General features: G+C 49.3%; 6 protein-coding genes across 11 annotated transcripts in view; 3 read left to right on the top strand and 3 right to left on the bottom strand.

Moving 5' to 3' along the window:
* The window catches only part of Ythdf1 (YTH N6-methyladenosine RNA binding protein F1), a 16,018-nt gene extending 13,528 nt beyond the window's left edge, over positions 1-2,490 (bottom strand). Inside the window, exons 1-3 of the mRNA XM_052184548.1 lie at positions 2,238-2,490; positions 1,846-1,870; positions 599-678 (exon numbers count right to left, since the gene is read on the bottom strand). Of these exons, the coding sequence (XP_052040508.1) occupies positions 599-678; positions 1,846-1,870; positions 2,238-2,264 (132 nt within the window). The 5' untranslated portion in view covers positions 2,265-2,490. The remainder of the gene's footprint in view (positions 1-598; positions 679-1,845; positions 1,871-2,237) is intronic.
* A 7,826-nt stretch (positions 2,491-10,316) lies between these two features.
* Birc7 (baculoviral IAP repeat containing 7) lies at positions 10,317-14,302 on the top strand. Its single transcript, XM_052184549.1, has 6 exons — positions 10,317-10,683; positions 12,053-12,152; positions 12,507-12,585; positions 12,668-12,713; positions 13,893-13,964; positions 14,109-14,302. The coding sequence occupies exons 1-6, from the start codon at positions 10,317-10,319 to the stop codon at positions 14,300-14,302; spliced, it is 858 nt and encodes a 285-aa protein (XP_052040509.1).
* A 1,379-nt stretch (positions 14,303-15,681) lies between these two features.
* Nkain4 (sodium/potassium transporting ATPase interacting 4) lies at positions 15,682-36,537 on the bottom strand. 2 transcript variants are annotated; one of them, XM_052184550.1, is made up of 7 exons: positions 36,402-36,536; positions 26,499-26,636; positions 26,181-26,261; positions 25,177-25,374; positions 18,111-18,171; positions 16,875-16,959; positions 15,682-15,919 (listed from the first exon to the last, which is right to left on the bottom strand). In XM_052184550.1, exons 1-7 carry the CDS (start codon positions 36,453-36,455, stop codon positions 15,910-15,912), a joined length of 627 nt encoding a protein of 208 aa, XP_052040510.1. In that variant the 5' UTR covers positions 36,456-36,536; the 3' UTR covers positions 15,682-15,909. The 2 variants fall into 2 exon arrangements, with proteins under 2 accessions (XP_052040510.1, XP_052040511.1); XM_052184551.1 differs by lacking the exon at positions 16,875-16,959 and having other exon boundaries at positions 36,402-36,537.
* Positions 36,538-48,535: 11,998 nt separating this feature from the next.
* Positions 48,536-63,608, top strand: Arfgap1 (ADP ribosylation factor GTPase activating protein 1). 3 transcript variants are annotated; one of them, XM_052184557.1, is made up of 13 exons: positions 48,536-48,652; positions 52,119-52,182; positions 52,618-52,727; positions 53,029-53,200; positions 53,905-54,005; positions 54,748-54,834; positions 55,320-55,416; positions 57,479-57,535; positions 58,469-58,501; positions 60,310-60,366; positions 60,795-60,854; positions 61,530-61,606; positions 62,182-63,608. In XM_052184557.1, the coding sequence occupies exons 2-13, from the start codon at positions 52,123-52,125 to the stop codon at positions 62,513-62,515; spliced, it is 1,245 nt and encodes a 414-aa protein (XP_052040517.1). In that variant the 5' UTR covers positions 48,536-48,652; positions 52,119-52,122; the 3' UTR covers positions 62,516-63,608. The 3 variants fall into 3 exon arrangements, with proteins under 3 accessions (XP_052040517.1, XP_052040518.1, XP_052040519.1); XM_052184558.1 differs by lacking the exon at positions 60,795-60,854; XM_052184559.1 differs by lacking the exons at positions 48,536-48,652; positions 52,119-52,182; positions 52,618-52,727; positions 53,905-54,005 and having other exon boundaries at positions 53,097-53,200.
* A 96-nt stretch (positions 63,609-63,704) lies between these two features.
* Positions 63,705-96,978, top strand: Col20a1 (collagen type XX alpha 1 chain). Its single transcript, XM_052184552.1, has 37 exons — positions 63,705-66,595; positions 68,974-69,084; positions 71,663-71,806; positions 72,055-72,210; positions 72,461-72,586; positions 73,435-73,593; positions 74,105-74,224; positions 74,675-74,839; positions 75,539-75,691; positions 75,904-76,073; positions 76,500-76,629; positions 77,640-77,785; positions 77,870-77,993; positions 78,402-78,538; positions 79,088-79,217; positions 79,431-79,573; positions 79,765-79,897; positions 80,286-80,434; positions 80,604-80,733; positions 81,692-81,730; positions 82,582-82,720; positions 85,893-86,035; positions 86,326-86,435; positions 86,735-86,893; positions 86,965-87,042; positions 87,703-87,789; positions 88,621-88,674; positions 92,402-92,497; positions 92,572-92,625; positions 92,725-92,778; positions 93,197-93,250; positions 94,115-94,186; positions 94,788-94,823; positions 94,904-94,970; positions 95,045-95,209; positions 95,727-95,804; positions 96,766-96,978. The coding sequence occupies exons 1-36, from the start codon at positions 66,517-66,519 to the stop codon at positions 95,798-95,800; spliced, it is 4,086 nt and encodes a 1,361-aa protein (XP_052040512.1). The 5' UTR covers positions 63,705-66,516; the 3' UTR covers positions 95,801-95,804; positions 96,766-96,978.
* A 5,106-nt stretch (positions 96,979-102,084) lies between these two features.
* Positions 102,085-119,124, bottom strand: Chrna4 (cholinergic receptor nicotinic alpha 4 subunit). 3 transcript variants are annotated; one of them, XM_052184553.1, is made up of 6 exons: positions 118,826-119,123; positions 117,226-117,377; positions 113,942-113,986; positions 113,755-113,864; positions 107,992-109,366; positions 102,085-104,640 (listed from the first exon to the last, which is right to left on the bottom strand). In XM_052184553.1, exons 1-6 carry the CDS (start codon positions 118,908-118,910, stop codon positions 104,515-104,517), a joined length of 1,893 nt encoding a protein of 630 aa, XP_052040513.1. In that variant the 5' UTR covers positions 118,911-119,123; the 3' UTR covers positions 102,085-104,514. The 3 variants fall into 3 exon arrangements, with proteins under 3 accessions (XP_052040513.1, XP_052040514.1, XP_052040515.1); XM_052184554.1 differs by lacking the exon at positions 113,942-113,986 and having other exon boundaries at positions 118,826-119,124; XM_052184555.1 differs by lacking the exon at positions 118,826-119,123 and having other exon boundaries at positions 117,222-117,272.
* Positions 119,125-140,195: the final 21,071 nt, after the last annotated feature.

The raw sequence follows: 140,195 nt of genomic DNA on the forward strand, positions 1-140,195 counted from the left end.
AGAAAAAAGAAAGGGTTCCACAGTGCCAAAGGTAAGAAATCCTGACTATAAGGTACTCGTTCTGTGCTTTACACATACTCTCTCTAATGCCAATCTCCCAACAGTCCTACAAGCAGGATTCTTTTATTCATACAAAAGGAAACTAAGAATCAAGGAAGGCAAGTCTCCTGATGAAGGCAGAACTAAGGTTCAAGCACAGAAAAGGAAAGGGAGTTTGCTGCACTGTCCAGAGCTTACCTACTCTCCTAGATCATAACTCCAACCCTCAGAGACAAAATGAAGATGGCACAAAGCTTCAGGGAACCACACAGTTCTATACATCATAAAAAAGCACTCCATCACCAGCCCACAAATGCTGAAAGTCTGCCTGTACCCAATCTCTATGGGATGCTGTTCTACAGAGAGAAAATTCTCTTCATCACTCAGGTCCAGGCCCAGCAGGAAGACCTGCACAAAGCAAATCTTCAAGACCACTCTATCAGTTCTAATACTTTTGAGACAGTCTCTTTGCTGTGGGATATAAAAGTAGAAACATTACAGTAAATGTATTACAAGCAAAGTATTTAAATAAAAAAATATGCTAATAAAATAAACTCACCGGATTGGACTGTCCAGAAAGGTAGGGTTCAAAGTCATTGTCATGAACTGCATCCTTCTGATGCAAAGAACCATTTTGTACTAGAACAAAAAGTTGCAAAATATTATCTTCAAACTTTAAAAAAAAATTACTTTTAAGCATGAAAACCTTAGTGAAGTCTATTTTTATCAGTTTTTAGTGGATATGATCTTACTTCAAAATGGGCACACTCATGTTTACATACTAGTTAAAATGGCATTTCACAACTTTTCCTAAATTCTTTTAAGTAAAAATATAATCATAATTCAGCCAGATGTCATTTTGTTGCAACTATAACAAAGGGCAAGAAACTTACAGCCAGACTTTGAGCCAATCTTGTGATGGCCCCTCCCCCACCCCAAGGTGGGGACTAAACCCAGGGTTTCCCCTATGCCAGCCAGTCCAGTACTCTACTACTGACCCTGGGCTGATGAAATCTACAGGGTCTCCAAAAATCTATCCCAGGCAAACAAAGGACAAGTGCTTTAAGAGCCCAGTTATGCATAGAGATCTGAGGGCAGGATGCTCAGTTGGAAAGGGCTGTAACCCAAGCTCACTATCATCTGATTCTCCACTTACTTTCCACTGTTACAGTGCACAGCCAGTAAAGGAAATGAAAGGAATGGTAAATAAAGTGTTGGGCCTTTTCCAACCTTAAAACACGATGAACCATATTTGGTTACACCCAAGTAACAACAACACACACTGGTTAAAAGTCTTCCAATGATTTAGTGTCACTCTTGGGTTCTCACAAGAGTTTTGGGAGTTTATTACAAGCCAGACTATCACAGGAGATAACAATAAACTTACAATGACTGTAACTAAGGGTGGAGGACAGGCCTCCAGGTCCACAGCTAGCTGGCTGACTCTCCTCCAGAGCCATCCACTACCTAGCAACAGAGGGCCAGTCAGTCATTCAGGCCTGCTAACCTCTGCGAGGTTGTCTTATCACCATCTCTTTCCCCACCAGGTAACTGTTCTGGCTGGCAGGGTCAAAAGGGAAATCGCAAAATATTATCTGAAGCACTCTGGGTACGCCTTTATTTTCTCTAGTTCCCCTCCAATCTGTCAAATACCCAGGAAATGGAAACTTTCATCTCCTTCAAGCTGTCGGGAGGAAACTAAGTTTCAGATCCGAGGCAGGCTTGGTGGACTTTCTCTTGTTCATACGGACTGTCGCTGCCCAGTCCTCCTCCGAAGTCCGGATGACTTCCCGGAACTCTCCTCACCTTTATTATCTTGTCCTTTTGTTCTCTGCATCGCCGCAGGCCAGGATATGCGGGTGGACACCACCCAGCCCGGGAAAGGAAACACAAAGTTACTATCCGAAGAATGCTCCTCAGAGGGCAATGCGACCCCGGCCCTGCCTCCAGATCTCCCATACTTTGATCACAACCAAGTCCAGCGACCCGCCATCGGACCCCAGAACTCCGGCCTGGCCTGGTATCCACCAGATCTTCGGCCCGGAGATCCAAGCCCTGACCCGGCCTCCCGGTTCCCAGCCCGGACCCCGCACCCTAACCCCAACCCAGCCTCCAGGTCCCCAGCGTGGCCCAGACCGCAACCTGTCTTGCCTTGTCCACGGCCTGGTCTCGTGACCGTGGTCCCGAGACGCCCCTACCTGGGGGTCCACGCTGGTGGCCGACATGCTTCATGAACAGCTCTGCGCGGGACCGGGGCGCCGCCGGCTCGGGCCTCCCGCGAGGCCGGGCCTGTCACGCCGCGCGCGGCCCCGTGCCCCGCCGCCAACTCCGCGGGTGTGGCCGGGCGCGGCGGCAGCTGTAGGCACGCGGGCCGGAACAGCGGGAAGCAGCGGAAGGTAGCGGACAGGCTGAGGGGGCGCCGACTCCAATGGCGGCCGCGGCGGCTGGGACGAAGCTGCGCGACGTCAGCGCGCGGGGCAGGCCGGGAGCGCCGTCGAGTCGCCACCATTGCGCCTGCGCACCGTCACTCCTTGCCCAGGATTTCGCGCTTGGGACTCAGTATCGCGCTGAAGGGGCGGGACCAGACCGGATGGGGCGGGGCGAGTGGGAGTCACGGGGGGCTCCTGGGGCGGTGCCTATTGGGGAGAAGGTGGGAGGTTGTAGCTAAGCTACACTTGTCCCTGAGTTTTGTGGCTGCTAGACTGGCCTCCTACCCTGCCCCGCGATAATCTGGGCCTTACAGGAGAGTGCTAGTATGTGACCAATGTTCACGTTAGATTCTGTACCCGATTCCATCACCCTGAGTAAAAGACAGGAGAACTTTGTGGAAGGCTATACGGCCCCCTTTGGGTTCCACGTGGGGAAAGCTCAATTCATCCTCAGAGTCTCCAACAAAGAAGTCACCCCATTAGCCATTCACTTTCAGGCAAACTCTTTGCTCAGTGAACCTGCTACCACACACAGACTCCTTCCTGTTCCCGCATAGCAGATATCACTTTCGTTAAAGTTTTATTTGGGGTTTAGAGCAATGGCTCAGTGCTAAAGACTACTTGCTGTTCTTATAGAGGACCCAGAGTTAGTTCCAACACCCACCTCACGCCTTACAAGTCTCCAGTCTCAGGGGTTCCAGAACTCTCTTCTGGCATTGGATGCACGTGATGCATATATATACAGACAAGCAGGCACACACACACATAAAATAAAATCCTTTGAATGTAATTTTTAAAAGATTTATTAATGTTTACTATATGCCTATGAGTGTTTTGCCAGCATATATGTCTATGTACCACATGTGTGCCTGGTGCTCAGGGAGGCCAGAGGAGGGTGTCAGATACCCCAGAACTAGAGTTATAGGTGGTTTGGACCCCAAAATGGGTGCTGAGAATTGAACCTAGATCCTTTGAAAGAGCAGTAAATGCTCTTATGCCCTGAGCCATCTCTCTGGACCCTTTAAAATAAATTTTATTTGTATGAATGTTTTGTTTGCATGTATATATGTGCACTGTGTGTGTGTGCCTAGTGCATGTAAAGGGTCAGAAAAGGTGTCTGATTGCCTGGAACTGGAATAACTGCAAGAACGTTGCTTGGGACCAACATCCAGATGCATCCACACATCCTTTCTGGGGAGTGTTTGGTCCCTGGATTTGTTGTAGTAAATGTCCTAGCTTCTAGTACACATCATCAATGGGAAGACACCAGAGGTAGGCACCTGCAGGTGGATCACTGGGTTGAAGGGCACATCTTGGCCATTTTGTAGATGTTAGATGTCCTCCAAGGAAGCTGGGTTGGAGTTTTCAGCTAGAAGAGCTGAAAGATGGAGCCCAGAGGCTATAAGTGACACCTGACTGGAATAAGCCTTTGCTATGTGCTGGGCTTGGCTCACTTAAGGCCAGCAGTAAGGACACCTATCCATGCAGATAGCCACAGATGCTCAAATGAGACAGCCCCCAATCTTCTCTATGAATGTCCTCTCTGCAGCAGACCTCCTTCTGGATACCCTGTCCTTCCATACTTTCTGGGGTGTCTAGTTTATCTTCCAGGAAGCCAGCTTGTCATTTTGGGGCTGCTGCTGTTTTCTGCCCCTCAACAGCAATCTTGAGTAGCTCCCGTGAGTTATAACTCCTCTCTCTAAACGTCTATTAATCCCTCATCCCAAAGCACTAGTTGAGCACCTACACCATGCCTGGGAAGTACAGAATGGGGTACCAATGGCCCCTATCCTGCTAGCTTCCTGGGGAGGGATGCTATATGGTCCTAAAAAGTAATTCTATCTGTTCAGCCTCACTGTATAGTGAGTGCCCACCAGATGTTCACAGGCCAGGTGCTGTCCTTCAATCAAGACACAAAAAGAACAGTTTAACCAAGTCACTATAGACAAGGCCTGTGGTGAGGCATGCAGCCAGGACAGCGAGAAATTAGAAGAGAGGATGCCCTTGGATTGGTCTCTAGGGTATCTCTTAACTGGAATCTAGGTGAATGGGTATTGACTGTCTCAGGGTGCTCTGGACAGAGGAACAGCAGGAGCAGAACACAGACACTAACCCTAAGGTCAGCTCTCTGTAGCAGGAGCCACTCTTGCATACATGGCTGAATGCAGCTGCCTGGGCCAGCACTGGCAGATCTATCCTGCAGCTACTTCTCAAAAACCAAGCAGCTCTGTGGTCCAGGATCAGAAAGCAAGCTTCAAGAAGTTAGAGCAAATGCCAGGCCACAGCCAACCAGTCTGAGCTTCAACCTACTCATGAGCCTTGTCTCTTTTCTACCTACACAGCACGCAAAAGATCAGCAGTCTAACTTGGATGAGAAACCTGCTGCCTACTGAGGGGGCCATGGCCTATTGACTGCCTGTGTTTTCAGGAAGTGTAGCTAGCTCCTGCTGCCATAGCGGTGCTTGTCTGTCTGGACAGTACCAGATGGCCAAAGATCCAGACATCTCCAGGAGATCAGCCTCAAGGCTGAGGAAGAATGAGCAGGATTTGTGGTACTCTAGGATCATGTAAGTCTCAGGTCTTGACCTCCAGTCACGAAACAACACAGGCTGCTTTAAGAGGCATTTTCATTCAGCTCATGTGGCAGCCAAGTCTGGCTCTCAGCCAGGGTCCCCCAGGGTAAGATGAAAACTAGGAACTCTGGTTCACAAGGCAAGAAAGGCTTCCTCCTCCTGCCCTCACTAGCTTCCTCTAGACTTGTCAGGATAGTTTGTTTGTTTGTTTGTTTGTTTGGTTGGTTGGTTGGTTTTCGACTGATTTGATATTTAATGTCATGCTCCCTCAGGTAGAATGGCGCTGTCAATCACCCATGCCATCCTGCAACATTTATACAAGGACCTTGAGTACACTGTGCCCACACCTAGGCTTTTGCTGGTACAAGGTATGGAAGAGATTTCTGCTTTAAGAACTGATTCTGGGGTAGAAGGAGGCTGGGCTGGGCTGAGTCCCCCAAGCCCTTCGCAGGCCCCAATTATCTCAGCATGTGGCATTTACAAAAACAATTTCAAGATTGTCCAGAAGGCAGCCACAACAGCATTCTGATATGAAAGGTGTTCTATGTGAGTTCTGGGAACCACAAGGATTCTGAGGCTATGTTAGAGATACACAAAGATGGCATCATAGGAGCTAAATCAGGGACGAACAGAGCTGGGCAGGGTTGGCAAGGGTCAGCAGGGTAAGGCAGGAAAGAGAGTGAGCAGGACTAACCCTGGAGAGGGGCTTGGTGCCTGGTTGGGACAAGGGGTGTGTGAAGATGTATGTGGTAGCTGGATGAGCGCCAGGCACTGCTGAAGCTCTTAACCCAGAGTGAGGGCCTGACCAGACGTACAACCAAAAGCCCTCCTCAGGGAATGAGAGTGAACTGCCCAGGGAAGGGGAAGGCTGTAGGAGACTCTCCTGCTATGGATGTGGCCCTCCATGGTACACAGCAATATGGTAACTCCAAGCTAGCAAACTCTGGAGGTTCTTACCAGTCCTAAACTCGTGCTTTTGAGGAAACAAGATGCCTTCCCCCAACTTCTCCAAGATGCATGTAAAGGGACCATTCACAGCCATCTTTACCAAGAAATGATGCTATCCCAGGGAGGGAAAGGTATTCACATGATGGCATTATCTAAACATGGGTGGAGCTAAGCCTGTGGCAGTCCGCCCTGGACTTGGGTCATCTGAGCTAATGCATTTTATTTTTGCTAAAGCCTTGTGTTTATGTCACCGTGATGACAAGAATGTAGGATATTCAGTCCTAACCCAATCAGGGCTCCACAGGGGAAGGTCTGTCCAGACACATGTCCCATTCTTCCAACACCTATTAGCTAGTCTCTGGGTTACTCCCTCTTGTTCTTGTGGTTCCAGATGCTGGGCACATATCCCTCCTGCCTTGACATTGCCAGAAGTCCCTCTGCTTCTTGGAATTTGGCCATTTGTTCTTCTTGTATCCTCAGAACCAGATGACACTGGCGACTCATCTCTCTCATAGCATTTCTGAAGGGTTGGTCCACCTTTGTGTGGCTGATTCCATAACTCTCCAGGACCTGGTCTCTGGCCCCGGGATGTAATTCCCCTCATGTCCAGTAGGGTGTGCTCTGAATCAATTATTATGACCTTGGGCTCACCCTTAACTCCTGGAGATTGATGTTCATCCCGTGGGCTGTGAACTGTTCTGTCCCACAACATAACCTTTGACCTTGTGCAGCTATTGAGTATTTGAAATTGAAGGACTATATTTTTTCGTTTTATCAAGATTCGAATGGCCACACTTAGTCCAGATTGTGGGACACTCAAAGTCCAAGTCCCTGAGAAAAGTTGGGGACCTTTGTGTGTAGTAGGCTCACGGATAGATGATCCTAATTGATACATTGAGCCTGATTATACCTCACTTTAGCAACTCTGAATTGAATTGGAGGAAGTAGTATTAAGCTTGTCCCGTGCAGGCTACAGTTCCCACTTCCTTCCCTGCAGCCCTTCCTGAAGCCCCGGAGCTCCCTGATCCAGCCCTTTCTGAAACTAACTGAACTTAACTTCACCCTGGATTCCTTGTTGGCTAGAGTCTGGGCCCAGAAGCACACAGTCTGAAGGGCCAACCTGTGGGACATTTGGGTTCCTCTGGACTTAGGGAACAGAAAACTGTTGCCATCTCAGCGAACCCATGATGCCTAGATATTCTTCCTTGACTGGACACCTTAAGGTCTCTGGGCTCTGAGTAAAACCCTTGGTGTGCCCAGGGGTGTAGCCTTCAGGAGAAAGCTCAATGTGGACACAGTTACTCCTTCCCAACATGATACTCGGCACTGATACTCAACCTTTATCCTGCTCTATAGAGCTCAGGGTAGGACAGACGATCTATAGAACCATATAGAAAGGGAATTCCATTGGTCTGTAGAGGGGTGTGGTGGCATTGGACTTTCTCTGTCTTCCTTCCTTTCCTTGTATCCCTTCCTCCAACATAACCAGGAAGTCTCAGGTCTACCCCTAGGCTTCAAGCACTCCCACATTGGACCTTGACTGACCCAAAGTAGCATCATGGCTGTGCTATAAGCTACAGGGCCTTTGTCAACTACAACTGGTCACCACTGTTTTATCAAGGAACTCAGCTTGTAGTGTGATCTCATGGCAGGGACACAGGTACCAGGCAAGATGTTGTAGAGATAGGTGCTGAGTCTATGAAGTCTCAACGTGGATGCAGCTGGAAGAGCCACCCGGATGCTTTGTTCTCAACCCCTTTGACACATACCATGTTGTCTCTTAACACTCTCTTGGGCCTTGGGCCCTGCCAAAAACCCTGAGGTCCCCATTCTGTGCTCACAGGTACAGGAGGTTCCCATTTTCCAGGAGGGCTTTCAAACCTCCAAACAAGAGAGAGGGGCTGGCTCAGGTGCTTCCCACAGCAACAGGAATTCTCGTGGTCATAGCTGGGAGAGACTATCTCTTGTCACAGATCCCAAGGCCAAGACAGTACGCCCAGAGTCCAGTGCTCAGACCTCCAGGGACCCAGGCCTGGGTCTACACAGCGAAGGAACTTGGTGTGGCTGGCCCTGTTCCCCTCTATCAGCCCCAGTAGCCTCAATCCAGGGGAACCAAGTCCAGCAAGGGGCCTGAAGAAGCAGGGCTCCAAGTTCAAATGCCAAATCTATGACTCTTCCTTTTTGCTTGCAAGCAAAGAGAAAGGCAAAAGTTGTAATGTTCTGTGGTATACCTCAGAAGGTTCTATTGCCACAGATGGGAATATAGTTAGCATGTGGGTCCAGCAGGGAATGAGACAGGGTCCTAAATCCCCGCAGTGCCATGCAGTGCCACATTGGCTGAGCTGGTGACAGTGGATACTCCAGGGACTCCAGCCCTGGGGAGCTTGACCTGGTATGGAACAGGTGTAGGATAGGCCACCATCTCCTAGGCTCATACCTCAGCTCTCAGTGAATCTGCTAACTTTGCCTCAGTTTCCACATCTCTGAAATGGTGCCTATTGCAAAGGACAACAAGAGGTTCCATGAAGCATGATCCTCTCAGGGCATTCTAAAGCCAAGTTACATTGGAAAAGCTGCCTGTGGGCTCTGTTGTACCCGGCCTGTGTACCGGACCTCTGTTGTGGCAAGTGAACAGGGTAAGATGCATAGACAGGGTGGGATCCAGATTTCCTTTCCAAGCCAGGTACCTCAAAATCCCAGGATGGTCTTCCTCACAGCTGAGAAGGTAGGAAGGAGTCCTGCCCCATCTGTTCTGCTCTCTCTATTCCTTACAATTTATTTTTCATCTCTGAGACAGGGGCTCTCTCTAGCACAGGCTATCACAGAACTTACAATCTATCCCAGGTTGGCCTTGAACTCACAAAAATCTTCCTGCGTAATCCCCATGAGTGCTGGAACTGCATGCATGAACCACCATGCCTACCTTGCAATGTCTCCCCATACCCAACCTCTAACTGAGGGACAACTGACAGTTGGCAGCTTCTGGAAGTCTGAGGGTCAGTTTTCTTTAAGGTTATGGCCCCTGGTAGGTTGACGATGCTCCTGTGGATGTCCTCACACCCATAAGTATCTGGACACCACAAATTGGACTCGGTGGATTATACTTTAAAAAAAGAAAAAAAGTATATAAAGTTGGAATGGAATATTTTTTTTTGAGACAAGATTTCCCTATGTAGCCCTGGGTATTCTGGAACTAGCTCTGGAAAGGCTGGACTCAAACTCAGAGGTCTGCCTGCCTCTGCCTTCGAGTTCTGGGAAGCACCTTGCCCAGTTTTGCCTGACATTTTCAAAGAATTAATATATATATATATATATATATATATATATATATATATATATATACTCACAATATTAAAAGCTTCACAATCAATAAAGAGCTACTTAAGGATAAAGGTTTGTGCAGAAGCCAGGTTAAGTGCTAGCAGGGTCAGAGTTGACCCCTTGATCTTCTTCTCTGACTCTTCCAGGGGGTCCCAAGGACTCTTGTTTTACTAACCTGTGGCTATGGCTTCTCTGGGGTAATGACCCTCCCCTCTGTTCCCTGATTTTCTGTGTCAATGGAATCCCTCGCCTGGGGCTGATTAATGAAGACCAGGTTCTGGGGCAGAGCTCCTTTAGAGAGGTGATATTCCATATGATAGTGCAAATGTCGAGATATCTGGCCTGAAACAAACACAATTCAAACCTTGAGCTCCTCCAGACATACCCCCACCCTTTATTCGACTCTAGACTGTCCAGACAGATAAAGAACAACCTGAGACCAGATAGGTGGACTGACTCTGAGTCAGGGCTGAGCCAAGCAGGGATCTCCTAAGTGCTAGGGACAAGATAAGCTGGTGATGTAGCCATCCCTGAACATCAGCACAGGCGTGGTATGGAAGGAATGGTGGGGTCACATACTGTCCTGGACAACCTAGCTTCCTACCTTGCAGGCTCCTGTCTGGGTCTATCTCTAACCAGAACTGGATCCTGAGTGGCTGGAGTCCAATCTCCTCTATTTTGTCTGTGTTTATAATCTGCTTCCTGACGTTTAGGGGATGCCATTGGAGGAGTCCCAAGCTTGGTCCCTCCCCCTATTGAGAGATGCTTTTTGCCTAGTAGAGTACTGCCTTTGTTATGTGCCTGCCAGGAGGCCCCATGACACACTGTGAAGAGCACGTGGCTGCCACTCTGGCCTCTTTCAGAAAGTGGCACATCCCTGGACACCACTGCATCAGAGCATTTATCAGCATACGATTACAGTTAGAAGCAGGAGCCACCACAGCTTCTAGAGAGGACTGGAGGTGGGAGCTGGAGGTAAATTGCCAGGCACATTCTAGGGCTGGTGATGTTCTCACCTGCAGACTTGCTCAGGGCTCCTGTCCTTTCCATGGGGTCTGAGAGTAGGGCCAGGGACTCATTCTGTGGCCCAGAGCTAAGCCACGGGGAAGATAGCAATGGCCACACACAGGCACAGGATAGACCCCACTGTCCATGTAACCATGTCCTGGGCCAGGACTGCCTAGATGGGCAGATCTTAGGCCAGTTGCGTCCCCTGTCAGAAGAGGAAGAATCCTCTGGGGCTACCTTCCCTGGGGAACCTGCCTTCCCCGAGATGGATTCAGAGGATCTCCGTCTAGCCTCTTTCTACGACTGGCCATCTACTGCAGGTATTCAGCCTGAGCCATTGGCTGCTGCTGGGTTTTTCCACACAGGTAAATGTTGGGGTCTTTTTGCTGTCATCTGGATGCAACTTAGCACTCTTGTAGGTAAACTATTCTGTCCTTTCCTGCCCTGAGGGAGGAACTAGTAAATGGTACTCCTGACATCCTTGACTGGCCAGGGCTTGGGGTTTACCCCACTCAAAGCCACTATGAAATCCTGGGCTTATGCTGGGCTTGTTCTGAGGGCCCTTCAGAATGTGGGGTCTGCTGGCTTGGTGGTTTCACCTGGCTTACATGGTTCTGAGGATTTCCCACACTCTTCAGGGATGCCCACTCTCATCAGTGCCTTTCAGGTTTGGTTATAGAGCTGATTAATCCCTTTCACCCCTGGGCCCAAAGCAACAAAAACAATCTATTCGTTTGGGGCAGGGGCCCACTTAAGCATCGAGTGCCCATATTGTTGATAATCCCCCAGGCTTCCCAAGTACCAAGCTAGTGCAGGGACCAACTCCAGGCAAATTCTTTGAGTACCTGTTTTAGTTACAAATGTAGACCACTCCTTGAGCTCGGTCTGCTCCTCATTAACAGCAGGGTTCAGGTTCTGGCTCTATCTCTTCCTGGCTGAGGGAAAATGAGTTGATGAGACCCACTGAGGGGCTTTGTAAGTATGAGCACAGCCAGAGAAATTGTCACCAGTGGGGTTAGTAGGGGAGGAAACAGCCATTTTTCTTGCATTGGCCAGTCAAGAGTCCATACTGATTTAGGACATTTGGACACTGGTTATGAAGGGTCAATGTCTGGAACAGTTAGAGCTCCCTTGAAAAGAAGTCTACTTGAGTACAGAATGTCAGGGGGATTTTGTAGACCATGGGTACCTGCTGTGGGATATGCCTGTAAGCAATACTGTTTGGAACTTCTGCTCAAGGTCATGAAAGGCACATTTTCCAATGGCTGAGGGAGGGGCACAGAACAGAGATGATTGAGGCCTGAGGCACTAAAACAAAGTCTGCCTATAAACTGGCATGGAAGGGGTTACCTTCTTATCCTGTAATTAGGAGTCCTTCTTGGAGTCCCTGACACTCCCAGGCTATGAATGCTCTAAGCCTTTGGCTCAACCCTACCCGCACGCTCTGAGAACAACACACTTGATCTTAGCCAAAAGGCCGAGAAGCGATCTGAGAACAACATAAATGCTAGCTCGACCTTTCCAGAATATTCTGGAGCCCTCCTGACACATACCCCAGGGCCATTGTCTTTATTTGCCTTTGAAGCAAGAGAGGTGTCCATGTGCCTTGCTCCCTTCTTGTTAACCTGCTGGTAGATTCCAGTCCTGCCTCCCCAAGCCCTGATGGTTGTGGAGGGACACCCTGGGGTTGCCAGCGAGGTGGGGCTACCAGTTTTGTGTCTTTGCCATACCTAGGCCAGCAGGACAAGGTGAGATGTTTCTTCTGCTATGGGGGTCTACAGAGTTGGGAGCGTGGGGATGACCCCTGGACAGAGCATGCACGATGGTTCCCCAGGTAAGGGCCCTGTGGACTGCTGCAGTTCTGGCTAATGAAAAGTGTCCCAAAGAACTCTGTACAGCCTCCCCATCTCCCATGGTTCTGAGACATCAGGATCTCTCTAGAGCTGCTAGGGTAGGCACTCCCCTGTTGCTATCCTTTTCCAGGTGCTTACCTAGGTGTTCAGAGCCCATCTTCAGAATAGCCTTACTAGCAGGTGCCCATGGGGGATACAGCCCTGACTACCTATCACAGGAAGTAATGGATTCCATGGGAACAGAAGGCATAGCCTAATCCTAAAGGCTTGCAGAACTTGGTCGTAACAGTGGTGCTCTAAGAGTCTAGTACTGCCTCCTGAGCTCTCTTCTCCAGGTGTCAGTTCCTGCTACGGTCAAAAGGAAGGGACTTTGTGGAAAGAATCCAGGCATACAGCCCCTTGCTGGGATCCTGGGTAAGTCCATCTGTCCTCAGAACTCAGGTAGGCTGACAGTCTCTGCTTTGCTTACTTAAGGCACCAATGGCTCTCTTAACAGGAACATCAGGAAGAAGCAGAAGATACAGTCTCTGCCACTCCCTCAGGTTAGAGATCCTAATGTAGAGCCTTTGCTGTTTAGTTGGTATTTGCAGCCTGCATGTGGGTAAGACTGCTGAGTGTCTCCACCTCTCAGTCAGCAGGGAGGGTGGGGACTGTGTCCACGTGTTGTGTCCAAGGTGCTGTATCTCCTTGCTCTTAATGAGAAGGCTGCTAAAGACACCAGCCAAATCTGGGGATGTAGCTGTATGCTAGATTGATTCTGTTGGGCACTAGCAATCCTTTCTTAAAGCCAACTGGGCTGCAACCAGAAGTCTGTTGAACAGAGATACAGAGGACACAGCTTTCCAAATCCTTTCCTTTGGACCTATGGATCAGGGGTTTGAGGTCCTTCAGGAGCTCCTGAGGGGACTTCTGACTTCAGGGACCATATGACGCATTTGCCAACCTTGTGGTCACAAGCAAGAGGCTTTTCTCCCCACGCTCATTGCTGTGAGATGTGACACAAGAGTAACCCATTTCAAAAGCACGTGAGTCTGTGGAACTTGGCAGGGGTTTGTTTACTGTCCTTCGCATCTATGGTAGAGCCTCTAAATAGAAGCTCTGATAATGTTCCATCCTCAGTGTAAGAGTTGGACCTTTATCTGTGCCTTCTGGGAAGACAGATCCATGTGTATATAAATGAACATGCCACAGATCACCAGCCTTTTTCCACAACCCTGAGACCTTGGGTTCTCTGTCTATGTCTGTTTCTGTCTGTCTCTGTCTGTCTTCCCCCTGCCTCAGGGGCAGTTGGGAATGGTTAGCATAGACCCACAGCCCAGTTGTGCCCAGTACATCCCCTTCACAAATGGTGGCTGCCTTGCTCCAGGAGGAGGGCCAGATAGCCAAAGCCAGAGGTACTTCTACCCCTTCTAGGCATTGTCTGCCTTCCCTGGTCACAAGTCCTCTGGGCATCCATTACCATCTGCTTCCTGTTCCTCCCAAAGTGCCAAGTACATACAGTCTGTAACCACCTAATCTAAGGGGCCAGGCAGGTAGAGTACTCTAGTGGAAGCCAGGGTCCTTGGTGTCCTCAGGAAGCTTCTGGCCTTAAGCTCACGAGCAGCTGAGCATCATACAAAGCCTTCTGCTCTCTAGGTCAGAACTAGTTGCTAGACCGTCTTTGGGCTAGGCCTCCCTTACCCACAGAAGTGAAGCCTTTAATCCATTCCTACTGTCTACAGCTCCTGCCCATGGAAGTCCTGAGTTACTCAGATCCAGAAGAGAGACCCAGCCTGAAGATGTCAGTGAGCCAGGTATAGCCGGGATCCACATAAATTGAATGGGCCACCTTCTTTCATGGAGGGGTGCATAGGGTGGGTCTGTGTGTCAAGCTCATTCCCCCCTGAGGAATCAGTCTCCTAGTCCCTGAGGGTGCTGGTGAATTCTTGAGTCCCCAGGAGCTGAGGATGTGCAGGAACAGCTGCGACGACTGCAGGAAGAGAGGAGATGCAAGGTGTGCTTGGATCGAGCCGTCTCCATAGTCTTCGTGCCCTGTGGCCACTTTGTCTGTACTGAGTGTGCCCCCAACCTGCAGCTGTGCCCTATCTGCAGAGTGCCTATCTGTAGCTGCGTACGCACATTCCTGTCCTAAACCAGGTGAGACCCAGTGTATCCTCAGCATCCTTCCTGCAGCCTAGATGTGACCTGAGCAACACCTGCCAGTCTTGCTTTTTAGCAGCTCTAGAGATGGCCAGGCCACACTTCTTACTCCCTCCTCTGGTCAACAACACCCACTATTTTGAATCCCTCATAGGTGGAGTCAGAGGGTTGGGGGACACCTCTAGTTCAGCTGGTCATCAAGGGCTTAAGCCAGGCTTGGAGAAGCCATCTTTGGACTTGGGAGGGTGCATGAACCTCACTTGTCACATAAATGTGTTGCACCCCTGTCCTTGCCAAGAGGTAGCAGTCATGGCCTTCTCAGGTACTCAGAGGTCAGTATGTCCCCAAGATGTGTCTGAGAATCTCCTAAACAGAGTGGTAGATCAAGGAAGTCCCTGAAGCCAATGGCCCCTGGCTTAGACAAGTCTGATGAGAACAGAACTCAAGTGCTTCTTCTTCTCCCTCCAGGAACTACACTGCCTGCTTCAACCTGTCCCAGATCACACAGTGAGTCTTCTGGGGACACTTGTGTCTGCCACAAATGGTACAGCATGGAGGAAGAGTTCCTGGTTCATGTGAGGAGTGGTTCTGCTGTAGTTTTTTGGATCTACTTGAAGATAATAAAGCAGAGGTCTCACCTTAATGCTCAGCTAGGCTCTATCCCAGACATCCATAGCCATGCCCCTTAGTCCATGCTAAGTAGATTTCCCTTGCTTCTCACAGTGGAGCAGCACCTGCCAGGTGTCCAGCCACCTTTAGTCACTGTACAAACTCCATCCTGCTTTGGAGAAAACACCCTTTCTGATCTTAGCGACCTTACACTGGATTTTACACTTTTGGAATAGACTGGTCTTGGGGGACTCTCGAGACCCCCAACACTTCTAGTTGCTCAACAACCTTGTGTATTTCTTCATATGGCAGGTGTTCTCATGGTACTTGCCCTGGGTCTTTCTGAATGGTGCCATTTGTTTTCTCCAAAGAGGAATCCATATGGTAGCTCCAGGCTCCATGTTTCACCCACGGTACTCTCCTAGCTTGGGAGTGGCAGGGCTCCTGGATCAGCTCCAGGGATTCCACTGGCCTTAGTGGGGCCAGGGCCTTTGCCTGAATTAAGACCTGCAACTGGGGTACTAGAGTATTTATTTAAGGCCTTAGTCACTCTTGGAGCTCGGTGTCTCATAACAGGGACTTGCTAGTGGGCTGAACCTTCTTACTGTCCTCTGATAAACCCTTCCCCTGGAAGCAGTATGTGGTCTGCAGACCTTGTTAACCCCAGAGCAGAGTACCCAGAAGACTCCTGGGGTAATTATCCAGGCTTGCTGCTGGCTGTCCAAGAAGACCAGGGATGAAAATTGTTTCTGCAGTCTCTCGTGCCTTTTCTTCTTCTTATTATTTTTTTTAAGGAAAAAAGAGATTACAAACCCACAGTTGTAGCCACCCTGGCCTGCAGTGTCTCCCCCCCCCTCACTGGTATCCATGGTGAACTTGAAAAAATGCTAGGCAGGCAGGGAAGCAGAGCTGCGACTCTAGGCCTGGGGTCTCCTCATTGTTCCCGTAGCTGAGGCTGGGTTGCAGGAGCAGGGTCAGCCATTCCCTCACTTATGCAGGCCTGTGGAGAAGGCAGAGGTCAGAGGAACCTGAGAGAGGCAAGACAGTGTCCTTTCTCTTGGAGAACTTCAAACTCAAAACCCACAAAACCAAGAAAGGGATAGTTGCTCAGGGTATAGCAAAAATAGGGCAGGAGCTAAGCTTCTCCATATACAGGGCAGGTACTGATTTTACACTCTAATGGCTCTGACCCATTCCTCTGGGACTGGAAGTGGAGTAAGGGTTTCACCCTTGTCAGATTCCCCACTGAAAATAAATCTCACAAGGGCTGCTGCCTCTATTCATAGAGATCTGTTGAGGCCAGGCTTGACTTAGGAACATATTTGTCAAGACTTTGAGGACTTTGCAGATGGCAGCCTGCAGAGCCTCCTCCCCTTCCTAGGTTTGTATTTCCTCCATTATTCATCCCTTCAAGAGCTGAAGTCCTGCTACTTCCGATACCTATTATCTGTGATAGCTTAGGACACTCTGAGGACAGGCCTCAGGAATCTCTGGGATCAGGTCACCAAGGGAAACCCTAGATGCCCCTTCTGACTGCAATTCCAGGACCACCAGGAAGCCCAGGCACAGAAATGGGGTCTGTAAGGCTGTATCACTGCTTTGGAGAAGGAAATATGGTTAGCCAAATATAAGAAACAGACACCCACACCCTCTGCACTTACTGAACAGTGAGGCCCCTGGGCAGGCAGTGGCCTGTTGGTATCTCTCCCATTCCTGAGACTCGGGGACCTGGTTATTTCAGAATCTACCCATGCCTGAGCTCTGAGCTCAATGTGTGGGGATGAGTTCTATGGCCACTGAAGCCCCAACAGCTTCAGAGCATGATCTTCAACCAGAGCATGATCTTAAGGAAGTGATGGATAGATGGACTGACAGACAGATGCCTGATAAAGTCTCCAAAGAGAAGAGCCTTGTGTTGTGAGCACTCTAATGCAGGCTGAGTGGGCCATACTTACAAATATGCCTGCTTGGACAAGAGGCTGGACGGCTTTTCATTGACATGGTACAGGGGGAATGGGTCAAATCCACCAATGAAATCAACTGAAAGAAATCAAGCCCAAGTAAAATAAAACCCAAATGATGAAAAAGATGGCAGAATGGAAAGCATTCCCCATGGCAGATTCCCAACAAGAGGAATGTTGCCAGAGCTTGTGAAGGGTGCAAGCACAAACCCAAATCAGTCCCTGTTGTATCTCAAAACTTGCTGGGATCTCTCTGGGGTACTGTACCTAGTTTTGTGGCTCTGTGATCTGAATGGACTTTGCTAGAAGGGAGTCAGCTGGGGGAAGCCAATGAGGACCCTCCAGCATGGACGGAGCTGCATCCCACCCAGCCAGACTCTCCAAATACTAAACCCACTTACATCAAGCACCTGCCCCATGAAGCCTCCCACACACTAGTGGATGCTAGGCTTGTTGGGCAAAATGAAGACATTTCTGAAGCTCAGGGCTGGCTGCAGTTCTGATTTCAAAGAGCAGGTGGAGCTCCTGCTTCATCGTCAGCAGCAGCAGCCAGCTGAGGTGGGTGATCAGGCAGCACCAGGGCCTCAATCCCAGACTCAAGAGACTATCCCTCACTAGACTCTAGAATCAAGCCCAAGTCTCTTAAATATGGGGCCAGCTGATTCCATGGTCCAACTCTCTTGGGAAGATGGCTTTGAATTTCAATTCTGACTCTGGAGAGAGTCTATCCACACCTGACTGCCCACCCACACACTGTCAATCCTTCCTCTGCAGGGATTTCCCATGAGACTATGTTGGGATTGGGGGTCCCCAAAGGGATGGCTTGAGTCATTACTGTGTTATAGTGCAAATTAAAGTTAAGTTGGAAAGGGTCTTCATGCAGAGAGGAAAGGATAATCTGTCCAAATGCGTCTCACCTAACACTAAGTGTCAATCAATATGGGTGCCAGGTAGGCAGAATGGACCTTGTTATTGAAGACTCAAACCCTACAGTGCCACTGTAGGGATCATGAAGATAGGTGTTGCTGGACCTGAGGGCTGCTGGGCCCTTCTTCATAGACAGTCCTCTAACCCCAATTTTCAGGTCTTTGTACTGCCACGACTATGGTCAGGCCTATGGCAGGAAATAAGTACCCAATAGGCATGAGGCATCATTAAGGAGTATCTTCAGGCCCTACCCTAGATAACATAGCACTCAAAAGTTGTCACACCCATTAGCTGTACACTTACAGCTGTCCTCTTCTTCTGTAAGCACGCTGACCACGTAGCAACCGTAGATGAAACCCAGGAGCTGAAAGACACCAAGAGGCCAGACATGTCAAGCCATCTTGCTGTAGCAGTGATTTGAGGACTGTGCGGATGGCTCCATGAATACCTAACAAAATCCCTGCATCATGCAAGCCTCCACTTAATCCCCTATAAAATGGATCTGTGGCACTGACCTGCATTGCTTCCCAAGTTCCCACATTCCAAATACCTCATTCTCCCTTGACGTACTACTCAGTGACCACCACGTGGGTGAGAAGGGTGATCAAGCCAGTCTGAAGGGTGGTAGCTATTTTCCATTTCAGGCTTGGAAGACTAAATATGGAAAACCAGAGATGAACTTTCTCATGGAATATGGACACCTGAGAAGTAGTTTGGATGGGGCAAGGTCATGCCCTGTGTCCTCTGAGCCCATATGTTCAGATATGTATTCTTTGTGTCACCACTCAATGTCCTGTGAGGCCCTTCCACTCAATTCTAGCAGAATTCCAGGGCACTGGCCCTCCTTCCACATTTAGCCTCTGTTCCTGGCATTCAAGGCTGGCTGTCTATGTGGACAGGATGGTGTTTTTACTAAGATGGCTAGTGGGGAACCCAGCAGATCTGAAAGAAGGAAAAAACCAGCCTCCATAACTAGTCACTTCCCTGCAAAGCGGCTTCCCTGTCCTGGTGCTGTCAACTCACTCTGTGTATTAATTCTGCCATGAATCTCAAGAGAGTACACTGCACCCTGTGGGCCCCAACATAATATCATGTATACCCCAGCACTTGGCAACAGCTTGATCTGGGGGAAAAGTCTGTCTTGCTGGATGATTTGGTGCACCTGAGTATTTCAAAATGTACAGCTAAGCAGGAGTTATAGTGGGTCTCTGAAAGCCAGAGTAGAGGTTTCTCAGGACACCTCAGCTGGGAGTGGCCTAACCAGTGAAAGCACTGGAAGCTACTATAGAGGTGTCAGATCAGTGTCCAGTGTTTGTGGGTGTGACTGGAAGGAAGCAGGACTTCCTGAACATGCAGCAGGTCCCTCTGCAAAAGCAGCCATGCAGCCTTGAGGGATTCACTTACTCTCTAGGCCATGGGTCCCCACTGACCTGACTCAGCAGCCTCCCAAGAGGCCACACACCACACCCTCCTGTAGAAGGAGACAGACAGAACTTTATCAGACTAAAGCTGGAACTGCATGCACTCAATGCCTGTGAGACCCTACCCAGCTCAGGTGCAGGCTGTGGTCTGTCTAGGACTCCAGGACTCTAGGAATGATCCTGGCAGTCATTTTCCTCACTGAGAAGTAAGCCTAAGATTGTCTCTCACATGGCCTTTTGTGATCCCCTGGGACAGTCTGAGGTGGAGGGTCACACCACCCCAGGATTGCTCCCCCCCCTCCCCGAGCTGTTCACAGTGCTGAAACAGGGATAGGTTCTCCTGGGGAAGAGGCATTGTCCCAGCTAGAATCTACTCTATCCCAAGCCACCCCTGGTGGTTCATGACATCTTACCTTTACATTCTTGCCTTCCTTTCCCACCATTTCTGCCTATCCTGTTCACCCAGATCTTCCCTGAACATCTTTCTACTCTGCCTCTTCCAGAAGCTTTCCCTCTCCTTGGCCTTTCCTTACCAGTGGTCTGGAAAGAGCTAAGCCCAATACTTTCCATCCTACTCTCCAGAGTGGACAACAGAGAAAAACCAGTTCTATGGGAAAAACCAGTACGAGAAGACCAGATATGTGAACTGGCAGGCCCATTTGAGAAAGTATGGCTGAAAGCTATCTCCCCACTGACGTGCAGAATTCTGGTCCTCCAGTACCAGTTTCACCAAAATCATTCTGTACCCTGCAACAAGACTTTCATTTGCCTTTCAAATTTCCAGTTACTGTCTTTTCAGAGTCTTCAATTTTAGATCTCTTGACAGAGACCCTTGACTAATCAGTTCTTTCTCTTATGAGGACCATGCTTGTATTCCTTCATATTTGGGGTTCGACTTGGATCCTCTCTTGCCTCTGCATTAATTACATTGGGGTGAAACTTAACTTCAGCTTCCTGCTTTGAAGGATGAACTTAAGCAAGATGCCTAGGGGAATAGTGAAGGTGTGGTGTGAACTTCAAGGCTACCTGCACTGTCTGCTGCATGCTTTCTTATATCTCAGATATTCTCAGATGTAGAATTCAATTTCTCCCATAAGTTGCTGATTGTCCTGTGAACTTGACCTCTACTAAACATTGTGTGCACTGGGAAGGTTGGGGGAGGGGTCTCAGGATGTGACCAGCCTTCTCCATGGACTAAGCAGGTTGTGCCCAAGGTGTGATACCCACAGTCCTATGGGCTGTGCTGCTGTGGCTGCTGCCCCACAGTTCCTAAACCTCTCCTTCCCACCCCTTTGAGTCCATTGATCAAAATGGCCTTGACTCTAAGAAGTGATAAGTGAGGCAGAAAGGTCAAATGGTTTTCTAGGGCAAAAAGGTGGCACCCCCTGGGCCTAGGAGCTGTCTCTCTCCCCACTGTTCTGCACTACTTTGAGCAGTGCTAGGGAGGTCTGTGGAGTCAATTCCATGTTCACTGGCTATATCTGTTCTTTAGTTTCATGTAACACTGGTGAATCCATGGTTAGGTGGGACATGGTTGGGAGATGGTATCCCCACCAGGCTCATGATGAGGTTTTGGAAAGAGCCACCTATATTGGTTTCTGTGGTCATTACAGGCTTGGAGACAGTAAAGGAAGCCAGCAGGACTGGAGTGGATGGGACCCACTGGGCCACTTCTCAGAAGGACACATACTCCTATTTCATGATGAACCACCTAGGACAAGGTGGATCTCTAAAACAAGATGTTCCTCCTCTCTGCAAGCAGGACACAACTTTGGAAAGAGTCTAAGGTAGTCCTCACAGGTAGTGGCTTACCATATCCAATCCTCAAAGGCTAGAGTCCAGGTGAGAGTGACACCTCTCTTTAGAGCCACACTAAAGAAGTATTTAGTGGTATGTTAAACCATGGCCAGTGCTGGAGAGATGGCTCAGCACTTCAGAGAACTGACTGCTCTTCCAGAGGTCCTGAGTTCAATTGCCAGCAACCACATGGTGGCTCATGACCATCTCTAATGCCATCTGATGCCCTCTTCTGGTGTGTCTGAAGACAGGGACAGTGTACTCACACACATAAAATAAATAATTATTTTTTAAAAATGGGCAAACACATACCTCAAAGCCCAACTCTGGTGCTTTGGAATTTGTTCATTTTTAAAAATAGGGTCCACAAACCATCAGCATGAGGTTAAATAAGGTGAAGTGACCCTAAACCAGTCTGGTGTTCTTACCAGAGGGAGGGTGCTGAGACAGACATGTAAGGAAAAGACTGTATGACAGGTGGAGATGCAGGTGTTTCTCTAGGCCAGAGAATGTTGTGTCCCATGATTAGAGGACATCTGGACCCCTTTCCACAGAGCCCCAGAGAGAACCAGCCCCACTAATTCCTTAGCTTTACTCTGATCTTGGAGCTGTGAGGGAGCAAGTTTCTGTTCTAAGCCCCTTTGGCTGACTTATGTGCGTGCATGTGTGTGTGTGTGTTTATGAGTATATGTGCGGGTGGGTGGGTGCATGTACATTTGGAAGCAAAAGAACAATCTTTTATGTCATTCCTCACCTTTGTTTTTTAAAGATATCTCTCACTGACCTGATACCACAGGCAAGACTGGTTGGCAGTGAGCTTCACAGATCCACTTGTCCTTACCTCCAAAATGCTGAGATTACAAGTACACATACCACCATTCCTAATGAACCAGTTATAGCAGTTTGTGCTTTTAATCCCAGCACTTGGGAGGTAGAGTCAGGAAGATCTCTATGAGTTTGAGGCCAGCCTGATCTATGTATGGAATTCCAGGACAGCCAGGGCTACGTTATAATTATTTGTTTGATCTCTGTGTGTATGTATGATGTACATACATATTTGCTCAGCGGTGTGCACCCATGAGTACATGTGGAACCAGAAGAGAACTTCAAGTGACCTGCCCTAGTACCCTCTATCGTATTGCCTTGAGACATGGTGATGACAAGGTCAATACATGCTCTTACCCACTGAGTCATCTCTCTAGGTGCCCAGCATCTTTCACATGGGTTTTTGGGGGGGCACTGAACTCAGGTCCCATGCTTGCAAAGCCAACATCTTACTAACTGATCCGTCACCACAATCCACTTCCATTTTATTTTCCAGAGATGGCTTGGCTCTGTACCAAGGCTGGCCTTGGGTAGTTGGTCTTCCTTTGAGTAGGTGGGCCTCCTTTGAGTTGGTGGTCATCCTCTCTGTGTTTTACACATGCTGGGATGGCAGGCTTGTGTCACTATACCGCCTGTCTGCTCAATTGTTATTATAGACTTTTACAGAAATAAAGCCAGAATTCAGTCTCTCTGATGGTTCAAATGTGTAGGGCCCTACTCTGATCCATGCTGAGGCAGCATGCCATCCTTCCTGGTGGAACCTAGCATAGGGATCCAGGCTCACCGAGGTCCAAGACATTTATAGCAGCTTCTGCAGCCCCTTACTTTCCTATGCAGGTTGAGGTACCCTGGAAAGGCTGGATGAGGCCATGACTGACCTTTGGAAAGGCTTCTGGTGACATCATCTTTCTCCATGAACATCCAGGTAGAGTTCATGAATCAATATATGCTTGGTTTTTTTGAGACTCCAATCCATGTACCAACCCAAATCCAGACACATAGCTAAAGCACCCGGGTCTAGAATGGCCAGGACAAGATACTCTACTGCAATGGATGTTGTCCTGGAATGATAGAGCTTGGGACACAGTAAGAGGTCCAGTGACTAACAGTGAGGGAGCCCAGACTTGACACTCTATCCAGAGTGTCCCCTGAGGTAGAGCGTTCTGCAAAGGGACCTATTCCACCTGGACCGCCTGAGCAGGGTGTGAAAGGCCTTGAGAGCAAGAGAGGGCTGTGGATTACAGTGGGAGTTTGTATGCCCCTGATGCCTACTCTGGATATGAAGGGTTCTTCAGAAAGGCTCATGTGCCTTTGGCTTGCTCTTTAACAGCTGGTGCTGTTGGTAGGTAGTCTAAGGACTTGTAGTCTCCTCGCCATCTGTTGTTTCTGAGTGGGGGAGTTGTCTCAATACTTCCTTTATATAGATAGCTGAGAAAGATTCCAGCCTGAATTCCATCCTTGCATTCCCTATGAAGGTCTCAGAGCAAACACATGGCCCACATATCTCTCATCTCCACAGATGCCACAATTTCCCGCGCTTGGTAGACCACATCAAGTCCAGACCCTGGGCCTTGCAAGGAGGGTGAAGCCTGGGCCACCCGTGTTACCATGGCAGTAAGACAGAGCAGCAGGAACCCTGCCTCAGCATCAGTTCCTCAAATGCCTCCCCATACTTTTTTTTCTGTATCATTTAGCTCCCTGGCTATCTAAATGGGCTAAGGTTCTGGGGAAAGGCCTTTGGGATTCAGAGCCTCAGGTCCCCTGGCACCCCTTGGCCTTGCACCCCTGAATTCAACCTCCTACTCTGCTCCATCACAGCTGTAGAGTGATATCAGGCCACCTTGAACTTTCCCCTGGGATCACATGGAAAATAACGAAGTCCCAGCTTCTCAGAACTCACTGAGACTGTGTCTCCCTCAGGTCCAATGTAGACAACCTGAGTCCAGGGGGATGTCACCATCGACAGGATGATTGCACCTGACATTTGCTGGTGATTCACTGCTCTACATGTCTAATAGGGTAGTGAGAAAGTTACCCAGAAACAGACAGCTCCACGGCAGACATAGGAGCTTCATGGGCACAGAACTGTTCTGCCGCTCACAGAGCAGGACTCCTGGAGAGCAGTGGTATCTCACAATGCTAGGAAATTTGCCAGATCCCCACACCACTCCCTATTTCACAGCATCTGTTCTGTGGCAGACTTCTCAGAGCCGTGGGCTCACAGCCAGTCCAGTCAGCCCACTGTGAGCTAGAGAGTGTGTCCCCTATCCTGCTTTCTCTCCTGGGAGATGAGAACTTGTGAAATATCCCCAAGGGTCCTGAGATTCATGAAAAAGCATTGAAGTGTTACCCTAATGACCAGACCTGTTGGGATTAAACAATGCCATCAGTGAGGCCCATCTGCAGCCTTACCGGCTGGTCTGGGGCTTCTAGCTCCCTTTCACAGTCCTGTTGAGATCAGCCTCTACCCTTGCCTGTTCTACTCCTCCTGTGCTAGGGAGATAGAGGAGCATCCACATTCACCTCTGCTCTTGCTGTTCCTAGTTGCCTGCTACTCCACAGTGTCATCAGAGGCTGAAGTTTGGATTCTGCTTCTGAGCTTATCTTACATGAACAATGATGCTCTGTTGTGGGTTGAATCAGAATAACCCCCATAGGCTCATATATTTTTATTTTTTTAAAGATTTATTTATTTATTTTATGTATATGAGTGTACTGTAGTGGTCTTCAGACACACCAGAAAAGGGCATAAGATCCCATGGTTGTGAGCCGTCATGGGGTTGCTGGGAATTGAACTCAGGACCTCTGGAAGAGCAGTCAGTGCTCCTAACCATTGAGCCATCTCTCTTGCCCAGGCTCATATATTTGAATGCTTATTCACCAGGGAGTGGCACTCTTTCAAAGGACTGTAAGAATTAGGAGGTGGGACCTTGTCAGAGGAAGTGTATCACTGGGGGTTAGGCTCCAAAAGTCTTGAGGTTCCAAAAGCCCACACCAGGCCCAGTGTTTTTTTCCCCCTGTCTATGAATGAGAATGTACCATGCCTTCCTGCCTGCTGCCACAATCCCCACCATGATGATAGTGGACCAAACCTCTGAAACTGTAAGCAAAGCCCCTACTCAATGCTTTCTTTCATAAGAATTTCATTGGCCATGGTGTCCCTTTGCAGCAATAGAATAGTGACTAAGACAAGCTCAAGGTTAGAAGTCCACCCTGACTCCTTTACTTCTTGCAGGATATGGGGACAGTTCTGCTTAACAAGGAGGAAACCTGTTAAGGAAAGGCCCTGACTCTACCCCAGCCTGGGTGCCTGACTTCACACTCACCGCTAGCAGGATCTGCAGGCCACTGTGCAGTGCTTCCATGTAGCTGTACACCATGGCACAGCCAGCACCCACCACCAAGGACTGTCCATGTGATGCACCCAGGCTAGCTGTGGCTGCCTTCTCATGAAGACAGCCTGGTCTGTGCTCTTCCCACCAGGAACGATGTCCAGAGAGATGGAAGGTCAAGAGTTCACTGTCCTGGAAACAAAGGAACAGGAACAAATTAGTATCAGGAGACAGCCAATCTCTGTCAACCACAGGCTGAAGTGGGGAAGTGTTCGGTCTCCTTCCACCTTTCCTCTTGGGTTCCAGCTGTGAGAGACAGGAACGAGTGTCTCCAAACTGTTCCTCCAGGGGAAAGCCTGCTTTTGTTGGCCCTCAGTCCTCATACCTGTTCCTCCAGGAAGGTCCCCTGCCTGAGGAAGACCTCAGGACTCACTACTACAGAGTCTAGTTTCCTCAAATCCCTCATTCATGTCCCTGGCTAAAGCTGCCACAGTGTGTCTTAGGCCACATGTCAGCTGTTCTGTAACTGTGACTGGCATAAGCCCAATCAGGGCTAGCTCAGTCTACCACACCACCATACTTCTCTTTAGACTAGAAGAACAAAGCTGCACCAGCCCAGATCTTCCTACTGCTTGTTCTCCAATCCCATCATCCCCTGAGAAAGAGACACCTACACACCTCAGCCAGTTGTCTATGCAGTCCCAACTCCTCCCTGGTACTGCCTGGTCCCAAGGCCCTCTTCCAGAAGGCCCACCCTCTCTGCTACCCAGACTGAAGCCCTGGCACACTGACACGCACAGTGCCTTACTAGCAACCCTCACCACCCGCAAAACAGTCTTCCCAAACTACTGAGGCACTGATCACAGCCAAAATCATGCTGGTGCTGCAGCCAGCGCTATGTACTAAGCGCATTAGGAACGAACAATGAACTGCACCAAATGTTATAATGATGATCTGGCCAAGACCCAGTGGATGAGCCCCTTCCCATTATTACTCACCTTTGAGAGGCCCCCCACTTCCAGGTAGAAGCAGATAATGAAGACATTCCAGGTAACCCAGACAGCTGCCCATACGGCATACTAGGGAGACCAAGAAGGACAGGGTAGAAGTTGAACCCAGCAGCTTCAGAGAATGGGTATCTGATTTTCTCCAATCCCCTTGGAAGAAATCCCTTGACTCTGTGAGTCTGACCTTCCCAATGCTGAACTTGGAAAAGCTTTTTTAAGCCCACCCCGGACAGGAGTCCACCTAAGATATTCTGCCTGAGTTGCTACCAATACTACTTGTATAGAGGCAGCCAAGCACAGCGGACTCACCACCACGATGTAGCGTGGCCGGTATTGAATGGTGCCGAAGAGCCCCAAGATGACCACGATGATGTGGGTGAAGTTGGCCAGGATGGGTGCCCACTGGTAACCCAGGAAGTCAAACACTTGCCGTTCCAGAGCTGTGACCTAAGAACAGGTGGCCCATGAGGAACAGTGGACACTAATGGACCACCTCAGGTTTTGCCTCCCTCCTAAGTATCCTTCACATCTATTTTAACATCTTTTACCAGGTGAGCCACAAACTCCTTCTTGGCCATAGCCCTGAGCAGTATCGTGTGCCTATGATGTGGCCTTTCCAGCAAAAATCATCAAGATTGACAAGCCCAAATGTCACCACTAGAGTGCTCCCCGCCTTGAGATGCCAGGCTCCTTCCTTGTCCCCAGACCCAAAACATTGAGGTTTTTTTTTGTTTGTTTGTTTGTTTTTTGCTTTTGTTTGTTTGTTGTTGGTGGTTTGGTTTGGTTTGTTTGTTTGAGACAAGGTCTCTGTACATAGTCCTGGCTATCCTGGAACTTGTTAAGACTCAAACCCTGACTAACAGCTGAGGTGCCTATTTAACATATCAAAGTGGACCCCAGGTTGTCCCAGAATTTCTTTGGTCCCTGCCTGTCAGAGGGCTCTACTGGCTGGCATTCTCTACTCCTGACCCTGAACTCCCCAACCCAGGGGCTGGGCTGCCCTCCCTCTGCCATTTTGGTTACCTGGCCCTTTACCCTCCTGGCCTCTTGGGCTGGCTCTCCTTTCTCCCCTCTCCTCACATGGCTCAGGGTCATGTCTGAATGCTCCCAGATGTCCCTGCCTCTAGCTATACTCTCCCTTTTATTTACAATACACCTTCTTTTCCACTATACCTAAGACCAGACGCTTCCTTTCCTTTTTCTCTCTTTCTTTCTCTTTCTTTCTTTCCTTCTTTCTTTCCTTCTTTCTTTCTTTCTTTCTTTCTTTCTTTCTTTCTTTCTTTCTTTCTTTCTTTCTTCCTTCCTTCCTTCCTTTCTCTCTCTCTCTCTTTCTCTTTCTTTCTTTCTTTCTTTCTTTCTTTCTTTCTTTCTTTCTTTCTTTCTTTCTTTCTTTCTTTCTTTCTTTCTTTCTTTCTTTTTTTCATTCAGAACTCATTATGCAGTCCAGGACAGCACTGCACTCATAGAAATCCCCCTGCCTCTGCCTCCCATGTGCTATGATTAAAGGCATGCACTGGCTCATACCCAAGGCTGTTTCTACCTGGAGGTTGGGGGTGACATAAACAAGAAATATAGATCCTAAAGTGTTGCTCAGTGGCTTTGGTAGCAGATGAGACCTGAGCCTATACAGGGTGCTAAAAAATGCAAAGCCCAGAAAATTCATGTCTCCTGGTAACAGATCTCTCTATGGTTGTCCTGGAGACTGTTGTGGATAAAATGGCTCTTATCCTGACGGGCTGGCCACACTTTTATTCTGGGGACACTTATGAGATGCTGTAGCTCTGAACTATCCTTCAGACAGAGAGATCAATGGAAAAGAATGGATCATATACAAGAAACATATCTTTCTTTCTTTTTTGGTTTTTCGAGACAGGGTTTCTCCATGTAGCCCTGGCTTTCCTAGAACTCATCCTGTAGACTAGGCTGGCCTCAAACTCAGAAATCAGCCTGCCTCTGCCTCCCAAGTGCTAGGATTAAAGGCATGCACCACCACTGCCCAATCAGGAACATGTTTTATACTTGGGGAAAGCAAACTTATGCCCAGTAGAATCAAGACTCTAAGGCAGCCACTTAACCATCTGTACATCTTTCATCTATCCATTCACTCACCATCCCTTCATTTACCCATTCCTTAATCTACCTACACATTCCTTCCTGTTTCCATTCATTTCCCCGTCCTTCATTCACTACACATCCACCCATCCTTCACTGGGCTCCATTCCATGGCAGGTATAGGTAAAGGAAGAGAAAGTATGGATAACTCCACCATGTTCTAATACCTTCTCTGGAGCCACTGTGTTTGGCATGCCGAAGGTTTGTCTAGGATGGACTGAAAAGGATGGGCAACCTCTGGAAGAGAAGCAATGTTAAAGAGGCAGCACATTGGCTGAGCCTGTGAGATTCACTGAACCTCTGTGTACCAGCAACCAGATCAACACTGGAAAAGTTAATATATCTTCAATTGGGCATGCTTTGGAGTCACCCTGATAGCTGCGAATGAACCAGAAGTGTGGGAATGTACAAAGTCTCAAAAGAGGACTGTTAACAAGTGTGTTCTACAGGAGTCTAGGTTTCTCTAGGTGACTTTGTCTGCTAAGTGGAGAGGTAAGGGCAGATTTTCTATCATCACCAAGAATGACCCGGCCCCACAAAAACCACAAAGTGCTCACACCTACTGCCCCTTGACCAATCACAGAGTTCTCAGACCCACCCACTCCTTCCATACAGAGAATTCACACCCTCTGTCCCATCTCCCATCAGGGTGCTGACCAGTTGCCCCCAACTCCTTTCAGAGTGCCCACTGCCCATATTCCTGTCACAGAACACTCATGTGCAAATGTTCATCTTCTGTCAAAGTGTTAACATAGCCTGTCTTCTCTCAGGTCACACAGCACTTATGCCTGCTGGCCCTAGTGGGTCTGTGCCATGTCTCATGATCGCAACTGTTGTTGGAGGAAGCCTCTGCTCAGCCAAGTTTCCACTTCCAAAGATCCCTTCTGATGTTAGCCCTTCATGATGCTAGATGCCCCCTGGAGTAGGTGTCTCCTTTATACATGAGCACAGCCCTTAAAGATGCACATGAAGGCTGGAGCAGTTCCCTATGGAAGAATGTCACATTTGAGTGTTCTCAAGGATCAGCTCCCAGTTCTGTCCTTTCACAGGGTGAACAGAGAGATGCTTGGCCAAACTTCTGGCTCCTGTTAATCTGGACAGGCTGTTTACACTGAGGAAGAGGATGGGCCATCACTAACCCTGTGTGGGTAGACACTGTTGACCTAGCTGTTGGCTCTCACCTCTTCACTCACATGCCTTTTGCATGGAAGCCAAGCATGAAGGGCTGACTGGAGGACTCTGCAAGAGCTTTGCTTATTTTTACAAGAAATCATTTGTCTGCCTTGGAGCTACATCATCTCTAAGGAATTGGGAGTTGGTGTGTCAACCAGGATACTCTTCTCTTTGGAATATGCCAAGAATCCTTCCAGGGTCAGTTAAGAGTCTGCTCTGCCTGCAGGCATTGAGCATGGGCTGGTGTTGCAGTGATAAAAACATAGCTGGTCCCAGGGTCTCCCTGAGCTTCTGGGGGCATTACCTGAGAAGAAGACTGCCCTCCCTGACCGGTCCTTTCTGGACCATGAATCTGAGCTGGGGACTCTCCACTCCCTCAGGGGTGCCAGACCCTGCTTGGTCTATACAGTATTTACAGCAGGTGCTTATAGGTGCTGGCCCCACATAGGCATGTCAGATGCTGTAACTACCACACTGCACAGTAGAAGCTGCAGCCAGTCTTAGAGGCCAAAGACAAGGACAGCTCAGGAGCATACACAGAGAAATACACATACCAGAGCGTGGAAGAAACCCAATTGTGCAACTTTCAAATGACTCAGGAAAACAGCATAGGGACAGTCAATGACCCAGGTGTTAGGGGCTAACTAAAAGTCCCCTACAGCCTCATGTTAAAATATTTGTTCCCAGGTTAGTGACAATGGTTTAGGAGCTAGTGTCCTGAAGGTTCTCAGGTCAGACCTGACTGGTAAAAGCAGGCATTAGGAGCAGGACTTTGAAGGTTGTCACCCCTGGTTCCCAGGTTCCCACCTGTGTTTTGTTTCCTGGTCAGAGTCACATGAATGGCGATTGTGACAAGCTCTCAACATGAAAGGGAGCCACTGCTGTGCTGGAACTTACCAGCTATGAGCCGCAGCCATAAACCAGAATAAAACCCTTCTTCCCTGAGGTTGTTCATGCCAAGCATTTTGTCACAGCGATGAGGAAAGTAACTTAGACTCCACGTAAGTCTGGCCTCCTAATAGAGCTATCTGCATCCTTCCTGAAACCTCCATTAATATGAGAGGATAGAGCAACAAGCAGAAGAAGTCACCTAGGCTAGTAAGATGGCTCAGCGTGTAAGAGCACTGACTGCTCTCCTGAAGGTCCTGAGTTCAAATCCCAGTAACCACATGGTGGCTCACAACCGTCCGTAATGAGATCTGACGCCCTCTTCTGGTGTGCCTAAAGACAGCTACAGTGTACTTACATATAATAATAAATAAATCTTTGGGCCAGAGCAAGCAAGGAACTGAGTGAGCAAGGTTAACCGGAGCGAACGAGGTCGACTGGAGCAAGTGGGGTTGACCTGAGTGAGCAGAGGCCCTAAATTCAATCCCCAGCAACTACATGAAGGCTCACAACCACTGTACAGCTACAGTGTACTCATACACATTAAATAAATAAATAATAAATAAATAAATATCTTAGAAGAAGTCTCCCACCCAAAAAAAAAAAACCCTCTTTCAAACATAAACTCATTCCACTCGAGTAGAAGTCAATAAGGCCTTAGGAGATCACACTGCCTAAGACACTTGCACCTTCCCAAGAGACCTTGTGCCACCATAGCCAGTGTACAACCCACAGTCACCAGAGAAACATCCGAGAAGGATGACCAGTGCAGAAGACTTTGTGTAGGAGAATCAGCTACAGGTGAGTCCCAGCAAGAATAGTCTTGCTGACTTCCCTAGAAGGCATTGGAGCTCAGGGGTCGACAAACGCCAATACTCACAGAGCACAGTGAGGAGTATAACCATGGTGGTAGTATCACTGGCCAGGCCTTCACCATATCACTACAGTTGTTGCACAGCCACAGAGGCCTTGGGTGTGGGTTATTGTGCTCTCTGTACCCCACTCTAGGGATGGTCCAGACCTCTTCTGTTCTCAGCTTAAATCTAGGAGAATCTCTGTGGCTGCTTACAGGATCCCTGGCCTCTTTTTCATCACACAGAAAGTCTGCTCTGTTAATCAAATAAACGGTCAGGCCCAGGACTGTACACAGCCAATAGGAGGGATGAGGCCTCATCTCCTCAAGCTGTCTAGACTTCCAACACATGGCAGAAACAATCCTTCAGCGTCCATTCCAATGACTCTCTGGATCCTGAGGTTCCAGGCCCGACTATTTGCTCAGAGATGCTCTGACCCCAGAAGTAACCAGAGAATGCCTGGGATGCTGGCAGGTGGGGCCCCACGTGTGCCCCATATCTGTATAAAATACAGAGCCGAGTGTACACATGTTCACATGCAGGTGTGTGGATACACCTGCACGTGCATGTATGAGAAAATGTGTATTATGTAGCAGCAGTCAGGGAGAAGTCGAATGACAGACCCAGTTAGTGCAACTCAAAGTCTATAGTGCTTCCTGTCTTGCTGTTCCCAGACTTGCTGTCCTGTGGGGGTGATTTTATAACTTCTTTGGGGAGGGAGATTCTTTCTGTGATCTGCCAAATTCCTTCAGAACCTGCCCCTCCCTCAGCTCAGACACACCCTGGTGGCTCTAGGCCTGGAATGTGGGATCACTGAGACTCAGTGAGATTGACTCAGGGGCTCAGCAACACCAGGACTATCAGTCATGGCATGTTCCCCCTCCCCCCCCCCCCAAGCAGGGAATGAGGAAGGGTATTCAAGAAGGGAGTTACCCAGCATGCCATTCTCTTGTCTCCAGGAAGAGAATATGCACTGGAGACCCTTGTGAAGAGTCCAAGGTAGGGTGTCAGCCCTGCATCACCTCTACCTAGGGGCCTTGCAAGATGTGCTCTCAATGATCAGGTTGAATCTAAGGTCTCAGAACCCAGGTTGAAGAATATCTGTATCCCATGCCTCTGTAACTCCTGTGCCTAGCACCCCTTTTATTACCTACCTGGTCTCTGAGACACACTTAACCCTTTATCAGCTTTCTCCTTCTGTTATTTAAAACACTTTGCACTTACTCTCCTGGCTGTCACAAGCTGTTCTGGCCCAATGGGTCCAGTGTTCTGTTAGGAAGGCCTTGACCCCAGCTGCCTGATTCTCCAATCCTTCAACCAGTTTGTCTGGCAGGCAAGGTCCCTTCTCCCCTGTTGATCTGAGAACCCATTCAAATCCTCCTCTCTCTCCCCAGCCATCTACATCACAGCCAACTCTTTTCTATTGCATGCCCAGCATTTGCTGACCCTCCCTACAATGCTCCTGATGTGTAGGTCAAGCCAAGCACAGCAGCTAAGCACAGCACATGAAGGCCACAATAAACTTGCAGAATGACTAGTGCCTACCAGCACAACCTTCTGAAGAGGTCTAACATATCACCCCTCCCATTTGATTGCACCACAAGGATGTCTACAGAACTGCTGTGACCCTAGGAAATCAACAGCTTCAATAATCCTATGGTGACTTCTGTTGTCTGACTCTCTGCTCCTCCCCACTTCCTCTGTCAGATTTCCCCAGAACTGCTGCTGAGTTCTAGATCTATGTCTGAAGGTATGTCCAAATTCTCAACTTCAGTTCAAGCTTGTGTCAGGATGATGGAGAGGCCACCCTGGGGCATTCATATGGGTAAGAAACTGCCTGGGAATTGCAGGTCCTCACTTTGCACGTCTTTTCTACCCTCAGCTTCCTAGAAGGAAACAGAATGCAGCATACATCTGTGACATAGATCAGAAGACAGTTTCTGCGTGTCAGAAAACATAAGGAATAGAATGTTTCCAACTCTTCCAAGCTGTGTGTGTGAGAGGGGGGGGGTGTGAGCAGAGAGACAGGGACAGAGAGAGACAGGGAAAGAGGGAGGGAGAGAGAGAAGAAGAGGGAAGAGAGAGAGGAAGAGAGAAGAGGGAGAGAGGGAAAGGGAAGAGGGAAGAGGGAAGAGGAAAGAGGGAAAGAGGAGAGAGAGAGAAAGGGAAAAAAAGCTTATTCCAGTGTTGGAATCAAACACAGGACCTCGCACTTGCCAGGCAAGCACTAGTCCACTAAGCTGCACCCCAGCTCACTGCTGAATTCCTAGTGTAACTGGACTGTTGGGAAGGAACTCAGGACTCTCCACAACATCAACTCTCCTCTTATGCCAGGATAAGCCCTGGATGGGTTTTTCCTCTGCTCTTATTTCACCAGAAGAGTCAGACTCCGACAGAACATCCACTAACGTTGAGCATCTCCCTTAAGAAGGCACCAGATGGCTGTCCACCCCAAAATGGATGACAGCAGAGTCCTGTTTGAATGTTCAAGACAGACACTGTCAATGGAGCCACAGCCACAAGCTGCTCTTGATCCATAGAGTGAGGCTCTAACAGAACCCAGCCTTTGAGCACCAAGCCCTTCACTCAAGTGATTATCCACCTTCACCCCTCTTGCCTCCATCCACCATCTCAGAGCCCTGTGTACCCTCTCAACTTCTGGAATAGAAACACCCCTTCTTTAGACAGGACTTAGGGTCTCCACCCCTGCAAAGTCCTACCCTGGGCCCAGGCAGATAGTGATGCCATTTCCCCTCCCCCACAATGTACTTGCCCTGAGGAGTCACACAGTGATCTGTGTACTTGCTTGTTCTTTCAACTGTTAGAGGCACTGACCAAAGTCACACACAATATGAAAATTGGTGATCTAGAATGGATCCAAAGAATCAGAGCCAGCTGTCTCCATCCCAGCAGACCTCTAGTTCCTGGAGGAGCCCTGCACATAAAATTACAAATGGGGGTGGAGGTGGGAGTTGCAGTGGGGGTGGGGGGGGACCAGCATCTGGGGACAGAGGCCAGCCAGGGAGAAAAAGAAAGAGTAGATGAAGATGCCCCCTTTAGTCCACTAAGAAACCCAAGGCACCATCCTGTGAGGCCCCAACTGGATGCTGGATCAGCAGCACACCTCTGCTGCAGGACCTCAGTCTGAAGAGTTGCTAGCCCCTTGGTTGCCTCAGAAATGGCAAACCTTGAAAGAGGTGAGAGTACTGACACATCCTTTCACTTCTGAGCCCAGAAGTTCTACAGCTACATGTGAGTCCCCCATTGCATGGAGATAGGCAAGTAAGAGCTAGTAGCCCTGCAGAATCTAGTTGCAGACCCCTTTCATGGGCCCCGAATCTCCTGTCTTGTCATCACAGCAAAGCGAGGACTGGGAATGGTCTCAGCGTAGTGCTGGCTCAGAGCCTGCAAAGTTCCTGCTGTTCTTCACGGGAGAGTTGTTTGGGTCTTTTGTCCAGTACCTTGGTAACAAGAAAACTCTCACGCTTGTCAAAAAAGGGAAGGCCTCAAGACCCCCATGCTACTCCCAGCTTCCTCTGCTCCCCCACTCGAAAGCAGTGACCAGTAGAGCCGTGGGTGGTATTGGGCCTGTTCTGCCCAGAGGCTGAGGAGGGTGGCCCTCCCCCAACTGCCAGCCAGTACAAGACAAAAGACCCTTGACAGTTCCCTGGGGCGGTTCAGCTGTGGCCCTGCTGGACAAAGCAAGGGTACAGGGCTCAGTACAGCTCCACAAAGTCCTTGGGGCTTGTCTTGGCTGAGACTGGGCTTTTGAGAAGCCCTGCCCAGGGAAGCCCTACAGCCCAAGCACTAAAATGATCCCTCTTCTCTTACTTGCAGCCAGAAGTCAAACAGAAGACACGGGCCCTGACCTTACCCTCTTTCACCCCAAGACCACATCTCTGAACTAGAGGTGGCAGAAGCACCTGCTTCTCTCAGCCACATGTTGGAGAACATTGTCAGGCTAAGTCCAGGGCAAGAAAACCAAAGTCTTCCCCCTCCCACAAAGTGACTTTGTTTCTTGACTCCCATCTTGGGCAGGCTCTAAACCTGAGTCAGCGCACGTATCCCTGTCCTTTACCTGGTCATCCTGCAGGACTTTTCTCCATCTTCCCCTTGAGGGACCCCCTTCACAGAAAGACAGCGCTCAACACTGCTCCAAGGCTGGAGGCAGCCCTCTTAAGTCTGATTTGCCCCGTAGAAACCTGCAGGCCAGTGAAGACTTGGACCACGGACCTCCCTGTAATCCCACATTATGCCTGGCAGTCCCTGGAGGTGCAAGACACTGCCTGTGTTGCTGAGGGGGACAAAACACCAAATGCCTTAAAGCATCTTTAAAACAACTTCCTCAGGGACCTCCAGCTTCAGCCAGGGGAGGAGGCACCCAGTTTAGCTGGGCCCAGGTCCACACCCAGCACAGAAACAACAAAGTTACATTTCCTTTTTAAGACCAGATACTCAAGACTCATTAACATTTAGCAAAGGAGTTTCCCCAGCGACCTTTGTTTTAGCCCCTTCTTCCATCAACCCCAGAACCCATACTCCAGGTTCCAAGCTCAGGGAGAGTTGCAAAGTTGTTCAGTGTCATCCAAGTTCTTTGACAGGGCTTTTCCACTAGTGGACCTGGGCTCAACCCTAAGCATCTGGGCTTGAGAGCCCCTTCCCTCTACAGGCTCAGGGAGATTGGGAGACTCCGAGGTAGTCGGTGCCTGCGCACAAGCTGGGCGCGTCAGGTGATCACACTCTCCAGCACATCCGACTCTAATGTCCACACTCAGACACTGAACTTTGCTGCTGGCTCAGCCCCTTGTGCGGCGGTTGTAAGACCGCTTGCTTCTCCCGGCCACAGGCGCCTTCGGGGCGTGTGAGCATCAAGAGCAACATCGTCCCCCTGATGAGGCACTCTGGACCTGACAGCACAGCTCTCGGGGCAGCCCTCCCGAAGGCTTTTGTTCCTTGGGGTCAAGGGATGGGGGTGGGGATGGGGGTGGGGGTAGGGGGGGCGGGCGCTCCCCAGCACCTGTCCCCGCCAGCAGGACGCTACTCCCCGAGCAAACACAGCAGGGCACAGCCAGGATTGACAGCTCCCCTCACACGCCTGGCAGCTGGAAAAATCGGCCGCCGTCATCCCAGGAGCCACCCGAGGCTGGTGCGGGTCCGGAGAGCCACGCAGGACGCCCGGACTCACCAGCTGCAGAGCGCAGAGCGCAAGAAGCGTGCAGCGGCCGGAGCAAGAGCCCATGGTATTCACTTCGCCCGCCGGAGCCTTTGCTGCCAGAATGAGTCCTCTGTATGTGAAACCTTCTGTCCAGCCTTCTTACCCCCACCCCCATTCCTCCGCCTGCATTGCCCTGAAAACACCGCCTCCCTGCAGCTTGCAGATCCCGCCCCAATGGGATCTTGCCTTGGGTAAGCCTAGTAGACCCTAGCCCCGTCCGCCCCTCCTTTTAGATCCTGACCCTGCCCACCCGCTCTTTGGACCCCGCCCACCCACATCTCTCCAGCTCTGGATAACAGCTGCGCTGCGTCTGTCTCCACGCTTAGATACCCCTAGTCCTTGCAGCCCTTAGGGGCTTCAAGCAGTCCGGAGAGGAGGCACTGGACCCCTTCTTAAAGGGGCGATGACAGGGCTTTCTGGCAGCATAGAGCAGCTCAGGGCTGAACAGTGGCCACAGGACAGACTTGATCTGTCAACGAGTCTGTCCCAGAATGCTCATAAAAGAATAATTAGCAACTGTGTCCACTCCAGATAGCTCTCGGGCCGGCTTCTGTCCCTGATCCGAATCCTCTGGTGGGACATACACCTCTGCACTGTTGACATCAAACACCTTTCTTGTGAAGGTTCAGAGGTACCCCATGAACAAGGTGTTTTCAGTGTATAAGTCTTTAAGACTCCTCGTCTTCTAGAAGCCTCGACCTGATCCAGAGTTCTATGTCCATATTGAGAGCCAGGACTCAGGAACAGGAGGAATGATGGGCCCACCTGTTCAGAAGGTGTGGGTCCAGGTCTGCTCAAGAACAGCACTAGGCACCTTAATAGGGTGTCCTGTTCACAAAAGTACACAGAAAACCTTGCTTCACAGAGGCTTGAAAATGCGGTTGAGTTAGGTTGTAGAGGAGCCCCATATCCAGGCAGGAATGGATATCACAGTCAGAGGGAAGCATTGGGCTGTAGTGCAGGTCCTAGTGAATAATGATAAAAAGCCTGACCCTGGGACAGGAATCTTGTGCTAGCAGCAGAAGGAGGTCCCAATCTGGCACCAGAAGGATAGTTCACTATAGGAAGAGGAGGAGGTAGATAGGAGAACCAGTTTACACCAGGTGGCCACAGGCTTCTGGAGAAACTGAGTCTAGGCAGCTTTGTCCTTGACTTGAGTAGCTCAGGGACAGAGAACCAAAGCCAGCATCACCCAGCTTCATGGGGATGCAACCATTGTGCACTGAGAACTCCTTCACCACTGGCTTCTCATAGAGAAGTGATCTGTGACTTCCTGTGGTTACTTAACTCCTGAATCACTCGTACTATTTTATGAATTACCAAATTTCCCTTTTCTCAGTTTGGTGGACAGTCACAAACAGCATTGGCAGGGTCCAATTGTACCAGCTCATTTAATAGAAAACAAGTCAAGGCCTTCAGCCTTGGGGACAAAGTCAGTCAAGATCCTTAATCCAAGCCTGTGGAAGTGCATGTCTCAGCCCCAGTAAATAAAGCTCAGAGAGGAGAAGGGGTGGGGTGGGGCGGTCTGACTGATGAGAGGGAGAAAACAAGCAGACAAGAGGATGGAGCTCCGAATTACTCCCTGCCCCCTCAGAGCAGCCTTGGTGGGAACTGAGGCCCAGGAAGGGGCTTCTAACTACTCACCAAGGATAGAGACTAAACAGATGTTCCCTGAATGGAGCAGGGGTAGAACCACATGTGATGTTTAGAAGTCCTAACCATCAGAGCAAGCTGTGTGAAGATGGCAGAACTTCTTGGGCAGGTATTCATGGAAAATCACTCTGTAAAAAGACCAATGGTATATGCTATGTGGAGGAGGGTGCTTGACATGTGGGGCTAGATAATTTCCTCAGGTGGGGCCCTCCTGGGCAGATTAGGATGAACATCAGTGGTACCTTAACTTCAACAGAGAAATGACACTCTTCTCTGGTCATGACAGCTCGTCTTCAATGTGGACAAATGACCACCCAGTCCTCCCCAGTGTGGGTTCGATGTCATCTCAAGGGAATCACCATGCATATACCCAGATGGTACAGGCCACCACATGACACTGTGCACACCTCTGGGCACGTTCTCACCATGACCACATATATGAGCCACAGCCTCCACAGCATGGTTTGCATACAGGCACACGTACTTTCTGCAGCCTATTGTCAGTTGCCAGCTGCCGTAGTATCTAAATTGTGGCCAACATCAGAGTGCAGTACTGAGCCTAGCATGATACTACCTGAGTACTCTTGGTCCAACCCTCCATACCTTCAACCAGGCTGTGTTCTTCCCAGTTCTCTTGTATCAGGAAGAGTTCACAGCTCATGTCTGCTCTCCTATGAATAGGAACACCCCTCTTGTCTCAGAGAGTGAGCTCTAAAGAACCTCAGACAGCAGACATTTTGTTTCTGGTGCCTGCAAGTTCTTGAGACTCGACTATAGCCTGTCTGAGGTTCTTTAGAGCTCACTCTCTGAAACAAGAGGGGTGTTCCTACTCATAGGAGAGCAAGACATGAGCTGTGAACTCTTCCTGATACACACTGTGGATCAGGGGTGGCTAGGACTTCAGGGCTTCCCTCGGCTCTTTAGTCTACCTATGGGGACTTGCCTTTCTGTATCCAAGAGCAGGGCCATATCATATCAAGTTTCTGAGCCATCCCAACTTCCTGACCTGGAGCTAAGCTGGTGTGGGTACATGGAAGAACAGTAGAGCATAGATACCAGATATCCACACATCTCATCCACCTCACAGTGGGACTTTATGCCCAACTCAGGCACATGCTCAGTCTCATTACCCTCCAGATCCCTGTCCACTCCCCGTGCCAAGCTCCATCTTTACAGACCAGCATCTATTGTTGCGTTCATTGTGACTGCCTTTCTTATGAATAGTAAAGCATGCTCCTCAAGGAACAGTGCCACCTATTCTAAAACTGATAATGTATTTGCAGTTATATCAAGTTAGGTGTAATTGTGACCTGGTTAAATATATAATGTGTTTATAATTGTTCATGGAATAGTTACATCATGTTAGGTATGCTTATAAACTGGTTATTGTTTCATGTGGGAGTTAAGCATGACATAAGGAGATATGATTGTTTGTCAAGTTAACAAGAGGTGGACAACTTGGTTGTCAACTTGACTACATCACCTCTGATGTTAGGAAATAATTGACTGGCCTGTAGCTGGGAAGGAGGGTTGAAGCAGGACTTTCAGTCCTAGTGAGGGGGTGGGGGGTCTCAGGTGGAGAAAGGAGGGAGAGAGGAGAGTCGTGATGAGAGGGTCGCCATGAGGACGTGGACGAACCAGGAACAGGTAGGGAGAGACTAAGATGGCAGGTAACGCCACGTGGCTGGGTAGTAGGTAACAGGGCATGTAGCTGGGTAGTAGGTAGTATAGTGGAATGGATGAATGCCTTTCCAGCTATAGTGCTTGAAGCGTATTAATAAATATAATAGGTCACCATGTCATTATTTGGGTACAAGGGAAAGGGTACAAAACCCCTGTACTTTCACACAAGCACTTTTATACTAGGGCTTGCTTCTTTGGGATTCTGGTTTATACTGAAGACTAGCTGAGGCATCCAGCCTCATGTACTGAACAACTACGGATTTTTGAACTTTCCATCAGTATGCAACCATTGTTGGGCTAGCCTACCAATCCTGTAAGCCACTCCAAATAATACATATATAGAGAAATACACATATATACATATATACATACTTATGTACATACATACACATATCTACATACATATACACATATATGCATATATACATACACAAATATATACATGTATGTATGTATGTATGTATGTATGTATATATATATATTTGCTTGTCAGTTCTGATCCTCTAGATAGTGGTTTCCAACCTGTAGGTAGAGACATTCTGCATATCAGATATTTGCATTACAATTCATAACAGTAGCAAACTTATAGTTATAAAGTAGCAACAAAATAATTTTATGATTGGGGCTCACCATGACATGGGGAACTGTATTGAAGGGTTGCAGCATTAAGAAGATTGGAAACCACCACCCTAGAGTCTAGAGAATCCTGACTAATACAGCTGGAGTAAGGTAGGTTGGCCTTGCTGGGACCAGCTTCTTATCTACTTTTCTTGATCCTCAGAGCTGGTAGCCTGATTCTCATTTCAGATTTGGAAGCTGTTTGAGGGAGATCACACAGCTGAAAGGGGGGGAGGAGGAGGAGGAAAAGGAGAAGGAGGAGGAGGAGGAGGAGGAGGAGGAGGAGGAGGAGGAGGAGGAGGAGGAGGAGGAGAAAGTGGCTATACCTAAGCCTGATAGGCTGAATCTTGCAGTTCACATTTGCTCTCACAGAATCTCGCGCATTGCTGAGTGGTAAGCAACAGCCCTGGGCCTCCCTGGGTACTAGGGCAGAGAGAGAATTTCAAGTATGAGTGTTGAGACCACCACCAGTTCAGTGTAGAATGGAGCCCATACCAGACAATGATGGTGAGTCCATGAATGAATATGAATACGAAGGCAGAGCAAAGTAAACAAGGTGAGACCAGCCACTTTTGATAGTTTACTAGCGTGTCAGAAAGTGTGATCAGCTACAGAGGAAGCATTAAGTCTGGTATCCATTTCCTCTGAATTGAAACATTCTGTCCTGGAGCTAAGAGAGAAAGGAAGAGCGAAGAGAGCAAAGAGCGACTTTTCAGGCCTGAGAAGCTAAGAATGTTCACAGGCTCACAAAGCATTCCCCAAAGTTACATAAGCAATACCAATGGCTAGCATGAAGAGACAATCTGGATCTATCTGCTTGGATCTATCTGCAGGCCTTGCAGTGAACTCAGGAGTTATCAAGTTGAAGTGGGCTTTTCAGTGATATAGCTGTATTTGACTCACCCTCGTTCTATAAGCAGCCCCTTATTGATGCTTCTGCAAGCAATCCCAATAAACTCACTTGTTTATTAAGCTATACTTAGATGGAATAGTTTCTGATGCTTTATCAGGGACTAATATATGCTTGCCCATGTATCCTTAGGAAATTTCAATCTCTGTTTTCCAAGAGACCAGAACTTCCTGTAGCAGAAAGGCCCATGCCTAGAGTCTAACAGGATGTGGAAGGAGACTCTTCCCTGTGGCTACATACCTGGGTTTCTGAGACCCTTTCCATGGGAGCCCAAGGCCATGGATCTGATCAGGATGTCTTGAGACCTCCTCTTTAGCATCAGGAACTCATGGATCAAAGAGTCGAGTAGAGCAGAGGCAGGCGGGGCTGATGTTTTTCTCACAAGCTTTCAAGCATTAGTTTCATTAAACAAACTGGAAAAACTCAAAAAGATCAAAAGCCAGCTGTGAGCCCCATTGGCTCCCTCTGCCCTCTCCTAGGGCTAGCAGCTGCTCTCTTTCAGTGTATCCTATGTATATTCCCCAGGCCTCTCCCCCCACATTCTTCTTCTCTCTATTACTCTGTCTCTCACGATGGAGTCCATAACACGATTCTTAAATGTCAACAAGAAACCAGTGCTTGAGACAAAAGACCTGAGCTAGAGTAGTTCATAAAGAATGGAAACTTGTTCTTTACAGCTCAGAAAACTGGAAGTCCAAGATTTAGCTTTGCCAGATTTGGTGTGTGGTGTGACCAATAGGCTTCCAAGCTGGCCCTTTGTTGAAACCTTGTTTGGTGGCAGGTAGCAAGATGAGAGAGCCTTTCAACCAGGAGCCCCCCCCTTTTTTTTTCTTTTTTCTTTTTTTGGTTTTCTTCGAGACAGGGTTTCTCTATGTAGCCCTGGCTGGCCTGGAACTCACTCTGTAGACCAGGTTGGCTTCAAACTCAGAAATCCACCTGGCTCTGCCTCCCAAGTGCTGGGATTACAGGGGTGTGCCACCAGCGCCCGGCTTCGCAGGAGCCCTTCTATAGGGATACTATCCCATTTCTCAGGTCAAAGTCTTGTAATTCATCTATCTCTCTATGACCATGCCAGAAAAGCTCTTGCCCTGAAGTTTCAGGCCTGGCATGAATTCTAGAGGGGACCCCATCATTAAATCACAGCAGGGAGTACCCAGGAAGATGTAGAAATGATCCCTTCTGCAAACTCAGCTTCCCAACCACAGCATGGGCATTTCTCACTATGGGCCAAACTTTAATTTTGCTGGACAATATATAGGGCCCTCTTCCCAGGTCCTCTGTTTTATCTCTCTGTACAGGGTACCCCACTCTGGAAGCTCCCACCCAGCAGCAACAATAGTAGCGGTTCCCGCAGCTTCTGCCATCCTGCCAGCTCCTTTAATTTCATAAAAACCCTTGCAGGTTATTGTGTCTTCTTTCACTTATAGGTAATAAATATGAAGCTTCTCCCTGAGTGGCTTGCCTGGAACCTGCAAATGGCAGAGGCAAGATTTGATAACAGATCTCTTCAACTCCAGAGTTGGGCATAGATCATACTTTTGTGACAAAGAGAATATTCCAAGGTCCGGGGAGGCAGGACTAGAACAGAGAGTAGCCAGGAGGTGCCATGACCACCCTAGCACTTGACCAGAAGAGAGGTCCACAGCCCATACTTTGCCTTAGGGACAGATCCCATTTGTTTGGGCCTATCAGCTTGCAAGCCTTCAGTTGGTCAGCACCTCTGTAGGGATCAGCCTTGGTCAGATGGCCTTGTGTGGTACTCTTATAGCTATTCTCTATCTACTGGTCTTGTTGCCCTTAGGGTAGGTTTGAGGCAATTGCTGACTCTCCCAGGACCCCATGACTACTTTCTTAGCTTTCCTGTGGGCACCAGCTCCTCTACCCAGAGCCCCCAGGGTCTCATCCTGTTGGGCCTCTATCCCTTCATGGATTTCACAACACTCTTATCTTTCCTGTGCAAACCAGCCCTAGGTTCCTGGGTTTGGCATTGGGTATCTAGGGCTGTATATAACAAGTATGAAGTCATGGCTCCTACACTTGAGTCTTCCTGATCCTTCTGACCTCCAGCAACCTTTCCCCTCCCTTCAGCAGGGTTCTGACATCCTGTTTCTCTCTCAGCTCCTGGACAGGGAAAGGTGCAGCCACCACACCTAAGCCATTCTTCCTCCCAGGCTCTCTGGGACAGGGGGATTCTAATGCCCTTCCCTGGGTTCACTCTCACATTGAGACTCCTGTACACATGCAGGCCAGCCCATATATGTGTATGCAGTGTTACTCTCATCTGGATCTACAAACCTCCAGCTGCTAGCGTCTATCACATATCCTCCCATGGCTGGCTCTGAAGGGGGACAGCCTAGTCTAAGAAACCTATAGAGAATCAAAAAGACCAACCAAGTCCCACTATTCTGTCATCAATGTTTTCCTCTGGAAGTCTGTTAGCTTCACTGGAACTGAGGACACAGAGAGTTAAAAACACCCTTACAATGTCTAGTATCCCAGGAGCATAGAGGCAACTAGCTCTATACTGCAGGTTGTGGACTGTCTGTTCTCCAATGTCCAGCTTTCATCAGATTTAATATATTCTCTTGGTTGTTTCTGCCATTTAATATAAGGTTTCTGTCTCTAGCAACTAGAATCAAGAAAGACTCCCATCTAAGACAGGAATGGGAGGAGCTAAGGCACAGGGGGTATTTGGGTCCTGGCCATCACAGACTGGAGATCTGAACCACACACAAAGCCTGCAATCTGAGGAGCTGGCCAGCGTTCTTAGCGACTGTGACCAAATGTGATTCAACATGGCAGCGAAATCCTTGAAGGGTTAGGATGGAAGGATGGTCCAAGATGCCTCTCCAAGGACAGTTGCACTTCTGAAGCCTGCATGGCTTCTTGACCTTGTGATGCTGCCTGCTCTCTGACATTCCTCTAGTTTACTCGGTCCCAGCTCCAGGCCCTCATGAACACTGTAAGACTGCAGCAGAGAGCTGACAGACTGGACTCTACCAGGCCCTTCTCAACATCAAGGCCCCTCCCACCACCCAAGGGCCAGAGGCCACACCGCAGCAGCCTTCCTTATCTGGGTGAACCTGAGCCAGCTCACATTCTTCTCTCCTGATTCAGAAAGGATCTGAAGGTAGTAGGCAGAAGAAACAAAACAGGAAAGCAAAGTCTTCAATGGGGTGTACAATGGCTAATGCCTGCTACCTAGTCTCAGCTTCTCTGGGAGCTGGTGCAGCTCTGCTTAGCACACAGCAAAGAGAAAGGGAGACATGATGAGAAGTGAAACTCTACTAGGCACTGGGAAAGATCTGGATTTCTAGGGGATGTAGGGAGTTCCTAGGAGAAAGGAGGGGCTGATGCAGTAGGCAAGCTGTCAGCTGGAGACCAACCTCAACTGACTCAACCATGCTCACCAGTGGAGGAGTGGGTGCTGGTGTTGTTGGCTAAGGTCTGGTGTGTGCTCTCCTCAGATCAAAGGCCTCTTCTCTGGAGAGTGGTGCTATATGCCATGGGAACTCAGAAGGCCCATAGAGGATAGTGTATGGGCACTGGATTTCCAACTCGTCACAAGGGCTGACTGTGATCCACAAAGGCCTTGTGTTTTCTGTACTGTCAAATACTGTAGTTGTCAAATACTGTATTGTATTTGAGGGTGTTAGTTGTACGATACACTTGCAATTGGGTATAGTAAATAACAGGTCCAGTAGTGAGGGCTCAGGATCACCTTGACTTTTTGTTTTTTGTGAACTCTGAATTCTTCAGTAGGCCTCACTCCACTGGGCTTAGTTCTGCCCTCTGATTGGAAGGCAAGCTCAATCCAAGCAGGCTGCTTACTATGGCCTCTTATTATCAGGAACTTATCACCGTTTACTTCAATTGTTACACAAGGCAAGAGCCTTCCTTCCAGGTCTAGAATTCAGGTTACTTACACCCAGTCAGTCCTCCTTGTATCAGCCCTTTGCATCCCAACCCTGGGTAGCCTGCCAGAACTATCTAGCTCTTCCATGGTAATATTTTCCTCCACAGACTTTCAGGAGACTGGAAGATGGGGCTGTTTCCAATGAACCCTCAAGTGGGCTGACCTGCCCCCTGGAGGCCAGTCAGGGAAGCATGCTTACTGAACACTGGTGAGAAACACCCCAGGTCAGGGAGCTGAGCACTCTGGGTAGAATGTTCTCAGGGTGAGCTTACACTCAAGGGCTTTCACATCTGAGCTGGTTGATCCGAGCACTGGTGCTTCCTGGAGCAGTATGTTAGTCAGGGTTACTACTGCTGTGATCACCAGAGTGACCAAAAACAACTTGGGGAGGAAAGAGTTTATTTGGCTTATGTTTCCACATATTTGGCTTATGTTTCCACATCAGAACAAGAACTCAAACAGGGCGGGAACCTGGAGGCAAGAGCTGATGCAGAATCCATGGAGGAGTGCTGCTTAGTAGTCTGCTCCTAGTAGATCTCAGCCTGCTCTTTATAGAACCTAGGACCACCACCCACAATGAGCTCGGCCCCTCCACATCAATCAATCGCTAATTAAAACGCTACATGCTTGCTTGATTTACAGCCTGATCTTCTAGAGCAGTGGTTCTCAATCTGGGGATCTCGACTCCTTTGGGGTTGTATATCAGATATTTACATTACGATTTTTTTTGTTTTGTTTGTTTGTTTGGGGTTTTTTGTTGTTGCTTTTTGAGACAGAGAAAAAAATATATATATTTTCTGTCTAGCCCTGGCTGTCCTGGAACTCACTCTGTAGACCAAGCTAGCCTCGAACTCAGAAATCTGCCGCCTCTGTCTCTCAAGTGCTGGGATTAAAGGCGTGTGCCACCACTGCCCAGCTTACATTATGATTCCTAACAGTAGCAAAATCAGTTATGAAGTAGCAGAAATATAATAACTTTATGGTTGGGGGTCACCACAACATGAGGAACTGTATTAAAATTAGGAAGGTCTCCACCACTGCTCTAGAGGATTTTTTACAATTGAGGGTCCCTTCTTTCAGATGACTATAGCTTATGTCAAGTTGACATAAAATGAACAAACAGGAGCGGAAAAGATGTCTGGATCAAGGTGAGGGCAGGCTGAGAACCACAAACTACACCAAGGTGCTTCTAGACCACCTATAGGTCAGGTCTGCTTGCTCTTACCTGCCAAGCAGCACTTCAGCCAGCCTGACCTGCAGGCCATGAGCAGGAGAAGCACTTCTGTCTGCCACAGAACCTTGAAATGTTAGTTCCATGCCCTAGGTTGTGTCTTTGGTAGCTGTGCAATGCATACATAGCATGCCCTGTTTTACAGAGTGGTCCTGAAGAGGTACCTGCCCTCAGCACAAGCCATAACAACACCTCTATATAGATGAAGTGTGGTGAACCAGAGGCCTTTGGTTTTTGTTTTTTTGTTTGTTTGTTTGGAATTTTTTTTTTTTTTTTTTTTTTTTTTTTTTGAGACAGGGTCTCTCTGTGTAGCCCCGGCTGTCCTGGAACTCACTCTGTAGACCAGGCTGGCCTTGAACTCAGAAATCTGCTTGCCTCTGCTTCCCAGAGTGCAGGGATTACAGGCGTGCACCACCACCACCTGGCTACCAGAGGCCTTTGTATTTGTGAGGTTATAAAGGTTATATATAACAAGTACATACCTTTACAACCTCACACATACAAAATGTACTTCAAAACACCTAGCTTGTGTAGCTCTAGCTGTTTCCTCCTTGCTACCTTTCCTGGGAGCCACGGAACCATCTGGACCATGCTGGGCCACATCGAGGGCCTGAGCTCAAGGCCTTGACTACTTTTCTGTTATTTATGTTGTATTATCATCTGAGCATGACACGAACATCACCACTGAGAAGCACAGCCACCATGGCTGCCCTCAGCCAGAACAACAAAATAAGCAATGCAGCCCAATACTGGCTAGGTCTGTGGTAATGGTGGTGAGGCCATTACCATATCTTCATAATAAAAGTGGAATCACAAGACTCTTACCGGAAGTCCCAGCCACCATTTTCTTATGCCCTGGGCTGCACATGGTTGTGTGTGTGTTTAAGTAAGTATATAGGAGGTGGAGGGTTGGGAGGTTGAGCCATTGTATCTGGTTTAGATTTTGTTCTTTTGTTTGTTAAGGCAGGATTTCTCTGTATAGCCCAGGTTGTCCTGGGACTCTGTAGACCAGGCTGGCCTGAAGTCAGAGATCTGTCTGCCTCCCCAGTGCTGCGATTAAGGTATTTGCCACTTACCTGATTAGTGAGCTTCCTGTCCTCTGTATTTGGCAGCTGTTTTAGCCTGCAGAGGGCAGATATGAGTTCTGGAACATCCTGGTATACATAAGAGCCTTTCTCACAAAAACAGAAATGCCACGCTATGAAGCTAGGTGGGGTATCTAATTCCAGAACTCAGGAGGCTAAATTCCAGACTAAAATTTTAAGCTATGGTGTGAAAGTCTATCTCAAATAACAAAACCAGGCTGTGGATAAGTGATTTAAGGCTGCGTTTTTTATTTCTCTATTAACACAAAGCTCTAAACCTGTGACAGAAATTCCCAACAGTGGATGGAGAAAGGGATCCATTGTCCCTTGAGGTGACGCAGGTCCCAACTGTATGAATTTGACAAAATGCCTCACGGTATGTTTCGATGCAGGTATGTTTGGTTTGACCTCAATAAAACTTTGACTTTTGGCCAATTTGAATGTCAAATGAGCCAGGCGGCGATGGCTCACGTCTTTAGATCCACTCAGGAGGCAGAATCAGGCGGATCTTAGAATTCGAAGCCAGCCTGGTCACACAGCGAGCTCCGGGACAGCCAGGGCTACACAGAGAAACCCAGTCTCTTAAAACAAAAACAAACAAACAAACAAAAAACAAAAATCCAAACAAAAACGTCAAAAGACTTATGATGAAGGAATTAGTGGCGCAGAGAAGCCCTAACTGAACACAAAACTAATACCCGCCGGCTACTAAAACAATTGATTTGCCCAGAACTGCTGGCCCAAGTCTATTTTAAACCTCGGGTCGGAGTTCGAGTTCTGAGAAGCCACGGGAAGTCCCTTGCTCCCGTCCGGGCTTGGTCGGGACCGTGGATTCCCTAGAATCCCGGCTGGAGCGAGCGCAGCCCGGATCCATCTGCGCTGCCCTGCTGCACCGCCCACGCGGAGGTTAGCCTGCAGACCTGGCGCTCAGCCGAAGGCCTAGACATACGGAAAAGAAGCCACGCCTCGGGCTCCCGCACAGAGGCGGAAGTACCGCCTCGGAGGTCTCCCATGAGCCCTTGCAAGGCGCGACGTAGCCGGAAGCTGCTGGCGGCTGGTCTAGGGGATCTGAGCGCCCAGTCCAGCTTGGCACCTCGGACGGACCCGACCCCCTGGGGTCAGCAGGTGAGTTCGCGTCCAGGACGCCGGGCATCCGCGGACCCTCAATTCCTTGCCCTTTCGGCTCTCAGGTTACCCGGCTCCTGGCCCTGTAATCCTCGTTTCTGCAGCCCTAGGCCCCTGGTCTTCCAATACCGTGACTGTCCGACGCCCCCGGTCTTCAGCCTTGACTTTCTGCCGGGTTCCACCCGCGTCCCCTACCTTCCATTCCCTAGTTTCCTGGCCCCGGGTTATCCAGACCTTCGGCCCGTGACGTTCTTGTTCCTCGGACCCCAAACTCCAGGATCCCAGTGTGCGGCCGTCCAGACCCCCTGCCCCCGCCTCCCGGTCTTTGAGACTTGCGTCCCTTTGGCCTAGCGCTTGCGCGGACCTACGTGGCCCCTCAGCGCTCTAGTTACGAGCACTTTTGGACGTAGACTGGTTCACTTGGCCGGGAAGGGGCCTCTGCCCTTCACTTCGAAAGAAGAATCTGTCCAGAGGTGCCGGTAAGCTAGGCTTTCTAGTCTCAGCTAGTTTGATATTTCCCTTCTTGGCCTTTGAAGTGAGTCGTGCGGAAGGAGGAAAAGCAAAACCTCTCAACAACAGACCCCACAGGACCAAGCGTCTAAACTTTTTCTCACTTGTTCCTGGGTATAGAAGAATATACAGTATTTGCCCTCTTAAGGCACCCACAAGTCAGAAATAATATATTCTGTTTCAGGCTTCATATTTCTGCTGTGCTATGCTTACAGCATTGGAGCCCCTAACTATGGTCTTGGACAAGGTGATGATCAGATATCATCTGTATTTGAGGAAGCATAACTTAGACATGGGTTCTTTGTGTTCTCTGAACAGTTTTTGGTCACCCATACTGTGTAGCTTTAGGGCCAAGCTATATTCCCAGATGTCCCTTTTGACCTCAGATGTTCATCATGTCCCAGTTTAAGAACCAAATGTTCTCTAGTGTGACATGTAGCTTAGTAAAGTTTGAAAATATCCTATTTGCTTCATTATTTACTAGATATGTCTGCCTGAAGGAAGAGTATTTTGTTTTTTTTTTATTTCAGCGATTAAGAATTCTTAAGAGTGGGTGATACGGATTACTGATTACCAGGTAGGGGTGCTTGCCACAAAGCCTGACTACCTGAGTTTGATCCTGGAACTCACTTGGTGGAAGGAGATAGCAAGCTCCCACCTTTTAGGCTTCTAGGCATGCACTTGTGTGCTCACTCAAGAAAGAAATCTTTAAAAAAAAAAAAAAGGATTCTTGAGGCCTTTTTTTTTTTTTTTTTAAGAGCCATATTTAGGCTGGTGAAATTGAAGATACTTATTTTCATGTTATTAACATTTAAGATAGCTAATTTCTCTCCAATACCCAAAATTTGCCACACAGGAAGAGTTTCTTAAATCCAAACCAAGTCAGGTGGATTTCTGAGTTCAAGGCCAGCCTGATCTGCATAGTGAGTTCCAGGACAGCCAAAGCTATGTGGAGAGACCATGTCAGATTATGTGCTTTGTACATTTATTCCTATAGCTGAGAATGTCCTTCTGCTTGATTTTACTCAGAGATCCAGAGTTGCTGTAGGAGATGCTGACTTACCCGTGTTTGCCTCCATTTGTAAGCCTCCTAGGGCAGCCATGGCGCTTTGGACACTGGGATCAAGTACAGAAATGTGTGGTGGTCTTAGTGACGGCTGGTCACATAGCACCTAGAGAAGAATGCAGAGAGCTTTGGAATTCAGCTCTGGCTGTGTCTTCCCAAATGCTCTGAGCTGTCCCGGGATGTGCATGAGTAGATGCCTGGGGTGCTAACTTCTGCCTGAATGAGTCATGCCAGTGCCGGAGTTCTACATGTACAAATCTGCATTTGTGTGCTCACAGTTGTAGGATGCCATTCTAACACGCGATTAATGCAGTAAAAGGAAGGTAGAATGAACTAGGATTTAGTTTCAGACAGCTACAGAAAACAAATATTTCCTAACATTAGACAGGTGGGGGAGTCACGTTAAAACATGGAGAGTTTAAGATGTAGGAGGATTGGTGGGTTGAGAGTCAAGATCCTTTACTGAACACTATATTTCTGCAGTCTTAAATTTAAAATATAATACAGGATATAGGGCAGAGGTGTTTGTTTTGACTTTTATGTGAACCTCACATTAATGCTCCACCTATCTCATGAATGGAGAATGCTCACTTTTGGTCTAACAGCAAGTTAAGTAGCAAGGTGATAACATTGAAAACCTGTAGCTTCTGTCATACTGAGTGTTAATCTGTTGCTTGTATGTATGTCACCCTGTGAATGAGAGGAAACAGCATGGATCTATTGGGATGGAAGAGTTCTGGAAAGACCATATCTGACTGGTGGGCTGGAGGCCCAGGTCCTGCATCCAGTGCCCTCAGTGCTGGTGTGTGCCTTACCACTGGGATTAGTTTATGTCCAACCTTGTGGTTGGCACAGTCCATTTCTTTGGGTTTATTTTCCTAGTCCTGAATTAAATGTACCACCAGTTAAAAGCCAAACATTGCTGAAACTGGCAGATATAGAAAAATGAATAGGGTCTAGGGAGACAGTTCTGTAGGTAAGGGCACTTTTCTGTGTACGCATGAAGATCTGAGGTTAAATCTTTAGTACCTGCATGAAAGCCTGGCATGACTACACATGTGTCTATAACCTCAACTTTGAAAGATGGAGATAAGAAGATTCTTCGAGCTTGTTCCCAGCCTTAGTATCCCAAAGGAATAGGTTGGAAATCTATAGAAGACAATCTGTGTCCTCCTCTGGTCTCCACATGTGTGTGTACACAGGCACACGTGGGTAGATAGGCACACATGAAAAGAAGGAAGGAGGAGACATGTAAAGGAAATGAGATTTTCACTTTAGTTGAACCTTATTGCTGTCCTCACTAATGGCTCTGGGCAGGTGGTCTGCGTTCTTTATTATGTCCTGTGTCTGCATTACTCACTTTGATCTGTCATGATGTCCTCATAGAGAACCTATTTATAGGTTCTTAACACCATTGCCAGGAATACTTCCTTGCCCCTTGCTGCAGCCTAAGGACTTCCTACTTCCTACCCAACTGGGAGAGTTGGGAGAGAGGTAGGAAGTGCAGAGTACCCTCTTCCTTCAGGGTACTGCTCTTTCTGGTGGGGAAACAGATTGAGCAGCCAATCTTTATGGGTTTTTTTTTTTTTAATAAGACTTCTCCTTGTGAGTTTACTCTAAATGACAGAGCTTTTTATCAGTTATTCTGCCAAGTGGCACATAATGACCGAACTTATACTTCCGTGGCGTTCCTCACTACTTAACTGCTAGTTGTGCTCTAAGGTGTCCCTCCTCACTGAGAAGAGCCTCCTTGGTAAATGACTCCTGTACTGTGCAAGGCTACCACTGTCAGATCTTAGGAAGAAAACACTACATAATGCTATTGCACTGCTAGTTCATTTTCCTTCTTGCATAGTAACTTGCTGTAAGGGTTTGTTTTCTTCCTTGCAGCACCATGGCCAGCCCAAGAACCAGAAAAGTTCTTAAGGAAGTCCGGGCACAGGATGAGAATAATGTGAGTATGACCTTTGGGCTGGTAAGTGTCTTGGTGTCACATGCAGCTGTGGCTGTGTCCCTACTTGGAGAGGCTGGTCATGGCACAGGGGACCAGCTAGTAGTTCCTGGTACTCACTAGTGTGGCTTGGGGAGTGGGGTTTCTGTCACACCGCTCAGGTTGTGCTGAGGATGCTTGGTTTCCTTTCTGAATATATTTCTCATCAGAGGTTCTTTATCTTCATGCCAGTTTCTGGGCAGTTACCGCCACCTTCAGTGTTGTCTGAATCCACATCCTTTGACCAGCCTGAGCAGCCTTATTAAGCTTATGGGTACTACCCCTTTAGTTAGGCTGTGCACCATTCCTTGTCTCCATCCTTTCAGGCATCTGTTGGGTCTTTGGGGTCCTAATCCTGCCCTGAGCTGCCTGGTGAGTTGCGTGTGCCCTCCTTTGCAGGTTTGCTTTGAGTGTGGTGCGTTCAATCCTCAGTGGGTCAGCGTGACTTATGGCATCTGGATCTGCCTGGAATGCTCTGGGAGACACCGTGGGCTTGGGGTGCACCTCAGGTCAGTGTCCTGCGACTGGGCCCTGCACATCCTGCATCTATCCTACTTGCTGCGTTGTGGGGCCTGCTGCCCAAATGCTGTCTGACAGGATGTTAGGTGGGTGTTCTCCACCATTAGGTGGTCCACTCTACTAACACTGGCCACAAGTACTAGCTGCTGCCCAGCCTGCCTCCATGAAGCTGCTTCTGGCTTTTACCTCGATTCAGGAGGCACCTGTATCTAGCTCAGGATGTGATCTTGGGTTGAAAGGCTAGTGGGGTTCCCTCATGCTTGGTAATCAGACCAGACATCTGGTTTCTAGCTTTGTGCGCTCTGTTACAATGGACAAATGGAAGGACATTGAGCTGGAGAAGATGAAGGCTGGTGGGAATGCTAAGTTCCGAGAGTTCCTGGAGGCACAGGATGACTATGAGCCTAACTGGTCACTGCAGGACAAGTACAGCAGCAGAGCCGCAGCACTCTTCAGGGATAAGGTAAGGGCCTGCCTGGCCCGCTTCACACAGAGAGATGAACACAGAGCACACATGGCCAGATGGGGCTCCAGTGCCTGGCTGGTTCCACATAGAGAGATGGTGGCCAGATGGGGCTTCAGTGGCTTTGGGAAGCAGGTTTCTCTTCTCACTTTCTTTCCTTTTTTCTTTTCTTTTTCTTTTCTTTTCTCTTTTTTTTGACACAGGGTTTCTCTGTGTAGCCCTGGTTGTCCTGGAACTCACTCTATAGACCAGGGTGGCCTCAGACTCAGAAATCTGCCTGCCTCTGCCTCCCAAGTGCTGGGATTAAAAGCGTGCATCACTACTGCCAGGCCTCTTCTCACTTCCAACATCTGTGGAGGCCATGCACTGTTAAAGAACTGGCCAGGACAAGTGGTCCCTACTAACCCTGTGGCAGGCTCTCCCTGAACAGAGGGAATGCAAATGGCCTATAATCTAAGGAGGAGAGAAACAGTGACCATAGTGTCTTAGGATGGCTTAGCTGCAGACCCTCTGAGGATGTGGCTATCCTTAGCTTAGACCCCCCTTTAGGAGTCAGATAAATGAGTCCATGTACATTTGAAGTTGGAGCCACCAGCTCACTGACACTCTCATCGTTATGGGAGCCCTGCTTCATGACTTGGTGGTACTGGCTTATAGGGTTGAGTAGATGGTATATCTCCTTACATCCTGTCTCATCTTGTTAGGTGGCTACTTTGGCAGAAGGCAAAGAATGGTCTCTGGAGTCATCACCTGCGCAGAACTGGACCCCACCTCAGCCCAAGACACTGCAGTTCACTGCGCACCGGTAGCTCCTCTGGCCTGCTGGCCAGACCTCAGCTTCACCCTCACGTTAGTGGTAGCTTAGGAACCCATAGAAACCTCATTTACTCCACTTGTGGGAGCAGGTTCAGTTGTGAGCAATTCCCAGAAGTCAGAGAGAAAAGTAGCTTTTTAACATTTCTGAAATGATGTAAACTTGTAGTAAAAATTTACCCCAAATAAGGAGTAGTATCTTACCCTATTCTGCAGAAGGGTTCCTTCCTCTTCTTGCAGGTATGTCACACAACCCCTAGACAGTGCCTGTGGGGATGTGGTTTGTGCTTCTGCCTCATGTGGTCACTCTTCTGTGAGCTGTTGGTCACACCATAGTATAGGCCCCAAGATGGCATAGGTTCCCGTCGTACACACCAAGTTCCACTGTAGAGACTGTCCCCTTTGGAGGCTGGTGTAAGTGGGTGAGGCACAGAAGATGATAGCACATCTTTCAGGTCCTGTAGAACATAACCAGGTCCTAGCACTACTGATGACATAACACCAGTGTATTTCCCAGTTCTAAACCCTGGCTGCCATTCCTGGCAGGACCAGAATTCACTTTCAGCTGCTAGATTGATACAGAGAACAACTGAACTTTAGTTGTGCCTGAGCTTCTTAGGGGTCAGAGCTGGTACCTCTTTGACTTCAGATATGGTATGAAAGGTCCTTGTCACAGACTGCATGGTTTCGTTTGGTGTGTTGAAGCCTTACTGACCTTTAACCTTCTACTTCAGACCCTCTGGCCAGCCACAAAATGCAGCTGCCTCTGGGGACAAGGCTTTTGAAGATTGGCTGAATGATGACCTGGGTTCCTATCAGGGGTAAGGCCTCTCAAGCCAGGGAAAGCAGAAGGCAGTTGGGAGCATCTTTGACAGTCCACCCTGCAGGGGTTTAACTCCATTAGGTTGGGCTCTTCCTTTAGGATAAGCTGGGCCTACTCATTCTATATGTGTCCGCAGCATGTGTAATCTGGGGTCTACTTGTGGCAAGCCTCAAGATGGCCTAGGTTTGAGTTGAGGTTTTGAATGTGGAGAAAAATCCAGTATTAAAGATGATGTATTTTCTTCTGGAATCTACCTGGCCTCTAAGTGATGCTTGATGTTTTCAGTAACCCCACTTACCAGGAATTATAGGTCTTGCTGTGGAACCTCGGATCATGTGGTAGGAAATATCTCTATATGCCCATTGTCCAGAATGCAGGGTGTTCTGTGAAGAGGGAGGGGCATCTCTCCTAGTGACCAAGGTCTCACTGTTGAGGAGTGGCAAGGTTTGTGGCTGTGGCTATGATGTCTGTGTTTATCTTCAGTGCTCAGGAGAATCGCTATGTAGGGTTTGGGAACACAGTGCCGCCTCAGAAGAGAGAAGATGACTTCCTCAATAACGCCATGTCATCTCTGTACTCGGTAAGAAGGCCTAGGACCTGCAGAGTGCTTCCTGCCTCAGACATAGCTAAGGGAGCTGTCCAAGATATGGGCAGTGTGGGTAGTCCTGGGGCACATACCTTATGATCTGATTAAAGGACTCTTCTTGTTTACCTTCTTTTGAAAAAATGGCCTTTTATTCATATACCTAAGGTATTCAGCCACTTCTGGTCATAAAACACACACATCATATTTGCCAAGGTAAATTTCCTCAAAGAACTAAAACTAAAGATTTTCTATGGAGCCTGTCTTCCTCTTATCTCCAGCCTCCTGATCTGTGTTGGATAGACCGACTCAGAAAGTGAGGCCCTGAGCAGAGGCTGCCCAAGGTTTTTGGCATTTTATTGTGGTGTGGTGTGGTGTTTGGGTTTGGGGGAATCTGTCTGCTTTCAAGGTAACTTGGAGCTCCAGGTCTGAAGTTCAGGGTATGACATCCTAGGCTTGCTTTTCCAAGGCAACTAATGTTTAAGCTACTTTTGTTCATTGCAGTGTTGTGTTCTGTGTTCTTGTAATCATAAATGCATGCACCCTGGAGGCTTGGCAGGGGCTGGTCTAAGTTGGCTGAATGCTGAAAGTGAAAAGAGAGATTGTGGGATGCACCATTAGTTCCAGCACTCAGGAGGTGGAGGCAGGGGATCTCTTAAGTTCAAGACTAACTTGGTCTACACAGCGAGTTCCCGGACAGCCAGGGCTACACAGAGAAACTCTGTCTCTAAAAACAAAAACAACAAACCTAATAAAAAAGGAAAAGCTTTTTATACTGATGATACCAGATCTTCAAAATAAGTATAAGTAGGGCGCATAAGGAATAGATGCTGTGAAAGGGGACGAAAGCAAGCATCTGCTTTGCTGTGCACATGCACACTGCAGTCTAGACAGGCACAGGTGGAAGACTGACACCTGACCCACCCTTTTCCTTTGTATCATGTTTATTCCTTAATGAGTGATTTTTTTTATTTTTTACCTTTTTCTTTCCTTTTTTTTTCTTTTGATTTTAAAGACAGTCTTGTTTGTAGCTCAGTGGACTCGTGTAGACAAGGCTGATCTCGAATTTGCTGTGATTCTCCTGCTTCATCCTCTTGCTTATTGGGATTACAAGCATGAACCACTGTGCCTGGTTCAAAATTGTTTTAAACTGAAATTGAACATCTCTGTGCCCCTCGTTCTGGAGAAGCTGAAGCAAATAGAAAGACTGAGGCTAAAGCCGCCCGGGTTACCCAGTGAAAACCCGTCTGGAAAACCAAAGATTTGCCTACAGGGCCCTGGCAGCCACAGTCACCCCCTGCTTTCACACAGGTTGTCTTTAGGGCAGAAAAACAGGATTTTATCATAAAGCCTGTTGTTGTTGTATAGTTTTTTTTCTCTTGTTTTTTTGACAACTCGTTTTGTAGACCAGACTGTCCTCGAACTCAGAGATCAATCTGCTTCTGTTTCCCAAGTGCAGGGATTAAAGGCATGCTCCACCGTGTTAGGCCCTGTAGAGATTTATTTAAAGCCCCTCATCATTTAGCATCTGTATTCCCTGTCTTCTGCTTATAACCTTTTTAAAGGAAGATCCCTAATTATAGGTGTCTCCTGAAGTATAGTGGTTCCTCTGCACTATCTCGAGGTCTAGGGAAGAAGGCCAGCTTGGTTTAAATGGAATGTTTCCGTATTGAAGTAGCTTTAATTTACATTGGAAGGTATTGGCTAGGAGACAACTGAACCTAGAGGAAACCCTGTAACCTCTGCCCACCACGTTATGTTCCTCTGGGAGGCAGGAAGGAGGAAGGAAAGACATGAGCACAAGCTCAGCCAGCTCCCTTTTAGGACTGCCCAAGGGGCCTGGTAGCCATCCTGTGCTATGTGTTCTTCCTGTGTTTGAGTTCTTCCTTTTGTGAAAGACAAGGGGAGTATATATACTGTAGTACTTGGTTGCTTTTGGCTGGTCACAAGAGCTGTGGAAGTATTTGAGGTGCCTTCTGTGGAATCTTCTGTGCTGAAATGTTGAGACTGGCATGCACAAGGTCTAGAAAAACCTCATCATTTCCTGTTGTTTTCTCAGGGCTGGAGCAGTTTTACCACTGGGGCAAGCAAGTTTGCATCTGCAGCAAAGGAGGGTGTAAGTAACTATGAGATGCATGTTGTCTACTTCAGGCCTACGTCTCTGGGAGAAGGGTCCTGGGGTCTCTCAGGTAGACAGGCATGGGCCTTGTTGACTGCAGGATGGCACAGGAACCCTTACTGTAGTGAAGGTATTTTTGTGTGTGTTAGGCACAAACTGCTTACAGAGCTTGACTTGATTTCATGTGGGGGAAGCTGATGAGTCCCCATGCCTGAGCTTCTGCCTTCGGGTCTTCAGTCTTGAAATAGTCTAGCTCCTCTTGCTCACCTTCACTTAAAATGAGAGAACTCTAGGGTCCTTGTTGGGATAGGCCATGCTGTATGGGGAGCATGGCTCTGTCAATGAATGACCTGGCACTCACTGATAGGAGAAAACAGAAGGTGTATAGGCTTTGGGCCTGGGATTGGGCTGTGTGGCCATGGTATGAAGAGGAACAGGGGTGGAGGTATGTTGATCCACTGGTCCAGAGGGCTCAGACCAGCAGTGCCCATAGCCATCCAAACAAGCTGGAAGCCTTGTGTCTACCTTCCCTGCCCATTTCTCGTAAGCAGTTACTGGCTGCTGACAAGGTGTTTTTCCTCACCTCTAGAAAGGCTAGTGTTGAGGAAGATCTAGATACCTTCCAGCTTGGGCATCTATAGACAAGCTTACCTTTTCATAAACTAGGTACTATGATGCCCACATATTGGACCAGTAGGGCAGGAGTGGCTGCTGGGCCCAAACATGTCCTACCCCCACTAGTTTGTGGGCTTGTTAAGCCAGACCTACCCACAGCAACCTGGTTCCTTAGACCTGCTGTCGGGTTGGTGCTGACTTCTGGGTGCTTGCCCTGAGTTCTGGAACTAACTTCACCTGGGCCCCATATAGATAAAGCCTGTGGTCAGGGTCAAGACATTCAACTTCAAAGTGCTGCTTTTGTTTTCCTCTTAGGCGACAAAATTTGGATCTCAAGCAAGTCAAAAGGTAAAAAGGAAAAGCGTCTTCTCTCTTAGTCTTGCTGGGTGGTGATGGTGCACATCTTTAATTGCAGCACCTGGGAGGCAGAGGCAGGCAGATCTCCGAGTTCAATGCTAGCTTGGTCTGCAGAGCTACTTCTAGGACAGTCAGCGCTACACAGAGATATCCTGTCTCAAAAAACCAAAAAGAAAGGAAGGAAAAACAAAAACAGAACCTAGCAACTTTAGTCTTACATGCAGTGACTGGAAGCACCCTGGGCTCGTGCTTGGGGTCTAAGGTTGTAGTCCTGAAGAAGGTCCTCTTCTGTCCTCATAGTGTGTTCACTTCAGGGCTTCCTCAGCCCTGTCTACCATAGCCACTGATAGACATGAAGCCATAGTACCACAGCTGCCTCATATGGGAAGAATTGTCTAGGCCATGACTCTCAGCCTCAGGCTGTTCACCTGGACAGGTGTCACCACATCCTTACTTGACAGCTTGGCTTGTGTGGCCAGCACTTACAGTCTTAGGCTTAGCAGTTTATTTTTATTCCAAGCTGAGTATAATAGTTGCCATGCTTAGGGCTCTGGTCTCCATGGTGAGGTGGGCAGGATTTTAGGTCCTTGTGACCTGCAGTACTGTCTTCATGTACATTTCTGCCTCTCGGGGCCTCTTCCAGCCTCGCACCCCTAGTAAGAAGTCTTCCTGGCTTTGCCTCAGAGCTTCTAAGTTTGGATTAGGCTTCTCAGGCATATCATGGAGTCTGGACTGTGATGAGTCTAGGCATGGGTCTGCTGCAGGTAAAAAAGTAGTCTAGACGGGGTGTGGTAACACCACTGCAATCCCAGCAACCAGGCAGCTGAGGACCATTCAAGGACTGCATCATGAGACCCTTTTTATTTAAAAAAGAAAAAAGAAAAAAGAAAGGCTATGGTGAGGGGTGTGTTCTCTGCCACTTCTTGGGCATTGCTAATGCGACTCCCAACACCTGCTCTTTTTCTATAACTTCCTTCATGCCTACTGGGTCAAGTTTTGGGGTTACAAGCAGCAGTCAGAACCGGTAAAACCTTGTTTGTGCTGGTGCATGCTGTCTTATGTCTGTTGAGCATGTGCATTGCTCCTGGCTGTATCTCCCTTTCTGCTTGGGTCACTTGTGTGCTGCTCTCACACTTTCTTGGCCTTCTGGTTCTTGAAGCTCATCTTCCCCAAGGTCCTCAGGCCACATCTGGGCCCAGTGAGCTCTGGAGAAAAAGACTGCTTAATTCAGTTTTCGTTTCATGGCTTAATTATCCCAAACCAAATAGCAGCTGGAATTATACCACGCTGAAAAGGAGCCTTCCTATGTTAATGAATTATCTTCCTTCAAGCCTTTTATTTGATCTTGCCTGGAGGTGAAAAAGGTCCAGGCAAGTCACATTCCTGGGTTGGCTCAAAGCTTCTTGGCTTTTAACATGATGGACCCAGGATAGGCTGTACCCCTTCTCCTGTTTCTCTTCCCCAACCTTTTTTCTGTCCCTCCACCCAGCCTCCTATATGCTTTTCTCCCATGTAAAATTCAGTGCCTCCTTCAGGAGATGGATGAAGAGTTGCCTGCAGTTAGATCTGTGTCCATCCTCCTGACTTGTGGACGAGAGCCAGAGCTGCGCCCAGAATTATGAGGGAACTCCCTTCATATCTTGTCTCTTCCATTCTGGTGTCACTTTGTGACATTTTTTCCCATATGGATCCACACTCCTCTGCCTCCCTTTCTGTTGGCAAAGCTTGTGCATCCTGTGTTTACTGACCAGCAACTAATGTTGCTATATGCAAAGCTCACACAGCATCTCTTCCCACAGGCTTCAGAGTTGGGCCACAGCCTGAATGAGAATGTTCTCAAGCCTGCACAGGAGAAGGTATGGGTGGCACCAAAAATCAAGGTGCCTGTGTGTCCCACTGAGGCTCTTTACTTATTTGGGAAATGGTATGTTGGGGATCAGCAAAATCTTGCTTCTAATTTTCTCCAGTTCAGATGGCCTCGGCTTCTTTTTCTTAGTCTTCCTAGTCAGTTCCCAAGGACATCCCAAGGGTGTTCTTCTCTTCCTTCTGTTTTACTTCAAAGTCCAGGCCATAGGCAGTGGTGCTGATTATCTGTAGAAGGGTATCAGTCCTGGGAGGAATCAGTAGTCTCTAACCTTCCTTGAGGCAGGAGTCTGGGCAGCAGTTGGCTTATGCAGATAGAAGATAGATAGGCTTCTGATAGAACTTTGGGAGTTTAATGTGACAGGTCTTTGTGTAGTCTGGATTTTTCAGTCTTCCTAACAAAGCCTTTTAAATTGCACAGGTGAAAGAGGGAAGGATTTTTGATGATGTGTCCAGTGGGGTCTCTCAGTTGGCATCCAAGGTAGGGCCACTCTGCTGACTACAGCATACCCCAAGCCAGTCTCCATACTCCAGGCACGAAGCCCTACAGGGTCTTGGGCCAGCTGAGAAACCAGAGTCACTGCCCTCTGGTTTCTGAGGGCTTGAGGAATATGGAAACAGCTTGCTTGTTGGGGACTTGTCAGCCACTAACCTGTGTTTCTTCTCTGGCTTGCTTCCATTGGCCTGTCCCTTGGTAAGTGCCATTGTCAGCTATTGCTGGTCCTGTGACCTCAGGGCCTGGTGGGATGGGTGTAGGGTTATCAGATTTCACAACACAATGCCAATAGAGGATGTCTCCTGAAAACTTTCATTGCATTGTAGTAAAGACAAGGTCTGTAGTGGCCCACAGCTCTGAACATGTCTGAAGTGTTGTGACATTGGGAAAGCCATACCTTTTACTGTCTATGTGGCATTGTCCCAGTCATCAAAGAAACTTCTGTAGAGAAGGCAGAGATGCTCACAGCAAACTAAAACAGCTGACAGCTACTATTCTTAAGCACTGCTGCTCTGTTACTGTGTGCAAGTGTGTGTGTATATGTATGTGACACTCCTCTAAGTTTTGTCTTAGCAGAGGAGCATCCATTTTGGTTGATGTTTTAGAGCCAGAGGTGCTGTGTAGAGTGGGGCTCCAACTTGGTTTCATGTCTCCTTCCAGGTCCAGGGAGTTGGCACTAAGGGATGGCGTGATGTCACTACTTTCTTTTCTGGGAAAGCCGAAGACACTTCAGACAGGTAGTCCATGTCCTCACCCCAGGCCCTGGGTCCCTTGGGCTCCCTGAAAGAGCTGGTGGCCTCGCCCATCACCCTCTGCCCAGTGTGGCACACACTAGAGGCACAGGACTGCCCTCACCCCCACCTCCAGGGCCCCTGGATGGCAGAAGGCTGCATCATCTTTCCCAGCACCCTAGTAAACACCACCTTGTAGTTTGAATGATGGATGGGAATGAGGTAGCAAGAGACAATCCATTCCATTAGCTCTGTGTCCTCAGCACCAGGTTGGAGCCTTACCAAGGCCAACTCACTCTCTCAGAAAAAGGTCCTTCACCTGGTGGGGTACTCTGACTCCACAAGGGTGGCTAGGAAGTACTTGGAAAGGCAGCAGCCTCTTCTAACCAGGAGGAGAGCATAGAGCTGTTATAGGCATTGGCCACACCTTTGGTCAAATGTAGGCTGGACTTGTGAAGCAATGAATGGGTCTTGTTCTAGGGAGCCCCTGAGACTTGAGCAGATTGGGTAGCTTGAGGAATACAGACAGCACAAGTATCTTTCTGTGACAACTCTTGAGATTTTGTCCCTCTCTGTAATAGACCCTTAGAGGGCCACAGCTACCAGAACAGCAGTGGAGACAACTCTCAGAACAGCAACATAGACCAGAGCTTCTGGGAGACCTTCGGGAATGCTGAACCCCGCAAGGCCAAGTCCCCAAGCAGTGACAGCTGGACCTGCGCAGATGCCTCAACAGGGAGGAGGAGCTCGGACAGCTGGGACGTTTGGGGCTCAGGTTCTGCATCCAACAACAAGAACAGCAATAGCGATGGCTGGGAGAGCTGGGAGGGTGCCAGTGGGGAGGGCAGGGCAAAGGCTACCAAGAAGGCAGCCCCATCCACAGCCGATGAGGGCTGGGACAACCACAACTGGTAGGAGCCTTGCTACACCCAGCCTAGCCCTGCCGGGAGACTGCTGTGTTTGCACTTTATCCTCCTTGTTCCTCCTTCATTTGACCTCAGTGTGAAGACAGTGGCTCAGGCAGGACTTGAGTTGGTGCTGCCTGCCTGGTGTTGGGTGGCTTTCTCTTAGACCTCAGGGGATGTCATCCATCTGCCTCTTGGGTCCTCTGAGCAGCCTTCCTGGACTCTGGGTTCTTGGGACCCAGGCACTGTCTCTGCAGCCCTAGCACAGCCTGGGACTGTAGCCCTGTGCAATGTCAGTCAAACCAGACATCTGCTTTCGTTGAAATGTCTTTTTAAACTTGAAAGGTCTGCTAGTTCTTTCTTCTTGAAGAAAGTGCCTGGAGCCTTAAAGCTGGAAATGAAATGACAAAAGCAATACTGGAGCTCACACTGCCACCAACACCATCACCTAAGTCCACAGCCTGTGGCCTGTGCTGTGAAACTCACTTTATGACCCTCTGCCTTTCCTGCATCAACCTGTCCAGCCCTCAATTAAATGGGACAAACTCTGCACAGATGGCCACACAAAGCAGACTGAGCTCTGGCCCTCCTTGGACACCTGATTTGAACTTGGCCAGTTCTGGACAGCTCAGAAATGAGGAAAGGAGAGTAAAGGGGCTGGGAGCATTTTCCACGTATCAGTCGCCCCCACCTGGTACAAGGGAGCCTGAGCATGGAGGGTGGGCTGAGGGGCCAACTGCCACTGCCAGCGTCAGGTGTCTGAATGGGGACCCTCCATCCAGGCAGAGCACCTGTTAGTATTTGCCATGTATTGTGTCTGACAGCCCAAGCCTTTTCCCAGCCTGCTCAGGCTGCTCAGCACACTTGGTCATGTTTCCCTCAGCATGCAGCTGTCCTTCCAGATGACCCCACTTCCCACCTTGTGGACTTTGTGGAACACTGCAGTTGAGACCCATGTGCTATCAGTGGTTGGTGTGACAGCCGTTCCCTCCCAGGATTCCATGACTGCTGTGTGCTGTGGCTGGAGAGACCAGCTGGGGTCTCTGTCTCCTTAAACCCACTCCTGTCTAACCCTCAGTTTGACCAGCAGTGCATGACCTGAAGTTCTGTGGTTTGTGTGTCTGTCATGTTTGCGGTCCTGCTTCCTCTGTACCTAGCAATGGCAGGGTTTACTAGGAGCAGGCACATGCCACACTACTTCCACCTGGGATGCCCTGCACTGCCTACCTTCCTGAGGCCTGACCCAGCCTACATGGGTCAGACAAGCTCTGTCTCCCACCAAATGTCCTGGGTGGAGTTAGTGCTTGTTTGATTGAAACTGATCTGGGCCTCTGGTCAGCTGTTAGGGAGTGTGAGTTTTAGTGTCGAGGGATCCTGGGCAGCCAAGGATATCAGTCTCAAGTTAAGCTTCATTGAATACTTCCTGCCCCCAAACGGCCAGACCAGAGGGCACTTTGGGTCAGCCCCGCTCCGTTGAAGCCATTAAGACAATATTCTGAGTGTCTGCTCCCCCATCATCACATTTGCTCACTTGGATTGTTACTCCCATGTTAGTATACGCTACTGTCAGGCTATGGTCAGGAGGAAGGTGAGCAGGCTCCAGGGCACTCCCTTCTGGTTTAGTTTGCAGTGGTTATGGCAGGGATCTCAGAGCGTGGGATGGGTGTACACATGCCATTGCCAAGTGCAGGGAAAGCAGGACTGCCGGGCTGGTCCAAGGGCTGCCAGGGTATTTCTAGGCAGCAGGAGGTAGAAAGTACAGGGTAGTCTACCCAAGGATCACAGCGCAGAGTGGAGTGCTGAGCTGTGCGTGAATGCACACAGGTATTTCAAGATTCCTGTGAGTTACAGCCAGATGCGTGTATCCAGAGATTACCAGGACAACCTTTATCTGACCATGGGGGGGTCTGTAGGGACTGTGACACTAGATCCCACATCATGGGTTAGAGCCCATGTGTAGTTGAAAAGACTGCACTGGACCCATGGGAACCCTAGAGTGGCTGGATCATGAGCCATGCCTTGAAGTGGGAGTAAGGGCCTTTTATCCCTGGCCTGATCTACCAGGCCACCTTGCCAAGAGTTACAGGGTGAGACCATGGTGGTTTTGAGATGGATCAGGAGAGCTTCATTGAGAGCAGAGTTTTCCCAACCCACACAGGCTGGTTCAGCTCAGGAAGGTGTGAGTAGTGGCATGGGCCTGTTCCTAGTTCTAGGGTGAATAGGAAGGAAGGGAATAGAGGTCGCGGACCCCATCCCCATCCCCTAGTGAGTGGTAGTCTAAATGGTCCTTCCCCCAGATAGGCTGGTCAGAGGCTCCCAATGCCCAGCATCCAGGGTTACACACACTGGCCTTTATTTTCAAGAAGCCTCTGGGACCTCCTCTGTGAGACCATCCCCCACTACCCCTGGTGGGATTCCCAGTACAGTGTGAAACGGGTCCTTTGTTCTGGGACCACCATCTCATTTTTGAAAACAAGCCCCAAGTGGCAGCAGAAGGGAGGGGAAAAGACTTAAGGGCGGGCCTAGTAGTGACATCAGGGAAGGGAACCTTTTTTAAGTTCCAGCCTTGTCACAGCAAGACCAAGAGGCATTGGAAAGTGAGGACCACTATCCTTGGAGCAGGAGGTTAGTGACTCATGTATGGCCCTGGGGCTGGGTGCATGAGGGGGCTACCAGGGACTCCATTGGGGAGAGATTGGGAAAAATGCTAAGGCCCTACAAGCTGAGGGACCCAAATGTACCCTGGAGACCTAAGCATATTCTCCAGGTCCTATGAGAGTTTCAGATGACACTTGGAGCTAAGGATATACAAAACAGGATGGTGGATAGCAGAGGGAAGCTTATGTCCATCAGCTGTAACGACCCTGGCCATGAAGTAGGGAGGGATCTGGCTTCATAGTGTGTCCAGAAGGCAGGGCCAGTTCTGTGGCACTTCGCAGGCAGATGGGGCAGTGGTCCATAGCACTGACACCTTAGTTTAAATTTTCTGGATGGGTTGAGCAGTGGTCCTCAATTCTCCTAATGTCGTGGCCCTTTAAAAAGTTCCTCATGTTATGATGACCCTCAATCATGAAATTATTTTTGTTGCTACTTCATAACTATAATTGTGCTACTATTATGAATCATAATGTAAATATCTGTTTTCCAATACTTTTTGGTAATCCCTGTGAAAAGGTCATTAGATGCCCCCACCCTGACAGACAAGGAGTCACAACTCCCAGGTTAACTATTGTTCTAGGGTGTATCAGCCTGTAGCTTCCTACTGGTCTCAGCTCTGCTCACAGAGCTGGCTTCTCTGCAGAGGGTAACCTTGAGTATACAGAAAGTTCAGGTGCTTTGTTTGGGGCTGGGGGAGGATATCTGGGGTCCTCAGGTTCACAAGTTCCAGACTGGGTCATGCTTGTGTTCCCTCCAAAATGCCACCCTTAGGTGGTGGGCCCCATTGGCCTTTTTTCAAGTGTTGTCTCCCAACTTCTGAGAGGACTCAAGGGTTCCCCAACACTTTTCATCCCTATTCTGCCTGCTTCTGTTCTAATCAGAATTTGGTCTCACATGTTCCTTCTGCTTGAGGGCAAGCCACCCAGTGTAATGATCTTGATGGTAATGAATCTATCTGAACCGATCTCAGATACCATGTGGGGCTGCTAGGGCCTCAAGGTTTTGTTACTCTGGTGATCCCCACTGTGTCTATCTATTGTGGCTGTGAACACCAGAGGTGCATAGGCAGTGCTCCCCTGTTCAGAGAGAATTGACTCCCTGCAGTGGGTACTGGAGTGCACCAGGAGGTTGTGCAGCTAAGGGTCCTTTATTCAGTGGGCCTGCCTCAGCATGGCTTCAGTCTTCATCATCATTTCATAATGACAAATAGGCCTCTGGGCATCAACATGTCCATAGGGACAACCTGCTGGTTCATGGGAATGTATGGAGAACTAGCTTTCTGGTCAGGGAGTGGGTAAAGCAGTTCCTCAAGTGGTGAAGGGCTTTGACCTCTCCTCCTACAGGCTGTGCAGTATGAGCCTCCAAGGCTCCTACCTCCGCTTCTGCCTCTGGATGTTCTTGGGCACCACGTTGGCACTGGGGCAGGGACAAGGTAAGGAGGCAATGCCCCCACTGCCTATAGGAGGAACTCTGCTACAAGCCTCCAACTTGCCAAAAGAGGCATTTCCCTGTAGAGTAAATGCCAACCCAAGAGCTGTTGCAGGAGCAGGCAAGCTGGTAGAGCAAAGGAAAGAACCCTCACAGCTTTTGCCTTGACCTCGTGGTCTTTCAACCTTGCTTAGGGAGGCTCTTTTTTTTTTTTTTTTTTTTGTCTAAGTTATTTCAAGATTACTGGCATACTCCAAATTTGATCCTTTATCTATGCATTGCTTTGTTATTCTGTAAACTTTTCAGTCTGGTTCCAACAGACTTCATTTCCTAGCATGTCCTCTTATCCAAGGAGGTGCCTGCCACATGGCAAAGCCATATACACACATGGCTTAATAGAGATCAATGCTCCTACCTCCTCCATCCCAAGAAGAAAAAGCCTTCCTACACTGTCTTAGAAGGGTGGTGCATCTCTCTTTTCTGTACATGTCTTGGAATAAGAGTTTCCATCTGGTCCCTTCCTATTTGGCCAGTCCAGGCTCCCTATGGGAAAGTCTCTCTTAGTATTTCTGTGACTTCAAGAGATGTACACAGGACTTGGGGAGGGTCTGTGTTGCAGACTCCTTCCTGTGGAGCTGCTGGCTCAGGTGGGTCCCTGGAGGCATGTTTCTGTCTCTCCATAGCCTTCATACTCATGGCTACGTCTAGCTCCCAGGAGCAATATGTTACTCATAACACCTGACTTGTTTGAATCTGTTTCTCATCCAAGTTAAAAACATATCTTCCTACCACTACTATCCACAGCACTGTCGGTGGTTCCAACTCAGGTTTGCCTGGAGCCCAACAGACTTCATTTCCCAGCATGTCCTCTTATCCAAGGAGGTGCCTGCCACATGGCAAAGTCCCTCAGCTCCCTTTGTTCAGCTAGAAGAACCCCAAGGTGGGGCTTGTAGGCTGAGGTTTCAATTAGAAGGAAGGCTTTGTCATATGAACAACTGAGAGTGATTCTGCAAGACCCACAAATACTGTTCCCAGCTCAGGCCTCAGCATGACAGGCTACCCATGCACGACTGGGGTGGGCTGGGGCCTCAGAGGCCAACTGAGAGGTGCAGCTGAGGTTAGGGAGGAGAACATGTGCCTGTACTGTCTCTGAGACTGAGGTTCTAAAAGCCCCTAATACACTGAGGGGAAAAAAATACAGAAGGGTCTTTATAGGCAAGAGTAGGGACCCATGCTTACAGCTGGCCTGTCTGAACCCCCACCTCATCCTGACACATTCCTGCCTTTCAGTAGGTCACGATCAGAGCAGCCAAGCCCATCCGGAAAGAGTTCATTCTGAATGGGTCATTGTGTCTATCCCAATCACCCTCAGTCTTTGCCTATCTCTCTCTGCCCCAGCACATGGTGAGGAGACTAGAAGAGGCCTCTGTCTCCGTTTTCCAAAAATAGCTGTCTGTGGCACAGAGCCCGGAAGCTTTCTGGGAGGTCAGCACAGGTCCTATGGTCCCCCTCCTATCCATTGACCATGGGTTCCCTCTCCTTCATGACAGGATTATCCTGTCTTTTTTTCCTTTTGCTGTGGCAAAATGCTGACAAAAGTAACTTATGGGGAAAAGGGGTTATTTTAGTTCATGGGTCAAGGTAGAATAATCATGGCAGGGAAGCCAAGGTGCAACCGGTCACACTGAATCCACCGTCCAGAAGCAAAAAGGAGTGAATGCTAGGACTCAACTCACTACCTCAATTTCTTATAGCCCCTGCCAAGGGACTAGCCCCATCTACAATTAAAATGTGTCTCTCCACATTGTTGACATCAGTTAACAAAATCAAGGTATCAGAGTCTGATATCCCAGGTGATTTTAGATTCTCTAAAGCTGACATTACTAGCCATAATACTGCCATCCCTAGTTTGAGAGCTGAAACTTGGTTTGGATCCCACACATGTCCACATGTAGGCACAGGTGTACGAAGACACACCATGTGCACATAAGCAGACAGCCATCGCTATAGTTCCAGCTGAGGTCCTATATCCAATCTGCCCACAAGGGATGCATCAACCTAGCATGACTTTGGTATGTGTGTGTGTGTGTGTGTGTGTGTGTGCGCGCGCGCGCGCGCGCGCGTGCGTGCGCGCATGCATGCGTGAGCGTGCACACGCTACTGTGATCCTCCTTTGCAGTGGTGGAATTAGACTTTCTCCAGTGTGGCCTTGTCATAGAAGATCACAAGGATGTGGGATCTTCATGACCACAGACTAAAGACACCTGGGTGGGGCTATATCCCCCCCCATGCCTCTTAGGGAAAGCCTCCTGGTTGAGGAGGTAGTCCATTGGTCACTGGTAAGTCTGTCTTACACCCCAACTTCCAATCCTGTTGTTACAGTAAGTAGCCGTCTAAGGCTGGCAGTACTGCCCGAGGACCAACTGCAGATGAAGTGGAGGGAAACAGAGGGAAGTGGCCTTGGCTACTTGGTGCAGGTGACACCTATGGCAGGTATGGAGAGCTCATGTCTCCCTACTAGGTTTTCTCTCCTCTTTCCTCTGTTAGGACTGTAAGAAATGGGTCTAGGGTCTCAAGAAAATGACCACACAGTCCAGAGTTTGTTATTCTGGATTTTGGCAAAGCACAAAGTTTTACTCCTATAGAATAGTGTGGGCCACACACAGTCAGAGGTCCCAATGTGTTTTTGTTCCTAATTAAAGAAGTCTTGTACTTCATTCTGAATGAAGAGAGCTAGGTCTCACATTCTTACCTATTGGCTAACTTAAAACAACACAGTTGATGAGCCAAGTGCAACTTTAGAGAGCAGGATGTAACCTTGAGCACAAACTTAGATCTTAGAAAAATGCTGAAGGTGTAGACAGGGACTCCCCACCCCCCATATGCCTTTTTTTTAAAAAAAGCAAATTTCTTTAAAGATGGAATCCCTTTTGTCTCAACACATTGATATAAAAGACAGTGCATATCATTTCCATTTTCTTCAGGACCAAGGCTTTCCACTTGAATAAAGTTGTGGGAATGAGTTCACACCATCCGTGGGATTCACTGAGCCTGCTCCAGCCAGCTGCTCCCTACACCATCCTTGGCAGAGCTATTTCTATCATTTCTGGGTTCCTTTCCTCAATCACATGGATCAGATGTAGTTGGAGAGGCCTCTGTATTCTCCTTACCCAGCAGGAATACACACAGAAGGTGCCAAGAATGGCCTGGATCCTGCGTGCAGTGAACAAGTGAGAAGGGAGAGTGCCCAAACCCCAGTTAGTCCTCCAATTACAGGGACAGGGCACGACGACAAGCTGGGTGTGGCAAGGCTACACCTATATCTTATTACTTCAGAGGCTGAGGCAAGAGGGTCCCCTGTTCAAGGGCAACCTGAGCTACATGAACACTGTATTTATTTTTGCTGTTGGTTAGATGAACATTAATAGCTTTAGCTCCATAAGTTAGAAAAACAAACAAAAGTAGGGTTTAGGATGTAGTAGCTCAGTGGTAACATTTATCCAGCAGGTGTGAGCCTGGAATGAGTGAGCCCCAGTATTGAAAAAGGAAAATAAAAGGCCCAAGAAGTTAAGCATCCATACTAAGTTATATAGAACAGAAAAGCAAATTCAGGTAAACTAGAAGAAAATGATAGAAAAAGAATAAATTATAAAAATAAAAAGAACATAAAGAACACAGTGAATCCATAAAGCTAAAAGTTATAAAATACTAATATAATAGGAAGGCTTCTAGAGGGATATTGACCAGAGTATTCTTTTTAGTCAGTTTGACATTCTGTCTTTTTAAAAACATTGTCTTTTCTTTCTTCTTCTTTTTAATTGAGATAGAGTCTCAATGCATAGCTCAGGCTAGACTTGAACTCAGTAATTCTCCTACCTCATCCCACTATATGCCTGGATTTGAGGCCCGTGCCAGCACACCCAGCTTAAGCCCATCTGCTGCTGCTATAAAAAATTATTTTAAACAGCAGAAACTTGTTGGTCTGTGGCTCCCTGCCTGGCCACTGCCTACAGTGGACTGGGTGTGGGTCTGGGGACAGCCCACTGTGCAGAAACAGTGTTCTCTTCCAGATGGGAATCATTTTTATTCCCTATTGTTTGAGAACACAGGCTCTGTGAGTACATCCATAAGTCTAGGTATCTCTCCTAGATCCATTACAAGGTCACTTCTTCTGACTCCACCTCATCTGCCTCCAGATAGAACAGGTTTCTTTGGAATCACATGATTTTTGTTTTTGTTCTGTTCTGAGACAGGGTTTCATTGTATATCCCTGGCCAGCCAGCCTAGAGGTTGCCTTGTTGACAAGACTAGCCTTGAACTCACAGAAATCTGTCTGCCTCTGCCAATAGAGTAATAAAATGAAAGAACTGTACTGCCAGGCATGGCTATGACTTTTTTTAATGCTGGAATCCATTCTATCTATCTTAGATGACAGCATTCCAAAGAAGGAACGGTGGCCGTTCTCCCACAAGACAGGTTCTTTTGCAAAGAAGAGACTTCTTTTGGCTGCCAGAGATTCTTCCCCTTTCCCATGTCTTGCTCTCCCATCTGACATTCATCCTGCTCCCTTCCATGACTTCAACAGGGATTGGTTTGGATGATTTCTTATACTATGTACATAATCCATGTGTAATACACATATCCATATGCACACACATTCATGTACATGTATACCCATACACCACACATGCATAATAGATACATATGAAGGACACATAGCTCATATATACACACATTCATTTTTGTGTATGTGCATGCAAAGCACACATACAGTACACATACATCTATCCACATGTACGTGTATACCTGAATACTACCTGAGGATACACACATGTAGCACACACATTCATACACCCCATGTGTAATATGTATGCAAACATACACAATACACACAAACATCCAATCACATCCACATGTACACATATGCATACCCCACATAGTACATATGCAGTGGTACATGCACAGACATGTACAGTATACACACATCAACATAGATAGGTGCCAACCCACATGTATACACTCACATGTATAGTAAATTTGGTAGCCTCAACAACTCTCTACCCCCACCTAGGGGACTTGGAGCAGGAGCTGATACTGACCACCAAGACCCCCAAGGCCACTGTGGGTGGCCTGAGCCCTTCCAAGAGCTACACCTTGCAGATCTTCAAGCTCACTGACTCTGGGCCTGTCCTGCTGGCACGAAAGGAGTTTGTGAGTAAGTCATCCTGCACCCAGATAGGGGTGGATGTGGTTGGAAGGCCTCTGGCTTGTTCCCTGAAGTACTTTGCCTGTGAAGTGCTTGGGACTTTTTTCCCGTTCCTGACATTGCTGCTCATCTTCTAAGAGGTGGACAGCAAGTCTGCGGATTTGCCTTCCAGGAAGTGCACAAACCCCTAAGCTCCAAGCCCCTGCTCCTACTTTGGGCTGGTGTCTTGGTCCTGACAGTCCTTCCTTTCTCTGCAGTTGAGGATCTGAAGAGCCAATCTTTGGGCAGAGGCAACTGGAGGCTGGCAGGAGCCACCCTGGAGCCTACCTCCTTCCCTCAGAGGGGCCCAGACTATGAGAAAACATCTGAGCCCAGCATTCCCTTCAACTCAAGCAGGGACCTGCCCATTCTTGGTTTGTCAGAGTAGAATGAGAGTAAATACTGGGGGAGGGGAAAGCCCTGTGAAGTTTCCTGTGTTTTGTCATATGGCCAGAAGTTCTTGTTTTTATTTGACCACGTGCTCTAGCTTCAATTTAGGATTATCTGTCATGTTCCTGGACTCACTAATCTCATGTGCAGGGCCCAGGTAGTCTTTGCCCTAAGGCCCTAGCTTAGGTCTAAGAGGTGCATGGAAGCAGCTGTGACCCCTCCCCCTGCCTCCAGGAGTGGCCAGTAAGGATCAGAGGAAATTCAAGCAGGGCCTTGGAGCACAAGACTCTGCTCAGACAGCCACAGATCAGGAGAGGCAGAGCCACACTGCAGTCTCAGTGGGAAAGCAAGGGAAGCTAGGTAAGTTCTGTCCTGTGACACCAGATGGAGTCGGGCTGTGTCCTCATCTGTCTCCCATCATATCAGGACACTTCCTGCTCCAATAGCACAGAGCTGTAGGAAGGCTTCTGTCCTCAGACTTGGGTATTACTCCCTCCTGTCCAGGCCTTGTGCTCTCTTCTGTTGCTATGGATATGATCTTCTGGTATACTGTTGTTCCTCCATGGAGAGTCTTACAGGCAGGCCTGGGCCCCTTCTTTAGACTGAGGATCAGAAGCCACAGAGGAATCACTTGACTGTGTTCAGAAATCTCTTGAGGCCTGTCATGTGCCATCTTTGTCAAGTTATCAGGGGCCCCAGGTAGGAGCATTTTATCTACAAAGAACTCTAGGGAGATGTAAGGTCCTGAAGCCACAGAAGTCTCTGGTTGCTACTATTCCTGTCTGATCTTCCTGCCAATTTGCCCAGGTTTGGACTGTCTATGGTGCTGACAGTACCAGCCATATCAGGTGGCCACCTATAAGCAGCTGGACCTAGAAATGTGGGTGCTGAAGCCCTATCAGCCTAGGGACTAAACTGTCAGGTTCAGACATAGTGCTGCCAGAGGCTTTAGAAGGCAGAAGTGACCCCTGGACCTGAGCCTGTGATCAACCCTCTGTGAAGGGATTTGGAGAAGCTGAGACCCCAAACTAGGATGCATGAAGGTTTTCCTAAGCCTGATGAGACACAAAGTCCTCAGAAACCCTGACCTTGCCCCAAGATCCCAGTGAAGGGTATTTTGAGGACTACAGTTAGTTCTCCAATACTTGAGGTATCCTGGGGAGGCCATAGGCCCCACCCAGTACCCCACTCCTTATTACCTGCCTCAGGTAACTCCCAGTTCCAATGCACACCCCCAACACCTGCTGATATAATCTTCTTGGTGGACGGGTCCTGGAGCATCGGCCACAACCATTTCCAGCAGGTGAAAGACTTCCTGGCCAGCATCATCACACATTTTGCAATAGGACCAGATAAAGTCCAAGTAGGTGGGTGCTGTTTCTTTTGCCCTGCCCTTGAGGTGGGGTGTGGGGTAGCATTGATTGGACTTCTTGAGTCTTCACCAGCAGTAGGGCAGTAACTGCCCTCAGAAAAGGATAGTGACTGCTACAGCCTCTCAAGGTTGTCAACTGCCGAGAGAGTTAAGAAACCTGGCTGATGGAAGCCTGCTTGGTCTGGGTCAGGCCCTGACTCACTTTATCTGTGTGTCAGGGCTGTTGTTATGGTCTGCAGGAATGGCTAGCTCCCAATTAGTCCCCCTGATGATATCTCTATGTGAGCCTTGGGCCCTGAAAATGTGTCATTTCCTGGGGGTGGGACTCCTATAGGCTGTACCCAGAGCAGGTGGTTCTGTGGATCTGGTTTTCAAAACTGAGCCTTGACATTGAGGAGGCAGTAGCACACAACACTTGCCTGGTATGCTTGCCTACCCCCCAGTGATGCAAAAAAGAAAGACCCTCCCCCAAAAATCTCAACCCAACAACCAAAGCCCACCCCTAGGTCTGACACAGTACAGTGGAGACCCCCAGACTGAGTGGGACCTGAACTCCTTCCACACCAAGGAGCAAGTGCTAGCAGCCGTACACCACCTCCTCTACAAGGGAGGAAACACATTCACAGGTATGTCCCAGGACTTGAGGTTTAGAGCTATTCTGAAGCCCACCCTTTCCTGTTCCTTCTGCCCCTGAACATTTGTGTGATGGGTGGGTGCTGAGCCCACGTCACACTTTACAGGGCAAAATCGACCACTACCACCACCCACCGCAACCTTTGGCAAAAGTGAGGAACTTTGGGCACCTTGTTGAGAGCAAGGGTCTGCCCTGATCATAGGCAGCTTCTTTCTCAGTCCTACTTGGCTGGATGGTCAGCCTCGCAGGTGACTTCTTAGGCATGGCCTTGCTGGGCTGTGGGTACTCTTCATAGGAAGAGCTGTTTCTGATCCCAAGTGCCTTTAGCCTGGCAAGTCAGGACAGATGAAGCATGAACAGAGAGCCTGAATCGGCTGTGGTTGAGAGGGCACCTGAGAAGGTCCGAGTGGCTGCCCATCACTTTGTCCCTTATATTCCCAAGGCCTTGCCCTAACCCATGTGCTGGAGCAGAACCTGAAGCCAGCAGCAGGTGTCCGTCCAGAGGCAGCCAAAGTGTTGATTCTGGTGACAGATGGCAAGTCTCAGGATGATGTGCACACAGCTGCCAGGATCCTTAAGGATCAGGACATTGATGTCTTTGTTGTGGGTGAGCTGGCACAGTGCCTGGGCCCTGGGTTGGAATGCTCATGGCTGGGGTGGGCTCCAGGTCACAGACACTTCTGCACTCTGCTAGAAACTTGGTAGCTTTACCATCTCTGCTAGAAACTTGGGCACATGATAACTGCTGGCCTGCAACTTCCACACCCATAGGGCCCAGAGGGTAAGCCCTGCTCCATAGAGGTTCATGGCTACACCTTGCAGCAGCATCTGTAAAATTTGTCCCCTGCCTCCCTTGCTGTGACACTCCCCAACTCCATACCACCCTCCAACTCACACTGCAGCCTGACAGCTCTTCCCCCTTCCTCATTTGCTCCTTGAATAAGGACTGTTCTGGGTATTCTCTGGGATGTCAACCACATTTACTGCACTGTTTGATGGGAAGGAAACTTCAAGTGTAGGGAGTTGTTCTAGGATCGCCTCTTTCCCAGGAGCCCCTTCTTTTGTGGGTGGGTACATGATACCAGCATCCACGTAGCCTGGTCTGCTTCCAGACTAAGCACACTGGCCTCCCCTGGCCCATTCCTATGTTCCACTGAGACCCCATGAAATCTAGGACATACAGCTTCAGTTTTTCCCCCTTCACCACCACAATGGGAACTCTGGTAGGTCCTTTCCCCTGTGGTCTTGTCTGTAAATAGAACGAGAGTCTTGGAGTGGCGTGTTGGCATACACTTCCCTAAAGCAGGTGTGAAGAATGTCGATGAGGCTGAGCTGAAGCTCCTGGCATCCCAACCACTGGACATCACTGTCCACAACGTGCTGGACTTCCCTCAGCTGGCCACCTTAGCTCCTTTGCTCAGTCGTCTCATTTGCCAAAAAATTCAGGGCAGAAGCCCAGGTAAGGACACAGCACCATGGTGACAGAGGGACAGGGAGATTGAAACTATACTGGGCCAAATACCCATAAGGGAGTGTAGCCTAAACCAGAGGGATTCCTCCTTGAATATGTTGGGGGTTGGGGTAGGGGGATTTTCCAGTCCTTCCCATACATGGCCACCAGAGGGAGTATGTGGATATGCTTGCTTGGTCCCTGATTGCTTTTCCTCACAGTCAAACCAGCAGCAGGTGCTCAGGTCCTGGACCCCCTCCCCATGCCCACCAGACTGCTCCTGACCCATGCTACCTCGTCCAGTATCCACCTGTCTTGGACTCCAGCCTTATACCCACCCCTCAAGTATCTAATTGTGTGGCAGCCTTCTAGGGGTGGTGCTCCCAAGGAGGTAAGAAGGGGTCCCCAGGTTCAGCCTCTGCTGAGACCATCCTTGGGAGTTGGGGCAGCTGACAGGACTCAACCAGCATGGTTCAGGTGTGTTCTGCTGAGCTGTGGGTGAACAATGAAATGAAGGCACTAGAACACAAGAGACAGTAAGTCTGCATGAGAGAAGAGATCCAGGCTAGTGTTGGGAGTGGGTAGTTACACACACATGCTACCCATCAGACCAAGTCAGAATGTGGAATGCTGGGCTGTGACTGAAGACACCACAATAGTTTTGATGACACACTAATAGATAAGTGGATAGTTTTACAGTCTCACCTGTCTCCATGGTGCCCTGTGCTGTTCTGCTCCATGTGGGGTCCCAATCTCCCAGATTGGCAGTACCATGTCTCCCAAGTCTACACCCTGTTGATGGAGTTTTCCTGCTCAGGTGGTGGTGGAGGGGCCTGTCTCATCCATGGAGCTTAGAAACCTGACCTCCAACACAGAATACTTGGTCTCTGTGCTTCCTGTCTATGAGAGTGGGGTTGGCAAGAGCCTGCAAGGTCGGGCAACCACAGGTAAAAAAGGTGACCTTGTATAGTCTTGCCCTTTGAGGGTAGTACCAGCAGGGCATGACTATAGGCAGCTCTAGGTCTGAACTGTTCCCACAAGCCACAGGAGGCCTGGGATCAAGACTTTCGGACCCTTGTGACCTCTTTTGAACACGGTGGTATCACACCACAGCTCTATACTGCTGCTGCCATGATGTCCTAAGGCTCCCATCCTATCTGGTGACAGCACATGGTTGAGGCCACTGGCTCTCAGCCTACTGCTGGACCTACAATGATTTCTAGTTAACAGCTCCACTGAGATAGGGCTCATGCTCCTACACTCACCTGCTTACGGGGGACAATGTATAACTGTTAGTGTATTCAGGGCTTTGCCAGTTGTGGTAGCACACACCTTTAATCCCAGCATTAGAGGGGCAGGTGGATATTTGTGAGTTCAAGGCCAGTTTTGTCTACATTGAGTTCCAGGACAACCAGGGTTAGATAGAGACCTGTGTGTGTTTCAAAAGACAGAAACTTAAACAAATAAGCAAACAAATGGAAAGGACAGTATATTAAGGACTATTTGCACCAAGACTATCATAGATCATATTCATTCCCCAAAGGAAACTGCACATTTCATTGACACCTTCACCCAGGCCTTGCAACCATTAGCTCTGCTCTATATCTGTGGATCTGCCTCTTCCGGTCATTCACAGAGACACCTTCATGAATTATGTGAGGTTTTGTATGTGTGAACCTGGATGCTATATCCCTTACCACCTTTGTAGCAAACTGCCTTAGGCCTACAGGGTGATCTGGCCCCCAAGGATTGTGAGATGAAAACCCAGCCCACTGACATTTGAGACAGGTGACCTAGAGTCCTGTACTCTGATCAGTGGTTGCCTACCTGGCCATCTGTACAACCCTACCTACTCAAAGTCTTGTCACTGGAAAAAGGGCTCCATTTTTTCATGTATATGAGTTCTGCATGTGCCACAATTCCCCTGAGATTCTCCTAATGATCATCCTCTCCTCAGCACCCCTGCCTCCACCTGGGCCTCTGAACCTAGCTGCAGTGACATCCAGAACTCTCCATGTCACCTGGCAGCCCTCTGCTGGGGCTACTCAATACTTGGTACAGTACTTGCTGGCTACCTCCGCTGGGGAGGAACAAAAGAGAGAGGTGAGGGCAGGGAGAGGGAGATGGAGTGGGGCACATGGTGAGGCTCAGTGTAGAGAGAGTGCTGTGTTGCTCTCTTCCTGCCAGGTACATGTGAGACAGCCTGAGGTACTGCTGGATGGTCTGGAGCCTGGCCAGGACTATGAGGTCTCAGTGAAGAGCCTTCGGGGACCAGAGGCCAGCGAGGCCCAAAGCATCCGTGCCAGGACCTGTGAGTATCTGTTCGCAAGGCCCAGTGTTCTCAGCCTTCCTAATGCTGTGACCCTTTAACACAGTTCCTCATATTTTGGTGACCCCCTCCTCCCACCACCACAAAATTATTTTTGTCACTATTCCATAAGTGTGATTTTGCTGCTATTAGGAATTGTAAATATCTGTGTTTTGGGATGGTTTTAGGGACGCCTGTGAAAGGGTCATTTGGACTCCCAAAGAGTTTGGGACCCACAGGTTAAGAACTTCTGACATAGCCATTACTCCGTTCTGTTATTTAGCTTGCTCTAGGTGGGAGACCACAGATATTGCCAGATGACCTATATGGCCTCAGGCCCAGTACTTCCCACCCTTCTCTCAGTCTCAAGGGTAGAAATGCCAGCTCCTGAGGCCTCGTTGTGCCTTGCAGCTGTCCTGGGGTCCCCAAGATACCTAAGTTTCTCAGATGTGCGCTACAACTCAACCTGTGTGTCCTGGGAAGCCCAGAGGCCAGTGCGCCTGGTCAAAGTCAGCTATGTCTCTAGTGATGGCAGCCACTCTGGGCAGGTAAGAGTAGGGGCCCAAAAGCTTCATGGGGGACCCAGAATCCTAGGTAGATGCAGCATCCACACAGGCATGGGAGCCTCGCATCCTTGGGCTCTCACCCCATGTATTCTTTTTCCTTCTTGTTTACACCTCAGTCTGTATATGTTTAACCTCCTTATGCACAGCCTTTAGGATGGTGGGAGGCACAGTGTCCCAGCCCTCCAAGGGCAGGAATTGGGGGAAGACCTGAAGCAAAGACACACACACATACTGTGCATGTACATGCACACGTACATATGCACACATACATGTGTGTGTACACATATATACATAGTGATTTCATGCTGAGGCTGTGTTTAGATGCAGAATGTTCATGCTGAGGCTATGGCCACACCTGATTTAGAGGCAGAATGTTTTGTGGGATTTAAAGGTGAGACAGGCAGAGGATCCATGTCTGATTGCCGTTTTCCCGTTTTGAGAGTTACAGGCTAGCCCTGGCTCTAGGTCCTGAGCTTGAGTCCCCACTCTGAGCTCAGGTTCCTGATAGGTCTGCCCGTATCCCTTCCACAGACTCAGTTTCCTGGAAACATTACTTCAACTACTCTGGGCCCACTCTCTTCCTCTACCATGTACACCATCAGAGTCACCTGTTTTTACCTTGGGGGTGGTTCCTCTGTGCTGACTGGCCATGTGACCACACGTGAGTCTGTGAAGTCAAGGCTGGGGTGCAGCTGGACTGTGCCCCTATGTCCTACTGAAGGACCTATGTTGGGTGTCTGGCATGCTGTGTTAGGCCAGGTGGGGATAAGTGTCTGGACAAGGGGCCAGGTGCATTCTTCAATGTGGCTGACCCCTGTCTAAAAGCAACCGCTAAGGTCAGCACTCTACTCCATTTATACATCCCGTCTTCCAGAGAAAGCTCCTAACCCTAGCCAGCTGTCTGTGATGGAGCTCCCGGGAGATGCAGTAAAGCTGTCATGGTTGGCCACTGCCTTGTCTGGTGTGCTTGTTTATCAGATCAAGTGGATACCCTTGGGAGAGGGGAAGGCCCATGAGGTAAGGATATGGGGCAGGTGACCTTTCAGAGAAACTCCAATGGCCCCAGATCCCAAGGCCAAGTGAGGCTTAGGCTCTGTGCCCATCCCAGTCCTGTATCTTGAGACTGTCTGCCCATAGCCTGTGAGTCTGTTTCTTGGAGGTGAGGCTTCCTATGACATAGGTGAACCCCTGTACTCTCCTTTCCCTAGATCTCTGTCCCAGGGACCCTTGGCACAGCCATCTTGCATGGCCTGATGAAGCATGTGGAATATGAGATCACCATCCTTGCCTACTACAGGGACGGCACTCGCAGCGACCCCGTGTCCCTCCGCTACACACCCTGTAGGTGTTCTATCCTCCATTCATATGGTCTTAGGACAGGAGCAGCACAGAGAGGACCCAGGCCTTCCTTGATCCACATGCCCAGGACCTCATACTCTCAGACCCATTGGCAAGCAGGCTACCTGAGTCCCTGAGACTCCGGGCTGGACCATTGGATCCACCCTACAAATCATGGGGTGGCTGAAGTCCAAATTCCCCAGCATGGGTGGCACAGCCCTCTGTGCAAGACCTTCTACAGGTGCTGGGGGACTCAGCAGGGGCATTGTGTAGGGTTGTACAGGTCAGGGCATAAGACATGGTGCAAGACCATTTGGGTAGCTGGCCTTCTGGCTATGGGTACCTCCATTCTGGAAAGCATTGAATTCCACATTGCTTTGTCATTGGATAGCTGCAGCAAGCAGGAGTCCCCCATCCAGCCTGGCCTTGTCTTCAGAGACCCCCAACAGCCTGCAGGTCAGCTGGACACCACCAAGTGGCCATGTCCTCCATTATCGGCTCAACTATGCACTGGCCTCAGGCTCTGGACTAGAGAAATCGGTGAGTCTGTATAAAGAGCTAGGAGTCACCCAGGGATTTAGGTGCTGATTTTGTCTATCTGCCAGGTGTAGCAGCTTCTTTTTGGAGGGAAAGATGGGCAGAGGGAGTGCAGCTTTGAAAGGAGAAGGAAGTCTCAAAGGAGAGGCTCAGAGGCCTCCTCCTCCCACAGATCTCTGTACCAGGCACCAGGAGCCGTGTTGTGCTTCGAGATCTGATGTCTGCCACCAAGTACAGGGTCCTGGTCTCAGCTGTCTATGGAGCAGGGGAGAGCATGGCAGTGTCTGCCACATACCGCACAGGTTAGTGGTCACCAATGCTGCAGCTCTTTCTAAATTCCAAGCCCAAGTCAGACTCAAGGTCCAGCTAGATGCTAGGTCTAGGCTTCAGAACTGGTCATACCACAGAGTAGGCCAGATATTAGATTCAGTGAGACCTCATAGACAGTGAGACCCCAGATCCAGTGAAGTCCCGGAACCAGTGAAGCCCCAGGCACAACACAGAATGTAGAGAGGCCATGGACATTGGGGTGCCTGAAGCAAGCAGAACAAGCTAGATCAGAGTGCCTGGGAAATGTCTAGAGAGTACAAAGAGTTCTACTCAGAAAAGACTTGCTCTTGATGCCACAGGACGTGAATAGGTAGGTCTCTAATGGCTTGGTATCCTCCAACCCACAAGACCAAGCTCAGCTGTGAACAATTACCTGGGAGCCACAGTTGCTCAGGGCATAGGACCTTCAGAGGCTGTGAAGCCTTCTACCTCAGCTGTAGTGCCCCCTTTGGGGGTTATCCACTTGTAATCCAAATGCCTATCACAATCAGTCCCTCACTGCTCAGTGGATGACCACTATTCCTGGAGCCCTGACTGTGATGTCATCTGCCTTGTACTGGCTGCAGGGTCAGCCTGTACCCTTACCTTCAGACCTATGCTGTTTCCAGTCGTCTCCCTGATCCTACCATCTGGTGCCTACAGTTCATTTGGAGCCCATAATGTGTTGAGGCAGGGTCCCCAATGGAACCTTGGTTTTGGCCTGGGGTGTACAGGGTAGGCAGGGTCATCCTCCCACTTAGTGTGATCCCAGGATGGCAGTGAGGAATTGGTTGCACGATTGGTGTGACAAAGGGAGACAAGTAGAGCAGGCACCTACTTCAGCATAGGTCCCTCTGTGCTCACCAGAGGCCTGAAATTGCCCATGAAGTGGTCCTTCTGGTAGCTGGGCTAGTTTTGCTGTGAGTCACTGGACCCTCTATATTCTCTCAGCAGCCTGCCCAGCCCTGCACCCGGACAGTTCCCTCTCAGGTAGGTCCTGTATATTTGTGCCAGCTGTGTTCTGTCGTTTGCTTGCTCTGATTTTCCTGACTCTTCCAAGGTTGGGGCAGGATCATGCGGCATCTAGGATCAAGAATCAACTACAGGGTACAGGTCAAGGCTTATACCTTTCCTGACAGTTCACAAGGCTGACAGGGAAGTTTTATTCCTGCTTCACAGTGGGAGAACTGAGGGTCCCAAAGTTTACATCCGCACGTGCAGGGCAGAGGCAGAGCTGTCTAGGCACATTCAGGCCCTAGGTGGCTCTCTATTGCTAGGCATCTGGGGTGAGTAATGCAAAGCCTGGAGCCCTCATAAGTACTATGCAAGAGGGTGGAGAAGAGATGCTTCACATGAGGCATGACAGGGGATTCTGTCTAGCAAGGGAGGGCCTTAAAAATACAGGGTAGGTAGATAGGTCTGTATTATGAAGGTTATATCTCACCCACATCCAGTAAGAAAGCCTGCCTAGGGCTGCTACTGCCCTGAAGCTTGCAGGGATGGTTAGACATGGCTGCTTCCTTGAAATAGGGCCTTAGAAGGACTGAACCTCTACACCTGGTGGTACACAGTTAAGCACCAATTACATACATGATCTCACTCTCTTATTTGTACCAATTAATGCTGTTAAAGGAGCTGGTACTTGAGGAACTGGGGGAACTCACCATGACATTGATCACCCCAGTGGCTCATAAGCCAGCCTCAGCCTATAGCTGGGGTCAGGACCATAGAGTCCTCAGGCTACAGAGAGGAAAGGGGGGCTGCCTGAGGCTTCTGTGCTGGCTGGAGGGAAATTTCAGCAGTGCTGAATTGTTCCTGGTCACCATTCCCTGTTCCACCAGGGTTTGACCTGATGGTGGCCTTTGGCCTCGTGGCAAAGGAGTATGCCTCTATTCGAGGGGTGGCCATGGAGCCCTCAGCCTTGGGTATGGCCCCAACCTTCACTCTCTTCAAGGATGCTCAACTGATGCGGCGGGTCAGGTGCGAGGGGGAAGAGGGAAATGGGAGAAGGAGAAGGGGCTGTGTAAACTTGGGTGGGAAGAGTTGTTATGGGGCCTGCCACATAACTGCCATGACCCTGTCGCAGAACTGACTAACTTCTGATACTGGTCAGTAGTCCACAGACTGTTTGGCTTCAGCTCCGTGTACTCAGAAATTCTCTTTATTGACTAATAAAGTCTTGTGTGTGGAATTAGGCTCCATACCCAGCATGACTTGAAGCCATGCATGGGTCTTTTTCCCATGTGGCCCAGAGATCGTTCAGGTTCACAAAATTCTGCATAGAAGCCATGGTACTGTTCCCTCTAAGTGGTTGTGTATCTGCTCTATATCTTGACTGGCAAATGTATCACCATCCTAGGTTTGTAAGAAGTGGGTGCTTTCCAAGAAGCTATGAGAAGACCCACAAAGCCCGTGGTATCTAGTAGGTACCCATATCTGCTTGTCCCATGTTTTAGCCCGAACTTCAATCCACACAGTATGACTGAGTATCAGGGTCACTTCCAAACCTGAAAGAACCAAGGCCTGGGCATGTAACAAAAATAGAAATAATCCTCACAGATGTAAAAGCACTGACCTTCACACCACTACTATGTGCTCCCATGAGCAAGAAAGGAGTCCCCAAGTGGACTGAACATGTCACCATGGGCTCCCACAGCAATCTAGTGGCCAGCACAGGCAGCAAGCTGGGGAATATCATCCCTGTTTATGCCCCTCTGTGAGAACATCTAGAAACTTTGGGCAGGTGCATGCAGAAGCCTCCTGGTCAAACAAGAGAGAGGCTTGGGGAATGCCCTTCCTGGGTTCTCATCTGAGACCCACACAGACTTACCATCTTTTCTATAGATATGTAACTTAGTTAATGGTTATATAAGGGCAAACATAGCTGTTCATTCCAACACTTATTATTTTATTACTGTGAAAGCAAAGTTTTTTCTTCCTGTCTTATGAACTGCATGACTGGTGACTGTCTGCAGCCGTCCTTGATGAACCCATACTCCAGTTCTTTATGCCCTTCCTTACCTGAACTTTACATGTCAATGGCTTTTACCATTCATCATCCACTATTGTTCCCACCCTGAGATGCATGCATACTTGTCCATCCTCAGAGCCTAGCTTCATTTCTCACTCAGAATTTAATGTTGGCCGACTCCATTTCTTGCCTCTGGTGAATGGAGTATAGTAACCACAAAGTCTGATTTCATTTGCTTTGTACCCAGGCATGGACTTGCCATACCATCTGGTAGTTCTTAATTTTGTGTTTTGAGGATCCTCCATTCTGTTTCCCATAGCGCCTATACTAACTTACACTCCCAACACTCTGCAAGGCTCTCCTCTCTCCACCAACGTTCAGTAGATTTCATCTTTCTGACTGTGCAAGGCAGTATCTCGATATGGTTTTACACTTTCTCAGTGACTTTTCCATCCATGCGACCTACTTGCATACTTTCCTGTGAGAAGTGTCCTTTGAGGCAGGCGTGGCCATTGACATGCACTTTGTACTTGACCTTGTCATCCAGTTCTCATGTGTCCCCAATCCTCCTGTCAGATTTGGCATACATGGCTGTCTCTCATCTTAATGATTATCTCTTGTATTCCTTCACCAGCCTCTTCTTTCCTTCCTTGTCTTTGATACAAATGTCCCCCTCTCTCTGCCCCACTTTTGTGCTGTTGTAAGAGTTTCCAACTTAGGTAGACTTAAATGACATATACCCTTCCTTATAAGCCCCACAGGAACCAATTAATTAATTGGACTCACAGAGCATGGGTGAGAGGCTACTTACAGGAGCCTAAAGCAGCTCTACCAAAAGCCTTTACCCAGCATAAATGGTGACTACCACATAGCCACATAAATGGAGCTCCCCTTCAGTTAACTTCTCCCAATGTATAGATTCTGGAGACCCAAGGCAGCATGCAGTTAGGACAGAAGTTCATGCAAGTGACTACAGGGAGAGTGGCCAGAATCTCAGGTGAGACTTCAGTGATCCCACCCTCTCTTCTGAGGGATGACAACAATGAGTAGGTCCTGTTACATGATCTCTTGTTAGAAGGCGTAGCTGATCTGAGGAAGATGGCAGCTGTTTTGTTTGGAGGACCATGTTTTACAACACACCCCTTCATTGATGGTGGGGAAGTTCTATCACAGAGCAGGTGGTTCATCCAAGTCAAAGATCTAGTCTGGTGGTTCAACTGGTCAGAGGACTGGACTCATGAGACAAAGCCACTTACCTGGAATGCAGGCAGTTGAGTGGTCTTATTTCTGCCTCTCTTGTCTCCCACAATGTCTCTACTCTTACCACAAAACTCAATCAAAGATGCTAAGATTCTCAATAGCGATTTGCCTTCATTGATCCTCTCCTCAAATGGACCTTTTCTGTAGCTCTCTATATCTGTTGCCTTTCTGGGCTTCAAAAGAGGGTAGGACAGATGACTAATTTCCTCAGAGTGCCCACCTGACACAAGTGACCTCCATTATTCCCTGCTGTACAAGGAGACTCTGGCTGCTAAGAGCACAGGAATCCTCTCTGTGGTAGAATGGAGAGCAGCCCCAGGAAGGATCGTGAGATCATTGGGGTCATTGTGCTCAGAGAACTGTGGAGTTGTTCTGTGTATGATAGCACCTCAAATCCTAGAACTCAGTAGGCTGAGAAAGGATCACTGTGACTCTCATGCCAGCTCAGGCTATGTAGTGATTTCCTGTCTCCAAGAAATAAAAGAAAATAAAGGCTAACGGCTAAGTTGGTATCTTTCTAGCTCTTGGCTTTTATCCTGAGAGCAGATGAAAGGCAAATAGTGAGGTGCAGACTGATAAGAATAATTTTATTCGTTACTCAAGATTCCGTTTTTTGCTGTTATTCTGCCCTTAGCCTGGATCAGCATGGGCATGGACTCCCCCTTGGCCTAGTCTGATAGATACCTCAGTACATGTACTCAGTGAGAGCAGCCCTTGCACAGTGACCTCCATTGTAGTCTTGGCCCGGCTTCAGGGAGCAGAGGATCTGTTGGCCCAGGGGCCTTGGCACGTCTTACTAAACATTGACAGTTTTGAATAGGGGGATGCTCTGCTACACTTCCATGTTCCTTAAGGAGAAACTGAAACAAGAAGACCTCTGTTCAGTTCCCTGAAATCTGCTCCACCCCCTTGTCTCTCTAGTGACATCCACCCAGCAACCCTGCCACCAGAACACACCATTGTCTTCCTTGTGCGCCTACTCCCTGAGACACCCCGGGAAGCCTTTGCACTGTGGCAGACAATGGCTGAAGACTTCCAGCCCATCCTTGGGGTTCTGCTGGATGGTGACTGTGGACCCCATATCACCCTTGGAAGTTGGGAGGGATGGGGACTGCTGCCTACTTTCTTAACCTCATGGAACATGAGTCCAAGGATGGCAACCCTCCCAGACCAAGCTGTGGGTCTCCCCCAGGCAGCTAGGCATGGATGCCCACTGTCAATGAGAACAGATACCCTGGGTATTGCCGTGGCTTTGTGCCGTGGAGAGGCCCTACTCAGCCTTGGGTAGGGTCTTTGATCTGTCACTGCCTCTCTCTTTCAACCATTCTCATCTGCTCTGTATCCTCCCTGGCAGCTGGCAGAAAGTCTCTGACTTACTTCAACCATGATTCCAGGGCAGCCTTACAGGAGGTCACCTTTGACCTGCAGGATGCAAAGAAGATCTTCTTTGGAAGCTTCCACAAGGTCCTGGGAACTGTCTGTCTGAGCCCTGGCCCTCTGGCTTGTCCTTCCCTGCATGTGATTGTCTTCTGTGAGAGCTAGACATTGATTTGTATAGGACCCTTGTGCTCTGCTTCCCTTCTTAATTTGGGTCAGAGAACAAACTCTTCTTTTTGGGAGGCTCCTGAAGCAGCTTACTCTGGAAGCTAAGGCCTCAGTAGGTTCTAGAGTGGAGTCAGGATTTGATACCAGACCCTATGTGTTGGCCCCTTTAATCTGTCTTGATGTCATCTGGGGTGGGAGACTTACTATGGTTTCTGCAGGTACATATAGCTGTAGGCCACTCTAAGGTCAGACTTTATGTGGACTGTCGGAAGGTGGCTGAGCGGCCCATTGGGGATGCTGGCATCCTGCCCACAGCTGGTTTCATCACACTAGGGAGGCTAGCCAAGGCCAGAGGGCCACGGAGCAGCTCAGCCACAGTGAGTCTGGGCCTTGTCTTGTGGGATGGGTGGGCTCTGCCTATAGGGCCTGACCTTCCCCTGCCTCACAGTTCCAGCTCCAGATGTTGCAAATCGTGTGCACTGATACTTGGGCAGACAAGGACAGGTGCTGTGAGCTTCCAGCATTGGTAAGTGGCAAAAAGGCCCTGGACGCTGCCCCTTGGCCCTGTAAGTGTGCTACTAAGGCACTGTAACAGAGTCTGGGGTAGATGGCCTGTCTAGATTCACTATGCTGAGAGAGATAAAAGCAGACTTTCCAACTGAGGTGTCCAGGGGTCTGAATAGGAAAGGTCCACAGGCGTTTGGGGGAAGTCCAAGAAGCTTCATCTATAGCTACTGTAGCTACTATCATGGCCTGGGACATCCAGTTTCCATCAGTGACATCTATGTGTCAGTTAGAAGTCCCTGGTCAACCCTAGAGAGAAACTTTCTCCCTTTCTCTATAGGTGCAGGAGGAGGATCATTCAGGGAGACTGTGGGACCACCCTAGGCCTGCCTGGGGACTTGGGAGCTTTCCTCACTAGTCTCCTGGGAGCCCATACTGGGCTTGAACATGCTAGGAGCCTGGGAAGAGAGTGAGAAAAAGGAGATACCATCATGCCATGGGGTTCGTGTGGGTGTCTAGGAAGGGCACCTGAGCCTGCTGCATACACAGGACTTGGCAGCCCTGACTCTGACCTGCCCTACCCTCTGGTGATGACTCTAGAGGTCTCCTGGAGTCAGGTGTCCTTTGGCCATGCTGAGATCCAGTGACTAGTTCATTGAGCAAATGATTTCTTTTTTTCCAGAGGGATGGAGAGATGTGCCCAGCCTTCCCTTCAGCTTTTGCCTGCTCATCTGAGACTCCTGGGCCACCAGGGCCTCAAGGCCCTCCGGTGAGTCCAGCATCTTCTCCTCTGGGGGTGACCATCAACTTCTGCTGCCATTGGTTTAGGTGGAGTAGTTTATCTATGTCCCTCACTTCAGCCTTCAAGAAGCCAGACCCACCAATAGCCTTCCACAGGCATGTTACACAGAGGACAGGCTTCCTTAGGTTTCCTCTGTGGCTATCAGGCCCACCATCCCAGTGTAGCCAGCCCCTCTGCATAGTGGCTGAGTTTTGCTCTCTTAGAAGGACCCTCCATCTGTGGGCAGATGTTGACCTTTCTCTGCCAAGAAATCAAGAGTTTCTCCAATGTTCCTGATGGAATGAGTCCAGGTCCAGCTGGTCTCCAGGACTGTACCAGTGGTGGCTGGTGGGCTATCGTGTGGCAAACTGCAAGCCATAGCTTGGGTACTGGAAAGGAGTTGGCCAGCACCATAAGCTCTTTACTTTGGGCAGGCTGTGGTATCCTTAAAGGACATTCATACCTCTTCTGGTCCCCACTCTCTGAAAGCCCAAGGCTCCTGGGCCAGTTTTGCAGGGCTACAATACTTCCAGAGTCAGTGGTCACAGGACATGTGTCAGTAGCACTCACTCTGCACTTGGTGGTCCACAGGTGTCACTGTATATAGGCCCAGGGTGTGACCCCAGATCTGCCTTCCTCCATTGGATGCCCAGCAATGAGAAGGAGGGCAGTAAGAACGTCTTCCATCTTAGAGGAACCTGTTCCTCCCAGCAACACAGGCAGGAGTCCATAGCTGGAGGAGCTGATGATCAGAGGGAGTTTGAATGTGGCGGAGGATTACAGTGGGGCTAGTACTCAGTTCCATCTGTGTTTCCACAGGGCCTCCCTGGAAGGAATGGCACTCCAGGACAGCAGGGACACCCAGGGCCCAAGGTAGGTCTTGTGGAGTACAGGAACCATGCACCTGATCTGAGATGTAAAATTACTATCTGTACCAAATGGGGTGGTACAAACAGCCCAGAAAAAAAAAAGTGAGTTTATAGGCAATTACTCAGAGACAAATATAGACAGTGCTTTGCCCCTCCATTTGAAGTGGAAGGACCCTGCACGTTCAGAGCACAGGGGAGGGCTCCCCACTGTAGAAAAGCAGGGATCTGTTATCACAGGGAAACCAGGGATCATTTAGTGTTCCCCTATCTCCTGCTGGACATCTGGCCCCGAACCTAGTATTTAGAGGATATTTGTTCTGTACCCACCCTCAGAGGCAGGATTACCCACATGGCACAAATGGGGAAACTGAGGCTGGGGAGGGCCAGTGTGTGTATCCAGGCTGCCCAGCTCCTCAGTTCACTGTTAACTCCCTTCCATAGACACTTGCTGACTCCTCCATCCACTGGAGAATGAGTTTTAGAGTGTTTTCAAACATGATTAGCCTCTGAGTTTGTGCTGTCCACGGGGTCTGTGGGCATGTTAGAGAGAAGGTCTGACTGCAGAGCTCTGTGGATATGTCAGAGTATAGATGACTGTTTTTTTTGAGATGTAAAATTACTATCTGTACCAAATGGGGTGGCACAAACAGCCCAGAAAAAAAATGACTCGTTAAAGTTAATCTAGATGAGTAAAGTGAGTTTATAGGCAATTACTCAGAGACAAATATAGACAGTGCTTTGCCCCTCCATTTGAACCTGCAGAACACTGCCTAGTATTAAAGCAGCAGAGATAACCACAGGTTCAGTATGCGTGTCACACAGACAAAATCAGGCAGACTCTAGAAACATTTCGCATGTGTTTGCTCCACTCTAACTTTTATTGGGGATTGTGCTGGTCTTAGCAAACACTGTCTGATATGGAAAGGACAGCGCTTTTGTGCCATAGTCTGACAGATGAAACAACTGAATGGCATTCTGCTGCAAGATTAATTTCTTCTGGCTGAGAGTTGGAGAACAGGTTTCATTCCATAGAGCAGGTCGGGGTCTGTAAGGTCTGTGGGAGCGTTGGGATGAGGGTCTTAGTCTGAGGAATGTGAAGTTGAAGGCAGTATACTTCGGTAGCAGTACCATCCCCATGGTGCCCTACAAGGTGCTGTTCTTGCCTGGTTCTAGATTGGTATGCCACAATGCCACGTGTACAGAGTACAAGACGTGCAAGCGGTGGCAGATTCTGGGATATGTTCCTCCCCTGCCTCGACCTTCACCTCCCTTTTAGCCCTCCAGAGGGTTTGTAAAACTGCATCCCCACACCCTGTCCTGCCCTAACCCTGGCAGTGCCTCTTGGGAAGGACTGTGCACCTTTGGGCAGAACTGACTGGGGTCTTTGTACTGTGGACATGTGTATAGTAGTCAGCCTTCCGTGAGTGAAGTGAGTACTCAACCCCCTCTAAAGATACTTTAGTGCTCCTCCCTATCTGGGCACATTCTGCAAGAGTTTCAGTGTTCTCAGGGATGGAGTCCCATGTCCTTAGATGCACAGTGCCAGCTGTCCCCCCTTGAAGCTAAACAATGTGCACCTGCTCTCCCAGGGTGAGCCAGCTGCACTCTGAACCACTCTTGGATAACTGGCTGATATTAGGCAGTCTGGTGGGGAAAATGGACATAACTATACTTTTTTTCCTTAAGTTTGTTTTGGAAAGGGTCTCACTCTGTAGCCTGGAAGTCTTTCAGAAGCTTTCAGATTTTCTTGTTGGAAATGTGTCCTCCAGCCCCCTACTGTGGGTTGTTTTAGTTTGGGATCAGCTGTACTACTGAAGTGACTTGTGATTTCCTTGCTAATAGTTGTGTGCCCTCTGACCTTATTTGTGACTTGTTTCTATGTAGCTTTTAAAGGTAATTTTTGTCTAGCTTGCATCACTGCTGTTTCTTCTGGGTTTTGAATTTTGTAGGCTGTTTTAAATGACCTCACAAGGTGGGAAAGATAGCAGCAGATGAAGTTGCTTGCTTCCAGGCCTGACCACATGTGTCTCAGGACCCACATGATAAAAGGACAGAGCTGACACTCTCAAGTCATCCCTCTGACCTCCACAAACACTAAACAAACATGTTAAATACAATCAAAATGTAAAAGGCTACCCCCAGTCTGAGAGTATAAAGTGGATACCCTCTGGTTCCTCTGGGACTTCTATGTCTTTCAGGCCTGCACATGCTGGTTCACTCCCAGCTCGCTGGTGTGAGGTGGGAAAATCTATTTCTAATCCTTGAAAACCCAGCCTCTAGTCTGTCTCCTGAGGATTCAGCCCTGCTAGTCAGTACCACCTTCATGTAGCCATACCTCTCCCCGCTGGCTTGTCCACCAGGCTATGAGTTCAGCCTGACCAAACTGTTCCTGTCCATCAGAAGTAGCCCTCCATACCTACAACTTTAACATGGGCAGATCAACCCACAGCAGATTGTATGTACACACCTGCAGGCCAGGGAACCACTCTATTCTCTCCGTCCACCTTTATGTGAGTTCCAGAGATGGAACCCAAGTTACCAGGCTAGTGCAGTAAATGCCTTTACCCACCGAACAATCTTGCCAGCCAAGTCTGGGTCTCCTTGCTTATTCACTTTGGACTATAGAACTCACTTACCCATACACTTGTTTTTATTGGGATCAAGTTCAGGTTATAGCTGTACTCAGAAAGAAGTGGTACTGAGAGTTATCCTTGTATCCAGCTTACTTATCTTATTTGTGATCAATCTACTTCCATGTATTTTGGATTTACATGAGATTATGTGCATAGTTAATTTTCCTTCTTCTGCCCAATGTTTAAAACTGTTTTCTTTTTCTTGCCTAGTGATGTTAGCAAATAGTTAGAACTCTGTCAAATGGTGTCATGTAGTAATACAGATGTCTTTATTTTCCCTTTGGCTTCATAGTAATTCATTAGACACAGAGCTGATTCAGACACTTAACCAGATACTCATCTTCATGTGATAACTGAATTCCTTTAATCTTAATTTATTCAAAATTTGAAAAACAAATCAAACAGACATTAAATAAATGTATCATTTGTTCAGTGATTATGGACACAATCAGGCAATTTTCTTCCTGAAGCTACTTGTTATTAATTTTGCTGGTTTCCCACATGCTAAGTACTTAGGTTGCATCATTAGGAAGCCAGTATGGTGATGGACCTCATCACTCTTTAGTATGTGGCAGTGTTCTGCATGCTAGTATTTTATTTATAGTTGTGCATTAATAAGACTGAGCAGTTTGCTGTATCATGTTTGGAGCACTGATTTGCTTACTTTTAAAAAAAAAGTTTGGAAGTGTTTCCCCGTAATCTCAGGTTAAACATCTGGCATCACACATCCCTTAAAGCTTGTGAGAACTGGTTAGTGTTTAGGGTTTCAGAGCTTAAGGAGATACCTCTCTTCTCCGAGGATCAGCCCAGTAAACTCCTCTTGGTGATTTCTGTGCACATTTCCTCTCCAAGCCCCTTTGGAACCAGAGCAGAGGAGGAGAACCAGGATTGGGTGGAGGAATTAGCTTCAGATCCTGGATTCATTTTGGTTTGTTTATGGCGCTGGATATATGATCAGGGGCTAATTATTCCCTACAGATAAGGTCTCATCAGGATCCACTCAGGGTAGGCACAAAGTGTTAGACAGAGTGCCGAGGGCAGGGGGTGACTAGTAAGGGACAGAGGGTGTACCTTCTCAATCCCTTCTTGTGTCTCCAGGGAGAACCAGGCCCACCTGGACAAACAGGACCCAAAGGCCCTGGAGGTCAGCAGGGGTCACCAGGGACCCAGGGCCGTGCAGTCCAGGGACCCATGGTAGGTGCTGCTCTGCAAATGTCTTCTTCCCTTTTGTCTTTGTTCCCTACCTCTCAGTCCATCTTCCCCTCCAGGGGCCACCAGGAGCCAAAGGAGAGAAGGGGGAGCAGGGACTCCCAGGCTTGCAGGTAATGTGGCAGGGCCAAGGCAGGGTGAGGGCATAGGCAGGACCCTCCTTCGCCTATGACATTGGCTCTGCCTGGTGGACTATCTCTGTTCCCTCACAGGGCCTCTCTGGCCAACAAGGCATCCCTGGGAAAACTGGCCTACAGGGACCAAAGGTACTGACTCCAGGCCCAGTGGGTGGTGAGTGGGAGAGAGTGGGCCCAGGCAGAGTCTTGGAGACAGAGGCTACAGAGAGCAAGGAAGTGGAGGCTTCCTTCTCCACCTGAGACTCCATCTGCCTTACTTCCTAAGGCCTGGCTAGGAAGAAAGCTATCTTGGCCCACACTGAGGGTAAATGCTGTCACCCCGAGGTGGGGTGAAGGGAGGCGGCTACTCTAATCAGAGCTGGGGCAAGCTGTACATCTCACTGTACCAGGGTAGGTCACCTTCTTGGGGTAGAACTAGCCTGGACCCAAAGGGCATCAAGTTGGCAGAAGAGAATGCCAATGAGAAGACTCTGTCAGGGGATGTAGTCACTGTAGAAAGTGGGCTGATACAAGCTCCCATCTCAATTTCCCCTTTTCTGTTCACCAGGGAATGAGAGGACTGGAGGGACCTGCTGGCCTGCCTGGACCACCTGGCCCAAGGGTAGGCTCTGACCCAAATCCCAAGGCTCCCTGGAACTGGACAGTCAGTTTGGGGAAAGGCACTAAGCATCACTGTGGAGGAAGGAATTGTTCCCACTGCAGCTTTCCCAGGGCTCTGCTGGGCATCAGAATGTCTGTACTGATTAGAGTAGGACATCCCTACTCTACCCCAGGAAAAGCTCTTTGTTCCTAGAAGAGGTTCCTATGGAAAGGAGTCCTTGTGCAGGCCTGATCATACCTGCACCGTAACTCTACAGTGAAGGGGTGCCAGGGCTCCTGGCTGGCCCTCTTAGGTGTCTAGACTGACTGTCAGAGTCCCTAGAAGCTAGGATATCAAAGGCAGCCTGTGACCTGCAGGAAGGCTGGGGTTTTCTCACCCTGAGACTTCCTTTCCTCAATCCAAGAAGGTCTTCACTGTGAGCTCTGTACCCAGTGAACTATTCAGGAAAGAAAGTCTAGCAGCTGAGAATCACCAGGATATGCTGCAAGGACTACCCTCTGGGTCTGGGGGAATCCCATTGTTTCTGTCAGAGAACCCAGAGCCTAGCAGGGAGCATTTCAGTGCTGGGTGAGGGGCGGATAGTCTACCCTGGATGCAGAATGAGACTGAGTACTGAGCATCGGTAGGGTTCTGTCCTAGATGATGGAGGAGGGTCTGGGAGGGTCTGCCCTGGGTGCTGGATGAAGATTAATGGTCTTCTATGGGCAGTGGTTCAGGAATAGGACTTGAAGCAGGCTAGTGAGGAGGGCAAGGCCAGGGAGTATATAGAATTAACTATGCTGGGCATTGGAACTGTGGATATCAAGCCAAGACAGGAGAATAGACTCCTTGGGGGCTCAAACTCTGATATCTCCATTTTTGCAGGGGTTCCAGGGCTTGGCAGGGACCAGGGGCACCAATGGGGAGCGAGGACCCCCAGGAGCTGTGGGTCCCACAGTAAGTACCCCCTCACACACACCTTCAGCAAAGTAGCCACGCAACAGGGACTGTACAGTCTCAGGTTCAGGGGCTCCCTGATTGAAAATCTGCCTGTTCAGAGCTTCCTGTGGCTTCCATGGGGCACAGAATTGGACGGAGGCAGCAGTTGACTTATAGGGATCCAGTTCCTTGGAAGGTCACCTTTAATCTTCAGTCAAGGGGAGTAGAGTTTCATCTGCTTAGAGACCCTGAAGTGGGCTTCATAGTGTGGGCATAGAGGAAAAATAAGTAGAATGGTGTGGCTTTCTTGGCTCAGGCCTGCCTCATGGGCCAAGGGAGGGTCTGTTCTCTAGACAGTGTTTCAGCTGTTTGGGAGTTCTGCCTATACTCCCCAGCACAAAACGAACAGCTGGGATAGATTCTTTGCAGATCATTCCCACTTGGAACTGTCTCTGCTGTGGATGTCCAGCTCCCCTTCCCCATTCTGGGCTGGAACCGAGGGCACACACTTCTGGAGCTTGCCACCACATCAGCCCATGTGGAGTCAAGTCTGCCACATGCTGCCATGTCTGTAGCTCCTTGCCTGCTGACAGCTTTTTTCCTTTACCTCCTGCCACAGGGTCTACCAGGGTCCAAAGGTGAACCAGGAGAGAAGGTGGGTGAGGCCCATAATATGGAGATTGGGACTCCCTTGTGACACTTGTCATGGATTCCCAAATCATGTCCTCCTTCTAGGGAGAGCCACAGTCCCTTGCCACCATCTTCCAGCTGGTGAGCCAGGCCTGCGAGTCAGCCATACGTAGTGAGTGAAACCTACCCTGCCCAGCCTCACCCTTCTTGGTGAGGCTGGGCCCCATCTAATGTCTCCTTCCCCAGCACATGTCCTGAAGCTGAATTCCTTCCTGCATGAGAATGCTCGTCCCCCAATGCCCTTCATGGCAGAGACAGCCAAGCTAGGCAGACCCAGATCTATAGATCCAGGATTACACGAGGCTCTACTTCCTGGAGACTGGGGACATATCCTCCACCCTGAGGATCAAGGTATCAGGCTTCCTGCTCTTGGAAGGGATTCTAGATATAGACAGTGTCTTGTTCTCTGCACACACACACACATCCCTCCTTGTTAGCCCCTTTACCCCAGAAATGTCTCATTTAGAAGTTATAAAGTCAGCAGGGTGGTGGTGGTGCATGCCTTTAATCCCAGCACTTGGGAGTCAGAGGCAGGCAGATTTCTGAGTTCGAGGCCAGCCTGGTCTACAGAGTGAGTTCCAGGACAGCCAGGGCTACACAGAGAAACCCTGTCTCAAAAAACAACAAACAAACAAACAAACAAAAAGAAGTTATAAAGTCTCTACTCTGGCAGCCAAACCCACACTAAGGTACCTTACGTGGGGCTCAAAGACATGATGTGCTGGTGTCAGAAGTACTTAGCCTTCAACCAAGGGTTGAACCTCATGCTCAACCCAAGAGGACCCAGCTTTCCTCTGACAGACAGGTCAGAGGAAAAGAAGCTGAAGCTGTTACATCCCCAGTCCTGAAATGTCCCCTTTCCTCTCAGGTGAGCCTGTGGCTATCAGCCACATAAGCAGCCCTAGACTGCAGGAGGTGCAGACCCCAGAACCCCTGGAGTGAACAGGTGAATTTCTGTCATTGTGCCAGCCATGGGGCAAGAAGGAGGGAATAGTTGGAGGGGAGAAGACCTGCATGGTGATAGAGTGGAAGATGGTGCCATCTCCATCTGAGAAGAGGCCCTGCCCTTGAGAGTGGGGTGGGGTGGAGCTGGTACTTGTGAAGCTGGTTGTCCTGCAGACCCTGGTTGGGCCTGTAAGTGTGAGGAGCACGGGGGGGGGGGGGGGGGCCGGGGGGGGGGAGAGATGTTTCATCTGCAGGAGTGCGGGTGCTCACGGGTCTTGGAGAAGCCCTATAAGGGAAGGGCTGTTTACAGAGACTTGACCTCAGGTATGCATTCCAGTGAACACCTGCCCAGGCAAGAGTGCCTGAGGTCTGAGACAGAGCATTGTGGAGGTTTTGAGTGTGGGTGATAGACTTGAAACTAGGTAGACAGCATGTAGCACCAGAGGACCTCTTCCCTTTCTCAAGATGTGCTGAGCAAGCTTCCCATGTGCAAACCTGCCTACGGAGGTGTTTCTAGGTGCAAGTGTGCGGTAGGGAACAATGAGCACAGGTGGGGTATGAATACAGATAAGCTCAGGTGAGCTCTGTGAACACAAGTGCGGGTAAACATAGTGGCACAGGTGGGAGCAACAGCATTGTCCTCAAATAGATGATGGAGCTGGAGGCATGTGGGAGCAGACTCAGCAGGCACAGGGGCTTAGGGGTGTGTGTGACAGTGAGTGGCAGGAGTAGAGAGCCACCTATGGATAAGCTAGAGCCCTGTGTGAGTACAGCCTTGTCCCTGCTTCTGAGACCAGAGAACAATTCAAGGCTCTGCTCTGTTTCTTGTCACAACAAACGCTGGGGTGTGGAGACCTTAGATTCTTTCACTTTGGGGAAGCCTGAGCTCAGTGTGCCAGGAGGCTAGGCCACACGGTCTCCCAGACTGCAGTCCAGCTGTGTCTGCCCTTCTCTCTTGCCAGGACCTTCCCTCTGCCACTTCATTTCGCCCTGTCCTTCCCCAGCACCATCATCCATAATTTTGTCTCAACACTAAGAACAACTGTGCTGGAGGGGCAGAGAAGGAAAACCAAAGGAAGACCCTGAGGTGGCAGGAGTTGGAAGGGAGGAGGGTGGCGCTCCTCCTCAAGCCCCTTCTATGTAGCACTTCTAGGTTCACATAAACTTCTTGCTCAACAGCCTGTGTGAGGTGTCTGATCACTGCTGGGAGCTGTCTCCACACTCACACCACCTTCTTACTCAAACGCTCGAGGATTCTTGAGCCTCCACTAAGCCCAGACTCCTTCCTCTGGACCTCACGACTCAGCCTGGATGCTGTGCTGGCTTCTCATCCTTCACCCATGGCAGCAGATGATTACGTGGTCATTCACTGTTCTTTACCCCACTACGGCACAAACCTGGGCACACTTTCATTTCTAAGGAATCCTTGTCATTCTAAGGGTGAAATCCAGACCTCCTGCCAATTATAGAGCACAGCAGGGTATCTCCTGTGGCTACCCCTGGGCCTCTGCACATGCTGTCTCGTTTGCCAGGCTCTTCCCAGGGTTCTGTTCCTCACTGTCTCTCCCTCAGAACAGAGCCCTCACTTCAACCCTATTGTCTCTTTCAGTCCCTTTTGCTTCTGTCCTGGCCCACCCCATCCCCAGTTCAAGGAGTCCAGATCACCTCCACTTCCCTCAGCCTCTGTGCTTGGCTTGCAGAATAGGGATGCTGCTTTAAGACCTGGTATTTTTGGCCCCTTGTCTTCAGTGTCTCAGAATAAGGTTGCCCCATGACAGCACCTCAGTTCAGCCCTGGGTCTGTCACCATCCTTAGAGTGATCATGTGAGTCTTCCTGCCTTACCATCCTTGTCTGTGTCAGACAAGGGTCTGGAATGGCATGAATTCATGACACCTGCAGCATTCCCAATCCTGGCCCAGCTAAGAGTCAGGAATGTCTATTTCCTCTTTCAACAAATATTAAGTAATTGGCCCATTGCTCCCATCTGTGTAGCTAAGCATGAAAAGTCCAGAAACAAAAAGGGAACCCATATCACTGAGGGAAGGGTAAGAGTTTTGACAAGGGACAAGAGATGTCTGACACTGACTAAAGGAAAGTCTACCACAACTCAATGTGTGTAGGTACATATATGTGCATATGTGGACACACAGGTACATGTGTGTATTAATGCCTGTATACAACATGTCTGTACACATGTGTCTCTATGAGCATGCCTGTGGACACATGTCTCTGTATGTAATGCTGTACACGTAAAAGTGTCCCTGTGCATGTGATTACATGCATGCATGTCTGTATGTACATGTGTCACTGCATATATATATATATATGCATGTGTTTGCATAGTTGTACAGCACTGATCCTCAGGAAGCTGTTATAAGACAATGAATAGTTTCCTTCTGAACCTGTGCACATACACACATGTGCATTCTAAAACACATTTACACATGTGCAGAGATGTACATTCACAGCCCAACTTGAACAGCATTGTTATAGAGGCTTAGGGCATGCAAAGAAAAGGATACATCCAAGGCAAACACTAAGGCAAATGAACAGTCTGCATCAGATGAGGAGGAACTTGTGTTTTCTTTGGTCTATTAATTTTTAAAACTTACAGTGAGCCACGGAGGCAGGGAAGGATATTAATAACATGAAGCCCAAAATAACAGGAATAAATGAAGGGCAGCTTGAAGGGATGGTGTGTGGAAAAGAAACTGAGAAACAAAGTCATCAGGAGACGTGAGCCTGAGAACGCTGTCGAAGCCATCAGCAGGCTGCAGGATCAGAGGCGCGGTGTCCAGGAGCCCGAGTCGGGAGAGATGTGGGGAATTCGTTGACAGAAGCCTCATGATGAGGCCTAGAGGAGAGAGGCAGTAATAAATGGAGCACTGGTATCCTGAGGTAACAGGACTTTGAAGATTGGAACATCAGAGAAAGATCTCAGATCTCAGACTGATGACAGAGCCATGAGAGTCTATAGGAGGGTGGTGAAATATGTCCTTAGTGTCATATATGGTAAAGACAGTGGGAACACTCAAGAAATCCTTGCTGGGAGAACCTACAGCCCAAACTACCCAGACAAAACACTCCCAGGTAGCAGTCAGGGGGCAGAGCGGAAACACATCTCATATCCAGGATGAGGGCAAAGGATAGTCTAAGGACCACAACACTTCCAGGTACTCATGGAGACCTCTACAAAGGACTGCGGATGATATGAGCAGACTGATAACCGGCAACCTCCCTCTGTCTCAGGCAGTCACACAGCAGTAGTCTAAAACAAGACCATTCTAGATTATTCTAATGAACTAGTGCCAGAAGCAGCAGGGTGTCGTGTTCTCGGGAGGTGGAGGCACAGTGATGTTTCCAATCAATACAGAAAGCTTTGTTTTACAAGTATTTGCCATAAGAAAGGAGCAGCTGCTAGAATAAGAACCAAAAAAGCAAGTGTCCAGAGTGTCTGATTGGATCAGGCTTTCCCCTGTGGAGGGTTTAGAACATATTAAACAATAAATCTCCTAGTGTGGCAGAAATTGCTATAAATATGTTTCACTGATGGAAAGAAATACTCTCTAAACTCCTTTGAATCACAGACATGGTGTTCTAGTTGATTCTTTGCTAGTCAGGAAAAAACAGTCATGAATTCTGTCACACTTGCTTTCCAGCCTTGCACGTGGTCTATCATGGCCACTGTTCCATGTACATTTGAAAAGAATAAGCATGCTTTCTGCTGTTTTAGAGAAGGTTCTAGAAATGCTAGCCAGGCCAGCAGACAACAATGGTGTTCAAGTCTTCTCTAGTCTTGTGTATTTTCCCAATAGAAATATGTAGATACTATTTTTTAAATTATTATATTAGTGTGTGTTAGGGGGTATGTATGTAATGATGGTGTGTATGTGATGGTGTGTATGTGGTGATGGTGTATATGTGGTGATGGTATGTGTATATGTATGTGATGCTGTGTGTGTGTGTAGTGTGTGTGTATGGTATGTGTGGTGGTGATGGTATGTGTGTATATGTGTTAGAAATATGTGTGTATGTGTGTGTGGTGATGTATGTATATGTGGTAATGGTGTGTGTATGTGTGTGGTGATGGTGTGTGTATGTGTGTGGTGATGGTGTGTGTCTGTGTGGTGTGTATCTATGTGTGTGGTATGTGGTGTGTGTGTGGTGTATGTGTGGTGATGGTGTGTGTGGTGGTGATGGTATGTGTATGTGTGTATGTGGTGGTGATGTGTGTGTGATGATGGTATGTGTGTGTATGTGTGTGTGTATGGTGTGTGTGTTTGTTGTATGTGTGTGGTGGTGATAGTATGCTTATGTGTGTGTATGTGGTGTGAGTGTGGTGGTGTGGTGTGTGTGTATATGTGTAGTGATGGTGTATGGTGGTATGTGAGGTGTATTTGTGTGTGGTATGTGTGGTTTGTGGGGCAGGAAGTTGATGTCTATTGCTTTCCACCTGATTTTTTTTTGAGATATGGTTACTCATTGAAATTGGAGCTTGCCAGTTTGGCTAGACTGACTAACCAGCTAGCCCTGGGGACCTGCTTGTCTGAGAGGAATTGCAGAAAATGTTCATGGAGTTATAGATAGTTCTCAGCTTTTATATGGGTGCTAGAGTTCTGAACGCCGGTCTTTATCGTTACATGACAAACACTTTACCCACTGTGCTGCCTCCCAGCTCAGGTAGACAAAGTCTCACATCACTCGATCTGGCCTCAAACTCAAAATGTAGTTGAGGGTGGCCTTGAACCCTTCACTCTCATGCCTCTCCCTCCAGATGTTAGGATGAAAAGCTGGTATGCACACCATAACCCTCCAGAGCAGCACTTCTTAATATAATGACAACCTGGGACCACCCAAACATCCATTGCAAAGAAAATGGGTGAACAAATAGTATAGTAGCCACACAGTAAGCACATGAGAACTGGTATCTCATCACCATCATGGTAAACTACTCATCAGTGTAAACAGATGAATCCCAAGCAGGCTGAGGAAAGCCAGGCACAGCAGTACAGCCCACAGGATGGAACCCATATAAGGTAGTCACAGAAGTGGATACACAGTGGAGAGTGAGGGCTTCTGGGTACTGGTGACATAGGCAATTACAGTAAGAAAGGAAGTGTATGTAGGCGTGCTGACAGTCTGAGCGTTCTATCTGTACGTCATCCGTGAGGCCAGCAAATAGCAAGAAATGTCAGGCAGGATTAAAGTAATGGAAGCTCCTACCTGCAAACAGCTAGTGTAAACAGCATATCTGAGTGGAAAGTGCTTTGAATCATCTAAATCCCAATACAAACTCCAGGGCCTGATAATTCTACCCTTCCCCTTGATATTGTGTCCTGAGCAGTGTGCTTCCAGCTGTGGGTCAGCAGCAAATCAATTTGGGGAGTTGCAACTGCATTTTTTCTACAGAATGAAATAGAAGAGACTAAAATGAAGCAGCAGGAGGCAGGAATGTTCTCATGTAGCTTTTTAAAAACCAGTGTGCACACGATGGACACATACCAGGGATCTGCAGGTTTTCCCCCAAAAGATCAGGACAATTCCAGGACCAGCTAGTGCCTTTATACCAATGCCTCTTAATTTCTATGGGTGGCAGGAGACCTAGAGTATAAAGCAGTGGATTCTCAGATGTTTTTAGTGGAAAAGTACCAGAGCCCAAGAATTATGGCAACAGTAAGGTCATTTCCAACCTATAGGATGAATTATCTGTGTGGGTTGGACCCCAGGGCCCTTTACCTAGATCTTAGATTACTAGGGAAACAGGGGACTCCCTGGGAGGTTGATGGCATTACAAGGTGGGTGTCAGTTGCAATTACTAAGAAGATGTCATGCCAGGCAACTTCTCAGGAGTAGGGGACACTAGGTCCATTAGTGGGTAGAAGGTATGTGAGGGAACGAGGTGGTCCCACCTTCACAAGAGTTTCTGTGAGGGGCACAGGAAATATCCTGTGATATTCTGGACACTTCCTCAGGCTCTGGGCTACAAAAGAGCCTCTAGTTATCTTGTAACTGGCTCTGGTGTAAGTTTTGTAAGGAATATTGTAAATGGCCCATCAGTCATGAAGGTGGGTAGGCTCTAGGCAAGCCCAGCACTAGAAACTGGCCAGCTGTGGAAACAGCAGTCTCGAGTCTGATAGGCCCCTCAACATAGCAAGACATCATAGCATACAGAAAGCAAAGAAACAGTACTAACATAAAGAGACATGGCCACAAAGATGAACGCAGGTACTCAGCAGCACCTTGACTGGCACCTGGAAATGAAGACAGGGCCACACGCTGATGGGGGAGACACCACGACTCAGTTTATTCAGACAGAAACAACAACTAAGAACCAACAAGCACACAACAGCAATAAGCCTATTGCACACAACATTGCAGATGAGCCTTGGCCACACAAGGAAAGAAGCCAGACATTGTAGAGTCCAGTGTGGGATCCCAGACGTATGATGGCTAGCTGAACTGGTCTCCAAGACTCACATTTGAGTTGATGCTGTCCAATGGGATGGGGTAGAATGGGAGGGCTGGGAGCTCTGGGGAGATAATGTCTACATATCAGAGGAGCTGGGGCTACACAGTCTCTGTTCTTTAAAGGTCACAGGTGCAAAAGCTTCAGATCAAGCATTCTACCCTAATAGAACTTCATCAACACCGGAAGCAGGCAGACAAAAGGCCTGCTGAGTGGGAATGGGGAGAACACAGTGCTCACAGTGCTTTATTTTCCTTTTCTGGCTTCTGGGTGTGTTTGTGGGGGAACAGGATATCCTGTCAGGAGCATTCCAGCCATTCAGTTTTCCTGACCCTGAAGAGAACAGCACAGCAGTTCTGTTCCATGGCATCATGACCTTGCCCTGATCTCTACTGTTGTCTGCATTTCTTGTGGTTGGAGTCACATATGCACCATGATGGTAGAACACACATCTGTCAGGTGTTATCTGCTGCCTTCATCACTGGGGCTTGTGTCCCCCTCGACTCCCACGTTCTGGCATGAATTTCCCCACCAGGGTTATCTTACAGCATTCTGAGAGTTCCATTATAGGGCCTAGTGACCTAGTCAGTCAGTGGAGGGCAGATTAAAACATGGCAGATGGGAACCTCGATGCCCTTAGGACTCTAGGGAAAACCTGGAACGTCCAGGGTTCAGAGCCCAGGCCTCTGCATCCCCTTCCTATACATAGGAAAGGCCATGCTTCCAGCATGGGGTTACTCTCCCACCAGCTCCCTGGATGCCCAGCATCTCTGTGTTTAAAGGTGGATTTGCCTACAGGTAGTCAGGTAAAGACAATGCTGGCGCTTTGGCATACCTCCTTCCTGACATCCTCATTCAGCTGGGATGGGCAAGTCATAACACGGAGGTAGCAGCTGTACCTTCTTGAGGTTTGGCATGTTCATTAAGTTCTTCTTTCATTTCTACAGTCCCAAGGACTATCCTAAAAGGGACCTCAGCTTCAGGGCCTAAGACAACTTGCCTGGGGGTGCAGGGCCCAGCTCTGTGAAACCCACCTGGCTGGTGGGGATAGCAGAGAGGTGACTGGGACCATGGCACAGGGTAATTTCTTGGGTTCTGCCCTTCACCCAGTGGAATCTCATAGAGGTGATCACAGCATGTTCTTTCTCCCATCCCACCACTGGGGACTCTCCAGGCTGCCTGGTGCCATCTTGGGAAGGGAAGAGGAGCCCCTCAAGTCTTCCCTACAGCCTAAGTGCAAGGCAGACTGGGTGAAGCACTCCTGACCTTTGGTTGATGGCCCTCAAACAATGAGCCATGGGGGCTGTTTTGCTTAGAAGTCTCTTGGCAGCTCACCCTATTCCACAACATGAAAGGGGTTTCCCATCACTCCTGCTGGTCTAAAGAGACATGCTCAGGGGAACTGTGGCATCACCACAGGACTGAGATGAGAAGTCTTACTTTCAGTCTTCTAGGAAGCAGAAACATACAGGGATATCAAGGAAGATCCGTGAAGGGATGTATAGCTCAGACCAGGGACATGATTTGGCTCCATCATAACCCTGAGACTCCCAGTGCCCTTGCCCTCCTGGAGTTTCTGGACTCTAGGAAATGCTCATGATAGAGCGCTCTGACCCTGAGATGGAAGCAGGAGTCTTATGGTACTTCAGTCTTCCTGTGAGGGCCTGCACTCATTCTCCTGTGAGTGGAACCCATCCACATAGCTCACTGCTCTGTTTCTTACCAATTCACCCCAACCTAAACAACATAAAAACCTGCCTGGGCTCACGCCTGACACCTTTGAGTCAGAGAGCAGCCCAGCCTGGAGGGGTGAGGGAACCACATCATGGGGGAGGGGGTGGGGTGGACAGGAGAGGTACCGTGGGAGTTTCCTGGGTCTTATGGATCCCACAGCATGAGGGGGCTCTGGTTTCTGAAAGGGATGAATTTTTGTGGCCTCAAAGGGCAACTGAGATCAACACTGAATCATTCTCTGTGATACAGATGGGTGTGTGCTGTCTGTAAGCGACAGGGGTGGCTGTCACTTGCTCTAGAGAAAATTTAATGGGGACTCAGCCTGCAACTGTATCAGCCCTCAACTAGCTCCAACCAGGCCTGTGGTCTGACTAGAACCAAGGTCAACTTCCAGCTCCCAAGAAGCAGCATCTCTCTCTCCTAGGTGTCTCATGGCCAGTTTGGAAGATGGGTGTGACTGACGAGTCGCATGGCCCTACAAAGACCTGGGAGCTGGGAGCCACTATGTCTTTAGATCATACCAGCCAGCCAGGGAGGCAGGAAGAGTCCCACAGTGCCCAGAAGGCAGACAATGATGAACATCCAGAGGAAGATCCGGTCAATGACCATGGCCACGTATTTCCAGTCCTCCTTCACCTGCAAACACAGACATGGGTCATTCTAGCTCTCAGATGCCATGGGCACATGAACCTTCTGGAACCTGGCACTATGAGTTAGAGTTTCTGTATTTCCCATCGGATACACATCTGAGTGAGACAGAGCATGGTCAGAGAATCTGCTGGGTCAGAGAGGCTGCTGCAGGGTAGAGGTACCATATGGGGTGGACTGGGCATCTATAGAACCCATATCTAAGGCTGCATTGTGGGGTCTTTGAATTCAGACTTATTTGAGTGCTTTCTGGTAGTCCACACTGTCACAGAAGATTTGGGGATCATACTGTACAACTAGATGGTCTTATCTGCTTGGCAGGCTTCCTAAACTCAAAATATAGCTTATTGGGCCTACTTTGGACAGACACAAGGCCCATGATTTCAGGATGGGGTTTGCCTTATATTTTCCAAAGCTGGTAGCACCACGGAGGCCAAGTCTACCTTTTCACAGTGCAGATGTCAGAAGAGAATCCCAGAGGGTAGAGAAATGGTTCAGTGGTTAAGAGCACTGGCTGCTCTTCAAGAGTCCTGGGTTCAATTCCCAGCTCCCACATGGTGGCTCACAACCATCCAAAGCTCCAGTTTCAGAGGTGACACACTCTTCTGGCTTCTGCTGGTAGTAGGCGTGCATGTGGTGCACAGACATACATATAGTTAAAAACATCCATACACAGAGCATAAAATTAAATTAAGAAAAAGTGGCTCTCAGAGAGATGTCAGCCATGTGTCCTTAGCCCAGAAGGTACGAGCCAGAACATGCTGGGTAATGGACTGATCACTAAGGCCATCCCAAAAGCAAGGGCTAAGTACACAGCTGCCCCCTGGTCTGGTTCTGACTATGGACACCCACTTCTTACATGGGCAGCAGAGCCAGCCTGAGCAGGCACTAGTGGGGAGGCAACGGTGCCAGGAGATGTTCCACAGAGGGAGGGGGACAGAGACAGAGGGTGAACAGTGGCAATAAGCACACTAAAGAATGATATATATGTCCACCGCTTGTGACTACCCAGTCAATCCTCATTGGACTGTGCTATATAGCACATGGTGACAATGAAGTCCAAATGACTACTGGCTCCATCTACAGGTTCTTCTGGATCCCACAGTGTGGACTCTAGCTTCTGCCAGGGGATGATTCAAGGCAGCCACTTCCTCAAGCAGTTCTCAGAAGCAAAGACATGGGAGACTAATGCCTGGGTCTAACTAGGCCTGAGAATTGGTATTGTGTTAATGGCAGTTTCTGCGCGCAGATCTGTCCTTGGACTCCAGGCAGGGTGGCTGTCACACACTGTCTTGCTCCTTCCTCTTCATTGTCCTGTGAGCACATCATTTGTCTAGAAGGGCCTGTAATAACCCCGAAGCTCAATCAGAGCTGCACCAGGGACAGGGCATGAGGGGGTCCTGAACAAGTCTGTGCATATATGTGGGCGGCAGGGAGTAAGATGTGGTAAGCAGAACTCAACCCAGTCGAGAAACACTTGGACAGGCTGCCCCAGTTGCAAGGGCTTCTATCCTGAGCTTTCAAAGGAATCATAAGTTTCTTGTTGGTTTAAGCCAAAAGTAACTAGCCATGTTCACTTAGAAAACTTCAGGATGAATAGATCTCTGCTAAATAAAAAGCCCCTCAAGGGCTCCTCATGGCAAGTTGCTGTTTGGTGTTCCCCTCCCTCTCCCTGTACCTGGGATCAAGATTTCTAAGATAAAACACCATAGCCATGGACCAAAGCCCTGCTGTCCTGTCCCTATTAAGTCAGAGAGCTTTCTAGGGCCAGAACCAGGTCAGGCAGCTGCAGCAGGCCAGCAGAGATGGAAGAGGTCACAAGCCCCAGCCATAGGACTGGGCTGGAGATGCTTTGGTTTCAGAAGAATTTCAGTTAAATTTGTCATATGCATCCTCCCTCGGTGGCCTCACTCCAGCGCCTGGAGCCCTCCCTCCACCCCAGAGCTGCAGCAAGACAGCTCTGGAACCAAATGTCTCTGCAGACATGTCTCTGGGTTCCAGAATGTTCCATAGACCTCCAGAACGGCTTCACAAGTTCCAGGGACTCAACAGGGTGACTCTGGGAGCTGAGACCCATTCCTAGGATGTGGGGACATTAGCCTCCTTTTCTTTCCAGGGCTTAGCAGCTCCAGGAGACAAGGCACTAGTGTCTGGGAGTGGACAACAGGCAAGCCCCAGGCTGGGTAGGAAAGATGAGCAGAAGTCAGCAAAACCAAGGTCTGGGGGTAGGGGGGGACAAATGAAAGGACCAGGCAAGGTCAATGTAAAGAAGAGATGCCACAGACATTTCAGTTGGTACAGCAGAGACAAAGACAGACAAGGGCAGGACTTCTTCTGATACCTTCTTCACCTGATCTCTCTCTCAGGCTCTGGTTCTACACCCCAAACTATGCCCCATCACAGACAGACCCAGATTCGGCAAGCAGATTGCCTAGCACCAGGAATCCTGCATCTCAGCATCATCTGACCCCAGACTCCAGTCCTGGAGACCCTTATTGTGGCAGCCAGACAAATGTGAAAGAGAAGATGGTCAGACAGAGCTGAAACTGATGCCCAGCCTAGCTGTTCACCAGAGCCACGATCTGGGAAAAGTGCAAGAGCACTTGTCAGGAGATTAAGAGGAACATTCTTTTTCAGGCCTCTGTAGAGTCAAAGCTTGAAGCATGAAGAGCAAGTGCAGGCAGACTGGCTAAGCACCTGCATTCTGTCTCCAGGTTCCTGAGGGCCTTACAGTGGGGCAGCATTATGTTCTCACCCCACAGCCCTTCAAAAGGAATGATGGCAGGAGGGTGGGGGGGGGGCACAGATTCTGCCAGCTCCAGTCTCTTTTCCTATGGCCTCTCAACCTTTCTAGGGTTCAAAGGACCATGCTTCATGAGGCGGAAGCCCAGGGGAAAGCTGTTCTTGGGGTTACAGGTCAGCAGCAGCAGCAGCAGCAGCAGCAGCAGCAGCAGCAGCAGAAGCAGCAGAAGCAGCAGAAGCAGCAGAAGCAGCAGCCCCACTGCATTTCAAGGAAGGCTAACATGGGTAGCCATGTTAACAGTCTGAATACTTCAAAGGAAGACCTTGTAGGTGTTAGAATCATAGTGCTAGAAACAGACCTGCTGCTTGGGAAACCTGGATGAAGTTTACTGTCCACCAGCTAAACTGTGCTGTGTTAACCCCAGTGTGGCCTAGGAACCTATAAAGCATGCTAGGCAGAACCTACACAATATACCTTCAAGGTGTGCAGCCTTTGTCTGAGGACTTGATTTCTGGATCATGTGTGGGAAACACAAAACCTCTCATCCTATCTGGGCCAAGGGCACTTCCCATGCACAACCTTTGGCAAGGACTTACCGAGAAGTCTGTGTCTTCTGCCTTGAGGTGGTCTGCAATGTACTGGACGCCTTCTACTGCCCGTGTCAGGGCTGGTGACAGGGGCAGGTGTTGGGGAGGTACTTTGGTGCCTCCGGTTTTGAGCACAGTGACTGGAGACACAGGAGATGGTTCCTTGCATGTGCATTTGCATGGAGAGGTCTGGTCTGACACTGGAAGCTGGGATGGACGGGCCTTCAGGGAGGCTGGGGAGCCGGTGGGCTTGCTGTCAGCCAGGGAGGCAGCTCCATCTTGGGAAACACAGTACTGGATACTCCGAGACCGGCAGCGGATGCCGCCCTCTGCTGCTTCTTGGGAGCTGGACACATGCTGGACGCTCAGGGACCTGGCTTTGATAAGCACTGGGGCCCCACTGCTATTGGGTGGGTGACAGGAGCCAGGTGACAGACAGGGACTGGCCTTCTCAACCTCTGTTGTTTTCAAGTCAGGGACCTTGTGAGAGGGTGACCTGCATGTAGGCTGGGTCTCAACCGCTGTGTCCATGGGGTTGCAGAAAGTTGGGGCAGGTGACAGGCCTTGGTTGCAGATGTCACTCAAGATGCCGGGCTCACCCTCAGGCTCTGGCCAGAAACGAGGGGCATTGGCCATCTTGTGCATGGACTCGATAAGTCTCCGGCAGTTGTCTTTGACCACAGATGGGCGCTTCATGAAGAGGAGGCGGGGCACGATGTCCAGGAAGACTCTGCGCACCCAGGCAGGCATAGTATGTGTACGGGGTGAGCGGTGATGTACATTGAGCACGAAGACTGTGATGACGATGGAGAGGGTAACGAAGATCATGGTGAAGAGCAGGTACTCACCAATGAGCGGGATGACCAGGGAGGTGGACGGGATGATCTCGGTGATGAGCAGCAGGAACACGGTGAGAGAGAGCAGCACCGAGATGCACAAGGTGACCTTCTCGCCGCACTCCGAGGGCAGATAGAAGACCAGCACAGTGAGGCAGGAGATGAGTAGGCATGGGATGATGAGGTTGATGGTGTAGAACAGCGGCAGCCGGCGGATGATGAAGGCATAGGTGATGTCAGGATAGATCTCAGCACAGCATTCATACTTCCTGGTGTTGTAGGTACCCACAGCGTCCACAATGACCCACTCCCCACTTTCCCAGAAGTCCAGTTGGTCCACACGGCTATGCATGCTCACCAAGTCAATCTTGGCCTTGTCGTAGGTCCAGGACCCAAACTTCATGGTACAGTTCTGCTGGTCGAAGGGGAAGAAGGTGACATCGATGCTGCAGGAGCTCTTATAGATGGCCGGGGGTGTCCACTGTACCCGCCCATCATAGAACAGGTGGGCTTTGGTCAGGTGGGTAACTGCAAAGTCCCCATCCGCACTGGCAGGAATCAAGAGAAAGAGCAATGAGGTCTGCCCCTCCATACACCACACCTGTGAATATTCATGCAGAGAACGCCTCCAGGCTGTCCAGCAGCTCCACTAGCCACACACAGAATGCAGAACTGTGTGTAGTGGTCCATGTAGTCTAGGCCATCACTCACCTGTATGCTTAAGTTTCTCACCCTTGAGCCAAGGTGAAACTCTGTTCGAGAAGATGAGGATGAATGGTGCCCATGCCCAGTGAGCAGAGTTAGTGTTACAGCTCTTATTCATTGCTATTGTGAGGGCGCAGGGTGGGCCCAAACCACTGGCTTCTCCTGAGCATCCATTGCCTCCATGTATTTGCATTGGTACCTCTATTCAGAGGGGCCTGGGTCACCTCGGCTTATTGAGGCACCATGAGAATTTCCCTTTGCCTTCCCCCAGTTTCCACCTGAGTGTCTCATGTACTGGGGGGAAGGGTTGTGCCTGTCCTCTTGAGATTAGGAGCTAACGACTCGCCCCTGTAGTGCACTATCTATGGATATCCCCAGAGGTCCCTGCAGGACCATAGCAAACTCACTGTGCATGAAGAGTATATGTGTCCACAGTGGCGGGACAAGAGGGCCCAGAGGCCTGATCCAGGAGATTAGGTAGCTGCTGGGCCTAGGAGCAGAGGGGTGAGACAAGCAAGATCTCTTCCCCATCCCCCATGAAAAGGATCTCACATCAAGCAGCTGCTTATTAGGTCCTGATTAGAATCATCTTGCTGGAGGCCAGTTGGCCTCTCTGCCCATCTTATCCATACAGAAGACCCTGGGTACAGAAATAGCAATGTATAGGTGCCCACAATGCTTCACAGGACAAATCCCCTGGACTGAGCCCATGCTCAGGACGGATCAACCCTGACCTTCTGCCATTGCAGCCTGAGAAGGCGTCCTCCTCTCCACTGGCACCAAGAATTTGGAGGCCACCTCCCTACAAGTCATGGCATGGGCTGGATGTGGACTCCAGCTGTGTAATTCAGCCTCCAGTGTTAGCTTCCTGCCTCTCTGTCTTAGAGGATGTGTGTCAGGTTGAGCAGTGGCACATGAGGCTGCTGTCCTTCAGGGCCCTCCCCTTAAGCAGAGGTCCAGCCTCGACCTCTGAGCTTCATGAATGGTGCTGCTATGCTCCCTTTTACACATTATTGGAACTCGGTGACACTGGGAAGCAGTTCTCAAGAAACCTTCCTTGCCCTGCTCACCTTCACAATCCTCCCCAGAACTGGTCTTCAGAGCCCAGCCTCTACTCTATTTGCCCTGTGAAACCTGGGCCGCAGTGTCTTTCTTTAGGCCTTGGCTTCTTCACAGGCCCGGGTGTTCACTCCAGTCCTAGATTAGCATTCACAGGCCATGAGAGAGCAATGCACCAACACGCTCTGGGCAAACACTGCCAGCTTCAGCTCGGAAATGCTGACGGGAAACCTCGATTTATAGCTAACGAGTTCTCTGAAGCCTGATTAAATCCCTCAGCAATGGCACCAGCTTGCATTGCTTTGGTCTCAACACTCATAAGACAGCATAGGTCAGAGCCACAGTCCTGGATGACTGACTAGTGTCCTTCAAAGTTCTTAGGCAGAAGGACCCAGGTACCTGAATTTCATCAGCCACTGGCCCTGCTCCCCTGACCAGCTCCTCAGGTCTAGACCAAGGCCCATGGTGGCCTCCTGGGAATCTTAATGAACCTTCCTGTGCTAGCCAAAATCCTGCAGCACCATTCCCAAGTCCAGAAGCCAAGTCCATGAGCCTCTTATAGTTTCAGTGGGTGCCAACCCTGGATCCTCCTGCACGTTAACACATCCTAGGCTAATGCTACCAGTTTTCTCCTATGTTGCTGTGCTGCATATAGAAGAAGCTGGAAACGCTGCTCTCTATGCACCCCAATGAGGCTCCTGAATGCACATTGCACAGAGTACAGCCTAGCTTCCACAGAAGCTGAGGTTCCCTCCGGGTACCTGGGGGTGGATCTTGCGGCACATTTCAGGCCATGTAGAATCAGGCTTGGTTTTGTTTCCTTCTCTCAGTCCCATCTCTCCAAAAATCAAAGCCTAAACACTCCAGGCACAAATTTAGATTCTCCTGCAGCCAGTGAGTAGATCCTCTGCTTTGCAAATATTCTGGAGGGCAGCCAGGGGACCCTCAGGGCTCACTTGAATCGGTGGCTCCCATCTGCAGTCTGGGCTGCTGGGTCTATATTTCCTACTCTTGAGACACACTGGGGACTCAGCAGTCATAGCTCAGGCTACTGTGGTTCCATCTGCCTTCACTGTACTAATCACAATTGGGGCTAGTACAATTGCTTTTCCTGCCCTGCCTAGCCTGGCTGGACCCCTCTTATAAGTTTTTCAGAGCACATAAACCTGAGTGTACAGTTCCCTCTGAGGTTGCTGTTGTGTTTGTGTTTGCAGACAGTTCCTAAGTGCACTCTCTCTGAGGACGGAGTTCTCTGAGGGTAGCAGTGCAGCCCATCTCCTTCAGATTCTGTCCCTGCTTCCACATGACACTGTCACAAAGCCCCAGTTATGAAGAAGGTGACAGTAGAGTCCACAGGGCTCAGCACTCTGTGTACTACTTCTGGCTGCTTTTTCTTCTTATAATGCCAAGGGTAAGGTTCTCAGAATGCCTAAAGGATATTGCTGTCCCAGGGACAAGTAGCAGCCCAGCCAGGTACCCAGGTGGCAGATTCCTTGAATGGATTGTCAGCGTTTTGCTGCCAAGGCTGCTGATGCACAGTGAAGATGATGGGTCCTCAGTTTCCAGTTCTGCACCTTAGAGTCCCCAGGAAACCAGAGGGAGCACAAGAATTTGGGTCCCAGAGGCATCCAATGTGAGTTAGTGGATTCAATGAACTAGCCAGTAGCTAGGGGAGGGTCTACCCCTAAGAAGCCCCATCACATGAAGCTGTATTCCAGAGGCAAGTGTGAGACTCTCTGTTTGTCCTGTACTAGGTGGAGAGCTTCTGGGCTTCCAGGAGAGGGAGCCCCAAGTCAACAAAAGAGTGGGGATTCCCTTGTCCAGTGCTGGGACCAGCCATCTGACTAGCAGCTGCTGATTACTGCTGGAAATGGCCTTCCTCCCTCCTGACACCAGAGTCCTATCAACCCTCACCAGCTCCAAGTCCTGTTCAGATAAACCTCAAGTGCTCATCCCACACAAAAAAGGGGGTCTGCCCCTTCCACAGTATCCTAGCATGTAGGAGAGATAAAAAGGTGACCTTAGAGGGGTGGGGACTTCTGAGTGCCTGTCTTCAGGAGCTTGGTGCTGGGCTCCCCACCACCTACTACTCTACCTAACAAATACCACCCAGAAAATGTATGTCCTTCCTTGTCATGGGTCCAATAGGCTGCCCAGAGTAGATTCAGTACTTGATCACAGGGTTCGAGGATGGAGCAAGCAGAGTGTGGACCTCAGAAAGGCCCACTAGCTAGAAACCTTCCAGGGTTCCAGGTTCAGCAGGATTGCTGCAGAAGACAGAGAGCCATTCTGAGGGAAGAGCAGGAGTTGTAGACTCTGCCATTCCCTGGCTTATGCTCATTCTTAGGCCCACCCATAACACATTCTGGAAAACCACCCCTCAGCACTTTCTGCAAGCCGAGGATATGAGGATACGCCTAGTACTCTGCTCAATTAAAGAGGAAGAGAATCCCAGTCATTCTTAATCAAATAGGAGCATTTGTAGGTCAGACGGGCACCCCAGGGCCTGGAGCGGGCTGTTGGCAGATGGCTGGGACTAGAGGGTAGAAAAGCTTCTGTTTGCTTTGTCTGTAAGCACTGCAAAAGCTGCTGCCCACCCAGACCCCGAGGGAATAGAACATCACCTCAGGAAGACTCATCTCAGAAAGCCAGCTGCTCCTAGCCTGGGAGCCTGGGAAAGACAAGTGTGAAGATGCCGCTCTCCTGTCTTGTCACCACTAACTGGTTTTGTCTCCATGTGGACTTCAGCTTCTGGGAGTTGAAGCAAGGCGTGAGCTGATCTTGAGAACCGGGTTTGCCCACTGGCTCAGTGCCCAGTGTTGGATACAGCATGAAGGCGGGACCAAGAAGAGCAGAGGTGAGGCTTTGCGGAACTGCACTTCTCTTGCTCTTTACCTACTCCCAAAGTCCCCTGCATCACTGGTCCACTGTGATTTGTACATGGCAGGGGTTAAAGATACCTGCCTGATACAGAACTTGCAGTCACTGCTAGTGGAAGATATCCAATTCATTCTCTGCCCTTAGGAGACCAGCAGAACTAGAAGTTCTCCAGTACCTCAGAGTGGGTACAACTAGACCATTGGGCTTCCTCTCCCTTTGCTCCTCTTTGTTCCTAGCAGCGTCCTTGCTGGGTGGAGTCTAACCTCACCTACCAGGGGCCCACAGGGCTTACTTGTTGTAGAGGACGATGTCAGGCCTCCAGATGAGTTCAGAGGGGATGCGGATGGAGGTGACATTCTCGTAGTCACTGGGGTCCCAGCGCAGCTTGTAGTCATGCCACTCCTGGGTGGGAGTGGAGAGCCATGTGTGAGGGAGATATAAAGGGCAGAGGGCAGAGACAGGACACCCTCCCCACTTACCTGCTTCACCCACACATTGGTCGTCATCATCTGGTTCTTCTCGTCCTAGGGCACAAGTAAGAAAGAAGTTCGAGGTCCCCCTCAGCAAAGATAAGGTTCCAGCCTAGATCTACTTATCCGTAGCTAGCTGTAGGCATGGGTAAACCGAGCTAAACTTCGGGAAGGAAGGTGTGTCTCAGCCCTGTGGGTAACGCCGCAGCTGGGATGACAGCCTAAGGGGAGCTAGGGATAGGAGGCAAGGACCCTGGAACCTTTCCAGAAAGGCATGGGGAGAAGCTCAGCTCCAAATGGACTCCAGGCTCCGTGTAGACTGAGTCTTCTTTCCAGAAAACTGACAGCCTTTTCCACCCACGTTGCTCCCTCCCTCTCTCTCTGCAGATGAAACCCATGTGCTGCTATCAAAGCCACTGGCTGGGAGGTCTTGACAAAACTACCTATCTCCCAGAGTCAAGGTGGATATCATGGGATGATTCTAGTAGTTTCACTGCAAGGTCACCATGTAACAACCAGTCAGGCTGAGGAGATCTAGGCCTTACTTTCCTCTGTGACGTCACTTACAGCCACTGCCCCAATCTACCTACCCTCCCTATGCCTTTATTTCCCCCCTGTGCCATAGGAATGGGCCCCTCTGTTGCAGTATTGGTGGGGAACCACAGGTTAGAGTCCCATGTTCTGAGCAGTCAGTTCCTAAAACAGATAGGACCCTTGTGGAGAACAAGCCCCTGTGGGCACAGGGGTCTGTGGAGACAGAAAGGCAGACATAGCCATATCCTCTAGTCACTCAGTACCCAGGAGGAACCGGCAAACTCAAGCCCACAGTCTAGGGAACAGCATTGAGCCTTGCCAGAGAGCACAAAGGTCTGATGCGTGCACCTCATATTGGGCAGCTTACTTCCCAATCTAAACCAACATTTTCCTTCATCAGCCTAAGCATGACAAATAGGCTTCTCAGAGGACCTAACCAAGGAGATCCCAAGGCATCCAGCAAGAACGTGTCTTGCCAAGAATAACTCCTGCCCCACAAAAGTCCTTATAGGCTGGCATGTGTGGGCAGGCTGCACCCCCTGAGTGCCCAGCCTCAGGCCTGGGTCCTCTCCAGAACAGTCAACTAGGAAGGTCACCCAGTTGCCTGACCAAGTCCCCTCCCTGGGAGAGAAGACAGAATGCAGAACAGCCTATAGGCTGCTACTTCCTGTGCTGCCTGCATGAGCTGGCTTGTCCCTGCATGAACTGGTCTGTAGCAACCTCATCCCTGCATGACCTTGACCCATACCCAAGGAAGCTGGGAATGGAAGACTGTCTGCTTCATCCCATAAGGCCTCCGGCATCATCAGAACAAATTTGACTGTGGTTTGGTTGGGTCTTCCTTTCCTAGCATAAGCCTTCCAGCTGCATGTGGCTGTCACACTTCAGGGGCCTTTGATGCTGCAGACGTGTCATAGAGCCATGGCGCACATTTCGCAAGGGCTCAGCATTGGAAATCACTGGGGATTCAGTAGCCTTCTCTGCAGCTGCTGACGCTGGGGTGTGAATTCAAGCAAAGCACTTACTGGATGCAGACCTCAGAGAGGGCATCTGTAGTAGATATGGTAGCTCACAAAGGGACACAGGCAGGCTAAGAACAACCATAGGGCACCTAGATACCAGCCCTTAGTGGAAGAAAGCAAAGCAGGCCAGACACAAGGTAAACCTTATATACAAATGTAGCTATGAACATGTACAGTGCCAACCTAGAACCAGCACTTCCCTTTTAGCAAGGTTAAGGTATCTGGCAGGGTGTGGAACTTAAGTACACCTTCAAACCAGGTCCAGGAGCTATCTATACGCATGTGTATATATATTCATGTGTGGCCTTAGCTAGATCAGGGCCAGTGATCAGGCCTGGGAGCCAGGTCCCTCACAGAAATCTTGATGTTGGGTATGCTTTGGGCCTCAATGTCTCCTGAGGCAGAGAGCATGAGACTGAGCTTTACCGCTTTCGGCAGACCTGGTAGTGGCCGCCCCAGAACCTTGAGCGGCCGCCAACAGTCTCTTCTGCCAGACACTACTTTGTAACTGTGTTTGCAAACCTCAGCAAGGTTGAGGGGCCTGTACATCCTGCACTGTCCTTGATGTCCTCCAGCCAGGGACACTGTAGGAACCATTCAGGGGGCCAAATGCTGGGCCCTCCTGAGAATGAAATCCTAGTGGCTGGCTCTGAGCAGACCCAACTGGCAAGGTCTCTTTGTCCAATCCCATCAGCCTGAAGCCCTGGGATGCTGACTCTGTCAAAGATGGTGCAGTTGCTTTCGGCTCACGTCAGGAAAGCATATGTAATGGCTGAGGATCACCCAACATGTTCAGTGCCAGCCTTGAGCCAATACTTCCCCTTGTAGCAGGGTGTGGGGTGGGCTTGGAGGGCACTGATGGCCCTGCAGGGACAGGTCTCTCTCCTCCAATCCAGGCTCTGCCCCTGAACCCAGCAAAACCCAGAGCTTACTAAATCAGATGGCCTTTGACTGCCCTCACTGGTCAGGTCATGCCTTCTCAGCATGACTCCACGAGCCAGGAGAGAACCCACGCTGAGGCCCAGCATGAACAAGACAGAGCCTTGGGTGGTACTGAAATACAGGTGTGAACCAATGCATGGCTGAATTCCTCCAAGGCTGGTCTCACTCCACATGGAGCAGAGGAACCTGGCCAGGAAAGGCTGGGTCCTAACAGAGCAACTCAGCCTCCTACAGCATACTTCCCTGGGCTAGGACCTTGCCTCCTATGCTTCCTCCAGGATCCCTTGGAGGAAGATCACTACCTAGCTCACACATGTCCTCCCAGAAGTTTTCCTAGACCCTCAGTAGGAAAATGAACACATGCTGATAAACACGACCTGTTGCAATTCACCCAAGCCCCACTTTCCATGCTGGTTGTACTTGGTGGCCTCTAGAATCAGTCTGAGATCAATGTTTCCCCCCAGGGTACCACAGTGGCCACTCAAAGGATGCCACAACCAAAGTTTCCACTGCTAAGGAGGAAACTGGCCCTCTTATACCCATAGAAGTCTTTTTCTGATCTTTACTCCAAAAGGTACCCTGTTCACTTTCAGAAACATGGCCACTAGCTTTCCTATGAACAGGTCCACAGTCACAATGCTCACCTCCCTTCCTAGGTGCTGAGCACCTGCTGAGGCTCAGGATGACATTTTGCTGGCAACCTTGGTTGAATCCAGCCATATGGAGTCTCAGTGTAATAATTCCTGCAGGGTGACCCCGCTGTTCTATGTAACACCAGGCTATCTCCATACCTACCACATCGATGAGCTGGGCAATGGACAAGCCAAAGCGGACAAGGACCACATCTGAGATATTGGCTACCGGCCGAGACCACTTGTTGTAGCCGGAGAAGAGTCTCTTCAGGAGCCGCTCCTCCGCATGGGCCCGGGTCTCTATGTGGCTGCTAGCTGTGGGGAGGCAGGAGGTTTAAGGACATATGATCACAGAGGCTGCCCCACCAGCCCCATACCAGGCCCCACGCCATCATAGCCCTTCCTTCTGATTCCTCTTATACCTCACCTTCCACCCTGGGCATGTTGCCTTGTTTCCCTGTACCCCCAGGCCTCCCCTCAAGGAAGCCTTTCCAGGGCCCCAAGAATGAATGGGTCAGGCCCTCCTGCACCTCCACCAGGAAAACAAGACAACTGACATAGTGAACACTGAATTAATTGCGTAGAGCTCCCCTGCAGTCACTTTGGATGGAAGTGCCCTATCTCCAGTGACCGGCGGAGACAAAGGACATGAAGTGACAGCAGTGGGGGAGGGGGGAGGCTGGGTGACAGAAGGTGTATGGAGCAGCTAGGATGGGGGTGGGGGAATGAATGAAAGAGGACCGGGCACCACTTCTCATTGCTGCAAGAGCTTGAGCCACTGTCCACAGGAGTGGTCCTGCTGCCTGGGCTTCTAGTGTACATCCTGACAATGAATGCAGACCCTCAGGGCCACCAGCACCCTGTGTTCATAGACGGATACAAGATGCCATGGATAAGGGCCACACTGCTTCATGAACAGGGTGGTCCCTCATTCTACCAGCCAGCAGCCCATCTGTGTCCTCTCCATCGTCCCCCACGTGGCTAAGGGGCCTCCCTACCTCCATTTGCTGGATTGCTGCATCAAAAGAGGGGGTTGGGAAGAAGGAGGGGAGCCTCTGCTGTCTGCTGGCTCTTGCTCACCTGAGAGACACGGGAACTCCCCAGGAAGGGACTCCTACAGTTCCCCCCACCAGCCAACTCCCCCCTCAACCTCATGGTATCTTGAACCAACCAGTAAGGCACAGCCCCTCTGCTCAGTGGGAAGGCCAGGATTAATAACTGCAGGAAGCCCCGTCACAGGTTAGAGTGAAAGGTGTCCGCTTAGAGGAAGAGAGGTAGAGGAAGCCTGGGGAGGCAGAAAGGGTGGGGTGGAAGCTCCTGGGGCATGGGTAGATCCCTGAAAACAGGGACAGACATGGGGGTGGGGGGGAGGTCTGAAGGCGAGATTTGGCAGGATGAAACCTCCCTCCTAGGTGGACTCCACCTCTATCCTAGTTGAAGATTCTGGTTCCAGCTTGGAAATGCAGCCAGACCACCTTCCCCCACCCCCAACCCCCTCACCCCCCCACCTCCCCACCCCTTCACCCCCCCCCGCCCCCCACCCCCGCCTTCACTCTCCCAGCACTTGGAGGCTGATTCCTTCATCTCTGGCTCAGCCAGCACCACAGGACATCGGAGCTGTAGTGGGTGGAGGAGTCTCTGGCTATCCCGTTGCGCGCACCCGCTGCCTGGCACCGCAACCCGGGGCCTCCTCTCCCCTAGCCCCGGAGTCCCAGATACCAGGACCCGAGAGAAAAAGGCCCGTTTAGCGTTTCCAAACTTACCAGGCAAGAAGCAGGTTCCTAAGAGCAGCAGTAGCGGCAGTAGCAGCAGCGGCGGCGGCGGCGCCCCGGGGCCCCCGATCTCCATGGCGCACCGAGCGGGTTCTAGACGAGGGCGGCTCCCGGCTGTGCCGCGCCTCTGCTCCGAGACCCGCGCGCACCCAACTTCATGCCCAGTGCCGCGGCCGCTTGTCCCCAAGCAGGGCTCCGCAGCTCGTCCCGCCGGGTGCGGCGGCGGGGCGGGAGCTCGAGGTTGTGGGCTCCGCGGCGCGGCCCCGCCCGGACCTGCTGCCTCCAGCGGGCGAGAGGGGAGGAGGGGGAGGGACTGAAGGGAAAAGGGAGAGGGCGGGAGGAGGGGGCGGACCGGGCCCCGAGGGTATGTGGAGGCCGTGCTCGGCCCCTTGTGGGGTAAAGTTTCCTTGTCTTCCTAAGGCTCACAACGTGCCTGTAGGAGCTGGGGACTCCGTGGCCATTCCAGCAATCTTGGCGCCTTTTGGAAATGAGCCCCCAACCCGGGTTTCCAGCCCTAACCATGCCAGCATCGAGCAGCGTGAAGACTGCGGGTGCGCATTCAGGGACTGTGCGCGAGGAGGGCTCCCTGTTCGGCACTGGCTAACTCCATCACTTCACCCCTCCTTGGCGTGACTGTTTGCAGTTTGGAAATAACAAGTCTCCTTCTTTAGTCCAACACTGAAGAAAGAACCCATTCACCATCAGCCTCCCACCCTCCTCCTGCACCACAAGTCCACGAATCATCCTGCGATACCCAGGCCCCGCACTACCCTTTTAGTGAGAAGAACCTGGTGTCCAGACCTTCGCAGGGCCAGCTCGGAACCAAGGTCCATCTTTTTTCTTTTTAAGCGTGCAGATTCTCTGCCTCTGCCTTCTTGGTAGACTGTGTCGGCATGAAAACAGTTCCCCAGCCCAGCTGTGGGCTACGAGCTACTGGCCAGAGAGGACAGGTGCTTGGAGACAAGCTGTAGGGTGCTGGTGGTAGTCCTGAGGGATACCACTAAGGAGGAGGCACTCAGGTGCTTTGATTCCTAGGGTTGTGCGAGGGGGGTGGGGGGGGCTGGGGGGATGGCGTCTGAGCAGCAGGTGCTGGAAGGAGAGGTGACTGGTTGTGGGGTTTACATCCCCTAGAAGAAAGAGAAACCCTGTCCAACACCAAAAGCCAGAACCCAACCTTGCCTTGTCCCAGAGACTCTGCAGCTGGCTCCAAGCCCCCAGATGGAAACTCCTGAAATTGAAGGCAAGAAAGTGCAGTTTCTGTCCCTATAGCATATACCTCTCTGTCCCCAGGCATGGTGGCTCTGAGGCTGACTGTCCCTCTGCCCTTCCCTGCTGACCCCTCCTCCAACAGTATAGGGCGCCATGCCTACCCTCCTCTTTCCCATCTCCCTACCTTTCCCCACCTCCTCTGTCTGCCCCTCCAACAGTAAAGTACTGGTTCTCTTGCCCTCTGGCCTTCAGTGAATACATATGTCACACACCTGCTCTGGGACCTTCAGATTCCTCCAGGTCACAGGAGCCATCTGCCTACACTCTGTGAGTATTTAGGACTTCCAAAATATTCTCCTCCCAGGCAAAGCACCTCTGCAGTAACCATTGTTCTCCTCCTGTGCCTTCCTAGATGCTGGCTGAGGGTGTGTTGGTATGCCAGACTCCCACAGTACCCTCAAAAATTCTTACCTTACCTATGCCTTCCCTAAAGTGGGTGCAGAAAGGTTTAAGCAACTTGCTCACACATTCACATTCAGTAGTGAGACCCTAAAACAGGCCACTGAGCTTCAGAGTAGGCACCCTGACCTCACGCGAAGAATATTCTTTGGGTGCCCACTCCCTTTCTGCCTGGAGACTTTCCAGGAGCCAAGGGGAAGCCTGGCTTTCTCAGTAGAACTCCACTCTTTCCACACTCTTTCCGCCACTAGGGCTAGTCCCCCACTTAGTCTGTCCTCATCCACCTCTGTCCCCCAAAGAGTCAGACCCTGGCTCCACACTGGCACACAGGGTGGTGTGTGCCTCATGTATTTATTAGTCCATCCCTCCACTAGCTGGGTATTCTTAAGCACACTTGTAGGCCTTGGATGAATGAATCAGCCTGTGACTGAACACTGCCCTTGGGACAGAAAGCAAGCCTGTGTAAGCATGGTGGACACCGAGGGATCTGAGAAGGGTAGCAAGGCCAATAGGCAGCAATGCCAGATGAGAAAACTGCAGCTGGACGTGGGTGTACAGACATCTTGATGTGACACCTCTGCTTCATATAAGCACAGAACAAGAGATTGCCTTAAGTCACAATGTATACAGCCAACTCTATCTTCTTCTGTTAATACCCGAAGCCAAGGATAGATGCAGGGTGGTGTGTGCCTGTAATTCCAGTACTCAGAGGCCAAGACAGGAGGATTGCACAAGTTCAAAGTAAGGCTGAACTATATAGTGAGTTTGAGGTCAGCCTGGAGTACACAGTTTTAGATCCTCTTAAATATATAGAAGTAGCCAACCATGATCCAGGTCCTTTGGTGTTTCTTCCAGCTACCCTGGAACTCTGATGAGGTGCTGTTGTCATTCAGACATGGCTGTGGAGAAAGGAACACAGTCTAAGGCTTCTCATTACCGCTGAATGATATTACTTCCTAGGTTCAGGGATGAGGGTCCTGCCCCCTGCCCCCTGCCCCCTGCCCCGTGGCAAATCAAACCTCCTTTAGGGTAAAGCAGCTTTGTTTTCTCTATCCTGAGTCTAACCCACAGTTTCATCTTTTGACGGTCTTGAGTTAGTTCCTCTGGATTCAGAGGGTGGAAAGGGGGTGGTGAGCTGGGTGAGCCCTCAGGGGCTTCCAGAAGGTACACAGGAGCAGTGTAGATGCTATGGTATCCACATGTACCTGGGGATTTTAGTGTACAGGCTTTGGCACCCGCTATCTCAGTCTGTTGGTACAACCTCAGATCTGTGATTTCCCACAGCCCTTTCCAGACAACTTGGATGTAGGAGCCTCAGACAAATCTGAATTAGACCCTAGCTTATGACTGAGGCAGGAGGAACAGAGTTTCTTGGGGGCAGCTTAGCTCTGTTTGTCTTCATGGTTTCTCAAGACAGGCTTTGTGCCCAGCTTTCCAGGTTGATCAGTCTGGGACAGTGGCTCACACCAGCAGGCAGTCTCTCCTGGGGCAAAAGGCCAGGTGGGGGTCAGCTCCACCCTCAGGGCATTGCTGACACAGCCCTGTGCACCACGTGCACAAGCTCACATACATCTGCTTGGCTGGTTGACTTTCCCTGCGGATTTGCTAATGCAGCAGATTAATCAGTCTCACTCATTAATTTGTAGGCCCCCTTCTGCCCCACCTGCTGTCTAGAAACCACTGCCTGGGACCCTGGGAATCCTGGTGCAGTGTGAAGTTCTTACTGAGGGCACTAGGCAAGAAAAGCCCAGTTTACAAGTCTATAGACCACCCTGGGAAGAAGGTTAGGGTGACCCTGAGGCCAGAGTCTTGTGTCCCTGAGGATGGGGGTGGAGCAAGCCCCTGCACATACCTCCCTCCCTGGCTCTGGTACTTCTCTTCCAGGATCCTGCTGCCCAACTGGACAGGTAGTTCTAAAGATACAGGCCTCTGAGGGGACTTCCCTCCCTCTCTCTGCCCTCTCTACCCTACACCCTGTCCCAAGGACATTTCCATGGTAACCATCTGCTGGTATAAACAGGGATTCATATAAAGGCTGTGTCCGCTACTCCAGGCTTCCATCCCACAAGAATGTGAGTCCAGTGGGGAAGTTCTGGGCCTCACACACAGGCAGGGATGTTAGTGCGGCTAGGTGTATGTGTTGAATGCAGATGAAGGAAAAGATGTAGAGCAGAAGGAAAGAAGACAGGAGGCAGGGACAGACGGAGGGAGGGAGAGCGGAAGAATAAAGGAAGGGAGGAAAGGAATATCTGCCTTCAGCGCCTGCCCTGTCATTCTCAACCCCACCCCTGGACCAGGCTCAACCAGGCTGAGGTTCCTCTGAGAGGAATAGGGCTTATGGGCAGGTGGCTACAGAGAGCAGCAGGAGCCCAGGGATAGGGGACTCAAGGCCAGGTCTTGCCAGGCAGGAGCACTTGCTCATCATAATCTCCACTGCAAGGGTGGCCACAAGTACACCTGGCTTGGCTGCACTTCCTGCCCCTCTCTAATCACAACTCATCCTGACCCTTGGTTGTTCAAGGTGTTCCTAGCCCAGGATCCAACCAGTCACCCCAAGTTCTAGTCATGCACTGAAACAGAGTGGGCAAGCTACAGGCTGCGCCTGGTGCCACAGTGGCAGTTCCAGGCCTTGGGGGGGGGGGAATCCTCGGCACCCCGAAGTCTGCTTCTAGATTAAGGGGACGTGTCATCCAGGGTCAGTAACTGCTGGCATACTAGTCAGGATCTTCTATGGGTGTGGCTAGCATGCAAAAGCCCACTTTCTTTGTTTTAGTAGCCTGAGGACCTCCTTCCTCATCTGACCTCCTGTGAGTGCTCCTCTTTGCCAATAGGCCATGGATTTGCGAAGCAGGGGTAGTCGGTGCTCTGCCTTCCTCCTGACACTGGCACCTCAGCACTCAGCGTTTAATTCTCTATGACTGCTCTGAGGAGGGCTCCAGCTCCAGGGAGCACCGTGGTGATGAATGGGAGCGATCGCCCTGCTGGCTCCAAGTTTTGCTGCTGGCCCTGAGACAGCATCATGGCTGGTAGCCAGAGCTGATTTAAAACTGCTCAGCCCCTCCCATGCAGTGACCTCAGGCAAGCCATTCACTTTTCCTAGCTTGGTTTCCTCAGCTGTTGAATGAGGCAGCAATGGTTGCATGTTATTGGTACCTGAATTACTTTTTAACTTCTTGGTAGTTTGGAGATCTCAGGGAAAAATCTTAGTGCCAACATTTATGATCTAAAACTTGGGTGCCTTCAGAGCCTAGGCATGGGGCAGACTAGATATTCCAAAAGGAATCCCTGTTTCCTGGTTTGCGCCTTAGCACTTATGTGACCAAGGCTCAGAAACATTGGCCTCAACCCACTTCAGGGACCACAACCACACTCAGGCCCGACCCCTGGCAGCCAGAACCTAAATCTCTCAATACCTGCTGATTCCTATCCATGCAGCAGAGTGGCAGGCACAGGCAGGCACAGCATGGGCCCTGCAGCTGATGCAAGGCAGGTGGTGGGTCTCAGGCTCTTTGTGAAGAATTTTGTCCTGACAGGCTGACAAAGAAAAGCCCTTTGTCCCCACCAGCTGGCCGCCTGCAAATGATTCCAGCCAGAGTCCTTCAGAAACTGCCTCTGTGAAGGATCGATGCAGCTCCCACCCTGAGGGACATGGCCAGGAGGACAGGAGGGACAAGAGACTGAGGCCACAGCTTCCCTGTAGAGGAGAGTGGGGGAGGGGCAATCTCCTGAATCACTCTGCACTTGGCAGCTGCAGGGCCAGCCAGGGATTAAGTGATCCTCTGGGAAGAGTGCAAGGTCCTTCAGGAAAATTCTTCTTCACCTCTAACTCACCTTGTTTCTTATTCCTTCAAGTCTGGCCAGGTGAGTTCCTGTGGTCCCTCACAGGAGCTGATGTCCTGAGACCCCTGAGGTTGCTATGAATACCAGGTCTGAGGTTGGCCCACCATTCCTCTCACTACCCCTGTGGGCCAACTCTGGTGACTTCCACGGTAGTCACCATGGCTCCCATTTGGATTTCAACACATGGCCTTGTTGTATGTATCTCCATATCATGGGATTTTCCTCTTATAATCTCTTGTAAGAGACAGTATACACATTCTGTTGCTGCAGGTCCATGAACTTTGTGGGTGTCTGGCTCTCTGAGCCCCTCCTAGCACAGATGTGGGTAGAAGTCACTACCAGTAGCTGAGGACAAGACTCTCAAGCATATACTACCCATGTATATATTGCCCCTGGCCTATGAAGTCCCCTGGCCAGCATCTTCCCTTGGAGGAAAACCCTCCTAGGAATGGACTTAGGATTGGACTCTAAGAAACTGCCAGTGTTTTGTGTAGTGAGAGACTCAGGATCTGCTGACGGGACAGGGCAGTGCTCAGCCTTTCCCAGTCATGCTTTTGCCCCTGAGCACATACATATCAGGACCCCAACTTCTGGGGTATATGAGAGTTACAGGAGCCCAAGGCAGGGGGCCTTACCCCTGATAGTGTCCCTCTGGTCACAGATCTTGAACAGATTCTCCAACCCTTTCAGATCAGCCTCCCATAGTGAACTGAGGGTGTTCCCATGGCTAAAGCTTTGAAACAACTAAGGGGAAATGCTGAGGGTATAGAAAGCTCTTTCTTAGAGGGCAGGAGTCATAGCAAAGTCTCCAGGTCCCTTCTGCACTCTCACCCTCCTGAGATCATTGTGACTTGTCACAGGTTCTCTGGGGACCAATACAGCTCCTATAAACCATATACCAGGGTGGCCCAGACTGTCCAGTCCAGTTTCTTAGAGACCCACATCCCACAAACAAACTGGAAAAGGTAGCACTGTGAGTGTCCATGAGGGGGTATAACATCTGCCTAGCTATAGAGTTTAGACAGGGACCCCAGTGGCCACCTGGCTTCTTTAGGGGTCATGAGTATTGGGTCTTTCTGTGACAAGAGCCCATTGTGACCTCATAGTGAGCAGAAGAGTAAAGCCTAGGTGGCCTCTTTACCAAAGCCATGGGAATGTTGAAGCTTAGAGGCTAACAGAGACACAGAAAACACAAATAAATTCCCTATGTGTATATGTGTATATGTGGAGTATGTATGTATACATATGAAGTATGTCTACATGGTGTGTATGTGCATAGGCAATGTGTTTAAATAGGATGTGTGTGCATGGGCATGCATGTACGTGGAGTTTATGTGTACATAAATCTATGTAGGATGGTGTATGTATTCACTAGGTATGTGTTTATGCAGGATGTATGTGTGTGTTGTTTATGTATGTTCATGGGGTATAGGCTCAGAGTTTGCATGTGCCATGGGTATAAGTGTACATGAGGTATGTGCATGAGGTGTGCATAAATGGCTGTGTTTGCATGGGGTAAACATGAACAGGATGTGAATGCATAACATATGGATGTATAGTTGTGTGTACATGTTATGTATGCATACAGGTATGTGTGTACAAAGAATTGTATGGTGTGTATACATTAAGTTTATGTTTGCAGAGGGTTTGTATGTGTATGCATGGGGTATATGTATGCATGATGTATGGATGTTCACAGGGTGTATGTTTATGGAGTTTACTGTGCATGTGGGGAGTATTTACATGGGATATGTGTGTATAGGGTATATGTGTGTTTGTGGTATGTGGCATATGGAATGTATATGCATAGGGTGCATATTTATGGGGTAAGCATGCACAGGGTATGATGTGTGGATGTTTGTGTGCATGGGTATGTATACATGGTATGTATGTACACAAGGTATGTGTATACACATGGTATGTGTTCATGTTTCCATGGGGCATGTATATGCATAGAATAATTATGCATGATGTATGTATATAGTGTGTGTTTGCACAGTGTGTATGTGTGTGCATAGGGTATATACATGTACATAGTGCATGTTATAGTTCTCCAGTTGTAACTAGGTTACCTTTTTTTTTTAAATATTTATTTATTATATGTAAGTACACTGTAGCTGTCTTCAGACACTCCAGAAGAGGGCATCAGATCTTGTTACAGATGGTTGTGAGCCATCATGTGGTTGCTGGGATTAGAACTCAGGACCTTTAGAAGAGCTTTCAGTGCTCTTAACCTCTGAGCCATCTCTCCAGCCCCCTAGGTTACCTTTCTTGTCCTGCGACTAAGCTTATGGCTCAGCTCCTGCCCTGCTCTCTTTTAACTTCATTTCCTTGAAAGGGTCCTACAGGGAGGGATAGCCTATTTGCTTAGCCTCTGCTTCCAGTTTGCTCTCCCTGGATCTGAGGAGGGCACTCATATTACTACTTTCTATCCTGAGGCCTTGAAGACACAGATCTCTAGGCCCAGAAGATTATTATAAGGAAGGCATTTTTCTTGTTAGGCAACTAAGAAATGGGAGCATAGGGTTGGGACTAATTTTCCCATCCCTTTACCCTTGGATGTCCTTGGGCATCTCAATATTGGGCACTGGCAATCAAGACTCTTGAGGCTGCTGTGGGCACCAACAGCCTGCAGCTCAGGCTGCAGTAAATTTACTGCCCCATCAGTAAATTGGGAGACTGACAATGGGGCTCAGCCACACGGGAGGCTCCTAACCACCAGTCTCCTGGTTGGCTCTTCCTCACTCAGTGCCTCTCTTCAACACCCAGAGCAGGACTATGTGTCTCCCACCCCTCCCTGTTCTCTGCCAACCTTACCCACTTATATACCTTCCTCCTTACTGTTCCCAAGTCCTGTCCACACCATAGCACAGTGAAGAGTATCAATAAGAGTATGAATGACCCCTGTATCCCTGTGGCGTTTAGGGTTGCCCAGACTTGCCTGGGGCCTTTTTCTATTAAGGGGCAGTGCTCCATTGCTGAGAGGGCTTCTAAGACCCAGTGGAGGCAAGTGACTCATCCTAATTAGGATGTCCTGGAGGCAGACACACTGCTCATGGATGTAGATACCCATTCTCCTACAGGGCAGGAGGGACAAAGCTGGACAAGTCCCTGTGAGCTCCCGGTGACAGCATCCAGAACTTTTGGATGAGGGAGGTGAGGGAGACTACCTGTAGGATTCTTATACAGGTGAGCTAGATAAGAGAGTCGGCTCACCCTAGCAGTAACTCCAGGGATCTAGGTTTACAGGAAGCTGAAGGATGAGAAAGCCCAAGGGACAAAGGGCTTTAAGTCATCAAGATGCCTCCAAAGAGGTCCCAGATCCACAGACAATGGATCTTATCGACTAGAACCCAGCTGGATTCCTGTTGGTAAGCATAGTCTAGAACCTTCCAAGTGCAGATGACTGGAGGCAGGGGGATATTGAAATGCTGTTCGGCCAGCAAGTGTCAGGCAAGACTCCACTTGCCCTGAGTTTCTGAATGATCTCAGCAGAGCTGTACTAAAGGGGCCATTTGCACATGGGGACACTTTTTTTCCCTTTCAACTTCTGGCATGTGCTAACATTTGTCTTATCAGATGGATTGTCGCAAACATCTGGAGTGATATTATTGTTGTTACTTCTCCAAAGCCAAGGTCATTGGAGAAGGAAGAGAGACCCAGCTCTGACCAGAAGCCTACACCTCATCCTTTATCACAGCCTCTGGGCATTTTGGACACTAACATCCCAAATCTTGAATCTCATGTTACCCCCCACTCCATTCCTTCCACACTCATAGCAGTGTCCTCCTGACAGTGTCTGCCCAGGAGAATTCTGCACACACCTTATTGTTGAAGACACATCTGCAAATAGCTCCCCACATCTCTAATCCAGAAATCCAGAGATGCTTGCATGATGGTTTCAAGCATGATCCCAGAGCCAACTCAGTGCCTACTGGAGCCAGTGCTTACCTAAGCAAGGCTGTGAGGCTCATCAATATTCATGATTGAGAACTCATTCATAGGCTTTCTATTTACCTCCAATTAAGCCAATGGAGCTTTTTGGCAGCTCCAGTCACTAACTCTAAGCTTCTCTCTTCAGGTGATTCTCTTCTAGCAGATAGGGTGAGCAACCTTGACTTCCCTCTCTGTTGCTGGGCTGTCCTGGTACCAGTTTCAGCTCACTGTCTCTGTGAAGCTCATAGTACATTCCTGCCCTGTCCTCAGAGATCCCTGGACCTTGTCCCAGTCCTGGTGAAGATAATTACCCTGATGCCCATTTGCTGAATTTAAATACGCTTTCTCGGCACTGGAAACATAAATTTGGCTGTGGTATGTTGATGAATTGCCATGTGTTCCCTCCCTCTGGCTGGGCCCCAGCTGGGACAGTCAACTCCACTGCTAAAGGCCAGGAGTTCCTTTTCATTGTGCCATTAACACCAGGCTAGCTATGGGCATCTAACTTTGTACAGCAGGAACCTGCCCATTGTGGAAGATCACTGCCTAAAAGGCACCTAGATTTCCCCACTGGCCAGTGCTGGCAAGAAACCCTGCTCTCCCCGTGCTTTTGTATGACATTAAGTTCTGGCTGCTTGTCACCTTTGCAGTCCTGAAACTAGGAGTCCTCAAACTCCATCTTGAGCAGGAGAGACAAGCAGAAGGTTGGGGAAGTTAGAACTATAGAGAAAGTGGGAGACTGTGCCCATCCTGGGAAGTCCCTAGGGCAGGTATTGAGATCTCAGATGAACATGAGTATCAGACATCCTATGGCTCTATGCTCTTGTTCTTTGTTGAGGACCATCTATTCCCGAAGCAGATCTGTGGTTCAAGACCCAGACTGTCCAGTGCAGGTCTACTGTATTCAGTCTAACAACTATCTGGGCATCTGCCAGCCCCACCAGAAATAATACAATAGTCCTACCCTCATCCCAGAGCTCAGAACAGGATGACCTTTAGGGCTGAATGAGGAGACTGGTGGCTCCATAATATAACTGTCCTTTGTCAAAAGGACACCAGTGCTCCAGCCTGTCATCCTGCCCCACCTCTCAAGTATGTGGTTAGTTCTTGAACATTCAAGCTCCTCCCCATTCACCTTTCCCATGTTCTGGGGAGCCCTTAGCACAGCTGGCTGCTTCACCGGGGGTGGGGGGGGTGGGGAGGGGTGGGGGGGATATTGTTGCATTATCCTTGCATCCCCTGACTCATGCCCATGACCACACCTCTGAAAGTAAAGGATGGGGTGGGGGTGGGGTAAACAGACGCTTCAGCTAGCATGAGGCTGTTAGGTATTGGGGACAATCCCACTCCCTCTGGCCTGATGGAAGAGCCAGCTGTGGCTGAGAAGGCTTAGAAGAGGAACATGGAATTGACTTTTTTATATTGAAAATCCTGCCTAAGAAATCAATCTGGCATTCCAGAAGGAGGCCCTGGAGCTGCCATCCCCAGGTGCCTGACCCCAATATTCTCAGTGAAGTGGCTCTGACAGGCTTTGCAGTCTGAGTACCAGCTTCAGACTGGGTTTCAGCCCTGGTCTGCAGCTGGAGACTGGTCTATGCCAAGCAGCTGGGGCTCTGAGACCATAACCCCGTCTCCATGTCTCCCAGTACAATCCAAGGAGCAGAAGCTATACCCTGGGCTCTCCACTATTCTCTGCAGCACTCACTGTGTGTTAGTAGAGTCCAGGGCAAATTTGGGTTCTTGTGTTGTCCCTCTTGTGTAGGAGGGTCACTTTGAGAGCCAGTTAAGCATGTCTAAAAAGCCAGTTTGGATCCATGGTGCCACCAGTCCCTTGCTACTGCCAAAATGTATAGCCGTAGCTGGCTCCCCCCACACAATGGCTTCTTTCTGTTCTCTTTGGAAATCCCTCTGGAGGCAACAGTCTCAACTTGACATGTGGGTAGCTGATGGGCAGCAGCTGGGACCCAGCTCCAACAATCACCAGGTTTTGATGCTTGAGCAGGTCTCTCTACTTCTTCAAGCCTATTTCCTCATCAGTAAGTAGGACAATCAACACCTAGTACTCAGTCGTGGAACCAAAAGGCAACAGGGCCTTGGCATAGCACATTTGCTTATTAGAACTGTCCTCAGAGCTAGTCCAGAGCAGCATCTTCTAGGAAGCCGGAGCTGATAATAGAGAAGTTTTCACACAAGGTTTGGCCTGCTGGATGGGCTGAAGAACACTGGGCCAAGGAAACAAGTGGCTTACTCCAAGGCCTGGAGTTGGGGCTCACAGAATGTTCCCTCCTCGCCTTGGGGACAGTCCTTTTGGCTCTAGGAGAACACCATTGCCAGGTTGTTAGGTAATTCTTGTTTGCTGACCACATCAGAGAGGAACTGACGTCCCAAGGGAGTTTAAGGAGGAATCAAGCATTTCTTTGTCAAAGCAGAGCACTGATCAGTCCCTGCCAGGAGCCCTTTACTAGTACACCCTAGACACTATAGCTGATCAACCCTCAGAACCCACTATTGCCCTGTGATGGAGGGTCTGCACCATGGGGAGAGTGTGGGGTCGGAAGGGGGATGGGTCTGTGAACCCAGGCAGGCGCTAGGCTGTGCCTGGCAGCTGCTTGCTCACCACCCTTCTGCAACACCTGTTCTCATCCCAAGTGAACTTCTGTTCTAACTAAAACACCTCTGTGGAGCTCTTGCAGAGGTAGAGACTCCTTACGATGCTAATTAAGGTTCCTGCCCCTTATCTCCCACTTAATTAGCAGCAACACCCACTCAGCCCCAGCGGGCTCCCTCCGTCTCCTACAGAGGTTCCTGGAGGCTCCTTCATCTCCCACAGCTCCGGATGTAGGGGTGCGGGGCTCTGCTTGCCAGCCAGGCTGTAACTCTGTGGCAAAGATGCTTCTCTCAGAAAGATTTTAATAGGATTTCTATGCCTGAGGCTATGCTTGCTGGTAGAAGGTAGGCTAGTGGGAGGCATCAGGGTGCTTATGGGGACCCTTCTCCTACCTCCCGAGATATCCGGGGTCTCAGGCAGGTAACCTTTTCACAAGGCAGAGAACCATGTCAGGCCACAGCTGCCAGAGCCTCTAAGATAGAGCACATCTGGTACTCACTTTGGATTCCATCCCCTAGTCCCTGCCTGGAGCTTCTTTTCCACCATCTAGCTAGAGCTCCAGGACAGGACAGGCAGAGAACTCACTGTGGGATGTGGCCCCAGGTGGAGGGGGTAACTTTGTTCTGTTCACAGTGTTTGTCTTCAAAAGAAAGCTTGCATGGTAGGTTCTATTTATAAAATAGAAAAGTCAAGGCCGCCCTGACACCAGCTGGGAAGTTTGAAACAGACCAAACAGCCCCACACCCTCACTCTCCATCAGCCCTACATCCCCAGCCCTGTACCCTGTCTCTGTATTAGCTCTGTACCCCCCAACTCTGCCCATCCCCACACTTCCACCCTATATTAACCCACCTGCACGGACTATGGTGTTTACCCAAAAGCCAGGGTTCCAGGAAGCAAGTCAGACTACATCAGCTCTGGGCTTTGTGACTCAGGAATTTGGATAATTTCCCCAGTAATTGATGGTAATTCAGGTTTTGTGAACTAGGCACTTCCAGACACTTGATTTTCCTCTTGTAGCCATTCATTTAAATTTACTTCAATTTCATGGGTTAGAAATATATGCATTCTTTCTTGGAAAATATATCAAGCAACTGGATATAGGGAATCACCGATGGCTCTCAGTACTGTCAGCATCCTGCTCGGTGTACATGCTTGGTGTGTGTGTGTGTGTGTGTGTGTATGATAGAGACAGAGAAGTAGGCAGAGACAGAGACAGCGAGACAGAGAGTCCCAGAGAAAAAGACAGAGAGATGACTACAAAAGAGACAAGGTATAAAGGGGGCCCAGGGACTTCTCCAGGATTCACCGTTCACATGGAGATGCTTTTGGCTTTGTTGGGAGCTCCCAAGCCCCGGTGAATTTTCAGAGCCTGGAACCTCTTGCCAGGGTAGGCAGGTGTGGGATAAAGATAACCAGCTCCTGGCCCTGGCTGCAGCTCCCACAAATACCCAAGAAGGAAGCAGCCAGAAAGAGACCTGGGTGCCATAGCCACTCATCTGATGGTGCAGGTGACAAGGTTCTAGGAAAATACTGCTGTTGATGGTACTGATCATGCTGTTAATGGTGCTGCTGATGGTGAGTATGGTAAACTTTGAGATCATGTCGATAGTGATGATGATGGTGATGGTAAAGATGGAGAGGATGCTGATGATGGTAATGGCTGTGACAGTGGTAATCAAGGTGTCTGGGATCTAATCTGATTTTTCTGTGACCTCGATGGAGCTGCCTCAGTTGCTCCACTCATATCAGAATTCTGCAAACTGGGAAAATGCCTGATCCCCAGAGCCTCTTCAATGTCATGATATCACGTGAGCTCACGGGCCCCAGCAGATCCTACATGAGCATCTTCCAGAAGCAGCTATCATCTGATTTGCATTGATAAGATTGCTAATGGGTGCTAATTGGTCAATGTGTCCTATGCTTCACTTACCTGATTAATTAATTATTAATGCCAATAACAACTATGACCACTTGCTTGTTCCTTTCCTGGACCCTATGCTAAGGTCAGACTTTTGAGCTTCATATAGTTTGAACCGGGAAAACAAGACTGGAGAGTCTCACTAGTAGACCTTGAACCCTTCCTATTAAAAAAAGCTAGCCAGAACTTCGGATGGCTGAGAAACATCTTGAAAAATGTTCAACATCATTAGTCATTAGAGAAATGCAAATCAAAACAACCCTGAGATTTCACCTCACACCAGTAGGAATGGCTAAGATTAAAATCTCAGGAGACAGCAGGTGTTGGCGAGGATGTGGAGAAAGAGGAACACTCTTCCACTGCTGGTGGGGTTGCAAGTTGGTACAACCACACTGGAAATCAGTCTGGTGGTTCCTCAGAAAACTGGACGTGTCACTTCCAGAGGACCCTGCTCTACCACTCCTGGGCATATACCCAGAGGATTCCCCAGCATGTAATAAGGATACATGCTCCACTATGTTCATAGAAGCCCTATTTATAATAGCCAGAAGCCGAAAAGAACCCAGATGTCCCTCAACGGAGGAATGGATACAAAAAGTGTGGTATATATACACAATGGAGTACTATTCAGCCATTAGAAACAATGAATTCATGAAATTCTTAGACAAATGGATGGAGCTGGAGAACGTCATACTAAGTGAGGTAACCCAGTTTCAAAAGATCAATCATGGTATGCACTCACTGATAAATGGATTCCTAGAAACTTGGAATACCCAAGACATAATCCACATATCAAATGATGTCCAAAAGACCGGAGGAGTGGCCCCTGGTTCTGGAAAGGCTCAGTGCAGCAGTGTAGGGCAATACCAAAACAGGGAACTGGGAAGGGGTGGATGGGGGAACAAGGGGAGGGATGAGGGCTTATGGGACTTTCCGGGAGTGGGGAGCCAGGAAAGGGGAAATCATTTGAAATGAAAATAAAAAATATATCGAATAAAAAAAGAAAATTAAAAAAAAAAGCCAGCCAGGACCTTGAACTGTTAGACTCTTTCTAGCCAGAGTCTGAGGACTGTTACAAGTGACACTTTTACTATTATATGTTGTTTCCAACTGCTCATTGGTAGCAAGAAGAAACACAGTGGGGTTGTTGGTTTGTTTATTTATTTATTTATTTATTGTTTTTTGGATTTGGGTTTTGTTTTTGTTTTTTGTTTGTTTGTTTTTTGTTTTTGTTTTTGTTTTTTTTTTGAGACAGGGTTTCTCTGTATAGCCCTGGCTGTCCTGGAACTCACTCTGTAAAACCAGGCTGGCCTCAGAAATCCACCTGCCTCTGCCTCTCAGAGTGCTGGGATTATAGGCGTGCGCCACCACTGCCCGGCCACAGTGGGATTTATAACCTGCAAGCTTATGCCTTAAGAACTTTTTTTATAGGTTGCCTGGGCTGTTCTGCATGAGAAAGGGAATAATTTTATCTCTTCCTTTATCATCTGCATGGGGTTTTTTTTTTTTTCTTACCTTATCACACTATATGGGACTTGCGATGTTGGAAAAAAGAAATGAGGGCACTGTCCCTATCTGTTCCTAATGAGATCCAGGAAATGTTCAGTCCACCATTAGGTTACACATGAGTTCTTTGATGTATGCAGATGCCTCTTACCAGGTTAAAACACCCCCCTTTCATTCCTAGCTTGCTGACAGTTTTTATCACGCCTGGATGTTGAATTTTGCCAAATACCTTTTTGTCTTTTTGAACATAGGCTTATGCTTTCTCCATTTGCTAATCTGGTGAATCATGCTGACTGATTTTCATATTATTTACTTACTGTTTTATTTATGAGGTGTGTGTGTGTGCGCGCGCGTGCGCCCATGCCCATGGAAGCCACAGAAGAGTGTCAGATCCTATTGAGCTGAAGTTACAGGCAGTTATAAGCTGCCTAAAATGGATGCTGAAAATCACTCTGATCCCCTGGAAGAGCAGCAAATTCTCCTAGCCACTGAACCATCTCTGCAGCCCTGATTTTCAGATTGCAAGCCAGCTCCATGTCATGTTTCCTCAGCCAGTCATGATATATTGTCCTTTTTGTATACAGCCAGACTCTGTATGCTAATAACCTTCTTAGGATTTTTTGCATCTGTGCTGTCATAATTCTGTTGGCTGGAAGATCCAACACACAGAGCCGGCCTCCATCAAAGACCCCTTGCTTACAACATGGCAGAGAAGAAGGAGAAATAGCCACAGACAGAAGAGGCCGTTCATGTGAAGGTGTCTGCTTTAGCACAGTCTTATCACCTCCACTAGAATCATCATCTCTCGCAGGCGGGGCAAGCTTCTGCATGATGGGGGCATAAGAGCAAGCCACATTCAAATGATGGAGCCCCACACTTGCCATTCCACAGAAAAACCTGGTTCAAGGCCATGTGGCTCCAGCCTGGTGTCCTGAGGCTAAGCTGTGGGTCACAGGAGGGGAGCAGATGAGGGGACTCAGCTTCACACACTGTGTTCAGTGTCTGTCCCCCTCCCAACTCTGTGGCTGCTTCTTTCGTGTCTCTGGCTGGTTTTTCACTTCCTGTGGCTTTTGCTTACCATGGTAGGCAGAAGGCATGCCCATCATCTGACAGAACCATGGTTTTCCAGGTCTTCTTTTGTCCGTGTATCTTGCTTGGGACTATTTTATAAATGTTAGTTCCAGCTTTGCTTTGGCCTGTTTGTGCCCACACTCTCTCCTCCATATATGGAGATTTAATCTTCAGTCAGTAGTGTTGCAGGTGGGACCTTTGGGAGGCGTCAAGTCCCTGAGACTCAAACCTCCTGAGGTGATATCAGGAGCCTTAGCCTGCCCCCCCCCCCATTTAGTGAAGACATGTCAAAGGTATTACTGATGTCAGTTGCCCTGTTGTCTGTTGCCTTGATCTTGGACTCCCACAGTCTCTGATTTATATGCAATAAATTTGCTGTTTACAAATGACCTGATCCAAGATATTTCATCATAGTGCCCTGAATGAACTGAGACCCTGTGTTCCCAAGAACTAAAATATGGGATATCCGGATTCCAAATCTGAGTCTACCTTACTGGCTTTGTGATCTCAGCCTAAAAATGGCATTTCTTTGTGTGTGGGAGGGTGACTAAGTAAATAAATGCTTGACACATGACCTGATATTTAGAAGTATTGAACAGCCGGGCAATGGTAGTGCACGCCTTTAATCCTAGCACTTGGGAGGCAGAAGCAGGAGGATTTCTGAGTTCGAGGTTGGCCTGATCTACAGAGTGAGTTCCAGGACAGCCAGGGTTACACAGAGAAACCCTGTCTCAAAAAACAAAACAAACCAAAACAAAACACCACACAAACACACACAAAACAAACAAAAAACCCAAACTCAAAACCCAAAACTAAAAGTATTGAACAAATGCTAGTTGCTTCATCTGTAACTTGTGTTCACATGCTGGGGTACTAGAGAGCAAGTATAAAGTCACGGGCCTAGCAAGGGGTCTCCAGGGAGTCATGTGTACCACGCTGACCCATTCTGTCACCTTGGAGGAAAAGGTGTCAAGGCAGAGAGATTTCTGGTTGCTTCAATGGACTCTGAGCCAAACTCCAGAACTCCAGAATTGTCTATGCAGGGGATCTGCTGAGGATGCCTGTACGGCAAAGCACAAGAGCCTCGTTGGCTGCTGAGTCATTAGGGCCCTAGGAAAGATGCTTCAGGTCTACCTGGCTGCACCAGCGAGGGACACTCAGCCCTTGAAGACAGAAAGCAGCAGGTGTGATGGGTGAGCACAGTCTGCCAAAACCCCAGGTAAGTGATTCTGTCTGTTGATGGCATTGGACTGGGTCACAGATCCTCCAGGGTTGGAACTAGCACCAGAGCAAGCCCAAGCCACAGGGAGCCATGATGAGGGAATGATGGGTAGATTATTCAAAGCTTCTGTAGAGCAGGGGGCCTGGAATGCTGGAGGATGGTGAGCAGAAGGGCTGGGGGGAGCCCTCCAACTCCAGCTTTTAGGCCTTAGCTGGGCTGCGCTGAAGCAGCCATGCCTGTGCCCAGCAAAGTCCACCAGGCCCCTTACATGGTTCCTAGCAACAGGAACTTCAGCCAAAACTTTAGCCCTGTGTCAGAGACTTGATTGTGTTCTTTGCTGGGGCCAAAGAGGAGGAGAAGGTGAAGGGCTGTTGGGGAGGGAATGTTCCTCATTCTTGTCTGTGTGGACCCTCCCAGTGACTTAGGGGATGGCTTCAAAAATCAGACTTCTGGGATACTGTCCCACTGGAGACAGGTCTGATCTGGTTGGTGGAGCAGTGTCCTGCAGGCATGCATGGAAGAATCACAGGTAAGCCTTGACAAGAGAGACATAGGTTGAACCTGTGGGGGGGAGGCTCTGTGCAACGTGGCTTTTACTCAATAGATGAGAGGCACAGCCAGAAGAAATGTCCACTTTACACAAATGATACCACACATCCTTTGAAACAAGCCCAGTTGACAACAAGATTAGGCCTTTGTACATACCCAGGCAGAGTTCTGGTCTTTCTGGGAATCAGTGGGCACAATTGGGCTTTGGCTTCTATCCCTGAAGTCCACCAGTTCATTTGTGCCCAAAAATTCAGACCCCAGTGATGAGGAAATGCCTGGCAAGAGAAATCTATTCCCAGACACATTTCTTTCAGGGATAGCAAAAAGCTGGATATCTCCACCGAGGAGGCAGGAACCAGGATTCCTTGAGATCAAGACTCCAGAGCCCAGGCAAGCCCACCCCATGGCACTGTTTCTTCTCTGTGCAGGACACAGCACTATTCCAGTCCTCCTGAGGAGGCCTCAGCACCTTCTCTATAGTATCATGGTCCCTCTGTTTCTCTGCATAGATCTACTCTGCCATAACCCCCAGGTCTGACTATGCAGAAGACAGGAGTAGGGAGAGCTTGTCCCAGAGAACAAAGAAACAAGAGGCTAGCCCCTGCATTGTGCACCCCTCTTCTGGTCTTTCCCTCACACCCACCTGTTTCCTGAAGTTTTATTGCAACATTGTAGCTGCTGAAGAGAAAGGAGAGTTGAGGGTGGTCAAAGGGGGCCAAGGTAGAGAAGGAGGAGAGACATAACACAGTTCTTCCTCTGGGAGCCTGCTAGAAGACCAGAGACTATTTCTGATGTTCTAGGTTCCTATATTTGGGCACCGAGAGACACCATTCCCCACTGAACTGTTTCTACTTGGATGAAACTGTGCAGGACTTTGCCTGGGGAAATACAATATGGTTCAGAGCAAAAGATATGTATCCCTTCAGGACCTGGGATCAGAGAGCTTTGAGAGGTGGAGACCCACGGTCTCTCCATACAAGGTGATACAGATGGAATCTTCTTGTTTCTTCCTAGAGTCTGGAGAGCTCAGTCAGACCCAGGTTTCAGAGCAGGAGCATCCACAGGTCACATATAAGTAGCTAGCAGTGATGTCTCTGCCACCCAAGCCAGCTGAAAGGACTGGAAGTTTTGCATCCCACAGTCTGATAGTGGTTTTGCTAAGCACGCTGGTAGCTTTGTGTGGCTACACATGGCAGCCTCTGTCTGAGGTTTTCAAGCATCCAGGAGCTTCCTACTTGTCCAGGATGTGTCCCCTACCCCACCTCCACCTTGCCCCACTCTGTTCAGAAGACTCATTTATCTTTCAACAGACCCTTCAGACCCTCCGGGACCCATCCCCCACAGCAAGTAGCCCACGTGTTTCCATAGTAACCTGCACATGTTCCCAGACACATTTCTTCAGACAGTGAGCTCTTTGAAGGTAACACCATGACTTGAATTCTTCATGACAGTTTGGGGATGGTGGGGGGAGGGTATATGACCTTGAACCAATAACTTGGGCAGGCAGATACCTCTGTCACATACACTCTTGCCCTAATCACCATCTTTGTCATTCCATTAAGCATACCCTAAAGCAAGATTAACATCATTTAATATGTAAATGATCCCACAAATTTAAATACATACATACACACACACACATATATATATATATATATATATATATATAGAGAGAGAGAGAGAGAGAGAGAGATCATCCAGATAAAAGGAACAAGGGTACGGGACACATGTGATAGTCAAGTCTGGTGTCTCAGTGGGAACCCAACTAGTAGGTAGCTTTAGCAGGGAATTCTCAGACAAGTGGGGCTCCCTTAGCGAAACAGCTCAGACAATCCCCTTTCGGGCACTAAGCAGCCCAGGTTGGGCTAGAACACCTGGTCCTCCTGCCTCAGCCTGTCAGATGCAGAGATTATGGGTATTTCATTCCCTCCACCCCAGACCTGTTCACGGAGCTAGAGGTCCGGGTACACTCCCCACTGGCCCGAGCCTGGGGAGGCTGGGAACAGGTAGGAGGAGGATCTACCTACTCTGGGCAGCAGTATCAACTTTCCCAGTGCTGCCGACCTCTCTGCACAGCTAGTTTACTCTCGGTGGCTTTCTAGTATCGACTTTGTTGATATCTAGGGCATCCTGAGTTAGCACCGGGTGAGCAAATGTTGACAAAGGGTCAGCTGTCAGACTCAGGCTATTCCAGGCCCAGCTGAGTCCCAGCCCCGTGGCTTAAATCATGTCATGCATCCTGAAAGCAGCAACAGGAAGAGGCTCCTTTGTGGGCATCTGGTTGTCCCTTCCTCCAGGGCAAGTGAATAACGTGTATCAGTTCACATATACCAGACTACTCCACATTGCAATTTCTGGGAGTAAAACCATTATTTCTGATGCAAATTTCTCAGCTCAAATAAATCACTGGAGCTTACCCACTAGGGAATAAAGCATGGGCCATCTGTGTTTCTGTGTCCTCAAGACTGCCCAAGGACTCTACTCATTTCTCACTTCTGTATCCACCCACCACTCCCATTCTAGCCCTGCCAGATGACACTTAGCAAAGAGTCACGGAGACCGCTGATGTGTCACAGGCTCTGCCACACTTTCATCATGAGCACTCAAGTCCAGGGTTCTGATATGGAGGCAAGAAAGGGCTAGGACAAAGAGTTTCTCATAAGCCTGCTGCTCCCTGGACAGGGATGGCACAGACACAAACCATAGCTACTTCAGCTTTCAAACATCTCACTCCCATAGTGCACTGGGCCCTCATCCCTACCTAACACCTGTGCTTGGGGCCAGACCCAGTGCACTGGCTGGTTTTGTGTGCCAACTTGACACAGGCTGGAGTTATCACAGAGAAAGGAGCCTCCCTTGGGGAAATGCCTCCATGAGATCCAGGTGTAAAGCATTTTCTCAATTAATGATCAAGGGTGGGAGGGCCCATTGTGGGTGGTGCCATCCCTGGGCTGGTGGTCCTGAGGTCTATAAGCAAGCCAGAGGAAACAAGCCAGTAAGTAACATTCCTCAATGGTCTCTGCATCAGCTCCTACTTTCT

The sequence above is a fragment of the Apodemus sylvaticus genome, chromosome 5 (assembly GCF_947179515.1).
Source record: "Apodemus sylvaticus chromosome 5, mApoSyl1.1, whole genome shotgun sequence".
Taxonomy (NCBI): domain Eukaryota; kingdom Metazoa; phylum Chordata; class Mammalia; order Rodentia; family Muridae; genus Apodemus; species Apodemus sylvaticus.

Coding starts and splice junctions, on each gene's coding strand:
- Chrna4 (XM_052184553.1), bottom strand. CDS start 118,910: ATGGAGATCGGGGGCCCCGGGGCGCCGCCGCCGCCGCTGCTGCTACTG. Junction 117,378..118,825: donor AGGAACCTGCTTCTTGCCTG/GTAAGTTTGGAA, acceptor GCCTCCCCACAG/CTAGCAGCCACATAGAGACC. Junction 113,987..117,225: donor TTGCCCAGCTCATCGATGTG/GTAGGTATGGAG, acceptor CTTGTGCCCTAG/GACGAGAAGAACCAGATGAT.
- Nkain4 (XM_052184550.1), bottom strand. CDS start 36,455: ATGGGCTCTTGCTCCGGCCGCTGCACGCTTCTTGCGCTCTGCGCTCTG. Junction 26,262..26,498: donor GGCCACGCTACATCGTGGTG/GTGAGTCCGCTG, acceptor TGGTCTCCCTAG/TATGCCGTATGGGCAGCTGT. Junction 25,375..26,180: donor AAGTGGGGGGCCTCTCAAAG/GTGAGTAATAAT, acceptor CTTTGTTTCCAG/GACAGTGAACTCTTGACCTT.
- Col20a1 (XM_052184552.1), top strand. CDS start 66,517: ATGAGCCTCCAAGGCTCCTACCTCCGCTTCTGCCTCTGGATGTTCTTG. Junction 71,807..72,054: donor GGCACGAAAGGAGTTTGTGA/GTAAGTCATCCT, acceptor CTTTCTCTGCAG/TTGAGGATCTGAAGAGCCAA. Junction 86,436..86,734: donor TCTTTGGAAGCTTCCACAAG/GTCCTGGGAACT, acceptor TGGTTTCTGCAG/GTACATATAGCTGTAGGCCA.
- Arfgap1 (XM_052184557.1), top strand. CDS start 52,123: ATGGCCAGCCCAAGAACCAGAAAAGTTCTTAAGGAAGTCCGGGCACAG. Junction 52,728..53,028: donor GGGCTTGGGGTGCACCTCAG/GTCAGTGTCCTG, acceptor TCTGGTTTCTAG/CTTTGTGCGCTCTGTTACAA. Junction 54,835..55,319: donor GACCTGGGTTCCTATCAGGG/GTAAGGCCTCTC, acceptor GTTTATCTTCAG/TGCTCAGGAGAATCGCTATG.
- Birc7 (XM_052184549.1), top strand. CDS start 10,317: ATGTTCTCACCTGCAGACTTGCTCAGGGCTCCTGTCCTTTCCATGGGG. Junction 10,684..12,052: donor TGCTGGGTTTTTCCACACAG/GTAAATGTTGGG, acceptor TGCCATACCTAG/GCCAGCAGGACAAGGTGAGA. Junction 13,965..14,108: donor TGAAGATGTCAGTGAGCCAG/GTATAGCCGGGA, acceptor TTGAGTCCCCAG/GAGCTGAGGATGTGCAGGAA.